The sequence below is a fragment of the Cryptomeria japonica genome, chromosome 7 (genome assembly GCF_030272615.1).
Source record: "Cryptomeria japonica chromosome 7, Sugi_1.0, whole genome shotgun sequence".
Taxonomy (NCBI): domain Eukaryota; kingdom Viridiplantae; phylum Streptophyta; class Pinopsida; order Cupressales; family Cupressaceae; genus Cryptomeria; species Cryptomeria japonica.
In genome coordinates this window covers 859,984,441-860,118,825 of record NC_081411.1, presented here as the reverse complement: position 1 = coordinate 860,118,825, position 134,385 = coordinate 859,984,441, and the positions used below count along the sequence as shown (strand labels likewise).

Here is a 134,385-nt window from a genome sequence, read left to right as displayed (position 1 = left end):
AATTGACATGGAATGATATCAAATTTACATACCATAGACCACTAAAGGAGTACAATTAGACATGGTTTTATGGCCTATTGTATCAAATTTAAATTATAAGAGTTGAAGTTTTAGACAATTGATTCACTTATTTGTGACATAGAAATTTTAACCAAAGAGAACAAACACATAGGAGAGGCTAACTCGACACAGTACGATGTGTCTTTCTTTCTTGATTTCAAGAATTAAATTAGAAGTTTTTAACACAACACATTCTTAGTAGTTTTCAGAGACCATGAACCCTTAATACAAAATGCTCGTAGGCTTAAATAGAACCAAAAGATATTAATTGTAATCATTTACCAAAATAGAAAGACCCCCTACATAGTTGTCGCGTGTATCTTCCATCATGGTGTCTGTTGCAATTGTCTTTATCATGACCTGAGCATCATGAATAATCCTTTCATGTGTTCAAACAAAAATGCCACCTATGACACCCATCACTTTATGGTTGCAATGACCCCAAACATAAAAGACTACGTTTCACGAGCGAACCTTTCAATATATGTCACTTTTTGGTTTCCTTTCACAAAATTTATCAACCAACGATGCACATTTCCCAAAGTTCAAATTGAAAACAATTCACAATGTATGTCAAGCTACCAAATGGCAACACCCTATAGAGTTACCGATCTTTCCAAGTTGCCACCTATCTTTAAACACATGGCACCCTAGTGGACCTCTTGTAACACCTTCTTCTTTAACCGCTTCAAAACTCTACAACATCACCACATGGCGCCTTCCAGTAAAAACCTTTGAAACACGAGCTCCTTGAAATGAAATGTGCAAAGGTGACAAGCGGCGGTTGTGTGCGACTTTAAAAAAAAGTTGGACTACAGTTTCTTCAAATTTTCATTGGGTTGCCAAGTGACACCTTGACTCATTCTAGTGTGAACTATATTGCTTTGAATCTAAAAAAATTCTCACAAAGGAGATAGAAAATTAAAAGAAAAGGATGCAAAATGAAAACCTTGGGAATTGACAGAAACTCAAAACCGCCTCTTAAGGCTATTGTAGACTAATCTATAGTCTCAAATATCTCAAATATCGATAACAAAATGAATTATACTAGAAAACTAAACATTGATACCATGTTAGATTATGCAAGAAGCGAGAATCGATCCAACATCTAATGTTGGTCATATATCACACACAATTCCAATCGACAAATGATCAAAGATTAAAAAAATAAAAAATAAAAAATGGAGAGAGAATCCCAAATGAGAGAAAATAGAGTCAACTTCAAGAGAATTTTGAGAATACCCATGTTACTCTCATTGAACTACCTAAGGTGAGAGTGGAGTGTTGTATGTATAGCAAAAAATGGACAAATGCATCCAAGAGGTTCATTAACTCCTACTCATAATAGGTGGGAGGATTTACCTACTTGGTGAATGCCAAAACATGTGGCAACACCTACCTAGATAGAGATACACTAGTAGTTATGAGAGGTGACATAAAAATCCAAAAAGAGTGTGTGAAACTCAATTACCCATGTGTGGAAGAGTGACACATGTCATTGATGGATCACGCCACATGACCTCATACTAACCAAGGCTAATTAACCTAAGCAAGCTTAACCAATGTGTAGAAAGAAAAAAAACACCCCTTAACATAAAGAGATTAAAAACCTACATTGACACACTATTATTTTTTAAAATAAGACTAATAACCCTTATAATCTCGATACCCAATTTGAATGCTTAAATTCCCCTAAATTAAGGGAAGAGACAACATGACAAATAAACACTTGTATAAAAAATATTAAAAACTAACTTTAAAAATCAATAGAAAAAATTAATTCAATAAAAAATCAATATAAACATACATCTAAATTGATGCGACAATAACAAAAGATGAATCAAATACAAAAAGTTTCCACAATCCATAATAATTAAGATAAAGAAACGAGTATAAAAAAATCCAAAGATTAAAAGAAGAGGCCGTATTCAAATCATTGATAGGAACTTTCAAATTTAAAACTAATATTTTATAGTAAAGTAACTTTCGAATGCTTGCCTTTTCTTTATAAAATCCCACGGAGTCAACAACATGACCCCACTTATGAAATGAACCTCGAAAGAAAGATTTGAAATATTATATGCAAATAAGTCCTAGTCGCCAGATTTTTACTTTAAACTCATGTTCTAGAAATGACAGTTTGTATACCTACGTGGAATGGTTATCCATACACCCTCCCTGTTTGCAGCGTCTGCGTGGACACATTGATAACCACATAAGGAGACTTCAAAAAGCTTTCATTCATTCATTTATGTCAAACATACTCTTTGACCTTCACAGCTACCACAAAGTATTACGTGGAGCATACTAAAAAAGAAGATTTTCCATTGAGATTTTAAATATTTCACTTTTCAAACTAGCTTTTTTGGAAAGTCGTTGTTACTCGTTGGCTTGCACAAAAATGTCTTTAACTTATGTAACTAGGACTTGTATTTAGTCATTTAAATTATAATTAGATCCTCGAGAGGGAATATCTTGGAAGCATCCTAGATTTACAATTAGAAGATCAATCAAAGTCAAGTTTCAACCTTGCCTCAAATCAGTTTTGATTGTATCAATATTTATATTTTACATAATTTTTTATCTTGTTACATCAACCATAGAGTGTGACTACTAATAATGAAGTTAATTATCTTTCCTTACTTAGAGTAAGCCTACAAATATGTTGGGGTTAACCCTGCAGTGCAATGGTATGTTGCAAGTTGTGTTGATATGGTGTTCACGGTTTGAATCCTTGCAGGTTTGCAATTGTTTTATGAGGTTGTTCACATTAAAATCCCCGGGGCGAGTTTTCGGTCGGAGTATCCTTTTTCCTCTCTCCGCTTTCCAGCAATGTGTGGCATACAGGACAAGTGTCATCTCGACGTTGCTCCCAGCGGTCCATTTTTCGCGTTTGAGGATTGAAGTAGCGCGATGATGACAAATGGAGAGGTTTTGCTAACTAGGCCTTTTTCGGGGCCCACCTTGTAACACAGACGGGAAAGGGACACCTGGCATCTTCGCGCTAGCGGATGCGTTTCTTTTTGAGCAAGTTTTGCATAAGAGGTCTCCCTGCTTGCTGCGTTTTCTTCTGCGGTTAATGAAATCTTTTCTGTTCGGGCCGGTATGAAGATAATCGCAGGCAAGCAAAACAACAACCTCGGGACCGTTTTGCTGGGTGTGACCTCGCGGAATGACACGGCTTGGTTTTTCTGTTCAGGGGCAGTTATGCATGTTTGGCATACTTCGGAGCTGTTAGCAGAGCCGTGGGCTCTATTTATGCTTGTTTTTTCCTGTTGTAGGGGTTCAGAACTTTTAAGAAAAACAATTAAGGATCTTAGATAATTTTCAGTTGTTATAGTTTCCCAAGAGGAAGCTTAATCAAAATTGTACTTGTGGCCTTTGTGATTGCCTCTTTTGGATGCTTAAATAGGCTTTTCTATGCTCTTTCCTGTATTTTGATGACTTTAGAGATATCTATCTAATACTCTGTCGATTAAACTATGTTCTGCACTTGTTATCTGGTGGATGCATGATATATGTTTCTTTATGTTTTTCCAAAGGAGTCTTAATTGTATCTTAATTATAGTTCTGTTCGGGCAAGTAGATTGTTGAATGAGCTTTAAAACCGTGTGTTTCTTGGTTTTATATGCTATCTGCTTTTTATGAAATGTTATGACGTATCGCCTCCTTAGTATAGATCATTTTGTTTTAAGTTTCCTTCTTTTCCCTTTTCTCCAGCCCCAAGGAAGAGTCGGCTTCTCAAATCCAGAGGTTATTTAGTGAATCCCGCGCAGTAGGTCCCCCATCATTGAATTTCCCAAAGGCTGTTTGTTTTCAAAGTAAAATTTAGAGTCAACAGTTCTTTTTCTGGCATGCTTGGTGGGACCTCAAGTTCAAATATATCTCTGAGCTAGATTATGAGTCATAGGCCTGTCACCAGGAGTCAAACAGCTTTAAATCCTCACCTCCTCTTACCACCTCTGGTGACCGTGCATTTAGCCACATCTTCATCCTCATAGAGCTTTCCCACTCTCCCTGTAGCACCCGCGCGGCAATGGCACACATTCCCCCCCAAAAAATTGTGACCTGGGATAACGAGAGCCCCCTCATTCCCCCAACTCCACCCCTGGTTTGGGGAGCTATCCCTGCAGCCACGCTAAAAGTCGTGCCCAAGTTCACTGGAGAATGTCATAAAACTACTGGAGATCATTTACAAGATGTAGTCACTGTCTGCACTGTTCATGGAATTAACGAACAGAATGTGGCCTTAAGATTGCTCATAGCTTCTTTCAAAGGAAGAGCTTTGGATTGGTTCAGATCGTTGGGCCCTAACACTATAGGAGATTGGGATCAGTTGGGAGACAATTTTTTCCAAAGGTTCTATGATAAGGCTGACAAATCGTCTTCGATGCACCAATTGATCACAATAAAGAGGGCCCCTCAGGAAGCACTAACTGATTTTAATCTAAGGTTTTAGCGGACCTGGCAAAGGATACCTTTGTCTACTCGCCCCCCGGTGGATATGGCTTTCGTATTCTACTTAAGAGCTTTCAATTCCGACATACCAGTGATGATCCAGTCTCTAGGAGGCAATACTCTCCCGCAAGCATTCGACGTAGCAATCCAAGCGAAAAACAACCCAATCCATGTCGGGAAGCTCGCTCCTCGTCCTATCATGCCAGTTTTTCCTGAGATATCTCCTCAAGTCTTAGAAGAAACCGCTCCCAGTACATCTTCTCCACTGTCTATATATTCATATCCCACTCCCCCATTGTCCTCTTTGGCTGCCGAGGTCAGTGATATAAAGAATCTCTCGAGATCCTTCTCCAATGAGATTGTCAATTTAAAGAGAGCCCGAGTCTCGCCCACTAAACCTCCCTTCCAGCAGAGTTTCCAAGGGAATTGACCTCCATACCAACATAACCAACATACAAATCACCGTACTGACAAACCTTCCCAGCTAAATGGCCAGATAGTCCCGGTCCCGAATCCATTGCAAACTGTCTATCCAACCACTGGTAGGGAGCTAACAATGGGTCAAAATAACCTCGTGGATGATACCAAGTCCTGGTGCTTTCCATGTAACAATGCTCATGCTCTGAGAAATTGCCCAAGAGGGAACTTGCAGCAAAAGGTCACAGAACAAAGAAGTCTAGGCATGACGCCGGATGAGTCGCTCAAATGCAAGGTATGTCGTTGCAGCAAGAGACAGAGATTGCCCCAGACCATGCGCTCTTCTCATGGATGGAGGACGAGGATGTCGTGCTCACCAACATTGCATCCACTTCAAAGGATGGAGCCCCCTTCGTGCAGTCGGATTATAACCTTCGCTCCAAAAGGCGTTTCACCTCGAAGAATGTCGGTATTTCAAGAGGAACGCCCGTAGACAAATCTCCTGAATAACCAGTGATCAACTCTGCCTATTCGAGAAAAGAGTTTGTCCCCTATAAGCCGAAGATTCCCACACCTCAAGTAGTAGACATGGTGGAACAACTGAAGAAAACTTCGACTCATGTCTCTCTATGGGATCTCCTGAGTATTCTTGAGTAAAAGAACCGGCTGAAAGAGGCCCTGTCTAATGGCGGAAAAGATGCAAGCGAGAGCGCCCCCAAGTCTCCACAAATCAACAAAATGAGTTTCCAACCCACAGCAGGCAAGTCACACTCTCAGGCCGTGTTGACTAATCAGATCCCGCCCCCTAAAGTTCAACTAGAAGGTAAACCTAAACCAAACTCATTTTACCTTACCCTTATAGTTGGAGATAAACTATTACATAATTCCATGATAGATTCTGGAGCTAGCACCACCATCATGCCTAAGCAAATCATCGAGGTGTTGAACATCAAGTATGAACCTTTGAATAGGTGGGTTATGTAGCTTGGCGGGAACAGGGTCCAGATCGTAGGTCTTATCAAAAGCCTTCCTCTGACCTTATTCGCATGTCCTAGCGTTATGGTGTCCCAATAAGTAGTGGTCATCGACATCCCTCTTGTTTTTAGGCTCTGTCTTTCCCAAGACTTCACTGCTAAAATAGGAGGCTATCTGTTCTTAGACTGGTCCCATCTTATTCTCTGCACCCAGCACGACACCAAGCTAAAAATCCTCTCAGAACCCCTCCATGTTGAGCATGTAGCTGACCAGGCCATGATTAATTTCAAGCCTACTCACACCTCTATATCAAACAAGGAAAGAAAAGTGGTAGAACTCTTAGAAGATGAAGAAGTGACTGGGGAGATTCCACCCGAGCATGAAGTCTTCCTGAATGAATTCATAGACTCTGATCCTTTTTCTAACTACCACGCCACCGACCTAGGTACCTATTGCATTTTTTATGAAAACCAGATCATCCCAAAGCTTACGAAAGAACCATTTTCCAATGAGCAGTTGTCTTTAGCACTATGGACCCTGCACTTCGATGGTGCAAGATGCAAGATGGGCTTCGGAGCCGGAACTTGTCTCACACCTCCTTCAGGCGAATAGATCTTAAATCCTTTCCAGTTACAATTTGCATGTTCTAATAATGAAGCAGAGTACGAGGGACTGATCCAAGGCCTGAGCCTAGTGGAGAGGATGGGCATTAAAAAATTGAAGGTCTTGGGCGACTCTGAGCTGGTTGTTCATCAGGTTCGAGGGATATCCAATGCCAAACACGTCTGTATGAGATCCTATCATGCCAGAATGTAGGATCTAATAGAGAGTTTTGATGTTTTCAACATTGTAAGCATCCCCCAGAAATTAAATGTTGTTGTTGATTGGATGGCCACGATCAGATCACAATTTGACCCTGCCACAGACTTACTCACCGTCCCCCAAGCAGTCTGCATAGTCATACGCCCGGCTATTCCTGATGATGATACTCACTGGCAAGTTTTTGAGAGTGATGAGTAGATCAATTTATTCATGCAAAACTTAGAAGGATTTGCAGATCAACTGCAACCTAAGGTGAAAGAAGCCTGCGGAGATCATATCATCCAGCTGAAATCCAACAAGCTTCCAAACGATTTGATCACTCTGGAGAGCCTGTTTGACCACGATGACGCTAAGAATGATAAGCGGAAGCTCACGGCTAGCAAAGGGGATTATGCCAAAATGTCGATAGGAAATGGGAGAGTTCTCAAGGTAGGAAAAGGCATTTTCTTTGCAGACCGAAAGAGATTGGCCCAATACTTTGATGAATATGTAGGCGTCTTGGCTTGGTCTTATGATGATTTAAAAGGATACGATCCTAGCACCATTCAGCATACCATTAAGCTTGCGGATGGATCTAGCCAATTCGAGAGAAGCAAAGGCTGGTCAACCAAAAAATCGAGTCCCTCATGGCTCAAGACCTAAAGAAGATGATCGAATCAAGGATCATTTACCCCATAAAACATAGCACATGGATATCAAATCTAGTGCCCGTAAGGAAAAAGAATGGAGATATCTGGCTCTGTATAGATTTTCGAGATCTGAATCAAGCATCTCTCAAAGACCACTACCCTTTGCCATCGATGGAGCAATTAGTGAGCACGGTGGCGGGGTCAGAAATATTCTTGATGCTTGACAGTTTCTCAGCGTACAACTAGGTACTGGTAAAACCAGAAGATCAACACAAGACAACGTTCACCACCAAATGGGGAACGTTCGCATACCAGAAGATTCCTTTCGGGTTGTTGAATTCTGGAGCCACTTTTCAAAGGGCCATAGATTTGGCTTTCAAAGAACTCATTAACAGGGTCATTTTGATATACTTAGATGACCTAACCGTATTTTTCAAACACCGAGACGATCATTTTGATCATCTCGAGCTGGTCTTCAAAAAATGTCTTGAATTTGGGATTTCCCTAAACCCAAAGAAGTGCATCTTCGATGTCCCTCAAGGCAAGTTACTTGGGCATATAGTATCAAAAGAAGGTGTTTCCATTGACCCAGACAGAGTCAAATCCATAAAAGACCTCCCCCTTCTGATCAACAAAAAAGGAGTCCAGTCTTTTTTAGGTAAATTCAACTTTGTTAGTCGTTTCATTTCGAACTTTTTCGAAATTATAAGACCCATCACCCTAATGCTAAAAAAGGATATACATTTCAAATGGACTCCTGAAGCCAAAAGAGCTTTTGATAGAATCAAAGATGCTATCTGTTCAACCCCCGTGTTGTCCAACCCAAATATGTCAAAGGACTTCATAATGTGTGTCTTATCTGGCCAGTATAGCATCACCATGGTCCTAACCCAGAAAGCTGTTGAAAAGGGGGGTGAACATCCCATAGCTTTCCATTCAAAGACCCTCAAAGAGAATGAGGCCAAATACAACTTTGTTGAAAAACAAGCCTTAGCCATAGTGAAAGGACTGAAGAAGTTCAAGCATTTTATCGGCTGTAATAAAACTAATGTGTACGTATCTCATCCTGCGGTCTGGGAATACATTATGGAGGGTGACATCACCGAAAAAAGGGCAAATTGGATCACTAAGATCCTGGAATATGATGTCGACGTCAAGCCAATAAAACTCGTTCGTGGGAGGGGCATTTGTGAATATATAGTTCAGGGATGCGAACCCCATGAAGATGAAGTGGTTGCGGAAAAGGCTATTATGTTTTCACTTGATGCTCCACAAGCTTGGTGGACCGAGGCCAGGAAGCAATTCATGAAGACTGGGATTTTTCTCGATGATCTCCCTTCCAAAAAAAGAAGGTTTTATAGGCTCCAAAATAACGATTTCCATTTGATAGACGGAGTACTCTTCAAGAGGAATTTTGATGGAATCCTGCTCAGTTATGTAGGTCGGAGCCAAGCAGATGAAATCCTACATGAATTCCACTATGACTCCTCAGGAGGCCATTTCTCTGCACCTACAACTGCTATCAAAATTACCCAAGCCGGATATTTTTGGCCTTCTATGTTCAAGGACACACACAATTTGGTAAGAGAATGCAAGGAGTGCTAGTATTATACTGGTAGAGGCAGAAAAGTAGCAATGCCCCTCAGGCCTGTGTCAGTAGAAGAGCCTTTCACCTAGTGAGGTCTCGATTTCATCGGAATGATCAATCCCCCCAGTTCGGTTGGGCACAAGTGGATCTTGATCGCCACTGACTATTTCACTAGATGGTCCAAAGTTGTTCCTTTGAGGAACTCATCAGAAAGTGAAGTGCTAGCCTTCCTAGAAGACTTGGCATGTCGATACGGTTCTCCCAAAACCATCATATCAGACAATGCGCACGCATTCACCAGCTCGCAAATTACCCAATTTGCCCTCGACAGAGGTATCTATCTTAAAACCTCTTCTAATTACTATCCTCAGGGGAATGGAATTGCTGAGTCCACTAATAAGAACTTGATCAGACTTGTTAAAAGGATAGGTTTTGAATATAAGAGGGAGTGGCATCATCATTTGAGAAGCGCATTATGGGTAGTTCGCATAACACCTAAACAAATCCTAAAAAATTCCCCATATAAGCTGGTATATAAAAAAGATGCACTTTTCCCCACGTCTTTAGAGATCCCAGCCCTACAGCTACTGAAGTCTATGGAGGTGACGGAGAATGGCCCTATGGCCATAAGATTAGCATAGATTATGGAGCTAGAAGAGGCAAGGGAGATAGCCTTTACGACTCTCCAAGACAGGCAGGAAACTGTCAAAAGGTGGTTTGACAGTAAAAAGAGCTTTGATCCGATTTTTAGCCCTGGGGACCTCATGCTGAAGTATAATGAAAGGGCGGTAAAGCCCGACCAACACGCTAAGCTCGATTGCCTGTGGGAAGGGCCTTTCCGCATTCTAAATTGCAAAGGTTTCAACACATTTGAACTTGAAGACATGAATGAAGACCCCCTCTGGATTTCGGTTAATGGTTTCCACCTCAAGTCGTTTCACTAAGATTTATCTTTTTGTTTAGTGTATATATTGTATATATTGTGAATAGTTCTTTTGAGTGTCTAATTTATTTGATTTATTCCCTAATCTAGTGCCAAAGTAAAATAAATTGCAAAGAATGCCAAAGTTGAGCAAAGAAAAAGAAAGTTCGTTATATTAAGCATTTTGGTATTTCTGTTACAATTAGAGAGCAGGCTCTTGGCCCCCCTTTTTACAAAATGATAAAGCAACAGTGAAGTAGAGGTAGATCATCATTGGTTCATTGATCTTCCGCGTCCTCGTCTTCATCCATCAGGAAGTCTGAATCCTCACCATCATCAGAAGAGTCCCCTCCTTCCGACCACTCAGGGTCGGAATCGCTTCTAGGCTCCCTAGACAGGAAAACAACAACTAGTTTCGGTCATTTATGCGGTGTCAAAACCCGAGGGAAGATATAGTCCCTGAATTCAGTATACCATTTGATATCTTCAAGGATGGGGCCTATCAGATTGACACGCAGAAGGAATTCTGCAGCAAGCTCGGCGCGATACTGATGGGAAGACAATGTCATTGTTTTCAACCCACTGACGAGTGGATGCCAAGCTACTTCCTCATTGTGAGTGATAAACCTTTCCAAGTCAGATGGCAACGGGAGCCCTTAGAAAGGGACATGATATGCAATCATATCCTCCAGTCCGCCCAAGTAGTCTTGGGAAAAGAGAGCCCTGGTCAACAGTGAAGCTAAAAGCCCAGCCTGACCACAATCCAACAACGAAGTTATAAAGCACGAGCAGATGTCTGTGTTCACCCGGTACCGATCCGCATTATTGATGAAATCCTCTCTAAGCTCCCACTTAATGGCAGCAATCATCAAAGGATTTTTCCTCCGTGTCATCAGTTGCAATCTCCGATCAGAGATATTCCCTAAGAAAGCAACCTGTGCTTTGTTGCTGATAAGCCTAACTAGAGTATCCATGGTTGTAGAAACTTCATCGCTGAAGCTTGCACTGTACAAAAGGAATGTCTGAAAAGATATTTATAGCAAAATTGTAGCTTGAGATGACGAAGGCTTGCAGCGCCAACCTTCCCAAACTCCAATGCTCCTATCATTTTTCCATTAATTCACACAAGTGAATGAGCCTGGATTCAGAGTTGGCAATGTCCTACCAGGTACCTCGAAGAAGGAGTCGATGTAAGAAGATGTCACGGGTATATACAGGTACATCGCATTTAAAACTCAACCTTCACAGGACTATCTCAACTTGTGCAAGTTTCACTGCCTATCGATTCTCTCGATTAAAGAAAAGATCTGTCCGGACATGCCTTTTCCCTAAAGCGAATTCAAGTAACAACAGGTTAACTAAATGCTTTCTTGGGAAGTGGGAATGGCGGAGCTCATCCTCCTCAGGAGTTTATTGCAGCTGCAAAATGGGCTAGCACGTGTATAGGTAGGTGCTTGCCATTAAGTATTTGCTTTTGCAAAAATCTGGGCACACAGTGCATTTAAAGAGTGAAGTTACTCTCTCGTCTTCATTTCATCATCTTTTTGTAACCTAAGTGCTTTGCCCTCTCAGATTGTTGAAAAGTTTGCAAGAAGGAAAGTCATAGCCTGTAATGGAGGCCGAAGCAACACCCTCAGACTTTGCTCACGGAGGTTTCTGGGTGGACATCTTCGGGGAACTCTCATAATCCTCACATGTCATTCCCCCAAAGGCAGAGTATCTGAAAACGAAGATCAAGACCAAAATAACCACTCGAAATACATACGCTTTTCTGGATTCCCTGGAAAATGTTTTCGAGCCTGAGGTTCACAAACAGCCTAAAAGCCTCGGAGAGGCCGCATGTAGCAGAATGCTCAATCATAGAGCAGAGCCGCAATCTATGGCAATTCATTTCTGGAATAGTGGTGCCCCCCAATTCGTGGTTCCCATGGTCCCATATTGCCCTGAGCTCATAGCAGCTTGCGCCGATGTTTTTGACCCCACCACCTGTTCTATCAATGACTCCCTCTTGAAGGTGGTGATATCTCCAGAGGTTGTTAGAGATATGATGTGCTACCCTATTTTTGATAGGACGAAGGTTTTCTTAGAAAGTTCAATGGAGGAATTCTGGGGCACTAGGAGAGACACATTGACCTTCTGTCAAAGCACGCTCAATCGGAGTCTATCTTCCGAACTTCTAAAGTTTCCCCTATCATATAGCGACCTGAGGCAAAATGATCTCAAAGACATTTCTTCTACTCTTGCTTGGTTGTGCGATTACGATAATGACTGGGATATTACAACCGCAATGATGGGATTTCTCTTTAAGTGCAGGAAACAAAGGGAACCTTTTCATTTTGACTTCTCAATCACTATGGCTAGGGCCATAGTTAAGCAATTATCAGAATTTCAATAGTTGAGGCGCTTCAGGTTTTCTTCAGTTTTAGTTCATCTGCTCCTGCACCAAAATGAAGCCTTCTTCAGCCAGTTCATGCGGTTGGCTATTTGTGACGAGTTAGGGAATAGAATGTCGGTGTTCACCTGGACACCCCTCTTGCTAGCCTCTTACAACGCATATCAGTTTTCAGAATTCTTCTTGACTCCCGCGCTCAAAGATCTTGGTCCAATCCCTAATGAACCATGAGCCCGCTTCTCCTAGGTCCATATGAACTAGATGCAGAATGAGCGTCCCCCCTGCGATTGGTTCATAGGTTGCGACTTTTCCTTCGTCTGAGTGCATGGGCTCTTCGAAGAGCCATTTTGTCTGCCCACCTATGTTACTGAAAGAACCCTGGCTCTCAAAACCGCGCAACAGTTGGTGAGAATTGAAAGGGCTATTGGAGCAGGTAAGCATGATACCTCCATTACTAAAGATCATAAGGCTATTGGCCCAATCACTCTAGTACGGAGGAACATTGCGGAGGAGGTCCCAACATCTAAGATGGTGCAACACGGTTTGGTAGTTATTGATGACTCTTGGAGCTATGACCCTGATGGCTGCCTCAGCAAGAGAAAGAATGTTGTAAAGCATGAGCCTTGGAGCTCATGGGAGGAGCGTACAAACCCCCGGGTCGACGACCCGAGTGTGTATGTGGGTCCTGATGATTTTCCCATTTTAAGACGCCCCCCATGGTTGAGTTTTTATTCACACCTACAAAGATTCAATCCCGTAAAGCCTACTGCCCGGGCAATGCTAGAAAGTATGAAAACTTTAGCCTGGCCCAAGAAAAAGAGGGAAGACTTTTGGGTCTACCGGAAAGAGGTGAGTCAGCCTAGAGCTAACATTGGAAATGCCCCTTTGGACAAGCGGTTCGAGCAGGAATGGTGTCAGCTAAATAAATTCGAGGATGAGACAGGTGACAACTCCTCATACGGGGACTCATCCCCCAAGGTTGCCCCGCGGTAGAGGGTAGAGGTTATAAGTGTTGAAGGGCAAGATCCAGAGCCTCAAATTCTCCTTCCCTTAGATAGTTCCACTCGCAGACCCCATTCCCAGGCGGGTAAAAGGCGGTCTGAGAAGCAGTTGCATAGCTCCCCTCAGAAGAAAAGGCAACATCCTAGTGCAGCAAGGAGGAGTCCACCTTCTCAAATCCCAAAGACGTCCTTAGATCTTCAGCGGTCAGTGCCTTCCACGACTTAGGTACGTCCTCCATTATCCTTATGTCATGCTCATGTTGTTTCTTCTATTGTCCCCATGGCCACAATGCAAGCTCAAGTCCCTACTGCCCTCACCTTGGCCCCTGCTGGGCCCCTAGTCGAACCCCAAGATGTATTCCCGTAGGCCTCCATTCCTTTCCCGGCCTCTACTTTTATCCTCACAGCTTTTCCCACGCAGATGTCTGAAGCAACCTCCGTGTCGCATAGGCTAGGTTTTGGAGAGTCCCCTCCTTCGGTTATGGGAATAGCGTCCACAAGCCCTTTTCTGTCGAGAGCTCCCCCCTTCATCCCATTATTTTCCTCGTCGGCCTTGGATCATCCCATCTAGACTACTTTCATTGGGCGTATTTTGAAGTTTCCCTTTGCGGTCGCCCCTGGCGCAGCTTTTGCAGGCCAGGCTATTGACAACCCAGATGATTTCCAGCAACAAGTTGCTTTTTCTAAGGCTGCTCGTATTGGTAAGACGGGCAAGCAAAAAGAAAAGGAACATGCCCGTCCAGCCCGTCCTCATCTACAGACACATTTCAATGAGGAGAAAGATTGCCTTTTCTTTGCAAACTTTTTCCCCAAAGTTGACAAGCCAGAGTCTCAGATGAGATCGAATGACTACACATTACATGCTATCAACGTCAGCCTTCAAAGTGCTACAGCCTCAGACAAGGTAGAAATGATGGAGGAAACCTCAAAAGCTGTATCTTTGAATTTCATCAAAGAGAGTCACCATCTGGAAAAGATCCAAGTGGAGAACGCCAATCTCTAATAATCCCTGACCCAACAGAGAAAAGAAGATAAGGCCCGGAGCTCAAAAATCAATCACCTACAAAGTCTGCTAGCCCAAGCCAATTCGGAAAAAGGGAAGTTGCAGTCAGCCTTTAATAATGTGAGCTCTTAGTTGAAGGGCCAGGAGGCGATGATAAACGTGGCTCTGAAGGAGTTGCAGGAGTAGCTGCGTGAAGAAGTTCACTTGAAGGAGGATTACGCCTGGCAGCTGAGTGAGGCTCAAGTGTTGTTGTTCGAGGAAAAGGTGAGGTTTGAGGCAGAGCTAAAAGAAAAGGAGGCTATCCTTGGGCAATCTGATAAGTGCCTTCTAAAGGTGGAGGCTCTTTTGCGACATGAGCAAGACCGAACATCGCAGCTTCAGCAGACGGTGCAAGATGGAAAGGACAGAATCCTCACTCTAGAGAATCAGATGATTATTGAACAGAACAAATGCAAGGAGTTGCAACAAGAAGTGATTGCAAAAGGTGATGAGGTATCGCGATTGTTGAGCATTCCACCCCCGGTGCAGGTTTCTCAGGACTTTTCGGCAATTCTAGTATAATTGTATGTTTCACACTGGGAGAATATTAAGCAATATGGCCCCTCACTTCAGCTTGTCTTGAGATTCATTTGAGAATCACAATCCCTTTGTGTGGAAGTGGAAGCTCTAGTAAATAGTTTGATGGTTGTCTTGGGTTCCAAGATCCCTGTGGCTCAGGACTTGATCCAAATGTTGTATGCAGCTCAAGATGATGAACTGAGAGAGAAGGGAATATCCAATCATAGGCAGATGATCAAAAAGACAAATGTTTTCATCAATCACCACAGAATGGTCATGCATATATCAGCTGCACTGGAACCATTACAAGTCTTTGTCCTGGACATCAAGCAACGTATAGAAAGGTTTGTTTCGCTGGGCTTGACTTCCCCTTTTTCTACTGATGGTTCTGTATTAGGGGTTGAACAGTTATCAAATCAAATTGAGCACCTACAGCAAGGTAGATCTTTCATCCAGAACCTAAATGACCTTGTCTCAGTCGGGGACGTAGAGCGTCTTCTTCATCCCCTTGCCCAGCTCTACGCTCTTCTAAAGTTGGTCCATGATGAACCTGTAGGCTTGCCATTCGGTGAGGTCATCTACTTGGATCAACACTATAAGAATCTAGATGTGCAAGTGTTGCCTTCTGAGGAGGATTGGTTGTTATTGCAGCAGGTCTTCGACTTGCTCCATCATGTCTTAGCATGAAGTCTGGTCTCCAAACCAACAATTTTGGGTTCGTGTATTCCACAGGCAGAATTTCCCCTTTTAGTCACCAAGAAATATCCACATTAAAATCCTCGGGGTGAGTTTTCGATCGGAGTATCCTTTTTCCTCTCTTAGCTTTCCAGCAGTGCGTGGGGCACAAGACAAGTGTCATCTCGACGTTGCTCCCAGCAGTCCATTTTTTGCATTTGAGGATTGGAGTAGCGTGATGATGACAAATGGATAGGTTTTGCTGACCAGGCCTTTTTTGGGGCCCACCTTGTAACATAGACGGAAAAGGGACACCTGGCATCTTCGCGCTGGCGGATGCGTTTCTTTTTGAGGAAGTTTTGCAGAAGAGGTCTCCCTGCTTGCCGCATTTTCTTCTGTGGTTGGCGAAATCTTTTCTATTCAGGCCGGTATGAAGACCATCGCAGGCAAGCAAAACAACAACCTCAGGGTCGTTTTGCTGGGTGTGACCTCGCGGAATGACACGGCTTGGTTTTTCTGTTCAGGGGAAGTTATGTATGTTTGGCGTACTTCGGAGCTGTTAGTAGAACCGCGGGCTCTATTTATGTTTGTTTTTTCCCTGTTGTAGGGGTTCAAAACTTTTAAGAAAAACAATTAAGGATCTTAGATAATTTTCAGCTGTTATAGTTTCCCAAGAAGAAGGTTAATCAAAATTTTGCCTACGGCCTTTGTGATTGCCTCTTTTGGATGCTTAAATAGGCTTTTCTATGCTTTTTCCTGTATTTTGATGACTTTAGAGATATCTATCTAATACTCTGTTGATTAAACTATGTCCCGCACTTGTTATCTGGTGGATGCATGATATATGTTTCTTTATATTTTTCCAAAGGAGTCTTAATTGTATCTTAATTATAGCTCTGTTCGGGCATGTAGATTGTTGAATGGGCTTTAAAACCGTGTGTTTTCTGGTTTTATATGCTATCCATTTTTTATGAAATGTTATGGCGTATCGCCTCCTTAGTATAGATCATTTTGTTTTAAGTTTCCTTCTTTTCCCTTTTCTCCAGCTCCAAGGAAGAGTCGGCTTCTCAAATTCGGAGGTTATTCAGTGAATCCCGCGCAGTAGGTCCCCCATCACTGAATTTCCCATAAGTTTGTTTGTTTTCAAAGTAAAATTTAGAGTCAACAGAGGCTAGTGGTGGTGTTTTGGAGTTGTTATGCCCTTGCATTGGAGACAATGTTGCACGCTTCGATAGAATCAAATGGAAAGACTGGCCCCCCACGCAAACTAACAAAATTGTCATGCTACCATTGTTGACTCAATGGAGGTGTTGATGCCTCTTCATATCGTGGAAGGTAGATGGAGGATTGTGCACGATGGAGGGATAAGGAGGAAGACTCAAGCACGTGGTGGAGAGATAAGGAGGTAAAAAGTCAACATACTCCAAAGAGATAAGGGTGATACCAGTGTGCAATGGAGAGATAAGGTGATGTCACATAACAGAGTGATAAGGTGATTCCTAACAGAGGATAAGGGAGATGTGAGTGCACAAGTGAAGAGACAAGGAGTTGTCATGCAATAGAGTGATAAGGTGATGTCTAAAACAACAAAGAGATAAGGAGTTGCCAAGGGGTTTCAGAGCAATAAGGACCATGGGAGGAATGGAGAGAGTTAGGATGACAAAACAAGAGATATAAAGGTAATTGCAAAAATGTTTCTGGATTTGATTGTGTCAAAGATTTTTTGCATCAACGTTTTGGATCACACTTCGTGATCCATCATCAAGATGATACAAGAGAGCATAAGGAGAAAATTGGATAAGTTGCAGACCAAGAATCAACTAAAAAGGAGTGGGGAGAGAAGAGAGAAGGGGGAGGGCTACACGAGGAATAGGGCACCAAATGCCAAACATCTGTGAGGATGAGGTCCCTAAAAAATATGGCCTCACTAGTTCATAGCTGCAATCAAAAGCGTTTACCGATTAAAAATAAAAAAAGGCCCTCACTAATTTATTAGGTAGAAGTAAAAATAAATATATATTACAAGTCCTGGAGGGAAAATTCTACAGTAGTCGAAGGGGTTGAGCTTAGTTGGTTAAAGCATTGATTTCTCGATGTGGAGACCCAAGTTCAACTCCCATGAGGGACACCTTTGCGTAGAATTCTAAGTTGTGACTCTTGGTCTTCCATTGGTTGTTTAAAGTGGATTTCTAAGTTGTGACCCTTGGTCTTCCAATTGTTGTTTCTAGTTTGGTGCTCGAAAGGAGCTAATATTTGTAATAAGTTTGCTCGAAAGGAGCTGGTATTTGTAATAAGTTTGTAACGTGGATGCTCTAATGAGCAAAAAAATGAACTTTGTGATTCTATGATACTTAATACAAAAAAAATAAAAATTCTACAGTAGACAAAAGTGTCCAAATACACAATTTTAGATATGAACTAGTCTTAGACATTGTAAATCTTAGAATCTACATGTTAGAGATTATTCATCACTAGTACTCTATTCTAATTTATAGTTTTCTCTCTTACATTTTCATTCAAAGAAATCAAAATTAATGCTATGCCACAAAACATATAAACTACATTTCCATCTCAAACACTTTTGTTACTCTATCTCAAATTATTCTAGTTTATGTTACATTTATCAATGTGTTTTGATAAGAATCCAAGATTAATCCATTTGAACTTTTATCCTTAAATCTTTAATCTAAAATTAGATTATAGAACTCAATACTATGTAAGAAAATATTACAATGATTCAATATAGACAAAACTTACAAAATGATTTGAACATTTGTCATAAATTAATCTCCTGTCTTATATAAAGGTTAAACATTTATTAAAGACAAGTGAGAGGTAATTTTATAATATGTGTATCTACGTAACTTTCTAATATAGTTTATGCATTTCTTTAATGACAATTTAAATAAAATTAATTATGTGTTTCACTAAAAAATATATATCGGCGTATTAAATTCTATTTAAAATTTTTAAAAATATTGATAAATTTATCATAAATTCTTCCATGACAAATGAGAGAAACAAGGTGGTGGATTTCCATGATTCCTACTTAATCTTTATAACATTATATCTCTATTAAAAAATCAGCTGAAAGAATAAGCCAACCTTATTATGGTAGGTAAGTAATTATTTGAAATGGTGATGGTAGTATACATAGATTGAAAACAATTCAAATGTAATTCATTTTGTAAGAAGAACAATCTTTCATTTTCGACATAAAACTAATAAGTTTAAATAAATTTAAACTAAGAAGGTGTAACACATGTATGCACGTGTTTGCATATATATAAGAATACAAAATGAAAGTTACGAGGACACATTCTTTAAGTTTGTGTTTTCCATATGATTCTGAGTTTATTTTCAGCATGTATTATCTCATTGTTTCAGTCATTCATCATCTATGTTTCAGTTTTCCAATACAAAAATCAGATTAGTTTATGTTTCAATAACAATAATGAATTTCCAAAATTCAAGTTTACATGTATATATTTACTTTCAGTATATCTAACTAAGTTTGTTGGTGTGAATATTTTCTACAAGTTTGTACAAGTTTGGTATAAATCTACATATTATCTCTTTTCAGATTGAGATCTGAGAATACATATATTCACATATAATGAAAACCCTTCTTCTATATTCAGTATATATATGTATATCTATATACACACACACACACATACACACACATATATACATACATATATATACACATATACATATATATACGCATATACATATATATACGTATATACATATATCGACATATAATTGTTGGCATTGTGTTGTCATTGATGTCAACCGGTATAGGATGGCAACCGGTATGGGATATATATGTGCAACATTTTTATTGATGCATACCGGAAGTGATGTCTTTGACGTCTCTGATGTCACCTAGATTAGCAGGTCACTGGTAAGGAAGAGAGTGTCATTCAACATAATGATCATTGGAGTCACCAGTACACAAGTCAGTGTTGACTTGTGTTGAAGACATGGATAGGAGACCGGTATGATATAACCAGTAAATGATGACATATGTAAGAGAAAAAGATTTTGGGATATTGATTGTGATGAAGAGGCAGAATGTTACAAAAATCACATCAACACTGGAGGCCAAGTATGTGCAGGCCATTGGTATGTTGTTGGATGTCAATATGCAGGACTCCCATCGAATTAAGAGAATTCAAACAAAAGAGTTAATTGCAAGTGTTTTAAGGAACACACCGGATCAACTGGTGAAACACTAAGTTGCCTTAGGTGCATGAGATCAAAGATATGCACCGGATCAGCCAGGTAGACATGATGAGTTGCCGGTACAGAGAAGGAAAGATATGTTTGTCACTTTGATAAAACAGCTGATAGGAGAACCGATCAAGTGTTGAATAAAGAGAAAGGTGTTACCACAGATGCAGACAGATGGAGTTTGTTAAAGGTTGATGAAATGGTGTCATCAAGGTGGTTACTGGTAAAGCTGACAAAGTGCAGATGCAGAAGGCTCCCATCTGTTGAAGATGCACATGAGGTAGGTTGGCGAGTATGCTGACCGGTTTAGGTGTTCCACCGGAAGAGAATCAGTGTGCAAGGATGAAGACAAATCGGTTAGGGTATAATCGACATGGTGTGTGAACTGGTCTAATGAACCCGGTTGTATGGTACTGGTCGGTAACCAAGTCAGATCGACATAGTGAGCCAAGGTGGATGTCGACAAAGGTGCCACGTGAAGGTGAAGTGACATGCATGTACAGGTCGGTGTCGTGTGTTGGTAAGGTCGTTGGCAGTTGGTCCGACATTAAATGGTAACTGCGAAGCTCGAGGAAGGATGGCAGAGGATTGAGGCTCGAGATCAAGGAAACAACGTAGATCTAGGACAGACTGATCTAGTAGATCGAAGTGGGTGAAGGAGACCACATCATGCACGTGATTAACCAAACACAAGGTCGAAAATCATGCTATAGACGACTAAAGATAGAAGACGTGAATCACAAGGGAAAGGAAATGGTGATGCTCATTGATGGGGTGTTGGTCATCGATCAAGGTCTTGAGATCTGATTGGATATGATGTGCCACGATGATCAGAGATCATAGGGGATGTAGATTCAGTGCATGGTGGGAACCCTAGCATGCCAATATTCAAACTCATATTTAGGCAAGAAAATTTGGCTATAAGAGTGCGGATCAAAGAAGTAGATGTTACGAATGTATGAGGGAGTGAGGCTAGTGAAGGAGATCCAATCAGTCAAGTGCTCAAAGTTAATCAGAAAAGAGACTGAGTGAGTCAGAGGGAACCGGTTAGAAGAGTTTAACCGAGAAGAGTAAGGTAACCAGTAGTTTGTCATTATGTCTGATAAAGGAGTACACCAGTGGTGAATGAACCGGTAGAGAAGAGCCACATAAGAGTGCAGTGAAGAACCGGTAAGCTGAGAACCGACAGTAATCAGAGAGTTGACTTCTGATTGAGTGAAGAAGATCGAAGGTGACTAGCAGCATTGTGACTGAGAGGAAGGAGAACCAGCATAGAGTAGAATCGACAAAGAAGAAGAAGAGGCCGAATCAATAAGGTTGCAATAGAGAGTGAGTTGCAATAGGAGATAAGGTTGCAACAAATAAAAGGTGAGCAGAGAACCGACAAAAATCTGTGTAGGGGTGAACTGGTGGAGAGACATACATGAGTGTTACAAAGTTCTTTTGTAACAAGAATATTACTTTTGTATTTATGATATGATCTTGTAATCACTGAGTTGGGGCTTGATGTAGGGGTTGGTGCTCCTTGGGTTGGTGCCCTAAAGAAGGAGTGGTACTCCTTGGGTTGGTGCCCTAAATGTTGTAACCAAGGTTTTCATTGTGAGACTGGATTGGAGCAATAGTCTCCAACAACACTTCTCACTAAGGTTTTTCCCATCTTGGGTTTTCCTCGTATATCTGATGTTATGCGATGTCCCTTTTATGTGTGATTGCTTTCGTGTTATCCTCCCATCTAAATAGTATGTGTGCTTTATGTTAGATCTGTTAACTGATATATACACGTAGGATAGAAACGGGAAAAGATTCGGAAACCATTGATTCACACCCCCCCTCTCAGTGGCATCTTGTGTTCAACAATCGGTATCAGAGCCTAGGTTCTCGATTGATAAGCTTTCTCTAGCTTGGGTAGATTCTGGTATTTGAACACAATGGTTTTTTTTGTGTCAATCCCTACTCCTGTATTTGATGGTTCAAATTTTCCTGTTTGGAGTTGTAGGATGGAAGTCTACCTATCCTCTTTAGGGTTTGATGTATGGATGTCGATTGTAAATGGCTGCCCTATTAAAGTGAGTCCTCCCATTGATTCTGAAGAAGAAAGAAGATATCGACGTATTGATATAGCAATGAAGTCTATGCTCTGTGGGTTATCAGATGATGTTTCCTCACAGGTGGACATGTGCAAAATGGCAAAAATCTCATGGGACAGATTGAAGAAGCTCTATGGAAATGAGCCTACCATTGCAGAACTAGTTTACGAAGACAGGATGAGAAATGCAACTCATGTGTCTATAGGTGATGAATGCAGATCTGTTAGCAGCCGCAACAATGATGAAGAAGGAACCCACCTCTTCATGGCTCAAGAATCAGAGGATGAAAGGCACACATCTGAGAATAATCATGTAGATTGCTCCTACCGATGATATGTGTTTGGTAGTGATAGTGAAGGTGAAGAAGAAAATGAAGCAGGAGTCAATCTTGAAGGTGAACCTGTAAGTGCACTCGAAGAACTTAGTAGAGTAAGGAATGAATAAAAGTTATTCAAGAATGCTGCAATTGTGGAAGAAAACCAGTTGATCAAATGCCTTGAAGAATCCGAGAAATGTATGTCAGAGTTGAAGACTCAACAAGAAGACACCAAGGAGTGCCAGTGTAATGATCTAGCATCCGATATAGAGGCCAATGATAAAAAGAATCAACAACTAGAAGGAGAAATGGAGAATCTCTAAAATGACCGTGAGAAATGCTAGGATGAGCTAAAGGTAAGAATCTGGTTTGATGGAAGCAGTGATGCCTTGGACTAAATGTTGAAGAAGAAAAATCATTCCAAGGATATCAGAGGATTAGGAAGTGGTGTCAGTGAATGCTCCACCAGAAAGAATGTCCCTCACAATGACATTCTGTTAGTCTCCTCTAATGGAGATAATATGGGACAGATCTTTACTGTCCAGAATACTCCTCGAAAGAAGGTTGATCTAACCACAACTGGTGAAGACATGGATTCAAGGATGAAGACCGGTGCTACAAGAAGGAGAAACAATACATATCCCAAAGGAAAAGGAAATATTGGAGAAGGCAGCTTCACCGAAAGCAAGGACAAAAGAAGACGACATAGAAGACTCCCTACCTGTAGAAGACAAGGAAATGCTACTGCCCACAAGACAAAGCAAGTGTGGGAAAATAAGAGATTGGATGGAAGAGCTGCACAACATGGACAATCCAAGATCCATCCCCAGAGAAGCAGAAATGAAAATACTAAACCGTTAAGATCTCCACATGCATGGCAAAATAAATTTGTAAGTCATATGTCATTCTTTACTAATTATTGCTTCTCTTGCAAAGATTATGGTCATAAGGCAGATGAATGCATAAAGAGGACTAGAAACAAGAATATTGTCTATCCAAGAAGTAATTCACATGGCCATAGTATGCCAAGTTGTAGAAACATGCATAGATCTGCTCCTATGCATAATAAGAAGAGTCCATTTGCTGCCTCAAGAAATGCAAATTATGTATGTTATAATTGCAATGGATTTGGGCATAGATGTCATGAATCCAGGAACAGGAAAGTTCTATCATATGACAGCTGGTATAGCAACCATTCTCAACTTAGAAATGGATATAGAGCATATGGAAGTTAGAGACAAAATGTTGCGCGGAACAAAAGGAGAAGAGGTTTTGTTCCTGCAAGATCAAGTGGTCCACCGGTTCGGATAGCCGGTTACAATGGCATGACCAAAAGAAGATGGTCAAATCGGTTTGACAGAAGGTCCTCCAATCATGCATTTTACATGAACAATGTTTGCTTCTATAGCAACGTCTCCGATCATGAGGCAGAATTCGGTAGAGCGAGGACCAATCAGCAGAAGAAGGTAAAACCTACTCCTAGGATTAAAAATGGGAAGAAAGGTGAAGTCATGCAAGTATGGAGGAAGAAGGAAGAGAGTAGGACCATGGATCGACACTAAGCATTCAATGCACAGGTGATATCTCCTAAGGCTTAAAGGAGATGCAAGACCTTAAAGGAGTAACATATTGATCAGATCATTCACGCCCATGCTTAATAAGGAAAAAGACAGGATGCTACCGGTATGAAAGAAGAAAATGAGATGACAAGTGTGTAGTGGCTGCCTTGGCTACGCACCTGCAGATGGGAGATGGATCACTACTGCATGTGTCAATGAATGGATAATTTACAATTGGGATTAGAAGCAAATTGACACAAGAGGACAAGAGTTAGAGGAAGGTGCTCTGGTAGAGATGATGAATCGGTGTAGGAAACTGGTAGTGCAGGTTATGTAAGTCAATGAGGTTCGGGATCATTGCATTAACTTAGGCAATGTGGATTGAGGTGTTTATGTCTCAGGTGGTACTGGAAAAATCTTGAATGACATATGTTGGCCCAGTAGTTGATTTTGTTTGCATACATCCTTTGTGGGGTAACCGGTTTGTTTTATGGCATGATGGTGATATTGTATGACATTGTGTACACTTAGGGTCATGTCATATGCTGAAGTGGAATTTGTGGAGTTGATATATCATCAGATTGATCACATATGCACAACTCAACCGGTATAAGAGGCATGTTGGCTCCGTCTTAGAACCTACAAGACAAATGAAGACCTGAAATGTATGACTCAGGGGGAGTTCACAACCATGTTTTCTAATTTGTATCAGATCTACTAGACACAGGGAGAGATCAAGTGTTAATGATGCAAAATCGACTTGCTTGAACTTGGGTGTACTGACAACATCAACTGTAGAAGAAGGAAATTGTTGTAGGAATACCTAAGAGAATTTCACGATTACGGGTATCTATTTTCCAAATTGGTGGCACTCATAGTACAATCACATTTGATTGTTAAGAACAATTGGTATCAGATGGGAGTGTTGTAGTCTGAGCAACAGGTATGTTGTATTCACTGACACATGTGCCTTCAATTGATTTCAGACTTGTATATGCACATGTTTCCAGTTTGCATATACACTTGGTTGTTGTGCAATTGGTGTCAGTTGATGGTTGAGCCCTCCATTTCAAATAGTGTTGTGAATTGAGATGATGCAATGCATGATGGTCAAAGGAGGAGAAGCATCCAGTAGAGAAAAAGGGGGTCAGAAATGTGTCTGTGCATGGTAGACACAAGGAGGAGAGAAACCCTGTTAGTGCCCTTTGCCATTGTTGTCAAAGGGGGAGAGAGATTTTGTAGTATGCCGCATACTATATGAGTAAGAATCCATGGAACACACAAAGGGGGGGAGAGAATCTAGAGTATGCCGGATATTACATGTGTTGACATCAATGCCAAAGGGGGAGATTGTTGGCATTGTGTTGTCATTGATGTCAACCAGTATAGGATGGCAGCCGGTATGGTAGATATATGTGCAGTACTGTTATTGATGCATACCGAAAGTGATGTCTTTGATGTCTCTAATGTCACCTAGCTTAGCAGGTCATCAATAAGGAAGAGTGTGTCATTTAACATAATGATCATTGGAGTCACTGGTACACAAGTCAGTGTTGACTTGTGTTGCAGACATGGACAAGAGACTGGTATGATATAACAACCGGTAAATGATGACATCTGTAAGAGAGCAAGATGTTGGGATGTTGATTGTGATGAAGAGGCAGAATGTTACAAAAATCACATCAACACTGGAGGTCAAGTATGTGCAGGCCACTGGTATGCTGTTGGATGTCAATCTGTAGGACTCCCATCAGATTAAGAGAAGTCAGACAAAATAGTTAAAGGCAGGTGTTTGAAGGCACACACTGGATCAACTAGTGAAACACTAAGTTGCCTTAGGTGCATGAGATCAAAGATATGCATTGGACCAGTCGGGTAGATGTGATGAGTTGTCGATATAGAGAAGGAAAGATATGTTTGTCACTTTGACAAAACAATTGATAGGAGAACCGATCAAGTGTTGAAGAAGAAGAAAGGTGTTGCCACAAATGCAGACAGATGGAGTTTGTTGAAGGTTGATGACATGGTGTCATCAAGGTGGTTATGGGTAAGTATGTCCACCGGTAAAGCTGACAAAGTGCAGATGCAGAAGGCTCCCATCTGTTGAAGATGTGCATGAGGTAGGTTGGCAATTATGCTGATCGGTCTAGGTGTTCCACCAGAAGAGAATCAATGTGCAAGGGTGAAGATAGACCAGTTGGGGTATAATCGATAGGGTGTTTGAACCGATAGATGAACCCGGTTGTATGCTACTGGCTAGTGACCAAGTCTGACCGACATAGTGAACCAAGGTGGATGTCGACAAAGGTGCCACGTGAAGGTGAAGTGTCATGCATGCACATGTCAGTGTGGTGTGTCAATAAGGTCGTTGGCGGTTGGTCCAACATTAAATGGTAACTGTGAAGCTTGAGGAAGGATGACAGAGGATTGCGGCTCGAGATCAAGGAAACAACAGAGATCCAGGACAAACTAATCTAGTAGATCAAAGTGGGTGAAGAAGACCACATCATGCATGTGATTGACCAGACACAAGGTTGAAAATCATGCTACACACGACTAAAGATAGAAGATGTGAATCGCAAGGGAAAGGAAATGGCGATGCTCATTGATGGGGTGTTGATCATCAATCAAGGTCTTGAGATCTGATTGGATATGATGTGCCATGATGATCAAAGATCAGAGGGGATGCTGATTCAGTGTATGGCGGGAACCCTAGCATGCCAATATTCAAACTCATGTTTAGGCGGGAAAATCTGGCTATAAGAGTGCAGATCAAAGAAGTAGATGCTACGACTGTATGAGGGAGTGAGGCTAGTGAAGGAGAGCCAATAAGTCAAGTGCTCGGAGTTAATTAGAAAAGAAACTGAGTGAGTGAGAGGGAACCGGTTAGAAGAGCTCAACCGACATGAGTAAGGTAACCAGTTAGAAGAGTTCAACCGACAAGAGTAAGGTAATCGGTAGTCTGTCATTATGTCTGACAAAGGAGTACACCGGTGAAGAATTAACCGACAGAGAAGAGCCACATAAGAGTGCAGTGAAGAACCGGTAATCTAAGAACCGACAGTAATCAAAGAGTTGACTTCTAACTGAGTGAAGAAGACAAGAGGTGACTAGCAACATTATGACTGAGATGAAGGAGAACCGACATAGAGTAGAATCGACAGAGAAGGAGAAGAGGCTGAACTGATAAGGTTGCAACAGAGAGTGAGTTGCAACAGGAGACAAGGTTGCAACAGATAAAAGGTGAGTAGAGAACCAACATAAATCTGCGTAGGGGTGAACCGGTGGAGAGACATACATGAGTGTTACAAAGTTCTTTTGTAACAGGAATATTACTTTTGTATTTATGATATGATCTTGTAATCAATGAGTTGGGGCTCGATGTAGGGGTTGGCGCTCCTTAGGTTGGTCCCCTAAAGAAGGAGTGGTACTCCTTGGGTTGGTGCCCTAAATGTTGTAACCGAGGTTTTCATTGTGAGGCTGGATTGGAGCAGTAGTTTCCAACAACACTTCTCATTGAGTTTTTTCCCATCTTGGGTTTTCCTTGTATATTTGATGTTATGTGATGTCCCTTTTATGTGTGATTGCTTTTGTGTTATCCTCCCATCTAACCGGTATGTCTGCTTTATGTTAGATCTGTTAATTGGTATACACACATAGGATAGAAAAGGGAAAATATTTGGAAACCACTGATTCATCCCCTCTCTCAGTATATATACATGTGTATATACATATATACATGTGTATATACATATATACATGTGTATATACATATATACATATATATGTATAACATATACACGTATATATATGTATATACATATGTATATATACATGTATACATATATAATATGTACATATACATATACATATACATATACATATACATATATTTACAAATAAATATATATATATATATATATATACATATATATATATATATATATATATATATACATATATATACATATACATACATATACATATACATATACATATACATATACATATACATATACATATACATATACATATACATATATATATATATATATATATATATATATATATATATATATATATATATATATATATATATATATATATATATATATATATAAACTTTATTAAAAAATAATAAAGAAAAAAATACATATTTTTTTTAATTTAAAAAACTTTATTAAAAAATTAATAAAGAAAAATCATTTTTTTTTAAAAGCTTTTTTGATTTTTTAAAAAACAAAAAATATTAAAAATTTAATAAAAAAATATTAAAAACTTTTATTAAAAAATAAAATTTAAAAATTTAAATTAAAAAATAATAACCTGCGGCCCGCAGAGCCACCCGCAGGTACCCTGCTCTACACAGGGTTGTGGGTTGCGTACCGTAGCAGGGCCCGATAGGGCTTGCCGTGGCAGGTACCCTCTCGGGTGCCGGCTACTGCAGCCACCCCACGGGGTTTAAAAAAAAAACTTTCAAATAATTAAAATGCCCCCCTTCTGAATTAAATTCGGATTTTTAATTCATTTTTTTTTCGATTTAAAAAATGAAAAAAAATTGAAAAATCGTATCTACCTATGTAGACTATACCACCGTCTGTGCGACCAAGGGGGGGAGAATTTTTCTCGGCTCCAAGTCAACTGCTCGGATTTTGGCGAATGGACAGGCGATCTTGGGGTTTTTGAGCTTTCTGAGCATAATGGCAATGACATATTTGACCAAAAATGCTCCAAAAATGCAGATCGCTCCTGGGACAAGTCACCACCCTCCACCTTCAAACGACTCTAGATTTGGCCTCGAATGTCAGATTTGGAAGAAACAAAAGACGATTCTAACTTTTTCGAACCTCCTCAATCCAATGGTGAGCTCAAAATGGATCCATCAAACTCCAATAATAACCTGCAATAGAAAGCCCCAAAATGTAAAACCCCAAATTTCTCTCAATTGACAAACCAATGGCACTCCAATGGCTCTGATACCATGTGAGAATTTGCCAAGATCTAGAGGCAATGAAAAGCACAAATAAGAGAGAACAAAAATGTGACAAGAATAAACTGTATTCCTATCAATGATGCAAAATGAGATCAACTGGATCATCAAGATTATTACATACAATGTAGATGAGCTTGCTTATAAAGGCAAGGCTAAGAGACAAGAGAGAACACAATGATGACATGTGGCTCAATGAGATGCAAGGGTAGGTAGGAGAAATAGTAAAATATTTCACATGAGGTGGATCACCCACCGAAGGTGGAATTATCACTTCACAATAAGTGGATATGATAAAGTAACAACAAGATCACACCATAAAAGGTGGAAATTCTCCTACATACACACTCCCAATGTATGCACATCTCCCTAAGTGTCTCATATGCAAACTACAATGTTATGCATGCACATGAGTAAACTTAAGTAAAGTGTAATTATATCCAAGATGAATAAATAATTACACCAACACACTTATATATGTACACTTGTATATTGTCTTATATATGTGCACACACATATATATACACACATGTGGACATGCATATATATATGTTCATGCATATATACATATATATATTTTGGCAATTATATATGTGTATGTAAAGGTACACACACACACACACATTTCCATTCATATGTATACACACACATGCACACACACTTTTCCATTCACATGTATACACACACGTGCACACACACACACACACACACACACACACACACAAACATGTGTGTGTGTGTGTATAGACACGTGCGCGCACACACACACAACACATATTTGTTTCCTTTTGTGCATTTATGCACCTTCTTATTCTTTAGCTTTCTTTTTTGTATGGGTTTATTCCTTTGTTTCTTAGCCATCTTTGTGCTCCTTTCATTTTTCTATTCTTGATTTATTTTTTTACTTTTTATTTTTATTCCTAGTTAGTTGTGCATCTCATCTACCCTCTCCTCTCCCTTTTCACTTTTTATTTTTATTCCTAGTTAGTTAGTGTTGATCCAAAGCCTTGATGCAAACAAAATAGAAGCTCAACATAATATTAAAAATATTTACCACGAAGTGAAAGTAGAGTTGATATTAACCATAAGTTAATTTAATTTGACTAAAATTATTTTAAATATTTGATATATATTGAAATCATCATATTAATTTTAAATTATAAAAATATAATAATGATAATTTTTAAATATTTTGTTAGTTTTGTAAAATTTAAAGTATATAATTATCAATATTATAAATAAACTAAAAACTAGTCAAACAAACAAAATGAATTTTATAAAGTATGTATACATTTGCATGGACAAACATTAAAAATATATAAATTAAAAAAATTATAATTTAAATATTTAAAAATTACATATTTAAAATTAAAAAGAAGATGAAAAATATATAAATTAAAAAAATTATATTTTAAATATTATATATTTAAAATTAAAAAGAAGTGTTTTTCAACTAAAACATGAATCTGATTGTACTAGTAACATCATTTGAACTACTTTTTTTACCTTGTACATTATTTCCCTTATAAATTATATAATCTTTTAAGCATTTGGTAAACAATAAATATTTAAAAACTAATCAAACAAACAAAATGAATTTTATAAAGTATGTATACATTTGCATGGACAAACATTAAAAATATATAAATTAAAAAAATTATAATTTAAATATTTAAAAATTACATATTTAAAATTAAAAAGAAGATAAAAAATATATAAATTAAAAAAATTATATTTTAAATATTATATATTTAAAATTAAAAAGAAGTGTTTTTCAACTAAAACATGAATCTGATTGTACTAGTAACATCATTTGAACTACTTTTTTACCTTGTACATTATTTCCCTTATAAATTATATAATCTTTTAAGCATTTGGTAAACAATAAAAAAGATCCTTTTCAAATAAAAAATGTATCCATCATCTTACTTGGCATCAACGGTTCAGATTTCGTCCTTGCTAATAATCCCACGGATTTTTCCAGAGGGATGATGGCGAAATATCTCCTTTCCCTGATTTGTAGCGGACTGGAGAGCCTTTCCGCGATCTAAAAAGCCAATTCCCTCACGTACTTTTTTTTTCGTCCAACCCCATTAAATTTATTCTAATCTCCCAATCATTATATCTTTTCCACAACATAATGCTCTTTTTAACCCAATAGAAGGCTTATCAACTGCCACGCTCATGCTTTCAATTTCCGCCACGTGTCTTGTCTAAGGGCCCGGAGTAAAACGCAATCATTGACGTTAGTGCAAAGATACTCTTCCATGTTTTCTAACATTTTACAGCGAACAGTACAAACGCGTTTTAACCGGACCACGTGTTATTTCAACTCTCGTGCCAGGTGGCATAATTCTACTGGTTCGATTCCTTACGTGGCCCTGTCAGTATGGCCGTATTAGCAGGCAGCAATCAATTTTGGGACGGTGGTCCCCCAGGGAAGTCTGACGGAGTAAATAAACCGGAATTAATAAGTCATCTTACGTCCGAGTGCAAAAAATGGTGACCAGGGCGAGCGGTTGCGGCCACTGGCTTTAACCGGTACCGTTTCATAGTTTTGATTAATTTTATTAAAACTCCGTTTGTCTTTATTTGAAAATTTGTTGTTTATATATATATACATAAATATATCAATATATTTTTTTTTGGAGGGGTTTAATTTGTTCCGCTGTGTCTCCCGCTCTCGTTTCAATGCAGCAAAGCGGAGAAATTGTTTATTCTTATGCGATTTGAGGTATTTGCGCTTTTACTGAAAGTTTAGTTATTTATTTTGAATTTTGTTGAGTATTTTAGCGGTAATAATGAAGAATCTGTGCATACATTCATCTCAATCATCTTTGAATAGTATGTTTTATGGAATATTTTTGCTGTCTCTGCATTTTTTTAAATGAAGTTTCGAATCTTTTAAATGACTGCCAATGGAACTAGAAGCTATGTAATTAGACGGGTTTATGATGTGTTTGAATGCTGAAAAGGACTTAGAGATGCGAATCTCCTGTTTCTTGACGGATTTGTTTTGTTTTTCGATGAACTTCTAATCTCTTAAGTAACTGCAAATGGAACGAAAGTTATGTGTAATTTGAAGTATATATGATGCATCTGCTTACTGGAAACGATGGAAACCTGTCTTTTTTTTACGGATATTCTTAAAAAGATTTTTTTGCAATCTATGGATATGTTAATTTAGGATAATCTTTGAGGAGTATGTATTTCTTTGTGAGAAGAAAATTTTGAGTCTGTTTGTGAGAACTTTGATTATATTTTTAATCACTGCAAATGCAACAATTTTTTTTTCTGTGTAATTTGACGTACTTATGATACGGAATACGACGCAAATCTGTGCTTATTTTGACAGGAATCTAGTAAAATGGCTTCAAATAGAGCATTCTTTTTGGGGATGTAGTTCGAATGTAGTTGAATAGTGAGCAAGAAATAAATCTGTCTTATTCTGATGGTTTTTTAGGGCGGGACTGGGGAACGAAATGGCTGAAAATGGTAAAATACTTTTTGGGTAATTAGCTTTTAGGATAGTTTAAAAACGCAAATATTTGTTTTTGTTTTTTGTTTTGACGTATATTTTGTTCACCTTCAAACTGTATGACGAAGTTTAGAGTTTCCAGGGAAAATACACAAAAACTGCATCTTTAGTTAATTTACAAGCTATATAAAGCATACGTTCGGTTTTGTATTTAAAGCTGTTTTATTCTTTGATTGTACTGATATTGCACAGGCATTGTAGATGTTATTTAGTTAATATTTTATAATTTGACATTTATTACTTTTTACTTTAGCAATTTATCTTAATTGCATTTTAGATCAGATGACTTCGAATGTCTTGAGGCCAAAGTCGTTTATGTCTAGTATTCAAGTGTATTTTTTTTTTCCGGCCAGAAGAAAATATGCGACCTTAGTTTGATTTTCTAGACTTGCGATTTTCTGCAGGGCTTTGTCTTGATAGAAGATATTATGTTCAATTTAAATTTAAGCGTGTTTGTTTGCAGTCAATCAAATTGTAATGTTTTTTTGGAATCAAAAGCCTAGTTTTATTTTTGGTATGATTTGATCTACTTTTCTGTTGATATAAATTTTCTGTTCTATTTTTATTCTATACCAAATTAGTGTAATTGTACCTAGCAAAGGGCACTTTAAAAGGAAATGTGTTTACTAATTGATATGTTTGTGCTTAATGACAGATAATTTAAAAGAAATTTTTGTTTCGTTGTCTACTTTGTTTTCGGTACACTAAGATTCTCTAAATTGTCTGAGATTGCTGTTCTTCCTGGTTATATTTTGTGTGAATTGGCTTATCGCTGCACAACATAAAATCTTAAGTGCTCTGTACTAGTTGGGATTATGTTCGTTTTTTTAGTAGCTATAGTTGGAAGTTCAAGATTCATCCTCATTTATATCATTGACTTTGTAGTGTATGAAATTTGAAGGCATATTGTAGGCAGAGGGCATTGCAGTCAATGTGCTAGAGAAATTAAGGGTCAGAAATTTTGCTTGAATGCCACAAAGCTAGCAAATTCAATGCGGCCTTTGAAGGTACCATTCTGAAAGCTAGAATTTAATATATGCCATTAAATTTTTGTTTAATGTTACATCTTAGGGTTTAGTAGTTCCATTCTAAGTAGTATGAGTTGAGGTTGGCTACCACTGTAGAGAACTCGTGATTTGTTGAATGATATAGCTTAGAGTTTAGCAGTTTCATTCTTTGTAGTGCGAGTCCAGATTGATTAAATTTGTGAAGAAGATTCTTTAACTTCTTTCCATCTCTGGACCACTGTAAGAATATAAAAATGACGACTTGTGGGAAAAAGATCTTAAAGATTTAAAGGTTAATTAAAGCCAATGTTTTACTTAGTTAAAGTTTATATCATTGATATATAGTGCACCTCAGTTTCTACTCTTTCTTCTCCTTTCAGCTATAATGAGGCAGGGGAGCAACTTATGTGGTGCATCTGCCAACTGATCAAAGTTTTTATATCTGGATCAAGTATGGTTAACTTATCTTTGTCATATGCAGTTTGTAGAAAGTTCACCTCCTGATTTCAGATATAGATGAAAGGCAAGTTAATTCATCTTTGATGTTGTTCTGAACAGTAGGAAATCAAGTAGAATCTGATGCCGCAGCATCAATTATCACCTCCTCCGCCAAATCACAATTCAATAAACAAAGAGCCACAACCAAAACCACATACTGATCCACCCACATCCTCTCCAACAAATCAGGTATGCATTTTACTCCTGTGACCAGATTGTTAATAGAAAAGGGTACAAGTTTCTTTTCACCTAGGGTTTGTGATTTTGTTTTTGCAAAGCCTTGGATTATGTTTGCATTTTTGTTTTCCAATAGATCTTTGTACAGACAAGGAATATATTCTTCTCTTTAATTAGATAGTTTGGGAATAAAACATGGATCCATGATACAATGGTATATGTTTAACTTTTCCACTTGTTGATCATCTTCATTTTCACCTCCATGCTTTTTATTCATATATTGTTCCACCTATAATTTTGGGATACATGTAGGCATCCCCTTTCCACAGGAGCTAGATTGAACATGAGTAACATGGATGGTAGTTGAACCTAATCTGCAGAGCTCACCAATAGCTCAGCATCTTGTTTGTTTTCTTTTTCCTGCCATTGACTAGAATAGAGTTTTGTCAGCAATAATCTCCTTGGTGCCCTAGACTTCGGTTGTCTGAAATATTTGTGAGTTCAAAGAATCTATTGTAAGGCAGTTACAAGAGCAATTTTCTTTTAGTAGGAAGAGATAATGCTATCTCTGTCTTCTTCCAAGTCCTCTTAATTTGGCTTATATTGCGCTTCGATTTCTTGGTGGATTGATTGCATAATATTTGTATACTTTCATGACATCAAGGAACTAACCTCAACCATCTTTAGGGGTCCATGTGTTATATGAAGGGATGTTTTTGAATGTGTGAGAGGAATTTGCTATTTTCAAATTTTGTCTATTTGAGAAATATCTTTGTTAATCACACATTTTCTTGGCATATTGTTATCAATTATTTCTTGGAACAGCCTGTAGAATCTCAACAAGACCAGGAGGAGCAACACATTTCTCAAGAAAGTGCAGATCAAATATCAATATTAGAATTTCCGGAAGAGCTTGGTGATCCAGTGTCAGAGGAGCCAAGTGAAACTCCTGTGACCAAATCAGGTTCAGATCCTATTTCATGCAGCGAAACCAGAAAAGTATCATGTGAAGATATTCAACTTGTAAGGAAACTGTGAAATTTATCTACCATGGATTTTTGGCTTTAAAGTCAGATTGTCTTTTGTGAAAAGTGTTAGGATTGAATTTAGTTTGCCATATACATTTATTGCTAGAAGAGATTAAGTTCTATAGAGGTTTGAAGTTTTGAACTACTTGTGTACTACCAAATTCAATTTACAATGCACAGCTAGGATGATGTTAGACTGTGCAATACAATGGCATTATTTTCTCTTAAATCGTCGTTTTCTTGCTGAATTGACTATTTTGCAGGTCCAAAATTTGATAGAAAGATGTTTACAACTATACATGAGTCAGGATGAAGTAATTAAAACTTTGTTGAACCAAGCAAGGATAGAGCCCGGCTTTACCAGTCTTGGTGAGTTTTGTTTTGTGATTCCTTTTTGATGCTACTGCATTGAATGTTCCTGCAATTAACATTAATTATTATCGTAGATACACAATTAGCATACATGCAAAAAGGTTTAATAGTAGAATGCAATGCTCTACCTAAAGTTGGAATGAATTTTCTAGACTGAGATACTTTGTCTATATTGTTTATTGATTCACTTATCTATTGGAAAGTATCTATTTATTGAGCGTTAGTTATCTGTTTCCATAAGAAATTTCTTCTGTTTATGATCTTATATGTTGATTGCAAGGTCGTTTGTGAAAATGACTTTATCATTGGAAAAATGAAAGTCATGGTCATAAATAGATCAAGCTGTGGAAGCAATTGCCTCAATGCTATCATCCAACAGCTTTAGGTTCTTTTCTTCCAGTCTGAGCATAGGGAATCTTGATAAAAATTGGCAGATGATAAACGATCATCTTACAAAAATATTTGTGTTTACATCTAACTTTCTCCATATGTACATAATCAGATAATATTTGTCTTGGAGCACTTTGATATTATAGTTAATTTAGGACATAGGTCAAAATTAGGCTTTTCCAAGTGGAAATGATTCTTTATGATGATGTCCTTTTAAAATAATTTTTGTATTCATGTCAAAATTATTTTGTAAAACAATTTTTATGATGCTTAGCCAAAGAGAATCGCTATCCCATCAAAGCTGGTGTTTCAGCAATCAGCAGTACAATATAATTGTGTTAGCCACCAACACCAATTTAAATGATTTTTAACTGTTGCATGAGTAGGTCTTTAGGTGATTATCATCTCAAGGAATCGAATAAATCTAAGTTGCTGGTCCTAGTGCAGGGACAGGTATGGATTTGAGGTTCGGGTACAATGGTACAATTTTTTTCTTCTTGTCTATGGGTTCATTAGTATATAATTTTAAATCTACATATATTTAAAAAATTCTAGAAACAGTAATAAGTAGTACTCATAAATTCAATCTTCGTAGTTGCCAGTAAACAAAATAATAAAATATTTAATCACCTCATAACTTGCAACAAAGAAAATACTCATGAATTGAAATTCAATGATTTGTCAAAGACTTGAATGTCAATACAAAATGAAAATTACAAATTTACAATTGATATTCAATAATCTTCATATGGCTCTTCAACATGTCATGTCCCCTTTCCAAGAGCTAAATAATTAATAATATTATTTTAAGTTGGGCCCAATAATTTTTTTTATATTTAAGGGACATCTTAACAATATTATTTTAATTAATTTAAAAGTGCTTTTTAAGCACTTAATTATAAAAAGTGTTTTTAAATACATTGGAGAGAATTTTAATCTAAGGGCCCATTTTGGAAATGCTTAAAAATGTGGCACTTGGCTTCATTTGGATCTAGATTTCATATTAGCAGTCTTCACTTTGGAACATTTGTGTTTAAATTCACAACCTAGGACAAAACCCTTGGTTATTTAGAGGTTTGGGAGGACAAAAGCCCTCTTGGACTAGTGATATGGGTCTTGAGGTATCTTTGACCCTCACTTTGAAATTCGTGCCTATTTGTACTGTTCATCCCACCTACCTCGTGACATGTTAGAGTACTTTTAATACTCAATTTTGACATTGTGGCTGCCACATAAGGGGTTCCATGTATTGAAAGCATTATTTTATACGGAGGACATGGTGCATGTGTACTTCATGTTGTAGAAATGGAGTAGACAACCTTAGTTGCCTTTAATGCAATGGTTAGGGTTGGAGCTCGGATGCCTGCATGCCATTAATATAAGGTTTGTTGTATGTTTTAGATCTGCTTTCATGACTTCCCAATATAGCTCTATGCACGTGGCATGATTTTTGTGTGTGATTGTGAGGAATTTGATGCTTGGTAGGTATGGGAGTTCTTCCCATTGGTGTACTTGTTTGGTATTCATGGTTTTTGATGTTGATTTTGACCTTCCTAGAGGAGGTACAAGGGATTTTGAGTGGGAATAGAGAGGAATATCAAACATACAAAAACAGAAAATTCCTAACAAGAACTTGCTGCAAATTTTTGTGTTTGGGCATCCAAATCTATGGATGGAAACTTGTGGATTGTAGGAGTTCTAGGGACAAAAACCTTGTAGATATTGTGCTGGAGGATGAAAGCTCATTAGCAAAAGGAGTGGTCTCATATAGAGGTCACGTTCAAGCTTTAATTGTGGTAAATACTAATGCTATTAGGTTAGTCGACACTTGTACTTGTTGATTGTGAAGTGTTGCAATCTTTGTTGTTTTTATTTTTGTTGATTGTTGAACCCGGCTCCTAGAAGTCACATTCAACCAAAACACCTCTCACAATAGAGAGAATAACCAATGGATTTTGCTATTCAACTTGAGAATTGTATTTATGTAATAATCTTCTGAATGAATGAATGCTATTACAAGAATGAATCCTTATGAAAAGGAGAAAACAAAAAGGTAACCTTAGATGAGAAGTAAATTACATTATGACAAGTGTCCTCATCCTATGGCAAGAGACAAAAAAACACATAACTTAATAATAAAAAAGCACTCCTAAGTTTAGCTTAAGTGTAATAAAGTAAAAAGGGACCTAATAATTAATTAATGATAAATCAATTATCAGGTGATTACCTATTTATTCTATCACCTCTCCTTAAGTACAACTTAGGGAGAAGCTAAAACTCTAATGATGAGTGCAAGGATGGATACATGAATGTGTCTTGATTACAAGACTTGATGAGGTACCTATGTAGAAACAAATAAATCTCTCATAATCAGATAAAAGGAGAAAAACTCATGAGAAAAATAAAAAACTCCTCTCCAAAAGATTGAAAAAAGAAATAAAAGCACGTACATGTGACAAAAGAATGTAGGTCTTAACATGCCCCCTCAAGTACTGCTTCGGTCACTTAAGTACAACCAAGACTCTCCCATAGGAGAGAAAACAAGAGATGATGAATTCCCCCCCCACAAGGAAGTAGCTCTAGTGCCAAAAGTGAATGCTCAAAGAAGAATACTGAAGATCCAAAATCAGAAAATATTGTTCCTCCCCTAAGGAAGAAACAAATCTAATGGAAAATGTAGAAGAACCTCCTTCAAGAGATTTGAGAGAAAATATCTCATGATGTGTACCTCGAAAATATGCTCAAGTGTCCACATGTTTGGATCAAAATATGTCATATCAAATGAAGCAAAATCCAAACAACTATGAATGTACCTGCAGACCAACCTCTAGAGGCAATGAAAAAGTGATAATAGGTGTGTTGTAGTTGTCATCAAAGAGGAAGTGAACATCCTCAATCATGTCCCCAATATCTATAATGGTTGACTCAACAAATAACTTTGCAATGTTTGGCAAAAACTCATCCCACAAGCTGAATTGAAAGACAAGTAACATCTTGCTAAATTGAATTGATCTTTGAAGATGTAGGAGGTGGAGGGGATGGATGATCAACATAAGTCTCATGAACCAAGGTGGATGATTGAATTGCACATAGGTTCAAGTGACCAAACTTCTCCTCAAGTAAGTTGATCCACTCTAGATGCATGACAGTGTAATCCAATCAATGATATTGCAAGACCACTTGGAGCAAAATGTTAGAAGGCATACAATTGAGATGTACAATCAATTGTCCCAACTACAATAATCTCTTTACTTTGCAAGTCTTTGATAAGTATTGAATCAACTATGAACTCAATAGTCGTGTAATTTGATAAATGGAAAGGAGATTGGTAGATAATGAAGGAACACAAATTTTGTCATGGAATGTTGCATCCTCAATATCGATAGATTCTTTCCCAAAAACACTCATCTAAATGTTGTTCCCCATTAGTATGTGCGGTGAAGTGCAAGGCTCAAATGAAGAAAACATACCCGGAGAGAAAGCGATGTGACGTGAGATTCTTGAATCAAGTAGCTATACTCTTGACTGAGTAATAGTAGATGCAAAGAGTTCCTTAGTCCACTAAAGCAAAATAGAAAATAGAAAAAAAAAATGTAAAAGAGAAATGAAATTTTTATTTAAAAGAACAAAAAAACCCTTAAAAATACAAATTTACTTCATTAATCTTGCTTGAAATCAATGGTGAGGTCTTCCCAAACCTTTGTAGACTTCTTTGGATGCACCAAAAGTAGCTGCAAGCCTGCCCAAATGTGATTCAACGACCGATTTTTGCTCAATCTCCTTGCTGATTTCCTTTCGATGCAATCCATTTTTGGCTCAATATTCTCTTATTTTCTTCTTCTTTGGCTTGAAAATAAAATGAAGTTGCTTTTAGGGTGTAGGAAACAAATATAAGACACTTTGTTTTGAGTGAATTGCTTTTTTTTTTTCCCCCTAATTTCTACTTACCAAGCCATGGTCAAGTTTTTCTTTCCTGATTTGCTTTCAATGCAATCCAATTTTGGCTCAAAATTCTCTTATTTTTTTCTCCTTTGGGTTGAACATGAAATGAAGTTGCTTTTATAGTGTAGGAAACAAATATAAGACACTTTGTTTTGAGTGAATTGCTTTTTTTTTCCCTAATTTTTACTTACCAAGTTGTGGCCAAGTTTTGCCCACGAGATTCGTTGAGTCTAGTGAGTACCTAGCTATTGAGTCTATCAGATCTGTTTAGGGTCGCTTTGTTAGGAAAATGGTATCTCAACCTTGCATTTACATAAGGTTACTATTTATAGCAAGTTTACATCTGAGTAGGAATTGGTTCAAAATTTACTCCAAAGCTACGGATTGGCTAAATAAGCATGTCAGTAAATTTTTGTTGCAAGATCATGTTTGTATTTGAAGATATCAAAGTTTTTGCTTTTGAAAGTTGCAAACGAAAGTTTTGAAGTCAATTTTGAAGGCCTTAGAGTCTCCAAAATGGCATGAAAGTGGCAGTAATCGGTGTAGCAAGGTATAGCTTGATAGAACACTCTACAAGCTTTTTGACACTTTAAACGGTTCATCAATCGGATGCCTGGTTCAAAAGTTATGGCCTTCAGAAGTTGGGTTTCTTGAAATAGGAAATATAAAGTGTTGGACACATACATGAATTGTAAAAGGGGGTTGCATGTGTTGGTGTGTGTTTTGACACATCATAGGGTATCTTGGATTGGAGATAAGGTGAGCGCTACTTTTTTGGGTGGTATTAGCTCATGGTTTTGTAATACCATTTGATGGTTTCATGTATTGTATCTCTTATATATGAGGTTTGTGAGATGGAGGTTATGTGTAAGAGTCATATAACTATTGAGTTACCTTTGGATCTTTGGTTGGTGATACTACTTTGAGAATCTTGCTTTGCAAGTATATTATATTTTGTTGTTGATTTCCGAATAATATATTGGGCAGATTTTGGAGTGTGGGGTTTTACTCTCAAAAGTGTTTGCGCCATGATATATTTATTCTATTCGTAGGTTGTATATCTCCTTTTGTATGTGTTTCTTATTCTATAACAGTTTAAGATTTGTAAGAAAATTTGCATTATCTCCCCCACTAGTTTAGTGTTAGGAAGCGTTTTCTACACCTTTGCTTCCTTTCAATCGGTATCAAAGCCTGGCTAGTTTTGGCCCTGTTATGGAGTAGCAAGTTATTTTATATAGATCTCAATTTGAGTGGGAGCTTTTGTAGAGTATTTTCAAACTTGTCACAGGAAGAAGATGGCAATCACATCTGCAAAAGTTATGGGTAAGTTTAATGACAGTAACTTCAAACTGTAGAAGTTAACCATGGAGGATTTGTTTGTAGATCGTGATTTGTGGGCTACAATATCTAGAACGAATCCTCAAACTATAGGACAAGATGTTTAGGATGTTTGGGATACGATGGATCAAAAAGCTAAGGGCCTCATAAGGCTCTATTTAGCAGACTCTATTTTGTTAAATGTCCATGAAGAGAAGACTGTGAAAGATCTTTGGAAGAATCTTGGAGATGTTTATCAGGCTAAATCCCTTGTAAATAAGTTTTTCTTGAGAAAGATGTATTTTCTAAAGATTGAAGATGGAAGATCCATCGTTGATCATCTCAATGCATTTAACATGATTATTTCTTAGTTGGGTTCGGTTGGTGACAAGATCGAGGAGGAGGATCATTGCATGCTTATGTTGTGTTCTTTGCCTAACTCATGGGACCACCTTGTTATGGCTATAGGGAGTACAACTGCCAAGTTCAAGATGGATGAGGTGGTAGCATCGTTACTTTCTCAAGAGATGCAGAGAAAGACTCCCGAGTCAGTTAAGGAGGCTCTTGTGGTTTGTGGTAGATCGAAAAAGAGAGGCAAGAAGAAGAACAAGAAAGATGAAAGAGGTAGATCCATATCTTGTGGGAGATCTAAATCTCTCGGAAAGTCCAAGGCAAAATGTTGGAATTGCGGCAAAACCGATCACTTCTGAAAAGAATATAAGGAGAAAAAGAAGAAGAGACCCTTTAATTCAGATTTAGAAAAATCTTCTCAGGATGACAATGAAGCATTTGTCATAGCCTTGGCAACGCATGCATCAGAAGATGTGTCATTGATAGATTTGGGTGCATTTTTCACATGACCTCACATCAGGGTTGCTTTCAAAGTATGAAGAATATGATAGTGGGAAGGTGTATCTTGGTGATAACTCTCATCTGAAGTTTGTTGGTCATGGAAGACTCAAAATTAAATTCCTTGACGACAGAGTGAAGGGGATGGATGGTGTAATGCCCATCTCGGGTTGGCACAAAACCTATTCTCCGTAAGTAAACTAGGTGGTGTGGGTGTGTAGGTTGCTTTCTCCCAAAGAGGATGTAAAATGACTAGAGGTTCTATGGTGCTTGTTAAGGGTGTTCGGATAGGCAACTTGTATAAGTTGAATGCAAGCACAATTCAATGCAATAGTGCTTCTACGGAGTCCAAGAAGAGGGCTTTTGATTCTTCATCCTCATCGTTAGATCGAGTTGTGAAGAGGACTATTGCTTCTACATTTGATGGTTGTGCTTTTTGGTTACCTAAGGTTGCTAATGCTTTGGAAATGAAACTCCCAATGAAGAAGATAATGTTATGGCACCAAAGATTTGGTCACATTGGTGAGAAGGGTCTCAAAACCTTGAAAAATAAATGTCTCATTGAGGGGGTTGATGATTGTAATCTTGACTTTGATTTCCATGCACACTGCATTTATGGTAAATAAAATCGTGTTCAGTTTTACTTTAGTTCTCATAAATCTTTTGGGTTGTTCGACTTCATACATTTTGATGTTTTTGGTCCTATTAATGTTCCTTCAATTTCAAAATTTGCGTATTTAGTTTCATTCATTGATAACTATAGCAGAAGGACATTTGTTTATTTTCTCAGAAGTAAATTTTAAGTCTTAAGTCAATTTAAGGAGTTTAAGGCTCTTGTTGTGAGTTTGACTACTAGAAAGATTAAGTGTTTGAGGACTGACAATGGTAGTGAGTTTTGCTTCACACATGTTGACAGGTTTTGTGAGGACCATGGGTTTGAGAGGCATAAGACAACTCCATACACCCCTCAATAGTATGGAGTTGTGGAGAGGATGAATAGGACATTGATGGAGAGAGCTAGGAGTATGCTTAGTGGTGCTAGCCTTGAACAAAAGTTTTGGGTTGAAGCTATAGCCATCGCTTGCTATTTGGTAAACAAATTTCCTACATAAGCATTTGTTGATAAGACACCTATGGAGGTGTGGTTAGGAAAGAAGCCTTCTATGTGACATCTTAGAGTATTTGGTTGCAAAGCTTATGCTCATGTTCCAAGTGAAAAAAGATCTAAGTTGGAGAGCAAGGCTGTTAAGTGTATCTTTATCGGCTATAGTGTCGATGTAAAAGGGTACAAGCATTGGGATCTAGTGACATAGAAGGTTCTCTATACTCTATAGTATCAGTGTCATTTTCAATGAGATGGAACCTTCCACTGTTGATCTATAGCTAGAGAAAGAGTAGAAACATAATAAGTAGGTTGTTCAAATTCCTTCTACCCCTGAGAAAGAACTACGAGCTCTTGGTGGACTAGATGATGAGGAGAACTCTAGCAGCTTTGAAAGTTCAGAAGAAGATGAAGAACCTCAACCTCAATCTTTGAGGAGGTCTACAAGAATCAGGTGGCAACCGGATAGGTTTGGTTATTCATTGTTAGATTCCAGTTGCATTTTTGCCTTGATTGCTGACACTAATGAGCTCGCGATTGTTGGAGAGGTTATTGGTATGAGTGATGCAAATTCTTGGATGGAAGCCATGAATGATGTGTTGAAATATCTAGCTAGTATCGGAATCTACTATGCTAAATTTTAATTTTGCCTTTGGGAATTAAAATTTAAGTAATATGTGAGCGATTAGCTATTTTAATTTTAAATTGGGCCCTAAGTAAATGATATGTAAAGTGTGGCCCCAATTGTACCTTATTTGTAAATTAAAAGATGGCGCCAAAAGCAAGGAAATAAAATAAAAGATAATATTTATAATTCGGCCTTATAGGCCCAGCCATCTCATGAAAGAGAGATTGAGTCTTGTATATAACAAGACTCAATCTACACATTCAAATATACATTCATTCCATTGTTATGCAAAATTATCAAATATTCATCATCAGCGAAATACTTCTGCATATTGATCAACGATCTACTCCAGATATTCAAGTCTTGAGGTCAGCAATTTCACTTGGATAATCCTCCAAGGTCAGCGAACTCCTGTTTAGGATTGGTGGACATCATACAAGGTTGGCGAACCTTGTTTAGTGCTGGAAAACTTGTCTACTGTGACAGCGAATTCACCTAGGGCTCTTCAAGGTCAGCGAATTCATCTACAGCTGGTGAATTCACTTACCAAGACAGCAAACTCAGTCTCAAGGGCAGCGAACCAGTAGATCACCTTCAAATCTTGCATATAGTCTACAGTATACTCTTTAGATAAGTCTGTTGTAAGTTCGGTTCAGTTTGCTGCTTCATGTGTGAAGTTAATTGTAAATCTAATACTGATTTCTGAGTGAATACAATTAAGGATTTGTTGCTGGGTTTTTCACCTCCAAGAGGGAGGTTTTCCCAGGGTACTGGGTACTGCTGGGTAATGTGTGTTTCATTTATTGTTTTTCTGCTTACTGTATCAGTCTGATCATAAAATCAACATGATGAGATGGCATCTTTGAATAAGAATAATACTTGGGATATAGTACCTTTGCTTGAAGGATGTAAGCTTGTGGGATGCAAATCGGTGTTCAAGAAAAAGTTGGGTCTTGATGAGTCTTGAGAAGCATAAAGCACAATTGGTTGTGAGGGATATTCCCAGGTCGAGGGAATAGATTATGGTGAGATTATCTCCCGTTGGAGAGTTGCTATCTATTTGCTTCTTGTTATCACTTGCTACAATTCATGATTGGGAAATCAAGCAAATAGATGTGAAGGCCACATTCCTTCGTGGTGATTTGGAGGAAGAGATTTATATGTCATAGCCAAAGCATTTCGTGGTGAAACGTAAAGAAAATTTGGGTTGCATGTTGAAAAAGTCTTTGTATTGTTTGAAACAGTCTCGTAGGATGTGGGGCCAAAAGTTTGATACCTATGTGTTGAGTTTGGGATTTCAGAGTTTTTAATCTGATTATTTTGTTTACTTTAAAACTGATACTGGTCTGATTCTCATTATTGCATTATATGTGGATGATATGTTACTGTTTGGGAATGGATACTTGATTTCTGATTTGAAGTCTTAGTTGTTAGCATAGTTTGAGATGAAAGATCTAGGTGTAGCTAGGTACATTCTGGGAACGGAGATTAGAAGAGATGAAGCTAACAAAAAGATTTGGTTAACCCATAGTAAGCATACAAATTCAGTGTTGGAGAGATTCTGCTTGACAACTTGTAGATCTATGATAGTTCCTATTGCACTGGGAACAAAGTTATCTATGAAGGATTGTCCAAAATCTCCTATTGAGGTGGAGGACATGGCTAGTGTACCATACACGAATGCTATTGTTAGTCTTATGTATGCTATGGCCTGCACAAGATTAAACATTGGGCAAGCAGTGGGAGTCTTGAGTCGATATATGACTAATCTTGGACGGGTGCATTGAGATGCGGTTAAGAGAGTGTTTAGATACTTGAGGGCTACTTTGTAGTTGGCATAAAACGCATATTGTTATGTTTGATAATTTTGGTTACTCGACAGTGTATTAATTAATTGTATTAAGTGGGTTGTCACTCTCGGGTAGTTATGTGTCGGTTGGCTAACGATTGTGTACCTCTCGGCAACCGTCGAAGCCTTTAAATATGTCGTGTACCGCCAAGGAAGTAGTATGGTAGTGTTGGATCTGTTGTAATCCTTGGCTAACCATCTCTGGTCTTCTTCTCTGTAATAATTGCATGTGCGAATAAAGATATATTTTACTGCTGTTTCTGGTATGCATTGTCATGTATAGTATTATTTTTTGTATTTAATTTACCAGTTGTAGCAATAAACATTTTGGCGTCGTTGCTTTAGAAGTCGGGTCAGCCATGAGTGATTCATGTCCGTAGATCCCATTAAAGGAGAGAAGAGGCCACAGGGTGGTCAAGACCAAGTGATTAGATGATCCGCCAACCCTTGGCTAGAGGGAGCACAGAGATGAGTCAAAGCCTGGAAGTACTCGGATTGTTGGGACGCTGGAAGTACTCGAAGTGTTGGGTACGCTGAAGGTGGACATCTAGAGGACGCCTGCGTGGCTGAGAGTGCAGGGAAAGCACCGAAACGTAGCGGTCGAAATAGTCCACATAGGTCCGACACACAAGGTGAATACACACGTACCTTCCGAGTGAAAACAATGTTGAACACCCAGGAGAAGCAAAAATTGCCAAAGTGCACGGTAGACGGATCAGAGGACCCCGTACAACATTGCAAAACATGCATAACCATTGGGGAGGCAAATGGCCAAGATGACAGGGACTACTGGTTGAAGGCATTTCCCACCACCCTTCGGGGGATCACCATTGATTGGTATACAAACCTCAACGCTCAACACAAGATGAGATGGAGTGATCTGAAGAGGGCATTCCAGGAGGAATTCAAACTCCTGAGGGATAATGAGATCGTGGCCAGAATCTATAATACTAAGCAAGGAAAAAATGAGAGTGTACGTGCTAACATCCGTAGGCTCAAAGAACTGTTGAATAAGATGGAGAACCAGCCAGCCGACGGGTTGAAGACGAGTTGGTTCATGGAAGGATTCATACCCTCATTGCGCAAGAAAATGAAAGTAGTGCCTCCGTCCTCGTATGCCGATGCTTACAATCGGGCGATGGACATCAAGAGTGAAAACAAAACCTCCTCCCGAAAGAAGAGGCAGATCGATGATGATGAGAGCACCGAAGGTAATAGTGACGAAGAATCCAAAACCGTACAAGCCCTTTGATAGGATATATTGAGAATGATGAAAGAATTGAAGGCTGAGAAAGGAACCAACAAAGAAGGTAATGAACTATGGTGTACAGAATGCAAAAGGGAGGGGCACATGAAAGGTAATTGTCCTAGAAATATGTTTTGTGAAATTTGCCAAGTGTTGGGGCATTCAATCAAGGAGTGCCCATACAATTTGAAGATGAGAAGTACACAAGTACTCTTCACACAAGGAGAGTCCAGCCCATCGAAATCATTGAATGTATCGCCAAGTGGTTATGGAAATCAACGAGGGCGAAACCAAACCAAATACAATACGACTCCAGAGGACGTCCTATCATACAGTGTTGACAATGTAGTGAATGGGGACACTTTGTGTGAGATTGCCATAACAAGAAAGACAACGTACAATTATTTTGCAAATGGTGTGGACCAGGTGACCATGAAGACACCAACTGTCCGAAGTAGAAGCGTATTAATATGTTGGACGTGGAGGAACAAGAGGACGCAGTTTTGGCAATCACGAGAGCACAGACAAAGAAGGTGATGTATTCAAACTCTGGTACGGAAAAGGAACGAGCCAAAGTAGAACAAGTGTTGGCGAAGGAACGATTAACTTCCAATGGAATTGCAAGTACGTCATTGCGGGAGTCAGTGAATAGTCTGGCAACTGCTACAAACAATCGTACCCATCAAGGTGGTTGACCTTCAAACTATGCTGCAACTGAGAATGGCAATTGCCAACACAGTCAGTGACGACATTGTCATCCAGAAACAATTTAAGCCACACGAGGAGGAATTGACGGGAAAACCATACCAGAAGGGAATGAGTCCAGTGATCCAATGTTGCTGACGGTGAGCATCGAGAGGAAGTTGGCGGTTGTCGAGATGGAAATAATGGGAAGAAGTTGACAAACACCATTGTTGATGGAGGCCCAGAAGTAAACGTACTGCCAGAAGATACTTGGAAATGTTTGGGGAAGCCGACGCTCTGGCCGCCAACCTTCCATTTGGTAGGTGCAAATCAACACGACATCCAGCCGTTGGGAACATTGATGGCACAAAAAGTAATGATTAGGACACAACAATTTTTCTTGGACTTTGTAGTCATCCCATTACATAAGAAGGCATACGACGCACTCCCCGGGAGGGGATGGTTGATTACTGCCAAGGCAAATCATAATTGGAAGCACAACACACTCTCAATTGAGAGTGATGGGAGGAAGCACGCCATTGACTTAAGGAACTAGGCGGTGAGTGAAGAGTTGGCATCCTCTGATTCATAGTCTGAGGGTGGAAACGACATGGAACCCAACAAGGAAGTGGAAGATTGTTCTGAAGGTGAGACGAGTTCCCTACATGGACTATTCCACTGGCAAATGGAGGACTATGAGGTATTCTCACCAACATGCAATTTTTTTGAACCTACCACTCTTTGTGAAGAGCAACTGATGAATTACAAGTTGTCAAGTACCGGAGCACCTTAAAGGCCATCCAAAGCCAAGTACATAGACAACTTGTCAACTCCGCCAAGACCACAACAAAAGTCCATACACATCCGTTTGGCAAGGGGAAAGTGACCCGTTCAAACCCGTATGCGAGGAAGAAAACATTTTGACGGAGGCAAAATTGAGCAAAGGGGGAGGACAACCAGACGGAACCACACAAGTCAACGCAAGGAGGAGATTAAAAGACCGTACAAAAGACATCCGTACACAAGGAAGAGAAATCCATATGGAGGGTGAAACAAACCATACGAAGGCAGGATGGGTCGTCTGTACGGGGTGTGCAGAGTTCTGTGGAGGAGTCTGTATGAGGTGTGTAGAGTTTCGTACGAGGGCGGAAGGAATCCGTACGATGAAAAGAAAGAAAATCCGTACCAAAATTTGCACGAGATTCAAGGAAAATCTGTATGGCCAGACACACGGAAATCCATACGGCCAGGCACATGAATATCCGTACGGCCAGACACAGGAAAATTAGTACAACCAGACACAAGGAAATCCGTACGGCCAGCCACAAGAACTCTCGTGCGGACAGATAGGAGATTTTGTACGAAGAGTGAAGACATCCTGTTGCCCTCATATTTGGCGTACTTATTATTTGAATTTCAAATTGTTCCCAAGGTTGGAAAGAGATCTAATGAGTGTTTACGCGTAGGTAATGAGCACGTTGTCCAAGATCATTGCTAGCCAAAACCCGAAAATGGAAGAGTTTTTGGGAATTACCGTAAATTGAGGGAAATCGCATGACAGTCAAGATCTAAACATCATTTTATGTCGTGTGGCCAACTTTCACCTGAGCCTAGTTCATACTTTGGCATATTTTAAACTTTCCATTTTTTGTGTCTGTTGCCCCCAAAATGATTAAATATCTCATCCTAGGCTTCATCATGAGGTGTAAATAATCGTGTGGACCTTTTTCCCTTTCATTGATATGTGTTTCAAATTTCAGGACCTAACTCTCTACCGTTTGAAAGTTATGCCATTTTTCTCCAGCCAAAGCAATATATTTGAAATATTTAAATTATTTCTCAAATGATAATTTAATATTTTAAATAATTTTAATATGTCTGATCTTTTGTGCTTAAAAAGTTGTTCAAAAGCATCGGTTGCACTCTTCCTTGTTTCCTTGCTGTGATCAATGGTTTCTAAGGTCTAAAGGATAGTTCGTGAAGCTCAAGGTTAGAAATGCTCAATTTTTGAGCATTCTTAACCTCTTTTTTTAACCTTTGCCAAAAAAGGTTAGAAATGCTCACTTTTTGAGCATTTCTAACCCATATTTCTAACCTATCCCCAAAAAGGTTAAGGATGCTCAAAATTTGAGCATTTCTAACCCCATTTCTTAACCTTTCGGGCTCCACTTTGTCAAGAAGGTTAGAAATGCTCAATTTTTGAGCATTCTTAACCTCTTATTGATTCTATCAAAGAAAGGGAAAATATTAAAGAAAAACAATAAATAAAAGAAGGATTCAAAGAATAGGTTATGAGTGTTCATCAAAGCATTGAAGAAGAGAAGGGAATTGCGTCAGATGTTGTAGTGTGACTACTCTGATAGCCAATATACGTAACATGTTTGAATGTTGCAGAATGAGGAAGAATAGACAATATCCATGAGACGCTTGACAAGAATACCATGTATGCTGCAGGTTATGGATGCACAGAAAATGCATGTGAACTGTTCGACAAAATTCCTCCAAGGAATGCGAATGCATGTAGAGTGTTTGGCAGTAGTGAATGGCATAGACAATGGCGTTTAACAGTTTGACAAACCACCTCAAGGAAATGTGTCCCTCGACAAATGCAAATCATGGGAGCCTTGACGTGGCATGTGAACTGTTTGACAAAATATCGTGGTAGATATGAATGCATTGGGGAAGCATAAGGAATGCACAGGCAACGCATACACTATTTGGCGTCATCCCTCACAGTCATATGTGAATTATCAGCAGTGCACATACACTATTTGGCGTCATCCCTCACAGTCACGCGGTCTTAGCTATTGGCTGCAAATAGTGCACGCCATAGTTTGACAGAGTCCCTCATGGTCACGTGGTCATAAGGCATGAAAAGGTGACAAGGCGTGTGGACAGTTATCAACATCGCTTCCAGCAGGGTTTGTTTGTGATAGCTGCTGCAAATCATGCGAAATATGGATGCACAGACAACACACGTGAATAGTTTGACAAAATTCTTCAAAGGAACGTGGTCTCTTGGCATGAGAATGAGCAAGTTTAATTTCCACAACCTTTGCCATCATCCTCCCTGTAGCAACGACTTCAAGAAATGCCATGGTAGCTGATGGCTGAGGAGACATCCCTGCAGTTGGAATAGACAACATGGATCCATCAAAGTTGCATGTGATCGTGAACTTCCTTGACTTGATGCCATGTAAAGTTATCTTGGCAACCTCTTTTATCAGCCATGGAACTGGAAGAAGGTACTATTAGTTTTTTTATCTCTGGCCTCATTTTGTTTTCTTCCACTAGACCAGGAGTATCTGTAACTGGAGGAAAAATAAGTGAGACACGAATGTTATGTGGTATAACCTCCTGCTGCAGAGCCTTGGCCAGACCACGAAGAGCAAACTTACTTGCAGAATATGCCGTATACCCATACACGCCCACCTGGCCAGTTTGACTAGACATCAAATCAGAGACAAGGCGTGTGAATTGCTTGACTGAATGCCTCGCAAAAATGCGGTTTTATGAAATGCGATGATTGCAGGATATCCGCAAAATGGATTTGTTTTAAAAATAAAAACTTTGAAACAAGGTATTGACATCCATCAAAGCATATCGGCTCGCATGATGTCATCTCACGGCATGACATGTTTGACAGAATGCGGCAGCTGCAGATATGGAAGTATAAACAATGCACATTGAATGTTTGACAAAATCCCACGTGAAATGCAAATGAGGATAAGGACTGCTCTTGATAAATTGGGTGATAACAAGGAGTTAGAAATATTGGATTTTAGATATCGCGCAAAACTTGAGAAAATCCCCTCAAAAATAGTCGCTCTTCCACGGCTGCAGTCATTGGTATTGTCGAACTGTTGGAGGCTCGAACGACTTCTTGGCACCATTGGGAAGATGTTGCAGCTGGGATCATTAAATTTATCTTATTGTTGCAATTTAAAGACTATTCCAGATAACATTGGTGACCTCTACAAGCTGAAGTCGTTATTGATGGTTGGTTGTGACGTCTTTCAAAGCCTTCCACCTTCCATTACTAATTTGACAAATTTAGAGTGCTTGGACTTGCATAGATGCAATCCCTTACGCGACATTTCTATCTTCCTTGAGAGTTTGTCAAACTTGAAGTACTTGAGATTTGGATCAACCTACCAGTTGTGCTCAGACCGTTGTACCAACAATCTGACAAGTAATTCTATCAATTTATGGATACTAGAAAGGAAATACCTGTGAAGAAAGGATGGAGGTTTCAGTTGTGTACACTCTGCCGAAAGATATTCTCTAGTAGTTGTTACAAAAAACATATAGAATCCTCATATGAAGACAATGGTTATTACCATGCTTATATATTCTTTATTAATGACAGCAAGACAAACATAGTTAATAAGTACAACGTGAGATTACAGAGGGAGCATCTAGAATTATCTACAAAGAGGGCACTGAAGGATTCTAGTTGATGTAATTACGATGGGTGTGTCCTCGAACAAAAGATGTTGACGAATGAATAATTTGTTTCAATGATCAAGATAACAACCTATTGGCTAGATGTTGGGATAATTACAAGTGCAAATGAAGTAAATGAAGATGGAGGCCACCTCGACAAAATCAACAAACGAATTATTTATTCAATGTAATGGGTTTGATATTATTTTTGTAAAAAGTGACTTATGTCGCTTATTGTAACCCAAGGTTAGAAAGTTGATTTCTTTGCGCATAAAAGTGTAGGTTACTAATTTATTGAAATTCACGTAGAAAAGAGTTAGTTATTAACCCAAGATTAAAGTTAGTTATTAAGGTGGTTATTCTGGGAAGCCTCTAAATACAAGGCTATTTGTAATGTATAGAAAGGGGGAGACTTTTGACAGAGGGGAAAACTCTGTTGGAATTCTAGGAGAAACTTGTAATGAGATTTTGATTTGCACTATGTATAGAAAGGATTTTGGACTTGTATATTTCCAAAAGGATAATAAAGAATACGTCTTAGTTCGTGTGTTCTAAATGTATTCATGTGTTATCATTGCCGATTTCTCGTATGTTAAATTGGTAGTCTTTATATGCATGTGTAATTTGTACAATTGATGTGATGACACACAAGCAACCTTTGGTATCTCAGTTTGAATGTGTTGAAGTATCTTATCTCTCCATATGTTGAGATTCGGCATTCTTCTTTATCTTCATCTCATGACTAAGCATATAACCTTATAGACTCCCCTTGTAATTTGTTTCTAATATTGAGAAATCTCAGTTGATGGTCGTATGTCTGTTGTTGGGGTTTCTATCTTTATTTCTTTTTAGTTTTATGTTTTCTCCTTTATGTACTTTCAGGTTAAAAGTACACAAAAATCCTAAAAAGCCCCTATCATACGAGGGAGCTGCCCCTCTCAAATGCAGAGGAAGATCGTGTTTCACAGAACGATCTCTCCAACTGTTGGAACGTTTGTCACTGCTTATCGGGCAAACAGGGTTAGTTTCAGGTAAACGACTGCAGTGACAAATCTGTTTACCAACACATCCGTATGAAGTTTGGAGTTGTCCGTACAGAGTTGGCAGGGAAGTTTAAAGAGATCCGTACAAAATTGCCAGAAATCCGTATGGAGTTGGAGGGCAAATTTGGAGGAATCCGTACAGAATTGGCAGTTGGGGAGATCTCATATGGTGACAGTTGGAGGCATCTGTACTGGCCGTACGGAAGTAAGGAAACTCCTGGTAGTCACGAGAGCTCTATTGGTCAGAAGGAGGAGATGCCACTGTCAAGGGAAGAGGGGATGCTACCATCACCTGGTGGACATGGTGGGGTTGGTGGTCATGGACATGGCGTTGTGGACTTGCCATTTGGCGGTCGTGACGGAGTTGGCACTCTTGGACATGGCAGAGTGGACCTGCCATCTGGCGGTTGTGGCGGAGTTGGCTGTCGTGGACATGGCGGAGTGGACCTGCCATCTGGCAGAGTTGGCGGAATGGAACTGCCCTCTGGCGGTCCTGGTGGAGTTGGCGGAATGGAACTGCCATGTGGCGGTCCTGGCAGAGTTGGCAGAATGGAACTATCTAGCGGTCCTGGCAGAGTTGAACTTTCGTCTGGTGATACAAAGCCCCATAGAGGGGTGGAAATTCCATCTGGCGGACAAAACTTAGGAAGGGTGTTGCAGGTAAAACACGAGCAAGGGGCGCTGCCCCTTGACCCCATTGGGGGTGTTGCCCCCAAACCTCCTTTTGATTTGGCAAGTACACTACATGTTGGGGTTGTCCAGTACAAGTCTTGGCCTACACTCTTGTCGTTAGTCTTTCCAAATATTACTTGATGTTTACTTGTTGTCTGGAAGACGACTTTTTCTTTTGGGTGGGATAATGTAGTTGGCATAAAACGCATATTGTTATGTTTGATAATTTTGGTTACTCGACAATGTATTAATTAATTGTATTATGTGGGTTGTCACTCTCGGGTAGTTATGTGTCGGTTGGCTGATAGTTGTGTACCTGTCAGCAACTGTCGAAGCCTTAAAATATGTCGTGTACCGCCAAGGAAGTAGTACGGTATTGTCGGATCTGTTGTAATCCTTGGCCAACCATCTCTGGTCTTCTTCTCTGTAATAATTGTATTTGCGAATAAAGATATATTTTACTGCTGTGTCTGGTATGCATTGTCATGTATATTATTATTTCTTGTATTTAATTTACCAATTGTAGCGGCAAACATACTTCTGATTATTCGTTGCGTCATCATGATTATCCTGCCAGACCTCGACATTTTGTGAGCATCTATGGATATGTGGATTCAAATTGGGCAGTTTACATTGATAGCAAAAGATCCACCAGTGGTTATGTCTTTACTAAGTATGGTGGTGCTATTAGTTGGATGAGTAAGCGACAAGCTGTTGTCGGTTTGTCCACAACAAAGGTAGAGTATAGGGTAGCTACTCATGCTTCTAAGGAATCCATTTGGCTAAAACGGTTATGTTCAAATATTGGGTTTGATGTAGGATTGATTACTATTTGTTGTGTCAGTTAGAGCGCCATTTACTTGGCAAAGAATCTGACTTTCCATGCTAGAACAGGGTAAAATTGGAGAAGGTTGACGCTTTGATGAATGTTGTAGAAGCATTGACAAAATTGGTGAGCACAAAGTTTAAATGGTGTTCAAAGTCTATGGGCCTCATGGACCCTAGCAATTAAATTTTGGTGTAGATACTCCCTTTGCTCTTGCAAGGTGTTTGACAAGTGGGAGAATGTGAGGAAAATTATGTCTCAAACTTGCATTTACATAAGGTCATTGTTTATAATAAGTTTACATGTGAGCACAAATTGGTTTGAAATTTTCCACAAAGCTACATAGTGGCTAAGCATGCTAGTAAATTTTTGTTGCAAGATTATGTTTGGATTTGAAGATATTAAAGTTTTTGTCCTTGAAAGTTGTGAATGAAAGTTTCAAAGTCAATTTTGAAGGCCTTAGAGGCTTTGAAATGGGTTGAGAGTGGCAATAATCATCATAGAGGGTTATAGCTTGATAGAATGCTTCATGAGCTTTTTGACGCTTCAAATAGTTCATCAATTGGATGCCTGGTTCAAAAGTAATGGCCACCCGAAGTTGGGTATCTTGAAATAGGAAATATAAAAATGTGTTGGATTCATAAATAAGTTGTAAAAGGGTGAAAGATCCCCAATCCAATTTTGAGCCAATCTGATCCAAATTAGGAGGTTATGTGCAATGTTTATTTGCTGATAAGTCTTTGGCTAGCGTATATTTCGATGGGGTTTGTCTGTTTTTTTTTTTTTTGATTGGTTTTGAAGTTTTATGCCAGATTCTTGAATATTACATAAAGATATTTCTGATTTAATCTAACATAATGCATAACACATAAGGAAGGAAATCAAGAAACTTTCATTTGCTTAAAAGAGCAATGTACATACCATTAACATGAACTCATAAGTCTGATGTAAATTTCTAGCCGATAGAAATATAGAAATCAGCTCCAATAAATGTTAAAACCCTAAATACACCCTAGGGTTTGATACCCTTCTTTCCGAAATGGAACGACTAGCTGAAATTAAGCTGGGAATAGATGGTAATGACCTCTAGAAGGTCTGCCCTGCAACTAATTGTAGAAAACCTGCCCTCAAACTGATAGATCTGCTCAAAAATCCCCAAAGAAGGCTGCCAAATGCACATTGAAGCTGAATACTGATGGAAACTGTCACCCAGAGAGATGGGTTTTCGTCCAAATTCCCCAATTCTTCTTGAAGTTGGCATTCTTGGAAGTCCCAAGCTGCTGAAACCCTTGTGCAAGTTGCTGATCTGAAAATAGAGGCATAAGAATCAGAGCAATTGTTATGAAAGTTGTTTTTTATAAGCTCTCCAAGAAGTTCGATCCATATGGGAGTCAATTTGGCCTTTAAAACTTAAAATGAGCTTGAGGGTCTATTTTCTCATTGACAATTTGGCTCCCCTTTAAAAACAACTTGAGTTACTAGGATGGGGGTCACTTTTCACTACTCGTCTTTATGTTTTTCAGTTACTATTCACTTTTCACTATTCACATAAGGCCAACATTAATATTTCAATTTTATTCATAGATATAACTCCCAAAAACAAACTGGAAGACCTGCGAAGCTTCCAAACTGAATCCCACAACCCCGGGTTGGGTCGAGAGTCACCTTGTTGACCTACGAGACCCTAATAGTAGGTCAACCTCTACCAAAAAATTGAGAGGTCTAAGGAAGGGACATTACAGTCCTCCCTTCCCGGAATTGCTTGCCCTCAAGCAATTGCAGAGCTAGATGTTGAAGTATCCTCTCACTTTCCCATGTGGCATCCTCCAACGACAAGTCCTTCCATGGTACTAAATACTCCCTTATAACTTTGTTCCTTAGCCGCCAATCCTTCATGTCAAGAATCTCTGCAGGAATTAGTATCAACCGACCTTCTTCATCCAAAGAAGGCAAATCCGGTGATGAAGTAACATGTTGTCCCAGAGCCTTCTTCAAACAAGACACATGGAAAACATTATGAATCTTGTTCTCTGAAGGTAGCTCAAGCTCGTAAGCAACCTCTCCAATGCTCTGGAGAACTCTGTATGGTCCATAAAATCTGTAAGGTCCATAAAATTTGGGCCTGAGCTTTTTAGCTCCACTCCTCTTGAGTGTACTCTTCTTGTAGGGCTGTAGACGCAAGAAAACCATATCACCTACCTCAAAGGTCCTCTCAATCTGGTGCTAATCAGCATAAAGCTTCTGTTGATTTTGCGCCTGCCGAATCTTATCCTTAAGTGCCTTAAGGATATCTTAACTGTCCTGAAGCCACTCTTGGGCTTTAGGCACTCTACCATCACCCAACGCGAAATCCACAAACGACAGGGCATCATAATTGTATAATGGTCGGAAGGGAGTCATGCCAATAGACATATGATGCGTAGTATTATAACTATACTCACCCAAGAATAACCATCGCACCTATGCTCTCTGCTGGCTCAACACAGTTACGTAAATATCCCTCAACTCACTTGTTGACAATCTCTGTCTTCCCATCAGTCTGAGGGTGGTAACTGGTACTGGGGGTCAACGCGGTGCCTGTAAGTCGGAATAGTTCTTGCTAGAATATACTCATAGATCTTCTATCCCGATCATTGACAATGGTCCTTGAAAGTCCATGGAGATGGAATACCTCACGAAAGAATAACTTTGCCACTTGTGAGGCTGTGAAGTCAACTGCAATAAGAAAGAAGTGTGCATATTTTGTCAACCTATCAACAACCACATATATGCAATCCTTCCTTTGAACTCTCGAAAGACCTGTAATGAAATCCATCGATATACCTTCCCACTTCTGTTCTGGAATAGGCAATGGCTGCAAAAGTCTAGTTGGGGAAGTATGCTCTGACTTGTTCTGTTGACAAGTCACACACTCGCGAACATAGCGCAGGACATCATCCTTTAGTCTTTTCCATGAAAATCTCTCGCAAACTTGTCTGTAAGTTTTGAAGTACTCAAGATGTCCTGCTAGTGGAGTATCATGAATGGCACGTAGAATCTTTTCCTTCAGCTTCGATTCAAGAACTAAGTAGATTCTATTCTTATAGTAAATCACATCGTCAGTCACCGCATACCTGTCATCTTGGACTTGCCCATCTATAATCTCACATGCAAACTGATTTTTGGAATACTCAACCGAAAGTTGAGACTTCCAATATAAGGTCCCTACTAGTTAGAGATCACTGTCCTGCAAAACAAATTGTTAGAATACAACATATATATATTGGTATAAACCATCTTTTTAATTTGCAATCTATCTTTAATACTAAATTAACATATTCATAATTTTCATCTAAAAAAAAGGATACGAATGCCATACGAAAGTATGTCCATAGGTGGCTGTAAGACTCGCCCTCTTGGAACCCCTTCCAAGATGTCCTTAGGCGGCCGTGAAGCTCGCCCTCTTGGAACCCCTTGGTTCCAAGCCCTCTAGGAAATCGAAGATGAGTTCGAATCCTATCTTGGGTGTAACCTCTTACACCCAAGCCATCCAAGGAAGACCCTTGTCTATTCCTTGCCTTGGGTGATGCCTTCATCATCCAAGTCCTCTGAGGGGATTGGCCAGATCTGTCTCTCTTGGTTGAACTTAATCAACCAAACCATACATATGCATATCAATTTCAATACATTCCTATCTATTTATTAATATGTATTCAATAACATCTATTTACGCATATTTATCACATATGTTTACACATATTTCTTAACATGTTCATTAGCATATTTATACATATTAATTAACATATGAAAATCATTCATTAACATATAAATTAAAATATTCATTAATATATTTATACGTATTAATTACATTTGTTAACATATATGTGTATTAATTTCATTCATTACATATATATTAAAACATTCATTCCTTACTGTATGTATTAGAACCAAGGTTGCACGGGTACGGGGGTACTTGGAGACTTTGGAGACTGGTGCTGGTAGTGGTACGACTATTTTTTCAAAATAGGAGACGAGGGTACTTGGAGACGCCAATTTCTTTTAAATATAATTTAATAATTTATAGAAATTCTGAAAATATAATGACATTAAATATAATATAATAATTTAGTAATGGCTGCTGCAACGTTTTAAGAAATCCTTGTGACCTGCATTTGTTTTGAGCGTTGTTTTTTTTCCATTTGTACCACATTTTGATTATTTTGTTGCCTGTGTTTTGTTTTTTTTAACATTTTAAGGTTTCCTTTTTTTTTGTTTGGCTTGGAGACGGTGGGAGACGGGTGGATACGTTAGCGAGAAGCCTCCTCTCTATGGAGACGTTTCCAACGAAGTTTTCGGTGCGGGAGACGCGTCCGAGTCTCCGGTACGAGTACCCAGGGGCTGGGTACGAGTACCCATGCAACCTTGATTAGAACGTTAATTACTTATATTCTATATTACATACAAGAAGTACCCCGTAACATATATATAAGATATTAAATTATTACTTACCTATTTGTTCGCAGCAGTAGTGGTTCCTCCAACCGCAGTCTTTCCTTACCTCCCCGTTCCCTTTTTCCTTCCCCAGCCTCTTGTCGCTGCCTTATGTAACTCGTGAGGGGTTGTGCCCCTCCACGGTCCCCTTCCGCATGAAGGGGTGCGGGGGTAATCGCAGCTTAGGTTGCGGTTACCCACACACCACTTTGTGCGGAAGTAACCCCTTATCTAGGAGTCCGAGGTTTAAAGTATTATGTATTACCTTTAATATATTAAATATAACATTTCATTTAATATATTAATTATTAGATATCATTTCATTTTAAATATATTAAATATAACATTTCATTTAATATATTAATTATTAAATATCATTTCATTTTAAATATATTAAATATAACATTTCATTTAATATATTAATTATTAAATATCATTTCATTTTAAATATATTAATTATTAAATAACCTTTCCTTTATTAAAATGAATTAAATATATTTCCTTTATTTTTCATAGATTGCTTTATTTATTTTAATTATTCATTTATAATAACTTTATTTAATTAGTCCACATGAGTGATTTACATCTCGTGATACCTTAGGGGTTATCACAGTCCCTCCGTCTCAATTTTGCTTGTCCTCAAGTATCTTTAGATCTTCCTCCTTTTCCCAAGTAGCATCCCCATTTGGGAGATTCCTCCATTTTATCAGGTGTTCGGTAATAGTCCGGTTCCTGAGCTCTCTTTTCCGTGTATCCAGAATGATCTCTGGGTACAATGTGAGTTTCCCTTCATCATCTAGAGGGGGTAGTTCGCTGCAAGGAACCAAGTGTTGTCCAAGAACGTTCTTAAGTCGGGAAACATGGAACACATTATGTATTTTACTGCTTTTGGGAAGTTCAATCTCATAAGCTACTTCTCCAATCCTCCGAATTATCTTGTAGGGTACATAGAATCGGGGTTTCAATTTTTCAGTCCCATTCTTTTTGAGGGGATGATTGCTTATAGGGTTGCAATCTTAGAAACACCAGTTCTCCCACCTCAAATGACCGTTCTATACGCTTCTTGTCGGCATAGATCTTTTGTTGGTTTTGAGCTTGATGTAAATTCTCCTTCAAGGTCTTCATGATGTCCCTACTTTGTTGCACAAAGTCTTGTGCTTTTGGTACTTTGCTTTCTTGGGTTATTAGTTCCCCAAAGCCTGTGGCCTCATAGCCGTACAAGCCTTGGAAAGGACTCATCCTTATTGACATGTGGTGTGTCGTGTTGTAGCAATGTTCTCCTAAGTGTAGCCACTTAACCCAAGCAGTCTGTTGCCTTGTAACATAGTTCCTTAGGTAGCCCTCTATCCATTTGTTTACTATTTCGGTTTGCCCATCGGTTTGAGGATGGTAACTGGTACTAGGGGTCAAGTCTGTTCCTGCCATTCTGATGAGCTCCTGCCAAAATTGGCTAATAAACTTGCTATCTCTGTCACTGACAATATTCAAAGGGAGCCTATGGAGTCTGAAAATTTCTGTAAAGAATAGGTTTGCTATTTGGTAGGCTTTGTATTTAGTGGAGACTGCAAGGAAATGTGCATACTTCGTGAGTCTGTCTACCACCACAAAAATGTTGTCCTTCCCTTGTGTCCTTGGCAGCCCAGTTATGAAATCCATAGAAATACTCTCCCACTTTTGATTAGGAATAGGTAGTGGCTGAAGCAACCCAGCGGGGTGGGTGAGTTCAATTTTATTGCGCTAACATGTTAGGCATTCTTGTATGTATTTTTGGATATCTCTTTTTTGGTCTTTCCATGCATATCATTCCCTAATGTGTTTATAAGTTTTGTAGTTCCCCGGGTGTCCTGCTAAGGGGTTATCATGAAATTCTTTGAGAACTTTGCTTTTGAAATTGGTCTGAGGGCTCAAGTATATCCTTCCTTTATACAAGATGAGATTTCCTTTAACTTTAAAATCTTCGTTTGGAAGATTTCCCGCCAAGATTTCCTTTGTTTGTGGATCTTGGTCATATTCGTTAAGGATTTCTTCCTTCTAGTCTTTTGAGATACTGGTGATGATATTGAGATGAGCCCTTCGGGATAGTGCATCTGCTGCCCCGTTGTTCACCCCTTTTACATATTCTATATCAAAGTCGTAGGCTTGTATTTTGCTCACCCATTTTTGTTGCCTATCATTAAGATCCTTTTGGCTCAAGAAGAAACGTAGACTGTTATGGTCAGTTTTCACACCAAACCTCCCACAGACAAGGTATTGGCGAAATTTGGCCAAGGCGTGCATTATGGCTAGCATTTCTTTGTCATAGATAGAATAGTGTCTTTCTGCTACGGTAAGTTTACGGCTCTCAAAAGCTATGGGGTGTTTCTTTTGCATGAGTACGGCCCCAATTCCCTCCCCTGATGCATCACATTGTAGTTCAAAAGGTATAGAGAAGTCGGGGATGGCTAATACTGGACAAGTGCTCATGGTTATTTTAAGTTGTTCAAAGGCCCGTTGAGCCTGGTCATTCCATGCGAAAGCCCCTTTCTTAGTTAGATCGGTAAGGGGTGCTGCAATCTTGGAGAACCCTTTTACAAAACGTCTATAGTAGCTGCATAGCCCCACAAATCCCCTTAACTGTGTTAAGGTTCTAGGGGTGAGCCATTCTTTGATGGCTTTGATCTTCTCTTCATCCACACTCCTGCTTCACTAATTTTGTGTCCTAGGTAAATGATTTCTCTCATCCCAAATTCACACTTGGAGGCTTTAGCATATCATGATTTAGACTCCAGAATGTTTAATACCTCTTCGATGTGCAGGAGATGTTCTTCCCATGTCTTGCTGTAAATGAGTATATCATCAAAGAATATTAGAAGAAATTTCCTCAACTGTTGCCTGAATGTATGGTTCATACATGACTGAAAGGTGGCCGGGGCGTTAGTGAGACCAAACGGCATGACCAAAAACTCGAAATGCCCATAGTGACATCTGAATGTTGTTTTGGGAATATCCTCTTCCCTCATTCTAATCTGATGATATCCTGACCTTAGATCGATTTTAGAGAAGTATTTTGCTCCATGGAGTTCATCCATTAGTTCATCAATTCTTGGGATCGGGTATCTGTTTTTTATAGTCTTTTTATTCAAGGCCCGGTAATCTATGCACATTCTCATAGTTCTGTCTTTCTTCTTAACTAATACTACTGATGAAGCAAAAGGGCTGCTGCTTGGTTGGATGTGCCCCATTTCTAATAATTCTTTTATGGTTTTTTCAATCTCCTCTTTGAACTTGTGGGGGTGGCGGTAAGGAGTGGTAATGACAGGTTTTGCTCCTTCCTCTAGTTCAATGGAATGCTCGAATCCACTTTTTGGGGGTAAACCCGGGGGAATGTCTTCGAAGACTTTTTGGTGTCTTCTAAGGATAGGTTGTATATCCCTTTGAATGATTTGGCCTTCGGTTGGAGATTTATCCAAGATCATACATTGGGCGACCCACTCTCCTTGATCATGTCTAAGGATTTTCTCCATTTTATTGCATGATACTATCTTTGGAGAGCCGTTGCGAATTCCCTTCAATGTTATCTCTCTCCCTTCATGTTGGAAGCATATCTCACGATTTGGACTATCCATAGTGAATCGTCCCAATGAGTTTATCCATGGCATCCCCAAAATGATATCGTTCTCTAGGTTGACCACAAAGAAGTTCCTTGTAATGGTATTTCCTCCCAGGGTGACTTCCAACTGGGGTATAACTCTAGGGCACCTGTCTAAGACTCCGTTGCCCATGATCACTTCAAATCCTCCAAATTCTTGGGTTTTTAGTCTTCTCTTTGCTACTAAATGTTTGCTAGTGAAGTCATGTGAAGCTCCGGTGTCCACTAATGCGATTACTTTCTGTCCCTTGATAGTCCCTTTGAGTTTGAAACATCTATTCTCACTTCTTTGAGTGATGATTGCCAAGGTACTTGGTATATTGTTTCCAAATCTGGTTCTTTTATAGGGTCTTTCCTCATCCTATATTTCTTCTGTGTTATTCAACTGTCCTCTCTTACATTCATGGCCTCTCACCCATGGGGTCTTGCATTTGAAACATAACCCTTTTTCCATGAGCTCGTCTCTTTCCTTGCATTGGTGATTAAAGCTCCAAGGTTTTTTGCACAAATGGCAAGGCTTTTCCTGGCGGTCCCTCTGGGGTCCCTCATTCCTATGTGGAGTTTTGGTTGAGGTATTCTTGGGGGTGTTAAATTCGATCATCCTAGTTTTCTTAATGGCTTCTCCTAAGTTTTGTGGTTCCAGGGGTTTAACAAAGTTCTTAATGGGGTCCTTCAGACCTTCTAAGAGCACGTAGGTAAGCCTTTTCTGGGATAGGTCGGGGACCATTACTGACAAGTTTTGGAATTGATCTATATAATCTTCAATGGTTCCTACTTGCTTAAGGTGTGTTAGCTCTTGGAAGTACCATTCAGAGTCTTTCTGGTCGAATCGGCTGATGAGCTTTTGGGTAAACTCATTGTAGGTGGAGACATTTTTGTGTCCTAGGGTAATGAGACTGTTATGCCACCAATTGTGGGCAGTTCCGGTTAAATGTAGTATGGCAAATTTTATAGCATCTCCTTCGGTCATTGGACTGTATGAAAGGTAGGTGTCTAGTTTTTGTACCCAAGCTTGGGCAACATCCTTTCCTGCCCCATCAAAACAAGGTAGGGACATTTTGTTGACCTTAGCTTTGAGGTCGTTACCCATAGGTTTCCTCCTACTCTCGTTAGACTTGGACTCACAGAAGTCCCTGAAGGACACCACCCTTTGAACTTCTGGTTCCAATCTAGCATAAATTTGGGCGATTTCTTCCACCCCAAGTGTGGCCGGTTCCTCCTCCTCCCTCACATGTTCTTCTCTGGGAAGAAATTCGGGAATTGTTTGTCTAGAACTCTGGGGCGACCGTTCGTTGTCAGCATGATTAGAGTGTGTCTCTCTTCTAGGGTTTGACATATCTCTATTGTTGTTGTTGGTACTTTGGAGGATTAATTGGCTCATTCTTTCGAATTTCTCATTGGTTTGCTCCATAAAAGTCTGGAACTGTTTGGCCAATTGATCAGCCATGGCTTTTGCTCCTTTCTTCCTCTGATATGTGATCATAAACTAAGAACCTTTCCCACAGGATGGTAGGATTATGCTGTGATACCACTGTAATGTCCCTACTAGTTAGAGATCACTGTCTAGCAAAACAAATTGTTAGAATACAACATATATATATATATCGGTATAAACCATCTTTTTAATTTGCAATCTATCTTTAATACGAAATTAACATATTTATAATTTTCATTTTAAAAAAAGGATACGAATGCCATACGAAAGTATGTCCATAGGCGGCCATAAGACTCGCCCTCTTGGAACCCCTTGGTTCTAAGATGTCCTTAGGCGGCCGTGAAGCTCGCCCTCTTGGAACCCCTTGGTTCCAAGCCCTCCAGGAAATCGAAGATGAGTTTGAATCCTGTCTTGGGTGTAACCTCTTACACCCAAGCCATCCAAGGAAGACCCTTGTCTATTCCTTGCCTTGGGTGATGCCTTCATCATCCAAGTCCTTAGAGGGGATTGGCCAGATCCGTCTCTCTTGGTTGAACTTAATCAACCAAACCATACATATGCATATCAATTTCAGTACATTCCTATCTATTTATTAATATGTATTCAATAACATCTATTTACGCATATTTATCACATATGTTTACACATATTTCTTAACATGTTCATTAGCATATTTATACATATTAATTAACATATGAAAATCATTCATTAACATATAAATTAAAATATTCATTAATATATTTATACGTATTAATTACATTTGTTAACATATATATTAAATATGTATTAATTTCATTCATTACATATATATTAAAACATTCATTCCTTACTGTATGTATTAGAACGTTAATTACTTATATTCTATATTACATACAGCAACTACCCCGTAACATATATATAAGATATTAAATTATTACTTACCTATTTGTTTGCAGCAGTAGTGGTTCCTCCAACCGCAGTCTTTCCTTACCTCCCCATTCCCTTTTTCCTTCACTAGCCTCTTGTTGCTGCCTTATGTAACTCGTGAGGGGTTGTGCCCCTCCATGGTCCCCTTCCACATGAAGGGGTGCGGGGGTAATCGCAGCTTAGGCTGCGGTTACCCACGCACCACTTCGTGCGGAAGTAACCCCTTATCTAGGAGTCCGAGGTTTAAAGTATTATGTATTACCTTTAATATATTAAATATAACATTTCATTTAATATATTAATCATTAGATATAATTTCATTTTAAATATATTAAATATAACATTTCATTTAATATATTAATTATTAAATATCATTTCATTTTAAATATATTAAATATAACATTTCATTTAATATATTAATTATTAAATATCATTTCATTTTAAATATATTAATTATTAAATAACCTTTCCTTTATTAAAATGAATTAAATATATTTCTTTTATTTTTCATAGATTGTTTTATTTATTTTAATTATTCATTTATAATAACTTTATTTAATTAGTCCACATTAGTGATTTACATCTTGTGATACCTTAGGGGTTATCACATCCAATCAGCCGAAATCTCACTTATGGAACAAAGTGCAGCAACTTAAGGCCTCCTAGAAAGTGCATCAGCAACAACATTTTTCTTCCCCTTGACAAACTCAATGTTGAAATCATATGCCTGAATCTTTCTGACCCATTTCTGTTGGTGCTCATTGAGTTCTCTTTGTTCTAGGAAGTGTTTCAAATTGTTGTGGTCAGTTCTTACCACAAACTTCCCACCCACTAAATACTTCTGAAACTTCTCCAAAGCATGCATGATGGCGAGCATCTCCTTATCATAGGTGGAGTACAATCTCTCATTGCCCTTCAATTTCCTTCTGTCGTACGCAATGGGATGGCGGTTCTGCATAAGTACCGCCCCTATACCTCCTCTTGAAGAATCACACTTTAGAACAAAGGGCTGAGAGAAATTTGGAAGAGCTAGGACAGGACGTGCTCATAACTTGCTTAAGCCTGTCAAATACACTTTGAGCCTCATCTGTCAAATAGAAAGCACGCTTCCATGTAATATCTGGCAAAGGGGCTGCTAGCTGTGAATATCCCTTCACAAACCTCCTGTAATAAGCACATAATCCTAGGAAACCCTGCAACTCTGAAACGTTCCTAGGTGATGGCCAATCTAGCATTGCCTGTATCTTTTCCTTGTGAACCTTCACTCCATCTACACCAATCACGTGACCCAGGTATAATATCTCTGTAAGTCCAAATTCACATTTGGACATCTTGGCAAACAGAGACTGAGCCTCCATAATACCAAGAACCTCATCCAATTGCCACATGTGCTCCTCCCAGGTTCTACTGTATATCAGAATGTCATCAAAGAATACAAGCACATGCTTGCGCAACTGCTTATTGAACACATGATTCATGCATGACTAAAACGTAGTAGGTGTGTTAGTGAGACCAAATGGCATCACCAAAAACTCATAATGTTCGTAGTGGCATTTGAATGTGGTCTTATGGATGTCCTCCTTACGAATACGGATCTGATGGTATCCTGATCAAAGATGATCAAAGATCAGTCTTCGAAAAATACACTGCCTCATGGAGCTCATCAAGTAACTCATCAATGCACGGAATTAGATACCTATTCTTAATTGTTTTCTTATTGAGTGCTCGATAGTCAATGCACATGCGCATAGTGCCATCCTTCTTCACCAACACCACAGAAGAAGCGAAGGGGCTAGAACTAGGCCTAATGAATCCCATGTCCAATAACTTCCGGATGGTCTTCTCTATCTCATCCTTAAATGCCTTAGGATGATGGTAAGGAACAATAATCACGGGTTTGGCACCCCCCTCTAGCTTTATCACATGCTCAAACCCACGATCAGGAGGTCTACTGGCAGGAAGGTCTCCGAACGCTATGTTGTGTCTGTCCAATATCATTGGGATATCTCCATGCAATCATGGTCTATCATCTGAAGAAGGTGACTTGGACGAGATGAAACACTGTGTTGCCCAATCAACATCCCCATGCCTAAAAAATAGACTCCATCCAGTGTGCTGAAACTACAATAGGTCCACCATCAGAGAGAGCCTTCAACACAACCTTCCTGCCATTTGCTACGAACTCCAACTCCATCCGCCTAAAATCCTAAACATATCTGCCAAGCGATTGAAGCCACTGGATACCAAGCACTGTGTCAAACTCACCAAGACCCACAACTTAGAAGTCATCGGTTAAAGTGTAATCACCCATTTGAATACTGAATTGTGGGACCCCCCTATTGCAATGCATAGAAAATCCATCTGCAACAGTCACACTAAAACTAAGAAAATCCTCTGCCTGTAGCCCACTCTTAACAACTAAGCTCTCATCAAGAAAGTTATGCGTGGCACCACTATCCACCTGGCAAATCACACGTTGTCCCTTGATCACTCCCTTTTGCCGAAAAGGGATGGATCCTAGGGACTCTTGAAAGTGTGGCAATAGTGACCTTGGACGTATTCAAAGTCTCATCCTCTCCAAGCTCTGCCTGTGGAACCTCTTGCTCATCTTCACTATGGCTGCCCTCAGATGCTGTAACCTGTGCATGCTCATCCTCTACATTTGAATAGACCTCCATGAGATGTGCTTTGCCTTTCCCAAGGCATCTATGACTAAGCTCCCAAGGTTCCTTACATGAGAAGCAAAACTTCTTCCTCCTCAACTCATTCCACGTCTCCCGATCCATCCTAGGAGGAGGTGGTGTACCCCTGTGCTGAGTAGAAGACCGCTGATTAGGCTTAGAGCCTCTGGAAAACTTCCTATCTGAGTGATAAGAAGTGGGTGGTGGTGTGGTGTCTAAGTCCAAGGCAATCTGTATAGCCTCCTGAAGGGGACTAGGCTTAAGAGCCTTGACTAGTCCCCATAGTCTATCATGTAATTCCTCCACAAATAACATCACCACTGTCTAATTGGCATCTCAGGAACCATCATTGCATTGCGTTGAAACTCATTGATGTAAGTTTCAACGTGGCCTGTTTGTCTCAATAGTGCTAGATTCCTGTAATATAATTGTACATCCTTGCTGTCAAATCTAGAAATCAGCTGCTCGGTAAACTCAGTATAGGAGTGTATAAATCCATGGTTTTGGGTGACCAAACCATTGTGCCAACAATTGTAGGCCACACCCTCTAGATGCAACATTGTGAACTGTATGGCCTCGTCCTCGGGCATAAGCTTGAGCGACAAGTATATATCCAACTTGTGCACCCAAGCTTGTGCACTCATCGTCCCACTGCCATCAAAAGCAGACAAAGAGAGCTTGTTGGTAGCCCTCTGTAGGTCATCGTTACCCTGTTGATGGGGGCGTCTATCATCCCTCCTCATGCTGTCTCTGTGCTGTGAACAGTACTGGGGAAGAGGGAATGCCTCTCTCACATGAGCAGGTAGGCGGGTACACTCATCATTGGCCGCAATCACCACGTCCTGAAATGCAATGCCCTCCTGTGGGTCATCTGGAAGTGGCTCATCTCTAGGAGGGAAATGAGGCTGCAGGGGTGTATCTACTGTTCGAGTGTCCCTCTCGTGTCTATGTGAAGCACGTGCACTATCAAACGATGATGGGGCTCTACTACTTCCACGACTGCTAGCTGCAGATATTGATTTGTCATGCTTGTCACGCCTATCCCTATGGCACCCCAAGTCTAATCTATCCAATGTAACCTGTCAAGTGCTTGCACAATCCTAGGCTGAGACTTTGCAAGAGTTCTAAGTAGCTCATCGGGGTCTGGAAGATTCTATTTGTGATTAGGGCTCCTACTACCCTCCTGATGATCACCCATGTCTGCATCTGTTGGGACACCGAAATTAATGGCCAAATGACGGGGTCCTCTTCTACGGGTGTAGTATCGATAAGACCCAAACTTCTGTGATGCATGTAAGAAGCCACAAGACCTGTCAAGCTGGCAGGGTCATGGCTCTAATACCACTGGAAGATCCCCAATCCAATTTTCACCCAATCTGATCCAAATTAGGAGGTTATGTGCAATGTTTGTTTGCTGATAAGTCTTTGGCCAGCATATATTTGGATGGGGTTTGTCTGATTTTTTTTTTTTTTGTTGTTTTGATTGGTTTTGAAGTTTTATGCAAGATTCTTGAATATCACATAAAGAAATTTTTGATTTAATCTAACATAATGCATAACACATAAGGAAAGCAATCAAGGAACTTTCATTTGCTTAAAAGAGCAATGTATGGTATAGGGCGGTTTTTGAAGTGTGGGGTTTTTCTTCCGAAAGGGTTTTCCCCATGATATATCTCATGTTTATTGATAATATAATTGCACATTGTATTATCTTGTCCTATATGTGTTTCTTATTTTGTAACAGTTAAAGATTTGTAAGAAAATTTGCATTATCTGCCCCACTAGGTTAGTGTTAGGAAGCATTTTCTGCACCTTTGCTTCCTTTCATGCTCGCCTCATGACTCGTTGAGATTGGGTGAGTTTGGTAACTATGGGTGATATGCCATGTTGACAAACTTGGCTCCAGGTTTATTATATGCATTTATTTGTTTTTTTGAATAATTTCTTAGTTCTTCACTCATCCAACAATTGGTTTGAAGATAGGTTAAGATAATACTTGCTATAGCTATGTGTTGTATGCTTTGCAATTGCTATCTTGGATTCTTTGAGTCTACATTTGGTTGATGCATTTTGTCAAACAGTAATCATGTCTTCTGCATTTTGAGCTTGTCTTCCACTCTTTATCATAATGTCAAGCCCTTTGAAATAATTGTGAGCTCAAAAGTGTAGGAAAGAAAGGCTAGTAGTACTCTACAAGTGCTTCTGAGGAAACTATAACCATGTCCCTATCTTTCAGTATGTTTTCATATTGAAAACTATTCAAATACTTACTGTGCCATTTATCATTAATCTTGTCAAGGGAAACCTCTTGACATCTGCTTCAGTGGAGAAAGGAACAACAATTAATTTACATGGCATTCTATGTATTATGTATCATCTTATTTATTATCATTGGGTGGCAACGTTGTGATATTGGTAGCTATATCCAGGAGCCAAAACTGCCTTGATATCTTTGCCTCACCTAATTCTTGCTGTAACTCAGAATTGTCTTTAGTGTTAACTCACACGACCTGGAGATTTGTACTGTTCAGTAAAACTGCAATTCCTTAAACTGCAGGAAACCATCAAAAGAGAGCTCTTGGAGGACAAGAGCATCAGATCCCATTTAAATAAGTATAGTGCATTTGTGGATCTCTCTCGATCAGTTAGATAGCTTTCTAAGTGCAACTCACTTAGACGATGATGGTACATTGTGTTTGCTCAAGGATGTCAATGGAAGTCTTGAGAAGGAAATTGAGCAGCAGTGCGAAACAATGGATGTTTCTGCCCATTTCCAGTTTGTTGCACTGGCTGCCACCAATGCTTTTAAACAGGACAATTAACCTGTGAGAATCTGGAACAAGAGGCACATTATTCTGCTTTAAACCTTAAAATGATTCTTGCTGGTTTAGAACTATGCAGGCATGAATAGAAACTTCCACACTTGTATGCATGCTGATAAAATTGATTTGTTGAAGAGTCACATTGGCTTCAATGTTATTGAATATTTCCTAACAGACGGCTAAGCAAGTTAAGACTATTGATTCCTGCTTAGTAGTAGCAGCCAGAGACTGAGAATTATTTGTAGCACAAGGTAGAGTATGTTGCTAATAAATCTTGCAATATCCCTTTGCAAGCACCCCTGCAAATCTTCCTTATTCAGTGTCAATGGAGCTCTTTGTATCTACTTTCACCCAAGCATGATTTATCTGTAATTAACTACAAAACTATGCTTGTTGAATTACCAGTCGAATAATTTTTATTCCATGTGTTTCCTATCTTTCCAGTGCTCTCTGTCTTCAAATACTTTAACCTTACAACTTGTGTACTCTGCCTGGAATTCCTTTCTTCTGTGTTGCACTCTCACTCTGTTGACTGTGCTGAGTAGATTGTTCCTAGTCATCCAATTGATGGTGAATTAACTTCCATTGGTCCAATCTGACCCATAGATGTCTTACATAGGTGTTGGAGGATCACATTTTGGAAGCATCATGATGAAACCACCCCTTTGTTTAAATTAGTGGTTTTCTATCCACCTGAGTGGTTTTGCAACTACCCCTGTTGAAACCAGTGTTTTCAAAACTGTCTCCTGTTGGAACCAGTAGTTTTGTACTTCTGTTTTCTGTGGTACATTTTTGCACCTGAAAATTCTGAAGTGACTCCAGCTGCTGATCTATCATCTTATCCCAGATCCTTTATAGATGAATGAATTGCTATGTAGGATTGATTAGAGTTTGGTATGGTGGCCCAGAAAAACTTTGCAATGCGGTTTATAATAACCACCATTCCAATCTGCAGTTCACTTGGTCATTGAAGAGTCAATACCATCATTATTGTCACTACACGTTGAATGATAAAATAAGAAAAATCCTTCATCTTTTTTCATGGACTTAACTGTCTTAACTAACAACTCTTAGAACAACCTTGCTTGACATGCACAACTTTTCACTAGAACATGTGGCTCATCACTTAATAATTTTGTAGCATTGCATCGATTGATCCAAAGAGTATTGGTTTATAATCATTTTGATTTGAGTTTAAGTAAGGAGGCACCTGCCTATTTAATTGGAGATTTCATTTATTTGGGTTCCTCTAGGGCATATCTTATGTCATTCATTTCCATGCTTATGTGATACTTATTTTCCTTATTCATTGCAAAATTGTTTTTTTCTTCTATATGGATTCATTTCCCACACAAGATTTTTTTTCTCTGCCAGGCTGATTTCAAGCATAATTCTTTTCTTTTTTATAGCGGTAAATAAAAGCAAAAATTAAAATGATTAATAAACATGTTAGAACAACAACATAGTTCTATGACAACATTGGAGTTGTTTGTGGGGTGTTGGGATTAAGGTGCCATCGACCTTGTATCTCATGAAATTTAACTCCTCTTAATATTGCTTGTAAATCATTCATTAAGGATGGAGGGCTTCTAATATGTTCGTAAATCATTCATAAGGGATGGAGGGTTTCACCGATAGTGGTAAATTATTTTTTATTGGCCTCAGTGATTAATTATTTACCAGCAGGTTGTTCTTGAGTCACTTTATTGGTCGGGTATTATGGCAACAGTAAATAGGTGAAGTTGGAAAATCTAGGTGTCCAGCTTGAGAATATGCTATTTTGGATGTTATGACAACTATTATAAGTTGTAAGAGCATCTGTAATAGTTATGACACATGCCATAATATTCTCTGACAACTATGACAACATATTATCTATTTTTGTTCTCCTAGGCACCCATGCATAAAAGATGCTTTATGACAGTTGTAAGAGGATTTGTAAGAGGCTATTATGAGCTTGCATGTGATGATTCAAAGATGGAGGTGTTGGATTTTGACCAATTTGGGTCTCATTTCTCATGGTTGCTTATTTTTTATATATTTGGTGCTTGAAAGTGAAGTTTGCATAAGTCGATTTTGTATATAAGTGTTTCCGGATTGAAGGTCGAAGAGGATATTGGTGTTGATGTATTGTAATCTCATTTTGTAGATAATACAAGCCTGTGCTGATGTATTGTAATCTCATTTTGCAGATAATACAAGTTTTTGCCTCTTCTTGTGTGGAGTTTTTTCTCAGAAGGGTTTCTTTACATAAACACTTGTTATATGTTTGCCCTTTTGTTCCTTGGTTTCCGTTTAGTTGCTGATTTACTTTCTCCATTTGGTTAACACTGTGACATCTGATTTACAATTGAGATTTGAACTTCCATTATAGTTGTTTACCTTTTGATTTCTAACATTTGGTATTAGAGCTTGGCCAACTTTGTGTCTTGGGTGGTATTACAAAAGTTTTTTGAATTGTAGTGGGAGTTTGGTTGATCTGTTTTTTGTAGAGTTTTGTTGAAATCATGTCTGCAAATTCTTCTCATTTGGACAATGAGAAGTTTAAGGGATCTAACTTTGAGCTTTGGAAGCTGAAAATGGAGGATCTCCTTGAAAAAAGAGATCAATGGGTGGCTGCAACAAAATAAAAGAAACTTGATGCAATCAATCAACATGATTGGGAGAAGATGAACAAAAAGGAACGAGGCACTATCTGATTATGTCTTGTAGATTTTTTCCTTTTGAATGCGTCTAAAGAAAATATTGCATTTTCTTTGTGGAAACGGTTGAGTGAGATTTATCAAGCCAAGAGCCTCGTGAACAAACTTTATGCAAAAAGAAAAACTGTCTTCTCTTAAAATGAAGGAAGGAGATCATTTAATTTCATTTAATCTGATTTTGAGTCAATTAGCATCTATATATGTTAAACTTGAGGAAGATGACAAATGCATTATGCTTCCTTCTTGTTTACTCGAGTCATGTGAAAATTTTATTTTTGCTATCACTGTTAACCTCAAAGATTCCAAGATGAATGCCCTTTGTGCAACTCTATTGTCATAGGAAATGAGGAAGAAGGCTATGGATAGCTCAGTGGATTCTCTCAATGTCAAGGGTAGGCCTAAAGAAAGAGGGCCAAAAGGGATCAAGGGTCTAAAGGACAAGTGAAATGTTGGAACTGTGGGAAAATAGGACATATGAAGGAGTGCAAAAATAAGAACAAACAATTGATTCCTCCAGAAAGAATTCCTTTGATGTAGGTGATGAAGTTTAATTTTTTTCTTGTAATGTCCTTGCTAAAGAACATTGGTTGGTTGACTCAAGATGCTTGTATCACTTGACTCCTCATAAGGAGTGGTTTTCACATATGAGAAATATGATGGAGGTAATGTCTACCTTGGGGACAGCATTGCATATCTGTTTGTTGGTCGGGCAAAGGTATTGTTGTGTTGTAGTGATGAGAAGATTAAAACCCTCTCCGGTGTTGTGCATATTCCTAGATTAGCTAGAAATCTGACTTAGTTTTGAAGCTGAATGATTCGGGAATGCATGTAAAGTTTAATAAGCATAGTTGCAGATTGGTGAGAGGAAGCTTGGTGGTAGTGAGGGGAACTCAGATGGGAACTCTATTTAAGCTTGATGCCATTACTATTTGGAAGTCCACTTATGTGGCTGAAAATATATGTATGTTGTGGCACTATAGATTGGGCCACATAAGTAATAATGTGTTGAAAACTACTATAAATAAAGTTTTTTTGGATGATTTATCTTATTTTGATGGATATTTACTATTTTGATTTTTGTGAGCATTGTGTGTTTGGAAAATAAAATAGAGCATCTTTTCCTTTAGGAAGTAACAAAACAAAAGAGAAATTATAAATTGTTCATGTGGATGTGTTTGGTCCTGTGGATAATGATTCTATTGACAAATCCCGTTATTTTGTTACCTTCATTGATGATGTATCCAGATTTACATGGATTTACTTTATGCAAAATAAATTCGTCGAAGTTTTCACTATGTATAAGGAATTTAAAGCCTTAGTAGAAAACCAATCAGGATTGAAAATAAAAGTATTAAGATTAGATAATGGAGGGAAATATCGCTCTAAGGAATTTGATGAGTTTTGTAAAGCATGCAGGTATCATAAGACAAAAGGACTTTCCTTAGACACCACAACAAAATGGTGTTGCACAGAGGATGAACGAAAGTAATATGGAAAGAGCTAGAAGTATGTTGAGTGATGTACAATTGGATACCTGTTTTTGGGTAGAAGCTATGTGTACTGCTGGTTGCTTGATTAACAAATCTCCTTGGAAGGGTCTTGATTTGAAACCTAATGAAGTGTGGACAGGTAAGAAACCTTCTATTTCACATTTAAGGGTTTTTGGTTGTGAGGATTTTGTTCATGCGCCTAAAGAAAAGCATTCTAAGTTGAATCCAAAAGCAAAGAAATGCATTTTCATTGGATATGGTGAGAATGTAAAAGGTTATAAGCTATGGGATCTTCTCATCCAAAATATTCTCTATTCTAAAGATGTTATTTTCAAGGAACTTAGATCTATTTTTGATCCTATACAACTATATGAGAAAGAAAGGGAAAAGATGGTACATTTTGATTTACAACAAGAAGATGCACATCAAGAAGAACATAATAATGGATTAGAGGATGGAGAAGAAGAAGAGAGTTCAAGTGAAAGTTTTGATGAGGAAGACTATTGTGACGTAAGAAGTTGAACATACTAAAGAAAATGAGTAAGAATTCCTCATTCCACCCTTGAGAAGATCCACAAGACAACGAAATCCAGCTGACAAGTATAGCCCAACTGATTTCCGTTGTGTATTTTCTTTATTGAGTATTGATGGTGAGCTTAGATCCTACAAGGAAGCTATTATTGTAGATTATAGTTAGTCTTGGCAAGTAGCCATGCAAGAGGGGATGATGGCTTTAGACTCTTGTGATTACTAAATTATTTTCTATTGGAGTTCTTTAATCCATTGTTACCGCTTGTGATTTTGAAATTGAGCAAAGGGATGTTAAGACTGCATTTTTGCATGGAGATTCAGAAGAGGAAATTTATATGTAATAGCCAAAGGAGTTTGAGGTAAAAGGGAAAAAAACATTTGGTTTGCAAGTTGAAATGGTTTCTTTATGGTTTAAAACAATTACCTTTGATGTGGTATAAAAAAATTATCTTATTTGTTATGAAATTGAGTTCTATTAGAATGAAAAAGATTATTGTGTATACATTAGATGTATTGATGATCATATTCTGATTGTTGTCTTGTATGTGTATGCTATGTTATTTTTAAGTAACACTAAGGCAATGATTAGTGAGCTGAATGCTCAACTTTTAGGGACATTTGAGATGAAAGATTTGGGAGTTGCAAGGTATATTCTTGGCATGGAAATCAAAAGAGATTAGGTAAATAGAAAGCTTTGGTTGTCATAGAGTAAGTATGTTAGTACTATTTTGAACAAATTTAGTATGCAAGATTGTAAACCTATAAGAATTCCTCTATAGGTTGGCCTAAGCTTTTGTTAGATATGTGTCTTAAGGATGATGATGATGATTTAGAAGATATGTCTAATGTGTCTTATGCTAGTGCTATAGGAAGTTTAATGCAAAGAAGCAATAGTCTGCAAAAAATCGTGATTATACCCGATTAACCCTAAATCCTAACCGATTTATTCCCCGAAAAAATCTTGATTCATGAAAAATTATTGACCAACCGTTGACCCAATTTTCAACATTTTTTTTGCATTTAAATCGTGTTAAAATCAAGTAAAAAACCCCCCAAAATGGCAACAAAAATAGAAAAAAATTGGTGTAAAAATCGCTGAGTTTTGTTTTGTCCTTTAGTTTTCTTTCCGACCTCTGAAAATCCCTAAATAGAGGAGTGGGAGGAGCAATGGTGTTCATCAACCGAATTTGAAAGGGCCTCAATCATCCTATATTGTGGGGGGCATTTGAGATAGTGTTGAAGCAGGTAGCAAATCTGCTCTAAATCACGGCTTTGATAGACTCAAGCTCTCTGCACACCTTGCCCCATGGATTTTGATGCGAACAAGTATATAATTAATATTGTACGCTAACTTTAAAATTAATACTATTATGCACTATTATAGATGGAGGAAACTCGGGTTTTTAGCTTGGTTTGAGCCCAAAGAGACCACTTATAGAGGATCTCTTCACACGAGGCCATTAACAGCCCAACGAAGGCAGAAGGCCTGCGAGCTCAATGGCCCAGTGTGGGTTTGAACCTTGATTGCTGCCTCACCAATGGAGTGTTTCTACCAAGACACTAAATGTCCAAAGACATATATATGTATGATTTTTAATTTTTTAACGATATAGTTAATTTTTGCTCAAACAAAGAGATACAATTCATTATGTGAGCAATATATCCAAAGTACTCCATGAAATAAACCTGAATGACAACAATCAAGCTTACATACTTGTAATAAAATAGCCTCCAACACACAATCATTTACATTTTTCTCCACCTAAAATAGTAGTTGCAAGCTACGTATTGCCAAAACCAATGGCTTGCTAATCTTTTACTTCAACTAAACAAATGCCTTTTGTCGAATTCTGCCCCATATAAAAGACTTACCCATTGCCATCAGGGAATATAAAGAATTGTAATTGTGGAATATGATTTGATAAGCTTTCTCAAATATTGAACTACCCCTAGAAAACTCCTTGCCTCAATCACAATGAAAGTCTTGGATTTCTTCAAAATGGCCTCCACTTTTTCTAAATTCCTAACAATAGCTGGATTGCTGTCCGATAAATTTTGATCTCAGCTACTTCATAGACTAAATTAATCTTTGATGTCAGACTTAGGCAACTATTTGGTGATTGCCCTTTTAAAAGGTTAATTGAATATTTGTCTATGTAATCAGCAATACAAATATAAACAACAAAAATCAATTTTCTATGATTCATGGGTCAAACTCTATTTTATTTACTCTCTATATCTCTATGCTATGGAAATGCCCTTAATTTAAAAAAAATTAGTTTGTGTCTATTTTTCTACAATTTTTTTTATGATTTTTTAAATTCCGACTTTTTACCCATTTTTTCAAATACTTTTGGTTTGCTGATTTTTTCCCCTAACAATTTTTGCTGCTATGATATAAAGCATTGCAATTGGGGAATATGATTTGATAAGCTTTCTAAATCTAAAATATTGAATTAAACCTACAAAACTCCTTGCCACAATCACAATGAAAGTCTTGGATCACTTCAAAATGGCTTCCACTTTTACTAAATTCCTAATAGTAGCTGGATTGCTATCTGCCAAGTTTTGATCTCAGTCACATCATAGACTTAGCTAATATTTGATCTTAGACTTTGACAACTATTTGGTGTATTTGGTGACTTCCCTATTAAAAAGTTAACAAATGTTTGCCCATGTAATTGGCAACATGAATATAAACAACAAAAAAATATTTTCTACAATTCATGGGTTAAACTCTATTTTATTTGCTCTCTATAACTCAATGCTATGGAAATGCCCTTAAATTAAAAAAAAAAACATTTTTTCTCTTTTTCTACGAATTTTTATGTTTCTTTTTAAATCCGGGGTGTTGTGCCTTGCACACACTCCCCGTCGTCGATAGGGTCCCCCCTTTTTTTGTCTCGTCCTCGTTGAGGTCCTGAGTAGGAAGTTTTGGGTAAATTCGCAAAGAGATGATGCAGCAGATAAGAGTTTGAGTGTTGAGAGGATGATCCAGTCCGAGTCTTAGAATTCACACTTTGAAGGTAAGGGGGCAAGATCTCACATCTAAACCGGATAGCCAGGTTAACCTAGTAGGCGTTAAACTTGAGGAATGAAGGTCACTCAAAACTTAAGACAAAAATCTTGCAAAATGATCTTGAAGCCGAGTTGAAGAAGTCTCTAAGCCCTCCCAAAAATTAAAATCGGCCTCCAAGGCCGAAATTCAAGCCAACTGTTAAAAATCGGCTTCATAAGCAAAAACGTGAGCCAAAGATTCAAAATCGGCCTAAGAAGTTGAAATAAGAGTGTTGGTGTAAATAATTATTCATCTTGGATATTATTACACCTTACTTAAGTTTACTTAGGAAATGCATTTCATAGTAGTTTGGGTATGAGACACTTGGGTGTTTGTGCCACATTGGGATAGTGTGTGTAGGAGAATTTCCACCTTTTAGGGTGTTGATCTTGTTGTTACACTCCACATTCAGTGGGTGATCCACCTCATGTGGAATATTATATTGTTTCTCCTACCTACCCACACCTATTTCCTACCTACCCTTGTTTCTTATTGAGCCACATGTCATGTTTGTGTGCTTACATATCCATATAGCCTTGCCTATGTAAGTAGGCTCATATTCATTGTATGTATCGATTGATGATCCAGTTGATCAGTAGTTTCATCTTGATAGAATACGGTTTATTTCTATCATATATTTTATCTCTCTTATTTATGCTTTCCATTGCCTCTTGATCTTGGCAAAATCTCACAAAGAGAAAAGGCTTCTAAATCGGCCTCCTAGGCCGAAATGGGAGACAAAGTTTGCAAAAAGGCCTTATAGGTCGAAAACTACTAACCATCTCTCTTGATCGCGAGTTTGCAATTTAGTCTCAAAGGTCAAATTTGTAATTTTAAAGAGAGAGTTTTAAAATGTCTAAGGCTCATGCAATCTCCATTTTAAGCCGAGAAAGACGTTAAGTTTAAAAAAATCGCATAAATCCCTCAACTTGCTTGAAAAGAAACATCTCAAAAGTCAATAAACAAGGCGAGTGTTAGCTGAAAGATTAAGGGGTTGAATTCGTGCAAAATAGGCTTTTGGGCCGAAAAATTAACGACCTCGTATTCAAATAGCCCGAAAAGAACTTAAAGTCTAAAATCGCGAAAAAGAGGTCATTTGGCGGAAAACATAACAAGTGAAAATCGCGAAAAATATGTCATTTGGCCGAAAACATAACAAGTGGAAATCGCGAAAAAGAGGTCATTTGGACGAAAACATAACAAGTCTAAAATCGCGAAAAAGAGGTCATTTGGCCGAAATCATCTAACAAGTGAAAATCAGGAAAAGTAAGTCTTTGTGCCGAAATGTCAAGTAAAAATCGCGAAAAGTAAGTCTTTTGGCCGAAAATGGAGACCAAGTTCAAATCTCACAAAGTAGGCTATTAAACCAAAAAGGGATATGATGTAAAAATTGCACGAAGTCTCCTTTTTCTCCAAATCGCGCAATATCGGCTTTTCAGCCAAAAATGAAAGAAAGCCTAAAATAACGCACTTCGTATCAAAGCCCGAAGTTTGAGGGGCGTTCTAATAGATTTGTGCGAGTTCATTCAGGGTGTTTAATGTTTTGTGTTCCCCCTTGATCTACATAAGAGATTAAACTTCCCGATCGCACCATATTTTACCCAAATGAGCATATAAGTTGCATTGTGAAGCTTTAGGAGTCCAATTCGCAGTATATAGTTTCAGTCCGCGCCATGTCCTCATTTGGCCCGAAAAAGATCAAAACATGAGAGAATCGCAAAAGGAAGTTTTAGCCGGAAATCCTCAGGTTTGTAAAGTCGCGTGAGAAGAGGAAATGGCATCCTAGGCCGAAAAGGAGGTAAATTCAAAATCGCCATTATACCCTTTTTTCTGCCGATGATCTTCAAACACTTCCATTTTCTCTCTAAAGGCCAAGTTTGCACTTCCCCTTTGATAGGCCGAATTATTTATCCATTTTGCTGGATCAAGGGTGGTAGAAGGGCATTTCACTTTTGATTTCCACCGACATTTGCAGTTTATAAACCTCTTCATTTTACTACCAGGTCAGTTAAATTTGCCCTTTAATTGGTTAAATGATCATGTTTCTGTTACCTACAGTTAAAATGCAAATCAAAACCAAGTAAATTTTAAAAGTTCAACCCCGTGAAACATCAATGATTTGTCAAATTCGGCCTCTAGCTGAAAATTTGAGACTTACGCAAATTTTGGGGTTTTGGTCTAAATTGCAAAAAACCTAAATTCTTTTTGGTCTAAACTCAAAACACTCAAAGTAAGTAGGTCTGAAAAACAGAAAACGTTTGTGATTTTCAATCATCAGCAACAAATGGAATGATAAAATTTTAAACTTGCTCAAAATCAACAACAACTAACTGTCAAAACCGGACCTCCAGCCGAAAATGTAAACTTAGAGAAATATTAGAAATTTTGAGTCTAAATTGCAAACATTGAGTCATCTTTTCAAAGCACGTCTTCGGAGCATTCAAACGCTCAATCAAAACTAAAAACTTAAAACGCTGAATCATGCAATCCAAAACGTTTGTAACTTTTCGCCATCAACAATCAGGAACAACATTTCGAAAATCTGCTCCAAGAACAACAATTAACCAAATCAAATGATTTTCAACTCCAAATTGCATTCAATTCCCAGACGATTAGATTTTAAAAATTATTCAAGTGTCGCGTTTTAGCAATGTTTTCAAATTTCAATTACCTCGTTGATCGTCAATTTTAGTACTAATGCCGTCTTTTGGCCTTGCTAACCCACTTTTTCCCTCAAGGTTGCGTTGTAATTCGTGTTCGGTTGTGCAGGAGAAATGCCTAAATCAACGACAGTCTTCAAAGGCACCTGGCGCAACCGGAGTATCACGAACTTCCAAAGCTGACATTCCCCGCAAGTTCGAGAAAATGAAATACCAGTACCAAGGAGGAGTCGTCAAGGAGTCAAAGGTCCAGAGTGTATGGGACAACATAGGAGATATGGACCTAGGACGTATTGATATTTAGGATTTCAGGAATAGGGTGTACTCTCCTAACGCCTATGGCAAGCCCAGATGGATGTTGGAGAGTGGCATTGCTCAGGCAACTGGTTTCCCACCGGCTGTGCAAAATTATGAAGTAGTGGTTGAAATCGCTAAGCACTATCAGTTGGAAACCAGATTAGTGGTACTTTACACCTGAGGCCATCGGGGAAGCATTTGATATCCTGTTTCCTGATAATCCCACTGCCATGACCATTGATGAGGTTCAAATTGCTTATGACAAAAATCCAGTTCCATGTAAAACATCGATAAATAAGAATGGTTCCAGAAGAGAAGACCACCAAGTACTAGGATCAGTAAGAAGACCCCTTAGAAGCGATTTCCACAATGAGTATGGTGATATGGTTACCTTACTCAGCTGGGTCATGGGACTTCCTCAATCCAATCTCTTTGAGGAATGGATGTTCTGCAGGTCTTTGTTGGGAAGTCTAAGTTCAACTGGGCTCAAATCATCAGCGACAATATTCATACATAGCTGGTTGAGCTTGAAGAGAAAAAGTATTTTGCCACGACCTCTTATTTGGTCTACCTGTTTGCTCGACATCAACCATTGCTAGGATTAATCAAGAGAGGTGATATTGGGAACGAGCCGAATCAGGTGAAAGTTTACGACTGTTAACCCTAATTGCATTACTATGACATAGCCCAAAGAGAAAAGTGTGGTTTATAACTAGGTAAGATGGGTTCGGATTGCCTAAAGGCAACATCCGAACCCATATAGGATTGGGTCCTATCTTAAGGGGGTAACGTGCCCCAAGTCAAGTCCGGCCCCATTCCTCCATGCCACACTAAATGCACCACGCCTCAATAAAGTAAATTGGCGCCAAAAAGGATTAAGGCCGACTTGAGGTATATGGGTTAAAGACTCATATAAATAGAGTTAAATTGCAAACACAATTCAATCACTTTATCTCTCATGCAATCAACGAACTAGCTCTGCAACTAAAGGTATGAAATATAGAAGAGGATTGTGCGAACTTGTCCAAGAGGATATAAGGCATTTTGGTGTAGACTTGGTGTATTTAGAAGGGCAGATCTGATATACTAAAAGGGATCAAATCTGGAGAATCAAGCTAAGTATTGTATTTGTGCAAGTAAGATTGAATACATAATCTGACTTGTGGGTCTTTAGTGCTGGGTTTTTCCTCCTTGGAGGTTTTTTTTAGGGTATTTGTGTTTGTCTCTTGCTCTCTTGTTTCATTCTTGGATTTACTTGATTATGGTTTACTAAATGCTAACAAATAATTAAATGTTACAAATCTGATTACTGAACTAGGGCACAAATTTAACAAAAAGAACAATGTTGCATACACGGTTGGTCAATATGAGCGGGTCAATGACGCTTTTACAATGTGCCTGGTCAGATTGATGCAAGGGGGATTGCACATAAGGCTGTCAAAGTAGGCCACCACCCTGATTCGGAAATACGGTGCATGGTTCATCTAGTTCCCCAGATTCACCTACATCAGAATAGGAGGCTTTGAGGGAACGCCGTATCGGCTTCTGTGTTACCCATCGGATATATGAGTCCTCATGGTGGTAGCAAGGCAGGCACATCCTGTAGGCAACTTACTCAGGGATAAAAAGCAGTTAGGATTCACCTTCTCTATGATCCTGGGTAACTTTGATGTACACTTCAAGAATTCGGTGCAAGCTGAAGAGTCATTTGCTGAGTTAGCATCTTATTGCTTACATGAGCATTTCTCCAGAAAATGCTTTGACCATGATGGATTGGCAAAGAAGGCCTACGACAAGCATTACAAGGCCAAGGCATCAATTGAGGATTATTGGAGCAAGTGCTCGGATGACTTTGATGTCCGTCGGTGGGAATATTTAAGGTTGAGTGTTCAACAAATGCGCCTTTATGAGTACCGCCAGGTTCCAAATCAAGTAACAGACTATGGAAATTGCTTGCAGGTCCAGGAATTTGAAGTAGTCAAGGACCTCCTGCCAGCCATTGATTGGACTCAGGACCCTATTACAGATTTTGAAGCGGACATGGAAGGTCCAAGAAGGTACACAGATAACTGGCTATCCCAACAAATAGAGAGGCTAACCCATGAAGGAACCCAATTCACATACAATTTGATGAGTAGTCTCGATTCCCAGTCTTCAGAGGATGAAGGAACCTCAAGCGCGCCAAAAGAAGAGGTTGAGAAACTTGAAAAGAAAAGCAAGAGCCAATAGGGGGACTTAGACGTCAAAAAGGACAAGGAGAGAAAAGATCCCAATTAGGAGAGCGGAGGTTACTTCCTCATCCAAGGATCCCAGTTCAAAAGATGATGTGGTTTAACTTGATCACATGCCCACTCCACCTTCACAAAATGATCCTAATGCATCGGAGGCAAATAATCCTCAAATACAAAGTGAGTAAGAATCGGAGGCAAGGATCATTGGTTTGGATGGACTTGAGAATCAGGTCGAAGAGGGAGAGATTGCACCTGATCAAGGGATTGGTAAACAAGAGCTCACACAAGAGAGCAGGCATGCATTGTAGCAGGGATGCGGCAACAAGGAAGACACCACAGTTGAGGGAGAAAGGGAAGAAGATAGAACCCAAGAGCCCAACAGAACTGAAGAACAACCACTACTGGAGGATACCCAACAGTTGCTCAGTGAAGTGGAAGAGAACTCAACCGTGAGTAAAGGATTAGATACTGCACCCGTTCCTCCTCCTGTGTTCGACCAGTTGCAAATAGGCAGTGGATCAGCTAAGGCATCCAAAGAACAGAGTGGGAATCTAGCAATCACATCTGGGCAAACCATTCCTTATGACTGGTTGATAGCTCGGGCACAACGGAAAGTGGCTGTCAAGCCACCAATTGACTTGGAGAATATCTTCTCTTGGATAGGAGCAATAAAAGCTAAAGGAAAGAAAAAGCCAAAGACTTACTCCAGGATTACTAAAGATGAGCAAAGGAATCGTACGATTCATATTGCTACCCCACCAGCAGACAAACCAACAGATTAGGTTGCCTTGGCTGACTATAACGTCACGACCATCCCAATAGGGCGAGCAACCAAAGAGCCGGAGAGGGAAGAATTCAAAGATTCCATGCAGAATATGCTCAGACAGCTGGACAAAATGATTGCTGAGAGAGATATGTATCGAGCTCGTGCTGAGCAAGCTGAGGGGCACATAGATCACCTGTTGAGACCATTGTAGCATACCGCTGAATCCCATGTTCCCCCATTGGCACTAGCACGAAAGGCTACAACTGAATTTGAAGGAGTGCGTGACACTGCCAAGGTAGTCAGGGAATGGATTCGGGGCATTAAGGTAAAAGGAAAGAAGATTATTAATGATGTGTTTGAATTAACAATCAAAATACAAGCAGTGTGGATAAAGATGCTGGAGGTACAAAGGGAGTACGCCAAAATTCAGGAAACGGTTGGCTTAGCTCAACCACTCATGAGGGCTCTTTTCTGGACTCACACTCAGATTCCGGCATTGCATTCTATCCTGGATCCCTATGATGTCAATACTTTCAAAGGGTGGTATTGGATTTTCAGTATGAAGATGGACATTGCAGACATCGTTAGGAAAATTCGGGAGGAATGCGAGGACTCTTCTAATATCGAAAATAGTGGTGAAAATATCCATAAGGCATTGGTCATTGGCTGGACGAATACCATGGAGGATGCTGATGTAGTGTCACGATGGAATGCTAGGTTGAAGCCCGAGAAAACTGCATACTCTGTGGATGACATAGAGTGCATCAACAAGCTGCACACAGACATTATGTTTCGAAGATCAACAATTAGATTGGCGTGAGCGGCTAAGGATAGTGGACACTCATCTTGAGGGCACGCATTTCAAAATGCGCTATCCTCCTTTTCCCTCTGATGAGGAATTGTTCCTTGTTTGTATAAAGTTTGAGGAATATGTTCGGGAAGAACGTGCAGCACATCGGGACATTTGGAAAGGTTATTTGCGAGAGGAAGTTGAATTTTTGGAAAAAAAATCGACCTCGGGGAAAGAAAAAGTGCTTTCTTGAAAATATCTGTTTCTTTCGAATTCTAAATGCACTTTTTCATCATAAAGTTTCTTTCCAACTACCAAAGTCATTGTAAATTTTTGAGCTCCGTGCAAGTGCACTTTTGGAGCAACTTTATGTTTGGTAGTTGGTAGTTATTAGTTAGTTGTTGGTTGGTGGTGATATTTTGTTATCCATTAATCGGTATAGGCAGCCATATTTTATAGGATGAATCTGGGCCATTTGTAAAGTCAAATCCTGGCCATTCATCCATTTTTGAGAATCTATATAAGGGATAGTCCCTTCCTTCTTTTTAGTAAGAAATCTTGGATTGTTGCAGAAACTCTGCAGAAATATATTCAGACTTAATGAAGATTAAAGCTGTTATTGTTTCATGTGAGTGCATGGTCTATTTCTTCACTCTTTGAATTTATGTTATGCTTTTTGTTTTACAAAATAATATGTGCAAGTTCATATCTGATAGAACTCTTAGTTCATACCATTAAGGATTGGCTGATTGCTAGTTCTTCTGCATGGTTAGTCTGAACTCACTAGTATGCTTAGTTCAGTTATTAAACATGGAATGTATGAATGTCTTAAATTCAGCGTTTATGTTTAAAAGCATGAAAATCTGTTTCGCCTTTGGAGATTGCATCAATTTTATCTAGTTGGGTGAATTGTTGGCGAAATAAAATTTGATAATAGCAAGGTTTTTGTCTATCATCTTGAGTGTGTTATTTTTAGGTAGAAGTAATTAGCAGCCTCCTTCCCCTTTTACCTCTTTTTTTTCTTTTTAAAAAAAAGAAGTAAAGTATCCATGGCAGCATCAAACATACTGCAGAATTAGATGAATCAATTCATAGTCTAGGGGAAATCTCATCTGAGACCTTTCGAGCCAAATCCATCCACAAACATCAGTCCCCTTTGTGTTTCCAGCAAAACACATCAAACTGTTGAGGCTATCCTGTAGTCAAGACCTGACAACCAAAACATTGAGGTCACGCCCACATGATCAAACCAAAGAGCATTAGGGATTTCCTTATTTCAAGAGAGGATACGATACTCAACAATCTATTCTGCGATGATCCGAGAGAGTTGTAGCGATACAACTTTCGACACGCCAACACGGGGTTTTCCTGATTTATTGTCAATTTTTTTCCAATCTTTTCAAAAAATCTTATACTTTTGGTGTACCAATTTTTCCCCAAACAATTTTTGCTGCTATGGTTTAATGTATGAAATGGTTTTCACTAGACTAGGTATTGCACAAGTAGTGAGAGTTTTAAGCAAGTTTATGTCTAATCTTGATAGAGCATTAGAATCATGCTAAAAGGGTATTTAGATATTTGCAAGATACATTTGATTAATGTTTGGAATATTCTGGGACCAAGAGTTTGGTTAAGACACTGGGCATATAGGGATTTGTTGATGTAGATTGAGTAGGTGACTTAGATAGTTAAAGGTACACTAGTGGGTATATGTGTACTTTGTTTGGAGGAGCAGTGAGTTGGATGAGTAAAGGGTAGGCTACAATTGCTTTATCCACCACCACAACAAAGTATATGGCTGCTATCCATGTCTCTAAGGAGGCATTTTGGTTACAGAGGTTATGTATAGGTATTGATTGTGATAGCTAGAGTGCAATATGTTTAGCCAAGAACCCCATCTATCATGCAAACACTAAGAATGTGGATGTACAAATTCATTTTGTTTGTGAATTGATAGCAAATGGACAAATTGAGGTGAAAATGATCGACATTTAGGAGAATGTTGTAGATGCACTTACTAGTGAGTACAAGGAAATCTACATGGTGCAGGGATGCCATGGGCCTTGTTCCTAGTACTTACTTGATTTGTGTTTTTGTTTTCTTACGAGTGTATTTACAATGTAAAATGTCAAGTGGGAGAATGTTGGGATTAAGATGCCATCAACCTTGTAAATCTCATGTAATTTAATTACTTCGAATATTGTAGAATCGAGCATGCTCATTCTAGCTTAAAATAGCGGCCTGATTAATTTACTAATTAATTTAGTGGGAGGCCCTTTATTCGCACCCATCCTGTTTATCGGGCTGTTGAATTGCCCTATGGGCATAGTCGTCATGTGTCCATAGGGGTGTATGTAATCGTCTGTTGAACTTAACCTTTCTCTCCCCACAAAGGAAAAATGAAGGGCCGGCATAACTCTAGTTGCGGGGGTAGGATTTGAACCTCCAGTCTTCAAGTCATGAGCCTAACGAGTTGACCAATTACTCTACCCCATTGCTAATATAGTCGTTAGTTTCGGAGCTCGAGATTCTATACATAACATGCTTGAGAATGCTTGTTGTTTATATTCATTTCGCTAATTACATTGCATTGCACAAAGCATACTTCATAATTCATAAATAATAACTAGATTATTACATTTGACAAAATTTCAATTACAATATAGTTTGTACAAAGTCAACCTATAAACTAAGTAGAAAGTTCCAAAAAGTCAAACATAGCCAATGACTCTTGCTATTGCAAATAGAGCTATGCTAGAGGGTTGCAGGTCTTGATAATGAAACTCCCAGTTCAAAGCCTCTCCTAAGTCATTCAATCCCATGACAATGCAAGTTGGCCTAGGATCTCAAAATCCCTAGACTCAAGAAAGTCATTAAAAAGATGATTTTCCTTTGCCGAGTACATATCATAAATTACAAAATGGAAAGCAAATGGTTCATATTTGTGATTTAGCAGGACTTGCAATTTCTAGAACAATGTCAAAGATAACTATAGCAAGAATGTGAAAGGGAAATTATATGACAAAAAAAGTAACTGCAAATTTCAACTTAATAGGTTTTGAATCAAATTGCTCAAGATAGAATTGTTGAAATGTGGTTTACGCATTTTGTATATATTATATTGTCATCAATTTCCTTTAGAGAGGAAGATTTATTCTTCCTTTATACCTATCGATGGTGCCCCTTCACCAAGGGTCACTACTCTTCCAAGTTGGTCTCCAATAATTATATTATTAATAATAATATAATAATTATTATATTATTTTTTTTTTGATCGGTAATAGGCCGAAGCCGATAGGATGTACATACCCTACCCCCTATGGGATTTGAACTTGTGACCTCTCTTTCAAGATCACAAGTTCTCCACCACTAGGCCAACTCAGGATGTACAATAATTATTATATTATTATATAATATAATGATTATACAATATATTTATAATATAATTATATTATCATATAAAAATATAATTATATTATCTCATAATAATAATATAATAATTATATAATATATTATAATATAATTATATTATCTCTCAATAATAATATTATCACAATAAATATAATATAATTATATTATCGCAATATTATCACAACTTTTATGTTTTCTATGTCGGCCTGAAGGAATTAGACCATAGCATCAACACTCCCTCTTAGTCGATTAGGTTGATTAGGCCACTTACGTATTTGTCTTTCTCAGGCTGAAAGTGATGACCGGTGCTGTCAATCTTCAACACTCCCTCTCAACTAGGGAGGATACTTCCAGCAGCACAAGGCATATCACCTCATTGAGATGACCAACACAATGAATATACTCATGAGCAAGCAAGAAGCTTATCACCTCATCGTGATGATTGACCACAACGGCTACATACATATGTGGAAAGGAAATATATCACCTCATGTTATATCAACCATTATGGCTTATCCACAGATATCACTTCACGTGATATCCACCATTATGGCTTATCCACGGATATCACCTCACGTGATATCCACCATAGAGATCTCCTCAAGTAATATCCACCATTATGGCTTATACATAGATATCACTTAACATGATATCCACCATTATGGCATATCCATAGATATCACCTCATGAGATATCAATCATTATGGCTTATCCACAGATATCACTTCACGTGATATCCACCATTATGGTTTATCCACGGATATCACCTCACGTGATATCCACCATAGAGTTCTCCTCAAGTAATATCCACCATTATGGCTTATCCATAGATATCACTTCACATGATATCCACCATTATGGCATATCCATAGATATCACCTCATGAGATATCAATCATTATGGCATATCCATAGATATCACTTCACGTGATATCCACCATAATCTTATATACAACCATTATTGTGAGATCGTCACCTTACAATAATGGTGATATGTACAAGTGTTCATCATTGTGAGATCATCACCTCACAATGATATTCACCATGGCTCATCAGAGGGTGAACGAACAAGTACAAGAAAAATCATCACGGATTCTCTCACGTGATGTTGTCATGGCGTCACACACATTACATTCACCATGAAACATACCAGAGGGTGGAGATAAGGGCTTTCACCTCAAGTTTCTCTCAAGGAGAAATATGTTAACAAGAGTTTACACATTAAACATCTTTTCTCAATTAAAAGAATAGCATACCTTTCCACCATGTCTCTAACAGTGATATTTGATCTCCACATGCTTGACCTTTCATGAAATACAAGGTTGGAGTTTGCATCATTCTTGGTGTATTCCAAGCTCACCAAGTATTCATCTATCCAGGAATATCATGACTTAGGAGTCAGCATAAAGGCCATGGGACTCCATCCCATGAATCATAGTCCTTTGATTGATCACTAGAGAAACCATCTTGACATGGTCCACTCCCTTTGGACTAATATGACCAATATCCTCAGATATCAATCAAACCACATCCTCTTAGCTGCACCCTCTGTCATGGAAGCATCACCTGCTCACATGGTCCCAATCATGGAAGATATCTTTCTTTAGGAGACTCTCATCATCTGGTATGATCCTCATACGACTGGAAGTGCTAGATCCAAAACCACCATGGATCTACTGTCATAAGATCGAGCCCTAGGCAGGAATATGTCCATCCTGAGATTTAGAACAAAATCTCCTTGCATTATGCTCCCTCTCATTGGAAGAGCCTTCTTGTCTCAACTTGCTTTGTAACCCTAGATGCTATCATCACCTACACAAATGCCTCTAAAAAAATCTAAGAATCTCACTAAAGTCCTCTACATATTCCTCCTGAATTTCAATCTCTTCATCACAAATAGAACTTCAAATTTCTATAACCAACATCTGCAATGGAAGCTTGAGGCATAGTCTTGGTTGGACATTTCATTGCATAGTGACCATATTTGTCACATCTAAAGCATTGAATTTCTGAAATATCCTTCCTTCTTTTGAATGTAGGAGCACCATTGGATTCCTTATCTTTCTTCCTTGAAGGTACAAATCGCAATCTGTAAAGACTCTTCCTCTTCGAGAGATGTCTCAACTTAGTCTTTAAGGACAACAGGGCAGGCCCCTCTCTCTCCAAATGAAGACAATCATCCCTTCAATATTCCAAATTATTAAGGAACTCCATTGTGATGAACTGGTAGGTTTAGGGGGCCCTCAAGCATATCACAATGTTCTTGACTCAAAAAAACACACTTGTACAATGGTATAATGCGGTGCAGAGAGAGCGTCTTGGTTTAAGTCAATGTCTTGCTCTTTTTGGCCTTGTAGTTCGAATTAATCAGCGATACCATTTCATGCTACAAGCACCTTCCAGACCCTTATAAGGGTAATCGGCCTCGTTGTCAATACGACCATTCTCCAAATTGAAATGCAACATCCATTAATCCACCATTGCACCCATGGTTGGTTGAAGTATCACAGTCTACAAGCTCTTGTTCAGACAAAGATATAAACTTCCCAGTCACAATCTGATTAACTCCTTCAATGGCTGCAATCGTGGAGAAAGCCCAACAGTTTATACTCTTGGGGTGGCATCGTGGCACAAAATCTGATGATGTCTGATTCAATGAGTTCCAACTCCCTTGTGTATATTGCATGATGACAATGGTTACATTCTAAGAGACATGTCTCATTTTCATTAGGTCTCTCTATAATTAGATCGCACCTCCTCATAACATAAACAGATTGATTTAATATGCAAATCGTAACTTTTCATGCTCACGGACTACTTGTTAAGTCTTAACTAACTGCCACCATTAATTACTCCAAATGCACATGTTATCTTTGTCTTAGTCGATATCCTTTGCTAAGGTATTTTTGGTTCCTTGCTCCATACAAAAAGACTCATCCGAATAATGATCTATTGGAATTGGGTTACATCATACTCCAATAATTATGAAGAACAATATAATTGGCGATGGTATTACAGATGTGGCTCCACGCTATGATCAATAGTCATTGGATGATAGTGCTAAATGCTTCAGACTTCGATGACTGGACTTTCCCTGTCGAAGACAACGCAAAGTCTATCGTACCTCCATATACCGCAAATATTGTTTCAATCCCCAACTTACAACGTTAGCGTGATAATATGAATTCCACGGCCCAATGTATGATCTTAATTCTCACGGATCATGATCTCTTACGGACCCATCATTGGTTTGTATCGAATGCTCAAGCAATGGTGCTTAAAGAGTCTACCCTGCTCATTGCTAGATTTTGCGTTGAATATAAGTTGATGCATAATTTCTCTACGTAGCACTTCACACAACACTGTAAGTGTCTTCCACACAGTCAGAAGGCTTCTTCACTTAGACTGAGGCTTCTTCACTCGGACTGGAAGTGAAAATGTCTTCCATGCTTCCTCCATGCAGGCCATGTGTATTCCCAATATTGCATTGCTGCTCTGATACCATGTTGAAATGTGGTATTCGCATTCTGTATATATTATTCTGTCATCAATTTCCATTAGAGAGGAAGATTTATTCTTCCTTTATACCTATCGATGGTGCCCCTTCACCAAGGGTCACCACTCTTCCAAGTTGGTCTCTAATAACTATATTATTAATAATAATATAATAATTATTATATTATCATATAATATAATAATTATACAATATATTTATAATATAATTATATTATCTCTCAATAATAATATTATCACAATAAATATAATATAATTATATTATCACAATATAATATAATTATATTATCACAACCTTTATGTTGTCTATGTCAGCCTGAAGGAATCCGACCATAGCATCAACACTCCCTCTTAGTCTATGAGGCGGATTAGGCCACTTACATATTTGTCTTTCTCAGGCTGGAAGTGATGACCGATGCTGCCAATCTTCAACAAGAATAATAGGAAATGCTTTTAAAACAAAATCTTACATCTCAAAATATCATAAATGATATTGAAATGTTCTCATTGATAATTATTCTAGCAGATTTGTAAAATAGTAAAGGGAGTGCTAAATATTTTTCCAGTAGATAATAAAGACCTAGTAGTACAAAAGAAGAGAGCAACTATTTGAGCCACATTTTTAGATATTATTATTCAAGCAAATTTTCCTTGATTTTGTGTATAAGTGGATGATGGAGCTAAAAACATTGATGGACTTTGAGTTGAGAATGTGAGAGATTATAGGTACAAGTTTCAATGGAAAATCAAAGCACGAGTGACATTCCCTTTCAGTGGGATAGTTGCTTCTGAAATCTAGTTGGAACATTAAAGAGAAAATGAGGCCCACTTTGGGAGGGATAATGATAAGCCCACAAGACTAGGGCATGACTTCTCTCAAGGCTTGTATTAGTTTGCTTGATGCCTATTTAACATGCATGGAATGCTATGCTATGTATGTCTAAAGCATTCATGTATAAAACACTATTGTACTCCTCGTAAGCCTTCTAAACCTCCATGCATATGATGAGCCTAAATTGAATGTAGTTCCCTAAGTGCAAGACATGCATTTAAGTAGCGAGTTTCACTAATTAACAAAGCAAATCCTGCAGAACATATAGGAAATTTAAATATAACCAAACAGTCCATTATGAGATATAATATTGCTACAGTTCATTTTTTTCAGCACTACAAGCTGATTTTTATCTTTTTGATAGGAACCATTTTGCTTTTGGTTCCACAATGCCTATATACTATTATATATATACTTCTTCCCACTTGATTATTCAATTGTCACTACCCTACCGGCTTGTAATTAAAACATGATGGCCAGTGTCAAATTGAAGCTCCAAATTATCACACATTGTTAGCATCTGAAAAGGAAAAAAATAGTCAAAGATGTTAACAAAAAATAGGTAGAAGCCTTACTTAGTATTTACGATATTGTCTACCATTTCCTTCTAAATTGTGTCATTGAATTTATATACATGGAAAGCCTTATTATGAGTCTAAGGAAGATGACAAGAGTTTGGAATACTGAGAAAAAAGCAGCACATCTCTTAACCATTTCATGTTAATGTCCTTAACCTCAAACGTAGAAGCATACCAAAGAATGTGTTTCTATTTAATGTCCTTAACATCTATTAGAATATACGTCCATTCAAGGTCACCTACCTACGATTTGTCTCAGCAACCTAATGAAATCTGGCGAATCTTTCACATTGAACCATGACTCGGTAGCCAATGCTGCTAAGAATTCCACGATGGGTTGGTGAACAATAAATCAGTATTTTTTGGGGAAAAAATCATTTCGGCAAAGGATTTTTAAAAAATCGCAATTTTTGGGATTTTTTGAGGATTTAATTCTTGTCCATGTAATAGTAAATATGTGAAGTTGGAAAATCTAGGCGTCCACCTTGAGAATATGCTATTTTCGATGTTATGAAAACTGTCATAAGTTGTAAGAGCATCTATGACAGCTATGACACCTATAATGGGATTCTATGACAACTAGGACAACATACTATTCATTTTTGTTCTCCTAGGTGCCCATGCATGAAAGATGCTTAATGACAGCTGTAAGAGTATCTGTAAGAGGCTATTATGGATTTGCATTTGATGATTCCAAGATGGAGGCATTGGATTTTGACCAATTTGGGTGCCATTTCTCATGATTGCTCATTTTCTATAAATTTGGTGCTTGAAAGTGAAGTTTGCATAAGTTGATGCATATAGGTGCTGCCGAATTACCGAAGAGGAGATTGATGTTGAGTTTTTGTATTCTCATTTTGTAGATAATAGTTAATACAAGTTTGTTCCTCTCGTTTTGCATAGAGTTTTTGACCTAAAGGGCTTCTCCATGTAAACATTGTGTTATGTGTTTGGTCTTTTATTCCTTGGTTTCCTTTTGGTCGCTGATTTACTTTCTCCATTCGGTTAACACTGTTAAATCAGATTTGCAATTGAGACTTGAGTTTCCATTATATGGTTGTTTACCTTTTGATTTCTAACATGGGAAAATCATGTAGTGGAAGCATCAAAAAGTGTATAAAATTAGATTTTTAGTGTAGGCATGAAGTGAGGATGATTACATTGCAATTAGCATATAGAATGTAGACAGAAGCTGATAGCTGTAATACACATTAACTTTCAACCTATTTATTTGTTGGTTTTGGTAGCAATTTGCATTGATTCAGCAGATGGGCAATTTTTAATCAATGTTTAAGAATAGCATATTAGAATATCAAGTCAATTATAGGTCAACAAAATCCCAATTTTAAATGGCTTTCACCTCCTTTATAAATTCTGGAGGCTATGTAGCTCACTTATATTTCCCTATCCATATACTTGAAGGAGCAATGATAGTTTGTAATATTTCCCTTCAATTTTTTTTTGATTTTCAATGAGAATTACAAAGCAAACACCATAACTCGTTAAGGTTAGAGAAATAATCCAAACAACTGAAAGGGGACCCTTCCACCTTTTGTTCACCGAGAGCCCGATCTGGGAGGGTGAGAGCATACGGTGTTTCGGGGATCGTTAGCACCATAAACCAAACTAAAATTACAATGCACGGGCGGCAAGCCAGCCTCTTCTGCTTATCCAGCAGGATAGAAACTAAACTTCTTGGTGGTAAACCAGCCAAGGCAAACAACAAGAAACTAAAACTCAATCACTCTACCGCGTATTTCAGCTGGAGGACAATACATAAAGCTATCACTCTATCCCATATTTTAGCGGGAAGACAATACATAAAACTTATCACTCGACCACTTATTCAGTGGGAGGATTGAGTTACAAATACCAGAAAATAGGCGGCAAGCCTGCCTCTTCCACTTGTTTAGCGGGTATGCTTAGAGTCCAAAATTGGTTGATAGTACTACTATTCAACCTTACAAAATATAGGAAAGATAGAATAGAAGAGAATGCTGATCACAGAAGATATTATCACCAAATTAGCTCAACACCAACTTCCTAAAATCTGATATAAATAACAGCAGGTTGGAAATGCATAACCAACAACACTAAATCATACTAAAACGCTCATATCTCACTCAAAACTCACCCAAATCATCCCAAATCACACCCAAACCAACACTATGCATTAGGCGATCAAGTATGAACAGAGAGAACATCAACATGAGCTCCAACTAACATCATGCTTCCCAATGCACACCCCAGAAAGTACTCCCTGGTAGAAAGGTACGATTTGCAATTAAAAATTGAATACTCAAAACCAAGGGCTAAAAAATTACAAATCTCTTCGTCAATAGCATAGGAAAGTAGAGAGCCGATACCTAGAATGATAGGTCGCACAGGTAGGGAGGTAGGATCGAAACTTTGCTTCGGCCACACAGAAACCAACAACACTGAAAATTACAGCAGCAAACCAGCTCTCTCAAATCCACACACGCAATCCACAAGAACATCACAAATCCACACATAAGAGCCTCAGCTAGGAGTGATGTCTCACACTCGAAACGGCAATTGAAAAGTCTAGGAGGTTTTCACCCTCGAAGAAGTTTGGAATCAATCCGACAACATAACATTAAATTTTCTCTGGATAACCAAATGAGGAGCCAAACACCTGTATATATAGATTTTCAAGTCTGAAATTCAAATTCAACTCCCACCAAATCCACCTCTCCAATTTGCATTTCATTTCCAATGGTGGACCCAAGTATGGCGTCCCCCTCTAAGTCAAACCCAGGGCTAGTAAAGGAGACCACGATTTTTGTCATAAAATATACTTTGTCGCATAAAATAAAGTCTCTTTAATCATTTTGGCATTCCCCTCCTTGGCACAAATAATTCGCCTAACAGACTTAGGATAACCCATATTATACACAATTCCCAATATCATTAATCAGTAATAAAAATAATTAAATATTCAACCTTAGGAAGGAAATAATATTTAATTGAATAATTTATAACTCCAAAATTTATTATCAACAAAATCCAGGATGAAGCTGAGCAATGAAGACCACTGAACTGCGTTGGATCATGACCATATCCAAGACTGCCAAAAATAGAAATGTCCAAGCTACCACTTACTAAAAATAGTAAGTCATGAAATACTGCTCCGAAAATCATGATCTTTGCACCCAAAGAAAGAGCTTGGAAAGTTCAATAAAACTGTACCATCTCGACAACCAAACCCTAACTTACTAAAAATAGTAAGTTCACATTTCACCAAAGAGTCAACTGCATGTAATGCCACACTGGAGTCCATGGAAAACCTAGAAGGAAACCACAAGCAGGACTGAAGAATTCCCTCTTGACTAACCTTGACAAGCTCAAGCAAAACTCCACAGAAGATGGAAACCCTAATTCTCCTTTCCACATAGCCTATAGGTCTCGGGAATAGGCTAATGGACCACCGCATGCATCATCACTAAGAAGGGGACATTGCATAGTTCTAGCATCGCAACCCATACAAATAAATCTCAACTTAACAGTTGGACAATGACCTTGTGATACATGGGGCATAGGGAGCGTCGTGGCTCTTTTTGGGTTCTCTAGGTATCCTGTCAAGCCTTACTTGGGTGGGCGTTTTTGGCATAATTAATCACCTTGGGTTTCTTGTAAAGATTATTATTACTTTGCTTGTACATTCTAGATACTAAATCTTTGGTCAGAAGGATTTTGATTTTTTATTAACTTTGGTCCTTATTTTTTGTATATTCTTTTGAGGACTCTAACTTTGCCCCAACTGACTTATGATTGATTGAAAGCTTTATGTAAAAATACCTACTGTGATGCTATTTTACATTCCTCATGTTAACTATTGGTAAATTTAAGTCAATATTACCTCAAGGATTAATAGTGGTGATGGGTCAATTAGAGCAAATTCATTCTGAAATTTTTAATTGCATGTTTTCAAGCACGTGACTGTAACTTACCTTCTCAATGTTCAATGGTTCATCAATGATGCAGTGTGGCAAAAGTTAGAAGAACAGAACAATGATTTTTTTACAGCTTATTATGCCAGACTCAAGTTAAAGAATCAGATCATTTTGTTCAATCATCTTCTAGAACAACAGTATCAGTTTATGAAGATGCAGATGCCTCCGAAATTTCCTTTGGCACCCATTCATAATGGTATGCATCCTCTTGCTTCAGGCAGATTTTTTATTTTCTGTAATTACCCATCTTTTTCAGTTATTATTTTATTTGATTTCATGAATTGTCCTCATCCAGTGTAAAACTATTTGGTTGTAGCACACCATCTTCCAATGGGTTACCCAGTATTGCCACAACCATCACTTATAGCAACCGGCCATCCACACATGGTTCCTATGACTTGTGGAACATCTGGTATTCCAGTAGTGAATGGAGCTTCTTTTCAGGAAAACTTTATCTCTTCTCAAGGGAGCCCTGGAACAGAGTAAAATGAACTACCTGATTATAATTTAGTATTGCAACTTGAGCCTATCATTTAAAATTTTGAGCTGTAATTTACATAGCACCTGATTTTGTATTAAAAAATGGCATGGATGGAATGGCTATAAATATAACAAATATTATTATTGATGCAGTAATTTGACAGATATTTCAATGGAAGTCCCTCCTGTTGTGCAGTCTCCTTGTACTGCCATATCAACTATGAATGATATGTCATTGAGCCCAACTTCAGTAATGTCAAGCAGCCCTTTCCCATTCAATCCAACGGATATGTCTGGTATGGGTATGTCCATGGATGGAAACCTTTCCTCTGGTGATGCTCCGGGTCCAAGTGGCATTGGTGCATTAAACATGGTCACAGATGGGGAAAATGGTGGTGTAAGGGACTCCCTTAAGTCACTATGTCAGCTTCCTCGTAATTTCAGTCTCTCAGACCTCACTGCAGATTTAACACATGGAGGTATGTCTAAGTTTTTAAGAATCTTAGATCAAATCTTTTAATAATTGGCAATACTTTTAAATCTTTCCTTTTCTGCTCCAATAGTTTTGCAAGAGTATTGTGACTGATTTATTAGCTGGATTTTTTTCGATTAAATGTAGATCTTGGTCCCCTTGGAAGTTATTCTGGTTCACCCTTTTTAACACCAGAGACAGAAGCTTTCTTTAGGTCCCCAGACAAGGATGAATTAGGTAATTCTTCTTGGTTCTCAAGCAGTGGTGGAGAGAGTTTTATTGTTCTCACATCACTCTCTCTAACAAAGAACATTAGTATTTGTAGATTATCATGAAGTTTTTAAAATAGGCAGTTCTCACAGAACTTGCAATGCTAAATCTGATTTCATCTGTCGTTGCAGATGAGGAAAAAATGTTAGAATCGATCATTGAACCTTACTCTGACGAAGGAAATGAAGGATGATTTTGAGAATTATTCTTTTGTTTCTGAAAGGATTTCTTCCTTCGAAAAAATCATGATTAGTGAGGCATTCACGTTTATTATTGCATTAGACATGTGAGCGCCCAGATAATTTAATTTAAGTCTCCATATATTCAGTGGTGGTGGCAGCTACTTTGATAGCTAGGAATGAGTTATTTGTACATAAATTGCGGCCTCTCCATATGCAGGATAATTTATGGTACCATCGTATCTTGGCTGTGTCAAGATGGCTCAGCTGACAATTTTGACCCAATTAATCTTGTGTAGATTCTACCAGACGTGTCTCAGTAAATGTCAAGATTTGATATTAAATGATTTCTTGGGCAAATTGCATACCAGTAACGTTGTGCTTATATTGTTTGTTGTATGCTTTTGTTTCTTCAATGTTATTCAACATAGTCCTCAGTAGGTCATTTCCAATTGCTATTGAAACTATAAATAAGTTTTGCTGTCACATCTGAATTAGGAGGATGATTTTCTGCAGCTCATTTAGCATGCTCATGGAGATTTTTTTACTTCTTTTTGGCCCCAAGAAAAGTTAAATGGGTTTGTAACTCCAACAAAGTCAATATTTTCCATGGATGAATGAATGAATGTTTTTAATAATGTCCATGAGGCCAAACAGCCTACGGCACTCACGGATAGCCAGCAAGCACACAAAATCCACAAAGAAAAGCTCGGCAACACCCTGCCTACTTAATTTCTTCCTAAAATAAGTTACTCAAGGTGCTCATGTTTAGTATCTTAATCAAAGTGAACATTCCATGATGTAATGCCATTCCATCTCCACCACTTTTTGAGTGCAATAACATCTTCTATCTCCCATTATTCTTTAGGTATCATCCATCTTCTGGTTTGATATTTGAGTTGATGCGAACTAGTTCTTATTTGAGCCATTAACATTTTTCGCTTTCCATTTTATTTCTGCGTTTAAGTAGTTCTTTTGAATTTGGTCATCTGTCGGACTGAAATGTTTGACATAGTATACTCTTGTCCTCCCAAGTTGTCTGTTCACATGCTTTCTTTGAATTTTCCTTGCACATACTTTTTAATTTCCCCTTTGTTATTTGGGCACTTTTTATGCTAATATTCCAATTGTTTATCCACTTGTTGTTTTGTTTAATCCTCGTGCTCTTCCTTCTATCTAATTTCTCTTCTGTTGCCAGCTTGGGGCAATGATGCAGCAACATGTTCTCTAATATTCTTAAATAACTTAGCAACTGTATCATAGTTGATGCCTCAATTGAAAAGGCCTTGGACTCAACCAAGACGATCTCATAAGAAACATAAGGTTTTATCTCGAGGCTGTGATTAAATGTTTCCGTAAACTCTCTATTTGTCTCCACTTTCATGCTAATGCATTTCTATTCCAGGCTTCACACCCATATGGTACCACTGGGACCACTAGCAGCCCAAAAAAGTTTTCTTAGTTTTCCAATCCCATAATTCAACTCTTTTGCATATTTTGTACGAGTATATGGCATTCCATTCCCCCTATATCCTTTTTGCTCTATATGTTTCCCAGCGAAGTTCATTTTGAAAATCAAGGCCAACGTACTTATAATCATTGACTACTTGCAAAGAGTTGCCATGAAAATAAATTCCCAATGAACCTTTTTTCTCTTCAAGGTAAAGATCATGACATTAGTTTTGGTAGTATTCACTTGCATTCCTACCTCTTGGCAAAATAATTCAAGAGCTTTCAAGTGTTCCATCAAATCATGAGCTGTTTTTGCCATTAAAATAAGACCAACATATAGAAGTAACTTTATAACATGACTAGTCAAGTGAACCGCCCCTCGCTCCGTCCACCACTATCAACTTGTCTATCTATTCCTCTAATCGATGTAGGAGATGAAGGGCAGCCATGCCCGACCCCAATATCACTTCCAAAACATTTTGATAGTTCTTGCTTAGTTAGAATTATGGTTCAAACTTGGTCATACAATCTATGTACAACAACTCTAGATTGTTCTAAAATTCCTAATTCCTTCATTCTACTCCATAATTTGCTTCTAGGTACTGTGTCAAAGCTTTCTTGAAATCAACAAAGCAATGAAAGACCTCACCTCCTTGTTTGTCCCAAACCTTCTCAATCAAGTGTTTGAGTGTAATGCAATGGTCATTGGTAGAATGTTTTGGCCTAAAGCCTATTTGACCTTTCATCCTCGTAATCTCCTTTTTAGCTCAAACACTAATTTGTCTTTCTATCATGCTCCCAAAAAGTTTATCAAAAAGAGGATGTTGGCATCACTAGTACATTCGGAGTTGATTTCCGATGGCCGATTGTCGGATTTGCGACTAATTTTCGTTGGACTGTCGACAAAAGTAGCCGTCGAAAACTCGTTGTCGGATTGGTCGACGATGCCCTACCCGTCGGAAATACGACAATCCCATGGACTCTGCCAACGGTGGGCATGAACGCTCTTCCGGTCTAAAAAATTGTCGGAATCAGTAGATCTCGTTGCAAAGCCGATGGCGATTTGGAACTTTGCACCGACTGTGATGTTGTTTGTTCGACGCTTGTGTCGTTGGTCCATTTAGAGACATCGACGACCGTCCGACTACGAAGTGCCGTCGCACGTACATCATCCTCGTCGGATATTTGTGTGGTTTGAGTCGGAAGTGCGACGACTCTAGAACATTTCACTGACGAGAACGCTGTATGTCTGCCGATTTCATCGTTGGTCGAAAGCTTGGTATTCGTCGTAATTCTGATGATGATAATATTTTTATCAATTTTTTTATTATTATTATCCAGTCATTGATATGTACAACAAATGATATTCTATCCCCACCACCTACCAGTAGGGGCATAGGTTTGAGGCTAATATGAGGTGCATGGTTTCAAGCTAATATGATTAGGTGCACCATGGTTGAGATGGTCCATCTCCCTAGTCTCACTCTACGACTAAGCTCATGCCATATCTAAATGAAAGACATCTCAAATACATTGTCGGTGGAAAGCTGCAAAATGCCATTTTCATACATAAGCAAGACATACACAATTGGGCACAATCACCAAGAGAAAGGTAAAAAGTGTGTTTGAGATCATTGTCCTAACTGTGGTGTGGTCACGAAGAGATCATCGTAAATTTGTCAATCTTTCCTTCATTTAAACCTAGAAGGAAAGGTTGACAAATTTATGGTGATCTCTTCGTGACCACACCACAATCAGGACAATGATCTCAAACACACTTTTTATCGTTCTCTTGGTGATTGTGCCCAATTGTGTATGTCTTGCTTATGTATGAAAATGGCATTTTGCAGCTTTCCACCGACGATGTATTTGAGATGTCTTTGATTTAGATATGGCATGAGCTTAGTCGTAGAGTGAGACTAGGGAGTTGGACCATCTCAACCATGGTGCGCCTGCATATGTATATAGTTTTGTGTATTCATTAAAGATTTTCATTTAATTTTGAGCTTTTTGGTTAGAAAATCAGGGGTGCACTTTACATTCTTGTTGTTATCCAATTCACTTACTTTAGCTCTGTTTCTTTTTTCAGATTTGGGGTTTAGAGCTCCTCCCTAAGCAAAGATTGTTGGTTTTGTCTCCCTTGCTTTGGCTGGAGAGTTTCTTTCTATCTCTGGTAGTTTGCCCTCAGAGTTCAACTTCTCTATTGGTCGGATTGCTATTTTCCCTACCTTCTCCAAGTGCTCCTCCTCTTGTTTCCAAGATTTTTCCTTTGCCTTCTACTCAATGGCCCTTGGTTGTGCCTTCATGCCCTCTTAATGTCTTTACTGGGTTCCTATTTCCTTCAAATGATGGCTTCTCTATGTTATGCAATATCCATCTTGGATCTTGCAACATCAAATTCTGGCATGGTTCAAGTAATGTATACGAGAATTAAAGGACAATGGAAACTTTTCCATTGTCTGTAATAGATAGCAAGAAGGAAAGACTGTTATCTATGTAACATCCATTTGACAATTTTGGATTCATAACTTTACGTATAAACATATACAACCATGGTATATTGCAAAATGACATAAAAAAACAATTTCATGTAATCAATAATTTTGTACAAAGGGGAGGATGCTAATGATGTCAACCTAAATATTCACAAACAAGTTTAGTGTTTGCAGATTACATTTCATAGTCATAGGTTGATGGATCACATAGATCATTAATTATAGATTGTTTCAAGTTGTTCATGGTTTATTGTCACCTAGTTTCTTACCTAATTTTGCATTGTTTTCTACTTTATTTCCTAGCATTCATTTGCACTCGAGTCATTCCTGTGTTGCTTCAGATATGTTGTTCATGATTTATCCTCAGCTTCCATGGTTAGTACCGATTTTCCATTTGACTCAACATAATTCCTAGTTGTGTATTGTACTTCACACATCACGCAAAAAGGGTTATTTTAGGAATTAGGATACGATATAGTATTTTACAGTCCTAATATCTAGGTTATTAAACTTTCACATATTGATGTATCACAGTTAGTTATTTTATAATTTGATGTGTGCTTAATGTACCTAGTTTATGGAGTGATTACATGTTTGTTTGATTGGAGAAAATTAACAAGTCCAATTTGTAGGCTAGGGCTGTTATATTGTTGGTAATAGGGTTTGGTACATACATTGAATTAGACACATCTTTTATTGATTAATATAGATTCTAAAGATATTATTTTATGAATTCTGGTGTCTTATTTAAAAAATCATACCAAGACGTATGTATTGGAGCCAGTGTTCCACAAGGACATTTCCTCCCCCAAAACTGTTTGTTTTTGAAATGGGGACACCTTCAGAATACAGGGACTTGGATGGGACGTCCCTCTGCCGCCCCAATGCAATCCACATCCATCATCTTTGAGACATCTCTAGGACATCCTTGAGACGTTTGAGGGACTCCCAAGAGCCTCCTGACCATCCCAACAACCCATAAGTGATTTAAAAAAAATCAAAACTTTTTTTCAAACTCCATGCCCAAGGTCAAACCATCACAGCCTATGGGCCCCACCCAAACCCCACCAACTTTATAAAATTGCCTCCTATTTTTGTTTCAACTCACAAAAACAAAGAGCAAGAAGCTAGCAACTGTGAATGTGAGAGTGAGTTGCAGGTGCCAGGTGAAAAAGTGAGAGTGCAGTGCAAGAGGGTTGAGGAGAAGTAAGAAGAGAAGTGATGTCAAGTTGCCAATTTGTAATGGTCTACCCCTATTTTGAAACCAATTTCTTTTGCACCTTTTCAACTATGCTTCTTGACAAACAATTTACTTGAATGCTCTACTGCTAATTTTCAGTTTGTCTTTCTTGATTTTGTGAATGCCAATGTTTGTTTGCTGATACTTTTGAGATGACATTTTGGCAAACAACATGCATGCACTGAAAGGGTTTGAATTTGGACTTGATAGTGCAGATATCACTTTATAATAATCAAGATTTACATTCACTGAAATGATTTTAATCAACTAAAGAGCAATATTCATGACTTACAAGTAATAAAAAAACTTACAAGGATGAGACATATTCATTACTTACAAGTAATAAAAAAACTTACAAGGATGAGGCATATTCATAACTTTTGCAGTCCCGCCTTGGATATCAACACTAGAAGTAACTCATATTGTTCGTGTACAAACAAGACAATATGGGAGTTCATCATACCCAACAACTTGTGGTGGTGTTGTTTGTGTTGGCTTTGTTGGACCCTGCAATTAAGATTCAATATACATTATTCAATAAGATTAACTGTGCAACATAATGAAATATTGAAAAGTGTGTTATCTTGTTGAGCTTCGCTTGGTTTGGAGAGTAGTTTAATATTCTCTACTTAACAGGGCCAACCATGTGAAGGTGGAAGCTCATTTGGCACCTTCCCCCCTCCCCCCCTAACATCACTCTAAATTCCCCGTTAACATCTTATAACATTCATTCATTCATTCATTCTTTCTACCATTAATAAAATATAGCATTCATTCATTAATATCACATAACGCTCATTAACACATAACATTGATTAACATTAATTAACACGCAACATTCATCAATATTAATTAACACATATCATCCATAACCATTAATTAGCACATAATTACATTCACTAACACATAAAAATTAGTCATTATCAAATAAGTTAGATTACGATCATTTCTTTTTTTGTTTTTTCTTTAAAGCTATGAAAAGACTAAGTGGAACATCGATTTCTTCATCATTTCCCCCCTCTGCAGATGTTCCACCAACTGCTTATGATCTCGATGTATGCCTAGTCCTATACCGAGGACGAGGACATTGAAGCGAAGGGGGGTCCTCTGCAATAACAAAGAAATGGGTTAAATTCAAAAAAGAAAATTATTATTGTTACAAGTATTTCATTAATTTAGAGAACATAATTGTTGTGCTCTTTACCTGATGGGGCTACATCATTTTGTGTAGCCTCAACCTCAACATGCTGAACACCCTCTAGATCATCTGGAGTTGAAATACTAAAGGTTACATTAATGCTGAACACCAATTGCAATTATATTTGTTTAAAGCAATAACAGTGGTCCTCTTTACCTGAGTGGGGAACATCACGTTCTTGATGTTGTGTACCCAGATCATGCTCCACTTGCTCACCACCGACCACATGTTCTAAAATATTAACAAAAAAGGTTACATTAATTACTACTCTAATTACAAATTAAGATATTTAATTGTATTGATAGCTAAATAAATAAATTTGAATAGCAAATGAATACCTCCACTACTGGGATGCACATCTGGACCTTCATGTGCAGGTGGTGTTTCACGATTAGCAGGGTGCATTCCAATGACATGCACATTGTTATCATTGCTTGCTTATTTAAAACAAATATAGTCACTTTATGTTGGACCTCAACATCAATTAGATTATTGGTAAAGTATTCAATTTGAAACAATTTCCATTTAGCATATTTACTTATGTGATAGATGCACTTGAATGTTGTGTATGCCCACTGAATTCTCGTAGCCGATCAACCACGGCTGAATAGCCTTGCCGGTAGGCAATTCTCTTGTCATCTTCTGTGGGCGCTCTATTGAATTCAGAGCCCTCCATTTTTGCTTGGTACCGTGAATTTTGCTTGCATTGTTTGATAAAAAAAAACGTTTGCAATTTATTAATATTTTGATGCAATATTTCGTTTACATGAGATACTTACAATTCGTGAACAAGTTTCATGTAACCACCAGAGCCGAGTTTGTGTTGCCCGTGTTTTTCTTGCCTTGCCTTGGTTGCCTTTGACGTGTCACTCAGTCTATAAAAAGTTTGAAATATGTTAGATTATATAAATATAAAGAGTAATTAATTAGTACATAATTACATTCTTAATAGTATCCCGTACCTTCTTCTGGCGTCTAGTGGCGTATTTCCTTTTTTCCTTTCAATTCTCTCCTTGGCATCCAAAATCAGGTCCTTCCACTCCCTCTCTGGAATCATGGGGGGACGCTCGTACTTTAGGTTCCTCTCTAAATGGGTCCTGTATTGGTCCCTCACATACTTTAGATATGTGCCATCTTTTTCAAGGAGCTTGGTTTTGTCAAAGGTGTCATTTCCAAACCACTCAACCATTTAGTTTGTCAATTCATCTTTTAACCTTTTTTCTTGGTCATTCCACCTTTTAAAACAAAAACAAACCTGTTAGATTCAGAAATGAACTGAAGCTACATTTATTACACTTCAAGAAATGGATCAAAGGAAAACTATTCTAGCAATGATATGAAATCAAAATAGTGGATTAGGGTTAGTTCACATATGATGTGCCACCTTTTATGTATGGTGGGCCCAAATATCTGCAATGCAATGTCACTAAGATGTTTATAGATGGCCACAAGGCCAAATCAATGTATGTAGGCTTCAAACTCGTAACTCTAGGCTAGGAGGACCCTACAAAAGGTCTATGGACACTCACTTGGTATTACAATAGAAAGAGCCTTCCTCTAGAACTTTGTTTGCAACACACACATCACTATTAGTAATAATTGTTATGATGGATGGTCTATTAGGACGGTAAATAAAATGCTTATTTTGTTCCACCCTTTGAAACTACAACAAGGTATTTGTGGTGCAGGTGCACCAAGACAAACAAATTCAAATTTGAAGACCTTTGAGACCAAAAAGGAGTGTCCAACATCAAACAAATTCAATAAAATCAATCATGAGATCCTAAAGCCAATAATGGCTTTTGAAACTAAAAAAATGCAAAAGTTGTCAAACTATCCTGAAAGTTGTAAAATATTGGATATTGGGTCAAAACACCCAAAAATGGATTTAGGAGGGTTTAGATTCATCAAATATGCCAATAAGGATGAAAATCCAATAATTGTAGGTTTTATTCAAAAAGTTGTCAAGCATTTGCAAAAAATGTAAAATTCAAATTTTCAAGTTCCAACGGTTAGGAAGAATTAGGAGGGAAAAGCAAGTTTTAATTGTTTGAGCGTTAAATAAACTTTGTAACCAACCATATGGTGGTTGAACAAACTTGGAGAGGCTATTTAAAGCCATAGACATGCTTTGTAAGGCAGATTGAATGCCAAGGAGTACAAACTGCTGTAGAAACTCAATGAAAATTCAGAATTTTGGAGTAATTTCTCATATTTTCTATTCTTTGTGAAGGTTTACTTTAAATTTGTTCATGCTCTAACATTGTAAAGCACTTTTATCAACATTCCGCACCTCTTTGGATGATTTGAGTTCATTATTCATTATTCGTTCTGTTATAGGGTTGACTGTCATAACTTTTTTAGTATTTTCCTTTGGTAGCTTTGACAAAATTCAATCATGGGGTCATTCCATGAATGTTGAACCCTGTTTCTCATGGGATGACTATTTTATAACATGTATAATACATTCTAACAACTAAAATGTGCAATTGAGGGGTTTAGTGCAGGTGATCACCATTTGAAGGAGTGAGAAGCCTAGTTAAGAGGCTCGGTAGGGTGAAGGTTGGAGAGATCTACCTACATAAGGGGTAGTTTTTATGATTTGGAAATTGGTAAAACACCTATCTAAAGGTGAATCAACAACCAATTTGATCTAGGAGTGAGTGGACGTGGGAGATTGGAGAAACCCTAGATTTTAGGGCTTTTTGATGAAAATTTGGGGCTTTTGGGGTTAGAGGCCTCACAAACTGAAATTGATTGTGGATTCCTTCATCATTTGATATTTAGAAAGACTATTTTAAGCTTATAAGTACCTAGAAGTAATATTTCTTGTAGTTGCTTTGTTAATCCACCATTCTAGTTGCTTGAAAATGAAGGACAGTCTAAAAACAACAGATACTTTCCAAAACAACTTGCTAAATGATCTGACTATGTTATAGAAAAGCCAAAAGGGTATCCAAAAATCTATTTTATTTGTCTTGTGTCTTGGAAGTTTGTAGAGTTATCATTAAATTTCTCTTTCTGTAGGGCTAATAGGGGTTCTAGGGCTAGTAGGAGGAAATTGGGGTTTGGGCATTTGGGTATTGAACAAAAGACCAAAACAAGTTTGAAACTTTCTACAAGAAATGCAAAAGTTATCATGGCAATATGACAACTTTTTTCCCAATGGACCTCAAACTTTCACAATTAGGTCTCTATATGTTGTTAGAATGCGATCTATGACTAAGTATTAGAGGATCTTATTAACTTGGGTATCATGCTTTTATATGTCTCTGACATGACTCCTAGTAACTATATAAGGATCTTACTAGTCCTAGATCTATGCCTTGTCTTTTTGATATTGTTCCTAGTGAGAATATATGAATCTTACTAGTTCTAAATGTCATAACTTTGTGTTTTGCATGCTCCATGTGTGTCACCAATGTTACTCATATTACTCACTTTCTACTTCCCTTTTATCTCAATATTGTAGATTGACAATATCACAAGTCTTGGGAGCTACCACCTTTCCAAACTTGTAGACATCTTGACTCTTCAATATCTTGGTGAAAGAATATTTGGTTTCTCCATATTTTCCAAAGAGTAAATGAGCATAATTTCATACTCTTGCTAACCCTTGCTAACAGGGGGATAAATATTGTATCATAAGTTGTATCTCTTTAAAAATATACACTAAGTTTGGACTCAATTTAAGTGGTTGTGCCTTATTTATGCCTAATTGTACTTAGGTTTGACAAAGTTTCCATAAATTTGGTTCATTCCCTTATTCATGATGTTCCTCATGGCTCATTTTTATAGGACTAGGGTCTTGGGAACCCTTATTCATGGAAATTGGACATAAAATTTGAAAGATGAATGGTGGATTCGCAAATAGTAGGAATTTCCTCTCCAAATTTGGACTTTTGCAAAAGTTCAATTTGAAAAGGTGCAAGGACCATCCATATAAGGTCCATCTTAAAAATTAAATGATAATACCATCCATGCATATTAAATGATATAGTCAAGTAATAAAGAAGGAAAACCATTTCCTGAAGTTGTCAAATGATTTTAAAGATGCACAACAGTCCACTAAATGCAATTAACTAAAAAAGAAAACAAAGTATGCTACAAGATAGTGGGTAAGATGCAAGGAATGAAGTTAAATTTACAAAGAAAAACCATGAATATTACCAAGTCAAAAGGAGTAGCTATGACCTCTTAGGTGTTTTTTTACTTGCATAAATTAGACTTCGTAAGGATAAAAACACATGTAGATAGTAGTATGAAGTCTTTTTGACGATTTTTGAAGTAGTTGAAGGAATGGCTTATTTTAGTTATATCTAACCCAAGACAATTTCAACTCAAAGTAAGGAATAAAACCATATGTCCTATAAGTTTGGGAAGCTAATTGAGTAGCTGGATAATGTAGAGCATGACTATAGGGTAGTCTTGAGACTCTTTTAACTCGATTAGAACATGTACCAAGTATCTAGGAGCTTACAAAGCCAATTCAACCATATTTCAAGTGAAAATGCAACAAAAGGAGTAAAAGCTTTGAATACACCTCAAAAACCACTCTGGCGGCCAAGTAGGTGGAAATAGTCTTTTCCAACATTTTTTTCTTCATAGATGCAGCCCTATATTCTCTTTATTATTTGAGATGAGAAATACATTGTTGGCGATTTCGTTATTACCCAGTCTAGTATCGATATGATCTTGATACTTTCATAAAAGGAGTTACTATCCTAAGTGCTTGATATTGTCACAAAAACTGAGTGTTGCAACAGTGAATCTTCCTTTGATCTTTGGGTGTTCTTGCCCAAGCAAGACATAATTACAAGTTACATGTATTTGGGCCCAACCCTAAGTTCAATTTTCATAATAGATAATAAATGTGTATTTTAATTTGTCATTGACAACATTAAAATACAATAGATAGGTATTTGAGCTATCTACTATTTCAACATATCTATGATATTGTGCAAACCATTTAAGAATTCGAAACAAGGATGAAAGAAAACTTGTCTTAAAATTAAATAATTATGAAATGTATATGTAACTTGTATTATCATACCCTATGATGCATATATTGAGTGGATTGCCATGATAGTAATATAAGGAAGTACAAGGAGGGAGAACGGTGATGAGGTCCTCCTCTAGGTAGCCCACCTCATGGTAGTTGACTAATGGTCCCATGAGGCCAAGGCGGTGTAAGATGAAGTCCACCGCTCTTGGACCTAGAAGGGAAGGACATTCCGGACACCCTATTGTATCTTTCCAAACTATATCATTATTGATTATTGACAAGGGGATAAGGATGGAAGTGATGAAGGGGAGTAGTGATAGGATACCTCACTAGGTAGCCCACCTCATGGTAGTTTGGCCAATGGTCGCATGAGACTAAGATGGCTTTGGCTTTCACTCTGCTCTTGGGCCTAGGGTAGAGGGTCTCTTGGACACCTCATCATTCCTCTTACTCCCACTTTCTTATGATTGAGCTCCTATAGGGAGTTGGACTAGACACTGGTTAAGTTAATTTATGCTTAATTATCTTTCTTTAGAGATTTATATTATTAGTTCTGATGGATTTCTAACCTATTGCAGGACCTCAATCAGGGACGCATCTTATTCCATTTGTAGTTTTACATAAAATGGTGATTTAGGGCAAGAACTAGGGTTTTTACAAAAAAAAGTAGCAACATGTTTATTCTATGAGTGTTTTGAAAGCTATTTCATATTGGCAATCATTTTGAACATTCCATGATCATTGCTTGAGGACTAGCAATCTTGAGCGAGGCGGACTATAATGTCCCCACTTTGGAATATAATTTAATAATAAATAATAATAATAATATTAAATTAAAAAAAAAAAAATATAAAATAATATAATTAAAATTTAATTAAGTTAATGAATGGTCAAAAGACATGGAAGGAAAAATTGTGACTCCCTCAAACATGGGATATAAAAGGGAGAAGAGAACCTCATTTTGAGAAGGGGAGAATTTTGGAAATGAGAAGAGAAGATCTAATTTAAGAAGTGCAGATTTGATTGTGGAAGGTTGTGTCCCTTTCAAAGGGCATAAATAATGAATAATTGCTCTCTTTCAAAGGGTGCTAATGGTGCTAATGATGAAAGGGTGTGTCTCTTGCAAAGGGTATACATGATGAAGAGGTGTGACCTCTTTCTCACATTGAGAGATATAAAGGGAAGGAATCAAAAGTATCTAGTGACATCACCATTGACCAGATCCGATCAGAACTATTATTAAGTAATAGGAATTGGCAGCCTCCTAGTAGGGGACATTACAAATAGTGCAGCTAGAATGCAACAATGGAAGTTGAAATGCTATGCTAATGAACTTGTAAATGGCTATGATAATGTAAACTAAAGCCAAAGGCACACTTTGATATTGCTATGATCTCCTAAGATCTTCAAAACAACGTGAAAGTGTAATAGACACTCTAGACTCTAAATGGAGATGAGAGGCTTCCTCTTTATAGGCAATTCATTGCTTAGATCCAAGGTGGCAGAAATCAACGATTGGGAATCGGTCTTATGAAATTAAAGGTCAAGATCAAATTGGTTGAGTGAGGGGAGAGATAAATGGAGGATGTTCCTACTACATTGACAAGATGGAAGGATATGTGGGATAAAGAGCCACATGGGAAGATGCTCACAAAGACCATGAGAGAAAGATGGAAGAAGGAATTTAAGTTGTAGGGAGGTTGGAGGGAATATAAGATTCATGAGACAAGTGTCTTATGAGTCCCTTTTGACTAGGATGATGTGGAGAAACCAATCTCTACAATGTAGGGAAGGTGGAGAGGAAATAGGAAATGGAATGCCACATAGGTCTCCACTCCCATTTGACTAGGAGCTGTCAGCTATACCATACCCAAGGGTAAACTACCAGAACCTCGAACCCTTACCAGTCCCTGTCCCACAACTTAGGTACTCCACGTTGGATCCCTTTCAACCTCAAGGGTTTTCGTTCTTCAATTGAATCACACTGAATTGCTCTGGACACAAGGTTTGATAACATGACAAATCAGATGATCATTTGCTTTTTGCAATTTCTTTTATATGTTTCCCTTCTCACTTGGGTGCCCAACTCTTGAAAATCCAAAACTAGATCTTGGGGGTTACAAAAGGCCTTATCTGGCCCAATTAAATATTACACTTTATTTTAATCCATAAGCTGTTCTTTTTTACAAAATTTCAATTGGACAAACTTAAAACATTATTACAATATTATTTCCCTAATTTTGTTCCCATTAGCCCATAGGAAATAAAGGAATGCACTATTGGGTTTCTCTTGATTCATTTTGGAAAAAGGGAAATAACATCATCTGCCCCAAACAAGGACCATAACTGTATTTCCCAGGTATGGCTACTTTTCAAGGAGGGCCTCATAAGTTCATTACAGAGTTACTAACATGTTGCTTTGCCACAAAGTGCACCCACAACATATAGGAAATAAATATAACTGAACATCAAGCTGTGTAGCAGCAATCCAAACACAAATAAATGACTGAGACATTCGAAGAGCTTGGACAGTAAGTGCATTCCATCAAGACATTACCATGAAGATGTTGTAGTAAAATCACACAATAGCTATACCAGATTCTGCAATAGATGGACTTTATGCTGCCAAATTCTAAAACAGAAATGATATTTTTTTCATAAACAAATTTGTATAGCTAACACAACCTTACACTATATACGTGGTAGCCAACTAGTTTTCTAAAATATGCTAATAATAGTTTTTTGGCAAATATTAGCCTAAGAGAATCCCCGCTATGGACCCATTTTGAGTTGTGAAATTATTTAAACTACAAGTCCTCTTACAGAAGCTTTCACCTTGATTTTGTTCTCTAAATCTCATATGTTATAAATAGTTTATCTAATTTTTGCACTTATAAAGAAAAAATTATGCCAAACTTTCGGACAAAGCAATCTCTTTTGCATAGGATAAAAAAATATTTTTTAAACATTCCTTTGAAACAATCCTAATTACAAAACTAGGGTCTTCAAACATAAACATCCCTAAAGAGTCCCATAACACACAAAGATTGAAGGTGTCCTGCCGCCCAAACTGAAAAGAAAAGAGAGAGGTGACTCAATTTACTTACTTTGGGATTTCGTCCATGGACGCCCATTCTGGGTTTTTGGATATCGAGTACATTTTGTTAGTTGAGTACCTAGGGAGATTAGAAGACCCAGTTGAAGGAGGATTTGTGTGAATAAGGGTTGAGGGTGTTGGTGGTGATTGAATGTTGGAGAGTTGGATTGTGACTTAGACATGTTTATTTGTCCTATTTGAGTGTGATTCAATGGTTGGGTGAGGGTTGGTGAGTATGGGTGTGTTTTGGGGTATTGAATCCTTTTGAGTAACTTGTGGCCTTGTGAGGGGTCTTGTGAGTAAGTGAAGGGTTGACACCTAATTGAATAGGTGAGTTGGGAGAAATATCTCCCTTGTTGGTTGAGTTTATTGGATTCTCTGCATCAACATGCCTTTTCGCTACCAATCCATTCAAACTTCCACCCAAAGATTCAATCTTGTCAAAGTTCAAAATAAATTTCCTTGTTGTCCTTACTATCTTGCATCAACTTTCATATTAGTAGGTAGTATTTTTCTTAGAACTATCATCTTTCATGGTAGGATACCATCTCAGTCCCTTGAGTTAAGTTAGCTTACCTTTAGAATTTATCATTTCCTAATCAAGTTGTTCAAGGGGAAAATGTCACTAATCAAGTTGAAATGTCAATTTCTCAATCTGCCTAAGGTAAAAGGTTAAAATAAATTGCAAAAGATAGAACAAGGCTACAATAAAATGAATCATTAGTATTACCTAAATCCACATTATCAACAAAATCTAGAAATAACCTTGTATGTAAATAATTTATCATGCCAAAATTGCCAATTCTAACATGAAAATGAGACCAAGGAAAGCTCTAGAATAACTACTACTATTCATTCACATGTTCCTTATTAACCTCAATCACCACAAAAGATGCACAAATTGATTATAACAAAGAAGCTGTTTCATAAATGTAAATATTAATTCAGGACTAAGGAAAATGAAAGAAATAAAAGAATACCAAGCAATCAGAAAAGACTACCAATACCGTTGCAAACTATGAACTTCATTTCCATTAATTCTTCAAAATATACTAGCAAAGCACAAGTGTTCAATCTACAGCCTATTGCTAAATGTCTTTTGAAAGAAAACACACTAATGAGTGTTACTAAACTTGGACATTAAAATAATCAATTATTAGACCCTCAAAATGAATTTTGAAATTACATTTATAGGGAAACTTTTTCCTCAAAAATAGAGATTAAATTCCACCCAAAACCTTATCAAACTAAGAGGTACAATCAACACACAAGATACTAGCCTATAACTGAATTAAGAACTATAAGTTGACTCACGAAAATGAAATATAAGTTAGAAGGAACTTAGAATATGGAGTCAAAGAAGCATGGAGAACAAGAAAAAGAGGATCTATCTAGGCCCCCATCCCCAAGATGACTCCTCCAAAAATTTTAAACTTAGGTTCACAAGCAACAAGATGAAGAACAAAGGAAAACGTAGGTTGTAGCTACCATGAACCTGTCCATCCAAAGTGATGAGAATCTAGATGTTCCTAAGTGGCTACAATTCGGCTTTGAAAGGATAAAGAAGAGAGTATTGAAGAAAGTAAGTTTGCAAAAGATGATCGTTGAGGTTGAGGCCACAAGGAAGCCAAAGAAGGCAATGAATTTGTATGCCACCTAAAACTATGCAAAAGGAGAGATAGTTGCCAATACCCTAAAATAGAGAAGATTTAGTAAAAATTGCCAATACCCTAAACTAGGGTAACCCGAGATAGTAAGAAAATGGTTCGGGGGTCATATAGACTAGCTTTATACTGTATGTTAATTACAAAGTGATCAGTTGTGTGGTTGGAGATTTTCAGTCCACCTCTTCTAGGTTAGGATTGTGATGAACCAAACACAATTGTATCTTCGTAGGGCTTCCGGGTCAGGTGTGTTAGGCTGGCTAGCAAGAGAAAGAAAGGCTTGCCCGAACAACACTGAATGAAGGTTTCAAATCAATTGAATAATACATTCCCATTGTTTTATTGTGCATTGGTTTGATCTCCATCGATTTAGTAGCCAGAGGTAGACACTGCCCTATATATTAGCTCGTACAATAGTGAACAATCAACACGCGCGTATACGGGAGGAAGGGATTGCTGTGACAAAATTGAACGCTCACTCCTCAATCATAGTTCTATGGTTTTACGAGGAGTGGATTCCTACAGGGTATTATGCATTTAGGGAACCACACCTTTGACTAGAAGCCATCCGGCCTGAGATTGGATAATCAATATGAATACGAGATTGACCAATTTGCAATAAAAATTAGGGCAAACAACCACCACATGTCTCATTTCCTAACATCTTTTTCATAAAAAAGGAATCTCTCATACTCCAAGAGTTGCTTCCACAATCAGTCAATATCCCACAAGAATGCAGGCATAGCTAGCATGTATAAAAGCAAGCAAAAGTTGTAGAATCTCTTGAATGTTATATTTTTTACAACATGAAATTAAGGTGAAGAATCTAACTCCTGCACGAGATTGCAAGCAATGCACAAATGCCTTTGATGCAAGTTTGATGTTGTTGGGGGTTGAAGTCGCCAAGAACGCCTATGCGGGATTGCAATGCACAAATGAATTGCCCTCTTCTTTTTTTAAGTAATGGTCGTTGTCGTCAGAATTATGACGAACTCGAGCACTTTTTTTAAAAAAAGAAAATTTTCATTGCTAATGCCTTCTTCGTCGAAACCAAATGGCAAATTACCATCGGAATTACGATGAATTCAGGCATTTTAAAAAAAAAAATCAAATTTGGCCACAATATACCTTCTCCGTCGGAAACCTTAGTTGGAAATCTAGTCCAAATGTATTAGTGCATTATTGGCATTAAGTTGTCATTGATGACAACTGGTTTGACATGATCACTGGTGAGTAAGAAGTGGTGACCAGTATAGGAGAAGTAAGACATGATGATGTCAATCCATATGTGTGTAAGTAGATAGAAGGAAGGTTATTGGTACACATGAAATGTGTCATCAACCGGTAAAGCATGACCACTGGTAAGGCAAGCAAGCAAGCAAGAGAAGAACTAAAGGATGTAAACCGGAATACTCAAAGAAGATAAATGCTACTGGTAAATGGATTGCGTAATAGGACCAACATGTTTGATGGAAGGACAAGTTGTTCCACTGACAAAGAAGAGGTTTGCAGGCATGAAGGCCCACCGGTGGAGTTAGGTTTTACCGGTAAGGTGAGTTGAACCGGTAGTCAATCTTGGTCAATAAAGAATGTCAAACCGACATAGAAAACCAAGCAGAGGTGGATGTCGACAAAGATGACAGCTAGAAGCCAGGTGGTGATAGTACACAGGTCGATGAAGTGTGCATCGACGTAACAGTCAACAAGCAGGTCGACTTTTATGAAGAACCCACAAGTCATGGAGGATGCCAGAAGATTGCAGCTCGAGGAAGACATGCTAGCAAGCGTTCAAACTTATCCTGCAAGAAGATCTGATCTTCGTACCAATTTGTTGAAGGAAATAATCGAGCCATTAATGGCGTGTGATAGAGAAAAGCATAAAAGAATGGTGTAGACCTCTAGATTTAGAAAATGCACATTGGAATGCGAGGCGTTGGTGGTGTTGATCAATGACATGCAAACCATCTCTCTGGAAAAGCAGATCATATCAAATTCAATATGGATTAAGTTGGTGAAGGCAAAACCTAACACGACTCTGTTTGAATGTTGCTTTAGCGAGAACGCTAGAAGATAAATATGTGAGCTTGAGACTGAAATCTGTTGATGCTTGATGCGAAGAGTGAGAGAGAAGAGAGCTTGAACAAGGAGAAAGATCATCTTCCTTAGAGTTTATTCTAAGAAAGTTTTTGAGTGAGTTAGTAGGCGAACCGATGAGAGGGTCTAACCAGTAGAAATAGAGTAACCGGTAAACTGTTGCAGGTCTAACAGTTAAGCTAACCGATGAGGTATGATTGATCAAGAAGGCATCCGAGAGTGACATAGTGTGGTGTGAGGCCGAGGGAGAAAGAAGAGAGTCTAAGAGTAACTAGTGGGTGATTAGAGAGAGTAATCTGATAACCGATAGTGTGAGAACCAGTGATGAAGAGGAGGTTGTTAACCGACATAGATTTATTGATAAGGTGTCGCAAAACTCATTTACAACTAGGTCCTATAACTGTATCAAAATTGTATTTAATTATACATCACTGAGTTGGAGCTTGGTGCAGGGGTTGGTGCCCCTTAAGTTGGTTCCCCAAATCAGTAGGGGTTGGTGCTCTTTGGCTTGGTGACCTAAATAATTGTAATCCATTGTTTCATTGTGAGGTTGGATTGGAGCAGTAGACACCAACAACATTTCACACCGACGTTTTTCCCATATTGGGTTTTCCTCATGCATATGGTGTTGTGGGTTGCATTTGTGTGTTTGCCTCTTTTGATATCCACATTTATCTAACTGCTTTGATTGTTTGGTGCTTAGGGTGATAATCGATATACCAAGGTTGTTTAAATAGAAAAGAATTTAGGAACCACTGATTCACCCCCTTCTCAGTGGTACATTGTGTTCAATAATTGGTATTAGAGCCTAGGTTCTTGGTTGATTAAAGCTTGGGTAGATTCTTGTCTTAGAACACAATGGCAAGAAATGAGTCTGCCTCCTTAAAAGCCCCCATGTTTGATGGATATAACTATGCCTTCTAAAGCAGAAGAATGGAGACTTATATTTCCTCCCTTGGTTTTGATGTGTGGATGTCTATCAAGAATGGGTATACTATCTCTAGTGTTCCTCCCACCGATCCAGATGCCAAGGAGTATGAGAATAATGCAAAGGCTAAACATGCTATCTTAAGTGGGTTGTCTGATAATGAGTTTGTCAAGGTCATGCACTATGCATCCGCCAAGGAGACTTGGGATAAATGCAGAGGTTATTTGAAGGAGATGCAAAAGTCAAAGAGGCCAAGTTGCAAGCACTAAGGGGTCAACTTGAAGGCATCAAGATGAAGGATGAAGAAAAGATTGCAGACTACCTTCACAAAATAGATGAAACTGTAAACACCATAAGAGGACTTGGAGAAGAAATTGGAGAAGCCAAGAGGATATGTGAAGTTACATCCTCTGATCTGATGAAGAAGGAAAAGGGGCATCAAGATTTGGAAGCAGAAATAGTGAAACTCAGAAAGGAGCTTGAAAAAAGTAAGGAAGAAATGAAAGTAAGAAGTAAATATGATGGTGTTGAACACAATGTACCACTGAGAGGGGGGCGAATCAGTGGTTCCTAAATTCTTTTCCTTTTTACTACAACCTTAGAATGCCAGTTATTATCCTAAGCATTAAACAGTCAAACCAGTAGGACAAATGTGGATACCAAAAGAGACAAACACACAAATGCAACCCACAACACCAGATGTACAAGGAAAACCCAATATGGGAAAAACCTCGGTGAGAAATGCCACTGGAGATTACTGCTCCAATCCAGCCTCGCAAGTGAAACACTAAATTACAAAGATTTAGGGCATTAATCCAAAGATAACCAACCCCTACTGATTTAGGGCACCAAACCAAGGAGCACCAACCCTTGCACCAAGCTCTAACTTGGTGAAGTATAATGAAATACAATTTTGATACAGTTATAGCTTCTGGTTGCAAATGAGTTCTGCAACACTTAATCAAATATATTTCTGTCGGTTAACAAATTTCTCTTCTTCTCTCTCAACCTCACACTATACTTAGTCACACTTGGATGCCTTCTTGACCAATCACACCTCACTTGTTAGCTCAACTGTTAGACCTGCAACAATTTATCGGTACTTTGTCTCTGCCGGTTAAACCCTCTCACCGATTTGCCTGCTAACTCACTCTGCAACTTTCTAAGAATAAATTCTAAGGAAGATGATCCTTCTTTTTTCTCAAGCATTCTTCACTCTCCTTCACATCAAGCATCATTGATTTCTGTCTTGAGCTCAGATATTTATAATCTAAGGTTCCCACCAAGAACCTCATTCAAACAATGCCGTGTTAGGTTTTGCCTTCACCAACTCAATCCAAATGTGATTTGATTTGATATGCTTTTCCAGGGATATGATCTTCATGACATTGATCAACACCACCAAAGCTTTGCATTCCAATGTGAGTTTTCTAAATCTAGAGGTCTGCACCATGCTTTTCTGCTTTTCTCTGTCATACGCCATTAATGACTCGGTTGTTTCCTTCAATAAACGGGTACAAAGATCAAATTTTCTTACAGGATTAGTTCAGTTGCTTGCCAACATGCCTTCCTCAAGCCACAATCCTTTGGCATCGTCCGTGACATGCAAGTTCTTCATAAAAGTCGACTTGCTTGCTGACTTGTTACGTCGATGCACACTTCATCGACCTTTGTGATATAACCACCTGGCATCCAACTATCATGTTTGTCGACATCCACCTCTCCTTGGATTGCTATGTCGGTTTGACATTCTTTGTTGACCAAGGTTGACTATCGGCCCAGTTCACCTTATCGGTATAACCAACAAAAATCCTCTTTACCGACATCACATCCTCTTTGACAATTCATCTTGCCTTCCCGTACATCTTCATGCCATCCTTTTTGTTCTGCTCACCGGGTGTTGTTGTGATTCTTATAACATTCCGCCTCTTCATCACAAACAAACAACCAGTGTTGATATGGGTCTAAGCCTTACCGGTACTCCTGTTTACTGACAAATGACACAATTCATGTGTATCGGTACCCTTCCTTCTATGTGCTTACTCACATGTGGATTGCCATCATATGTCTTACTTTTCTTATACCGGTCACCACTTCTTACTTACCGGTGACCTTGCCAAACCAGTTGACATCAATGACAACTTAATGCCAATAATGCCAACAATTTCCCCCTTTGGCATTGATGTCAACTTACTGCAAGATTTCATACCAGTAGATTTCTCCCCCTTTGACAAATGAGAAAGGGTACTATACACCCACCCTTTGATCCATACCTAGGTCCCCCTTAGGTTGATACCAGTGATTACAACCGATACTAAGATGTGGTTCAAGAGTTATAGATGCTGCTATGAACTCCCCCTGAACTACATATATCCTTCCTATCTCAAGTGCATAAGGCCGGTGACACAACTCCCAACTTGTGTCTTAAGTACTCAAAAGTGCTTATCGGCAATGGTTTGGTGAAAATGTCTGCTACTTGTTCTCCAGTAGGGACATAGTCCATCTTTACTTCCTGTCCTTCAACCTTCTGTCTGAGGAAATGATACTTTATGGCTATAGCCTTGTCTTGGAATGCATCACTGGATTCTTTGATATGTTGATGGCACTTGAATTATCATACCAGATGAGAATAGGATCAATTATGTCCACCTGTATGTTCTTGAGGGTTTGCTTCATCCAAAGTACTTGAGAGTAGCATGTAGCAACAACAATGTATTCTGCTTCAACAGTTGATAGGGAGACGAAATCTTGCTTCTTGCTATGCCATGAGACGAACCGGTCACCTAGGAAGAATGCACCACCACTTGTGCTCTTCCAATCATTAATGCAACATGCCCAATCAGCACCAGTGTATGTTTCCAAGATGAATTCCCCTTGTTTAGGGTAGCACAATCCATAGCTGAGTGTTCCTTGTAGGTACCTAAACATTCTGCTTACAACATTCATAAGTGATTGCTTAGGTGCAGCTTGAAATCTGGCCACCATGCACACTGCCTGTACTATATCTGGTCTAGAAGCAATTAGATACAATAGAATTCCTATCATGGATCTATACAATGTCTGATCCACCACCGATGATTCATCATTCTTGCTCAATTTGCTTCCGGTCACCATGGGGGTACTTACCGGTTTGTAGTCTTCCATTTGAAATTTCTTCAACATATCTTTGCATACTTGGTTTGTGAGATAAAGATTCCCCTATCTTGCTATGATATCTGCAAACCAAAGAATTATTTCAAATTCTCCAAGCATTGACATCTCAAATTCTGACTGCATCTGATCAACAAATTCTTTGCAAAGGGTGTCCTGATTGCCTGCAAAAATAATGTCATCTACATACACAACCGCAATGATCATGTAGTTTCCATCTTTCTTTATGTATAAATTTATGTGAACACTCCCCTTTTTGAATCCATGCTGCTTTAGGTACTGATCTAGTCTTGAATACCATGCTCTAGGAGCCTGTTTTAAACCATACAAGGCTTTTTTCAACTAGCACACAAAGGTTTCATCATCATGTAGCAGAAACCTTTCTGGTTCCTCCATGTACACTTCTTCTACCAAATTTCCATTTAGGAAGACAAATTTTACATCCATTTGATATACTTCATAACCCTTGTAGGCAGAAAAGGCTAGAAACATTCTAATTGCTTCTAATCTAGCTACTGGTGCAAATGTTTGTTCAAAATCAATGCCCTCTACTTGAGAGTAGCCTTTGCAAACAAGTCTAGCTTTATGCCTAACAATTTTACCTTCTTCATTCATCTTATTTCTGTACACCCATTTAGTGCCATTAATGTTCTTGTCTTCCGGTCTAGGGACTAGTTCCCAAGTTCTGTTCTTCTCAATCTGTTGCAGTTCTTCTTCCATAACATCCATCCATTCCTGTCTTTTGTTGGCCTCATTGAAAGTTTTAAGTTCTACTTTAGTCATGAGGTAGAAGTTGACTTGTTCATCATTCCGGGCAAGTCTTCTCCTAGTCTACACACTATCACTCTTATTTCGTAGAATCTGCTCTTCTAGTTGGTTCATCTGCACATACCAGTTAGGAGCCTTTTTGGATGCTTCTTCCGATTAGTTGTTTGACTGAGCTTCCTCACCTTCATCACCAGAATCATCATACCGGTTTACCTGTGATTGACTTCCGTTGTGCATATCCTCATCAACTTTGATATGCACACTCTCAATGACTCTTCTTAGTATCTTGTTGTAGCATTTATAGGCTTTGCTATTAGATGAGTAACCAAGGAAGATTGCTTCATCACTCCTGGAATCAAAACTACCTAGACCATCAATATCTCTCTTGATAAAACACTTACTTCCAAATACCTTGAAGAATTTGACTGATGGTTTCTGGTTATACCATAGCTCATAAGGTGTCATTCTGTTGTTTGTTCTTAGTTGAACCCAATTCAAAGTATATCCAGCAATATGAACAACTTCCTTCCAATATGTGTCTGGTAGACTGACCTCATTTAACATGGTTCTGGCCATCTCCTTGATTGTCCTATTCTTTCTTTCTACCAGACCATTTTGTTGTGGAGTCCTAGGGGCTGAGTATCACCTTTTAATTCCATGTCTTTCATAGTAATCTTCAAACTCATTTGATGTGAATTCTCCACCCCAGTCCAATCTTAGACATTTCAACTTGCACCCACTTTCCTTTAACAACATCTTCCTAAAGATCTTGAATCTGTCAAATGCTTGTGATTTATCTTGCAGGAAAGTGACCCATGTCATTCTTGAGTAGTCATCAATGAAGAGCATAAAATATCTTTCACCGGCAAGAGCTCTTGTCCTAGGTGGACCACACAGATCTGTATGTACAATTTCAAGTGGTCTTGAGGTGTTGTTTTCTTTTGTTTTGAAACTCACCTTAGTCAACTTCCCTTTCACACATTCATCACAAAATGTGCTTACCGGTTTAATGATGGGTGGAATATTTTTTACACACCCCTTTTTGCTTACTGCAACTAAGTTATCAAAGTTTATGTGGCCTAATCTTCGGTGCCACATCTAACTTTCATCAACCTCTCTCATCATGCATTGGGATTCATAGAATTCCTTTAGATTGTAACCATTACCATATGTTCTCTTTCCTTCTCCCATAGTTTGACTGATACTCTCTTTCTTTATCTGACACCCGATAGAATCAAAGGTGAATTTATAACCTTTGTCACACATTCAACTCACATTCAACAAGTTATGCTTTAGGTCTTCCACATAATACACATCACGTGCCTTCAATTTTCTATCAATATTTAGAGTACCTTTTCCCTTTATTTTGATGGATGAGTTGTCTTTCAATCTTACCAAACCACCATTCCAGTCTTCAAGCTTGATAAATTTCTTTTTATCACCGGTCATGTGGTTAGAACAACCACTGTCTACAACCCATAGATTTTTCCTTTCAGCATGTAAGGCAGTCTGTACTATCAGACTTGATTCTGCCTTGTCCTTTTCTTTCTCAACCCATATCGGTTTGGTTTCCTTCTTCTTTTCAACTGCTATTTTGTGCTCCGGTTCAACTACCGGTTCTTGATCAAGATCTGTCTTGTTTTGCTTGATCTTCTCATCTTTACAAAACCTCGCTACATGTCCAAACTCTTGACAGTTATAGCATTTCACATTTTCATTTAAAGATGAATCTTTTAAATTATTGTAGGACACCGGTTTATTCTTCCTACATTCAAAACTCCTATGATCAAATCCATTGCACTGATAAAATATAACATTCATATCACATAGTGTATTAAATGGATTTCTACTTTCATAACTCATAGTGGGCTTATTGGTTAATCTATAGTCAGCTATTCTATGCCCATATTTGTTACACTGGTAACAATAACCATGAAAGTTTGGAACATACCAGTTAGGTTGCCTTGGTCCTGCAAACGACTGCCTCACCGGGGGTCTTCCTTTCATGCTGTTGACTCTGGTGAATACTTCATGGTCAACTCTTGCATTTCTCTTTAGATCTGCATGTCGGTACATTGAGTGTGGCCTCCGATTCATTGATTGTGTATACCGGTTTGTGTGGCGGTTTCTAACAACATCAACATATGTCTTCTAACCGATATCTTTGCTTACTGTGAATGTCTTCTTCTCTTCACCTTCATTTGAAGAAATGAACTATATCTCCTTACCAGATGTGTCTTTGCTGTTTGAAATTTGACCTTCTTCAAATCCTTAGCCACCGATATCTTTAGATTGCTTCTGTTTGCTCAACATCTTGTCTAAAGCTTTGATGCTGCCTTCATATTTTCTTCTCACTTTTATTTCTTCCTTACTTTCTTCAAGCTCCTTTTTGAGCTTCACTATTTCTGCTTCCAAATCTTGATGCTCCTTTTCCTTATTCATCAGATCAGAGGATGTAACTTCACATATCCTTTTGGCTTCTTCCAACTGAAGTTTCAAGTAAGATATAACTTGATTGGACTCATCCAGGGGTTTCTTCAAGAGACCTTGTTCATCTACTGCAACAAGCTTGAAATTCTTGAGTTCTCTTCTTGTTTTACTCTATTAGGATTCCCAAAGATACTGAGAGGGGGGGGGGGGGGTGAATCAGTATCTGACCGGTTATATAATTTTCTCAACTTATAACTTGAAAAACATATTACAACTGTGTACCGGTAAACCAAAAATAATGCAACAAATAAGAATAACAACCACAACATGAAAAACACACCATAACACAATAGTTTAATGAGGAAACCCGGTGTGGGAAAAACCTCAGTGGGATTTGTGACCCACAATATTCGCTTACTAGCCAATAAGGGAATATTATTGTTTACAAAAGGGGCCTGAACATGTAGGAAGGCCAAGTGCCTAGAGCTCACTGCTCAGTTACAAAAAAAGTCACACTGACTTACAAAAATTGGATTATACAAATCCAATGTCATGTACTGCTTCAGATTAGCATCTACAATGCCAGATTCAGTACCGGTTTAAGCTCCGCAATAATCATAAACCCTTATCCAAAGTCTACCTTACAATTCGCACATTAGGTCTGCAATAATCCTTCCATCTTCACTACCTAAATGATCTACAATGATCTCATACTTATATGAGTCATATTACAATCCGCCAAGTCGGCTTACAAAAGGTTTTTATAATTAAATACAAAATACATTTATACAAAATTCCTGTCAGCCATGGTGCCAGTAATCTTTCTTTTTGGTGCCGGTGAACTGTATGCCGGAAGAGTCTGCCGGTGCCGGTGCCGGTGCCTGCCGATATCATATGATTGTAAGGTTTCCATCAATGACAATACCTTCAATCACCTACAATTTCTCATTGGATTGTGCATTTTCCAACATACTCAGCTCCTCAAGAGCTCTTATAAGCTCAGCTTCTAGATCCACTTCAACCTCAATGTCTTCTTCTTCCTCATCTTTACCAACCAGTTCATCAAGTGCCATAAAGAGATTAACTTCTCTGTCATTCTCATGGTAGTCATCTTCTGATGCACTTTCTTCATCTATGACATCGTCCTCAATAGTATATAGGCTGTTATGCTTTCGGTAGCCTCTTCTTCCTTGCCGATAGACATTTATTTCCTTGTCTTTACCAATAGATCTACTAAAGCTTATTGACTCATCTCCACCGGTTTCATTATAAGGACATTTTGCAGCAAAGTGTCCATCTTTACAACAGTTGAAATATTTGAGTGGTAACTTTCCTTTATACTTGTTGGATACTCTTTTGAGCTTCTTGACAAAGTTTGCTACCTTTGCATCAGAGTCTTCACTCGATCCTTTATAAGCAACCACTTCTTTGCCCTTCTTGATGGAGTTGAACGCTGCCTCTTTCCTTGAGGATGTGTCACTGGGTGTTCTCATTTCATAGGCTGTTAGTGATCTAAATAACTCATCCATTGTGAAGAACTTCAAATCCTTGGCTTCTTTGTATCATACTTAGGTGTGAGAGATCTAAGTACCCTTTTGACAAGAATTTCATATGCAATTTCTTCTCCAAGTCCTTTGATGGTATTCAGAGTTTCCTCAAATCTGTGAAGGTAGTCTGCAATCTTTTCTTCATCCTTCATCTTGATGCCTTCAAGTCCCTTAGTGCTTGCAGCTTGGCCTCTTTGACTCTTGCATCTCCTTCAAATAACCTCTACATTTTATCCCAAGTCTCCCTGGCAGATGCACAGTGCATGACCTTGACAAACTCATTATCAGACAACTTGCTCAAGATAGCATTTTAGCCTTTGCATTGTTCTCATACTCCTTCTTGGCATCCAAATCAGTGGGAGGAACATTAGGGACAATATACTCATTTTGACAGACATCCACACATCAAAACCAAGGGAGGAAATATAGGTCTCCATTCTTCTGCTCCAGAAGGAATAGTTAGATCCATCAAACATGGGGGATTTTTATGAGGCAAACTCATTTCTTGCCATTGTGTTCTAAGACCAAAATCTACTCAAGCTTTAATCAATCAGGAACCTAGGCTTTGATACTAATTGTTGAACACAATGTACCACTAAGAGAGGGGGTGAATCAATGGTTCCTAAATTCTTTTCCTTTCTATGACAACCTTAGAATACCGGTTATTATCCTAAGCATTAAACAGTCACACAGATAGGATAAATGTGGATACCAAAAGAGACAAACACACAAATGCAACCCACAACACCAGATGTACGAGGAAAACCCAATATGGGAAAAAACTCAGTGAGAAATGCTGCTGGAGACTACTGCTCTAATCTAGCCTCACAAGTGAAACACTGAATTACAAAGATTTAGGGCACCAACCCAAGGAGCACCAACCCCTGCACCAAGGTCCAACTTGGTGAAGTATAATGAAATACAATCTTGATACAGTTATAGCTCCTGGTTGCAAATGAGTTCTACAACACTTAATCAAATAGATTTTTGTCAGTTAACAACTTTCTCTTCTTACCTCTCAGCCTCACAGTATACTTAGTCACACTTGGATTCCTTCATGACCAATCACACCTCACTTGTTAGCTCAACTGTTAGACCTGCAACAATTTGCTGGTATTTTGTCTCTGCCGGTTAAACCCTCTCACCGGTTTGCCTGCTAACTCACTCTGCAACTTTCTTAGAATAAATTCTAAGGAAGATGATCCTTCTTTTTTCTCAAACTCTCTTCACTCTCCTTCTTCACATCAAGCATCATCGATCTCTTTCTTGAGCTCACATATTTATAATCTAAGGTTCCCATATTTATAATCTAAGGTTCCCGCGAAGAACTTCAATCAAACAATGTCATGTTAGGTTTTGCCTTCACTAACTCAATCCAAATTTGATTTGATTCGATCTGCTTTTCTAGGGATATGATCTTCATGACATCGATCAATACCACCAAAGCTTCACATTACAATGTGCATTTTTGAAATCTGGAGGTTTGCACCATGCTTTTCTGATTTTCTGTGTCATACGCCATTAATGGCTCGACTATTTCCTTCAGCAAATGGGTATGAAGATGAAATCTTCTTGCAGGATTAGTTCATTTGCTTTCCAGCTTGCCTTCCTCGATCCTCAATCCTCTTGCATCCTCCATGACATGCAGGTTCTTCATAAAAGTCGACCTGCTTGCTAACTTGTTACGTTGATCACAATTCATCGACCTGTGCAATATCACAACCTGACATCCTGCTATCATGTTTGTCGACATCCACCTCTACTTGGATTGTTATGACTGTTTGACATTCTTCGTTGACTAAGGTTGACTACCAACTCAGTTCACTTTACTGATATAACCAACAACATCCTCTTGACAATTCATCTTGCCTTCCGATATGTTTTCATGCCATCCTTTCTGTTCTAGTCACCGGGTGTTGTTGTGATTGTTTTAACATTCCGCCTCTTCATCACAAAGAAACAACCAACTTTGATACCGGTCTAAGCCTTACCGATACTCCTTTACCAATAGATGATACAATTTATGTGTACCGATACCCTTCCTTCTGTGTGGTTACTCACATGTGGATTTCCATCATATGTCTTATATACCGGTCACCACTTCTTACTTATCGATGACCTTGCCAAACCAGTTGACATCAATGACAACTTAATACCAATTATGCCAACAAAAGGCAACATTGAAGCCATCTAAAGATACCGGTGGCTTAGGATTTGAAGAGGGACAATGTTCAAATAGTAAGGACACATCCGGTAAGGAGATACAGTTCACTTCTTTGAGTGAAGGTGAAGAAAAGAAGATATTTATAGTAAGCAAGGATACCGGTAAGAAGACATACACAGATGCTGTTAGAAACCACAACACAATCTGGTATACACAATCAATGAACTGCATGCCACACTTAATGTACCGACATGTAGGTCCAAGGAGAAATGCAAGAGTTGTTCATGAAGGATTCACCAGAGTCAGCAGCATGAAAGGAAGACCCCCGGTGAGGTAGTCATTTGCAGGACCAAGGCAACCTAACTGGTATTTTCCAAACTTTCATGGTTATTGTTACCGGTGTAACAAATTTGGACATAGGATAGCTGACTGTAGATTAACCAATAAGCCCACTATGAGTTATGAAAGTAGAAATCCATTTAATGCACTCTGGGATATGAATGTTCTTTGTTATCAGTGCAATGGATTTGGTCATAGGAGTTTTGAATGTAGAAAGGATAAACCAGTGTCCTATAATAGTTTCAAAGATTCATCCTTAAATGAAAATGTGAAATGCTATAACTGTCAAGAGTTTGGACATATAGCAATTTTTTGTAAAAATAGGAAAATCAAGTAGAAGAGGACAAACCCTGATCAAGAACCCGTAGTTAAATCGAAGCACAAAATAGTAGCTAACAAGAAGAAGGAAACCAAACCGGTATGGGTTGAGAAAGAAAAAAACAAGACATAATCAAGTCTGATAGTGCAGACTAGCTTACATGCTAAAAGAAAAAATCTATGGGTTGTAGACAGTGGCTGTTCCAACCACATGACCTGTGATAAAAAGAAACTTATCAAGCTTGAAGATTGGAATGGTGGCTCAGTAAGATTCAGAGACAACCCATCTATCAAAATAAAGGGAAAAGGTACTCTAAATATTGATGGAAAACTGAAGGCACATGATGTGTATTATGTGGAAGGCCTAAAGCACAACTTGCTGAGTGTGAGTCAGATGTGTGATAAAGGTTACAAATTCACCTTTGATTCTATCGACTGCCAGATAAAGAAAGAGAGTACCGATCAGACTGTAGCCGAAGGAAAGAGGATAGATGGTACTGTTTACAATCTGAAAGAATGTTTTGAATCCCGGTGTATGTTGGGATAAGTGGATGAAAGCTGGTTGTGGTACAAAAGATTAGGCCACATAAAATTTGATAACTTGTTACAGTAAGAAAAAAGGGGCGTGTAAGAAATATTCCACCCATCATCAAACTGGTAAGCACATTTTGTGATGAATGTGTGAAAGGGAAGCAGACCAAGGTGAGATTTAGAACAAAAGAACACAACACCTCAAGACCACTTGAAATTGTATATACAAATCTCTGTGGTCCAACTAGGACAAGACCTCTCGCCGGTGAACGATATTTTATGCTCTTCATTGATGACTATTCAAGAATGACATGGGTCACTTTCCTAAAAGATAAATCACAAGCATTTGACAGATTCAAGATCTTTAGGAAGATGGTGGAGAAGGAAAGCGGGTGCAAGCTAAAATGTCTAAGATCAGATCGGGGTGGAGAGTTCACATCAAATGAGTTTGAAGATTACTGTGAAAGAGATGGAATTAGAATGCAAAACTCAACCCCTAGGACACCACAACAAAATGGTGTGGTAGAAAGAGAGATGGAATTAGAATGCAAAACTCAACCCCTAGGACACCACAACAAAATGGTGTGGTAGAAAGGAAGAACATGACAGTCAAGGAGATGGCAAGAACCGTGTTAAATGAGGTCAGTTTGCTAGACATATATTGGAAGGAAGCAATTCATACTGCTGCATATACCTTGAACCGGGTTCAACTAAGAACAAACAACAGAATGACACCGTATGAGTTGTGGTATGACCGAAAACCATCAGTCAAGAACTTTAAGGTATTTGTAAGCAAGTGTTTTATCAAGAGAGATATTACTGGTTTAGGTAGTTTTGATTCCAGGAGTGATGAAGGAATCTTCCTTGATTACTTATCTAATAGCAAGGCCTATAAATGCTACAACAAAAGACTAAGAAGAGTCATTGAGAGTGTGCATATAAGAGTTGATGAGGATATGCACAAAGGAAGATAATCAAAGGTTAACCGGTATGTTGATTTCGGTGATGAAGGTGAGGAAGCTCAGTCAAAAAATGATCCAGAAGAAGCATCCAAAAAGGCTCCTAATTGGTATGTGCAGATGAACCACCCAGAAGAGTAGATTCTAGGTAATAAGAGTGATGATGTGCAGACTAGGAGAAGACTTACCCGGAATGATGAAGAAGTCAATTCTTGCCTTATGACTGAAGTAGAACCTAAAACATTCAATGAGGCCAACAAAAGTCAGAAATGGATGGATGCCATGGAAGAAGAGTTACATCAAATTGAGAAGAACAAGACAAGAATTAGTCCCTAGATCGGAAGAGAAGAACATCATTGGCACCAAATGGGTCTACCGGAATAAGATGAATGAATAAGGTAAAATTGTTAAGCATAAAGATAGACTTGTGTGCAAGGGTTACTCTCAAGTAGAGGGCATTGATTTTGAACAAAAATTTGCACTGTTAGCTAGATTAGAAGCAATTATAACGTTTTTTAGCCTTTTTTGCCTACAAGAGTTATAAAGTATATCAAATGGATGTAAAATATGCCTTCCTCAATGGAAATTTGGAAGAAGTGTACATGGAGCAATCAGAAGGATTTCTGCTACATTATGATGTAACATTTGTGTGCCAGTTGAAGAAAGCTCTGTATGGTTTAAAGAAAGCTCCTAGAGCATGGTATTCAAGTCTAGTTCAGTACCCAAAGGAGAAAGGATTCAAAAAGGGGAGTGCTGACAACAATTTATACATCAAGAAAGATGGAAACCACATGATCATTGTGGTTGTGTATGTAGATGACATTATTTTTGGAGGCAACAAGGACACTCTTTGCAAAGAATTTACTGATCAGATGCAGTCAGAATTTGAGATGTCAATGCTTGGAGAATTGACATACTTCCTTGGTTTGCAGATATCACAACAAGATAAGGGAATCTTCATCTCAAAAACCAAGTATACAAAGGATATGTTGAAGAAATTTCAAATGGAGGACTGCATATCGGTAAGTACTCCCATGGTGATCGGAATCAAATTAAGCAAGAATGATGAATCACCGGTAGTGGATCAGACATTGTATGGATCCACGATAGGCAACCTATTGTATCTTACTGCTTCTAGACCAGATATAGTGTAGGCAGTGTGCATGGTGGCTAGATTTCAAGCTGCACCTAAGCAGTCATATATGAATGTTGTAAGAAGAATTTTTTGGTACCTACAAGGAACACTCAATTATGGTTTGTGGTACCCTAAACAAGGGGAATTCATCTTAGAAGCATACACTGATACTGATTGGGTAGGTTGCATTGATGACTAGAAGAGCACAAGTGGTGGTGCATTCTTCTTAGGTGACCGATTGGTCTCATGGCATAGTAAGAAGCAGGACTTAGTCTCCCTATCAACTGCTAGAGCAGAATACATTGCTACTGCTACATGCTTCTCTTAGGTGATTTGGATGAAGCAGACACTCAATGACATACATGGGACATCTCTAATCCTATTCCCATCTGGTGTAATAATTTAAGTGCCATCAACATATCAAAGAATTTGGTGATGCATTCTAGGACAAAGCATATAGCCACCAAGTATCATTTTCTTAGAGAGAAGGTTGAAGGACAGGAAGTAAAGATGGACTATGTCCCTACAAGAGAACAAGTGGCAGACATTTTCACCAAACCATTGCCATTAAGAACTTTTGAGTACTTAAGACACAAGTTGGGAGTTGTGTCACCTGCCTTATGCACTTAAGTTAGTAAGGAGTTATATGGTTTAGGGGGAGTTCATAGCAGCATTTATAACTTTTGAACCACATGCTGATCATAGGTAAAGTTCAAGGTTGTATGTCTCAGTACCGACTGTAATCACTAAGAGAAGATTTTACTAAGGTGGACATAGGCATGTATCAAAGGGGGAGTATAAAGTACCCCAACCCTTTGTCATTGTGTCAAAGGGGGAGGAATCTATCAGTATGAAGTCTTGCAGTAAGTTGACTTCAATGCCAAAGGGGGAGATTGTTGGCATTATTGGCATTATGTTGTCATTGATGTCAACTAGTTTGACATGATCACCGATGAGTAAGAAGTGGTGAGCGATATAGGAGAAGTAAATGGATTGATTAATAGGACCAACATGTTTGATGGAAGGCCAAGCTGTTCCATCGACATAGAAGAGGTTTGCAGGCATGAAGGCCCACCGGTGGAGTTAGGTTTTACTGGTAAGGTGATTTGAACTTGTAGTCAATCTTGGTCAATGAAGAATGTCAAATTGACATAGCAAAACAAGCAGAGGTGGATGTTGACAAATATGACAACTGGAAACTAGGTGATGATAGTACATAGGTCAGTGAAGTGTGCATCGACATAATAGTCAACAAGCAGGTCGATTTTATGAAGAACCCGCAAGTCATGGAGGATGCCAAAGGATTGCGGCTCAAGGAAGACATGCTGGCAAGCGATTGAACTTATCCTGCAAGAATATCTGATCTTCATACTTGTTTGTTGAAGGAAACAACCGAGCCATTAGTGGTGTGTGATAGAGAAAAGCAGAGAAACATGGTGTAGATCTCCAGATTTAGAAAACACACATTGGATTGTAGGGCATTGGGGGTGTTGATAGATGACATGCAAATCATCTCTTTAGAAAAAAAGATCGGATCAAATCCAATACGAATCGAGTTAGTGAAGGCAAAACCTAACACAACACTGTTTGAATGGTGCTTTGATGGGAATGCTAGAAGATAAATATGTGAGCTTGAGATTGAAATTTGTTGATGCGAAGAGTGAGAGAGAAGAGATCTTGAGCAAGGAGAAAGATCATCTTCCTTAGATTTTATTCTAAGAAAGTTGTAGAGTGAGTTAGCAGGCGAACCGGTGAGAGGGTTTAACTGGTAGAAATAGAGTAACCGATAAACTGTTGTAGGTCTAATAGTTAAGATAACCGGTGAGGTGTGATTGATCAAGAAGGCATCCGAGAGTGACATAGTGTGGTGTGAGGCTGAGGGAGAAAGAAGAGAGGCTAAGAGTAACCAGCGAGTGATTAGAGAGAGTAATCTGATCACCGATAGTGTGAGAACCATTGAAGAAGAGGAGGTTGTTAACCGACAGAAATCTATTGATTAGGTGTTGCAGAACTCATTTGCAACCAGGTGCTATAACTATATCAAAATTGTATTTCATTATACATCACCGAGTTGGAGCTTGGTGCTCCTTGGGTTGGTGCCCTAAATCATTGTAATCCATTGTTTCATTGTGAGGCTAGATTGGAGCAGTAGACTCCAACAACATTTCTTATTGAGGTTTTTCCCATATTGGGTTTTCCTCGTACATCTCGTGTTGTGGTTTGCATTTGTGTGTTTTCCTCTTTTGATATCCATACTTGTCTAACCGGTTTGATTGTATAGTGTTTAGGGTGATAACCAGTATACCAAGGCTGTTTAAAAAGAAAAGAATTTAGGAACCACTGATTCACCCCCCTCTCAATGGTACATTGTGTTCAACAGAGGATTGATCATTATAGTGTGGTAGTTTGAAGGGTTGTTGATATCGCCACTTTTGAGCAAAGGGATGACAACACTAGTTGTCCAATTTGTTGGAAACTCATTTTGAATGACTCCATTAAATATTTTGATGTTGTGTAAGGACTTTAGACCCGATTTGAAGTTTTTTGCTTGTAGACCATCTATGTCTCATGCTTTGTTGACTGTAATTTTTTTAATTCCTTCTTTAATGTCTTTCAAAGAGGAAGGTTTAGCCCTTGAATTGATTACTAGGGGAATGTCTTTATCTTGGTCTCTCTCATACAATTGTTTTTCTTACTCCAACCATGAAGATCTATGATATTGTTCTTTTTATTTTATTTTTGTTGTAATTCTTTAAAAGCCTCTTGGGTTATGCCTCTCCAACAAAATCAACTCTTTCCTTCTTGTTTGCATATAATACTAGCTTTGCAAATTCTCTATTATTACCCCATATTTTGGCCATTCTCTTTGTTGTTTTGCAATCTTCATTGTACCATGGGTTGGCGAGGAAGATTTTTCTGTTGCTTCTTTTAGGCCTGCATCTTTTGCATGAATTGAGAGCTTTGTGAATAATTGAGGTTAGCTTATGCTATCTATTTTTTTCTTATTTATCTTGGCCATCCTATTGATTCTCATTTCATGGAGCTGTTTTTCAAGCGTTGTGCAATTTTTTTTTTTTGGTTTCCATGTGTCAAAAGGATTGTACCTTAACTAGTAGCCTCTTTATTTTCATTTTGTTGTACCTTCTCTTGTTCCTAATTATCTTTTTGCATATTGAGCTTTACATAAATCAGATTGTGGTCTAATTTCAGTTCTATGGGGCTATCTTTCACTTCTACATTTATTAATTTTGACATAAGTTTCTTAGAGTTGATAATATAATTCCCCACACTTTAACTATGGTAGGTGTGACAAGTAATGTTCCTTGAGCTTGACCAAATTTTTAACCCATTGCAAATAATCAAATCATACAAGATGCAAACTCACAACAAT

General features: G+C 38.3%; 1 protein-coding gene across 6 annotated transcripts; it reads left to right on the top strand.

Moving 5' to 3' along the window:
• The first annotated feature begins 31,274 nt into the window (after positions 1-31,274).
• LOC131047043 (uncharacterized) lies at positions 31,275-98,827 on the top strand. 6 transcript variants are annotated; one of them, XM_057980844.2, is made up of 11 exons: positions 31,275-31,425; positions 33,115-33,236; positions 33,617-33,687; positions 33,795-33,923; positions 34,737-34,934; positions 35,203-35,308; positions 97,111-97,275; positions 97,396-97,561; positions 97,713-98,038; positions 98,179-98,268; positions 98,433-98,827. In XM_057980844.2, the coding sequence occupies exons 4-11, from the start codon at positions 33,816-33,818 to the stop codon at positions 98,492-98,494; spliced, it is 1,221 nt and encodes a 406-aa protein (XP_057836827.1). In that variant the 5' UTR covers positions 31,275-31,425; positions 33,115-33,236; positions 33,617-33,687; positions 33,795-33,815; the 3' UTR covers positions 98,495-98,827. The 6 variants fall into 6 exon arrangements, with proteins under 6 accessions (XP_057836827.1, XP_057836826.1, XP_057836825.1 ...); XM_057980843.1 differs by having other exon boundaries at positions 31,289-31,425; positions 33,131-33,236; positions 33,798-33,923; XM_057980842.1 differs by having other exon boundaries at positions 31,289-31,425; positions 33,131-33,236.
• The last annotated feature ends 35,558 nt before the right edge of the window (positions 98,828-134,385 follow it).

Bases quoted from the DNA above. Each gene is read 5' to 3' on its own strand.
- LOC131047043 (XM_057980844.2), top strand. From the start codon at position 33,816: ATGCCGCAGCATCAATTATCACCTCCTCCGCCAAATCACAATTCAATA. The intron at 33,924-34,736 runs GTATGCATTTTA...TTCTTGGAACAG, and splicing joins CATCCTCTCCAACAAATCAG to CCTGTAGAATCTCAACAAGA. The intron at 97,562-97,712 runs GTAAAATGAACT...TTATTGATGCAG, and splicing joins CAAGGGAGCCCTGGAACAGA to TAATTTGACAGATATTTCAA.